The following is a 144179-nucleotide window of genomic DNA, read 5'->3' as shown; positions in this document are numbered from 1 at the left end:
ATAAACCCAAATACAATAATATTGAGAGACCTCAACACACTCTCACACAACTAGACTGATTTCCAAGGTAAAAGATAAACAAAGACTCTTCAGACCTAAAGAGCACTATAAACAAAATGGATGTAATAGACATGTACAGAATGGATTCACCATATGATCCAGTTATACCCACTCCTGAGTATCTTTCTAAAGGTACTGAAATCAGAATATTATAGCAATATTTGCATATCCATGGTTATAGCAGCATAATTCTCAATAGCCAAATTATGGTACTGACCTAGGTGTCCATCAACAGATGAATGGATTACAAATTTATGGGATATATACAGAATGTAATTCTACTCAGCAGTCAAAAAGAACAAAATTATGTATGGGCCTGGAGAACATTATGTTAAGTGAGATTAACCAGTTATAGAAAGTGAAGAGTTATATGTTTCCTTTCATATGCACAAGCTAGGGAATAATTGGGGTATCAGAAGGGCTTCAGATAATGCAGAAGAAACTTCAGTGAAGCTAGGGAGCTGGTCTAGGGGAAGGAGTGGTGGGAGAGAAAGGATCAATGAAGAAATTACTTCCATCAAGATTATGTAATATGTGATAATACCAATGTCAATCACAATATCCTTTACGGGGAAGCAAGGGAGATAGAGGAGAGTTTCAGGGAAAAGACCACCAAATGCTGTGTGCATGTATGTCATTATTATTATGATTTGCATTATGATATGAGACTACAATGCACCAATAAAAGTATAAATTTATACTTTTAATATATGATTTTTAATATATATTACTAAATAAATAAATGTGTATGGGGTGTAGGTCAGTATTAGAATGACCCTAACATCAATCTCTAATGCCAAAAAATGGTATTTTCATTTTACTTTTTGGGAACTAAATGAGCAAGAGACTATTTATTTGACTTAAATTTACCAAAAAAAAAATTCTAGCTGCTGTGTCATGAACAGATTTGGGACATAGGATGAAGGAATAGTGTTAAATAGAATCTAGGTAACCAACCAGGATTCTATTGCAGTAATCCATGCAAGTGATTGTAATTCAGACCAGTGTGGTGATGATAAAGAGAAGTAAATGAATAATAATAAGTTTTGGAGCCAGAGACCTCTGGATTTTCCTTTGAAATGGTGAGGGACCAAATATAGGAATAAAGGTAGACTTCTAGGTGTTGAACTTAAGCAAATTGTTGTAATATATTCATAGTTTAGAAAGATGAAGCTAGAATATATCTGGAGTTGTGTGATGGCCTTGTTAGCTTTAGATATTTCTCAGGTGTCCAGCAGTCCCAGATTTATAAGTCATGCTGTGGTGAAATGAGATCCAAAGATCACTTATGCAGCTGTGTTGGTTTGATGTCAGAAAAATATCTTTTGAGACTTTGATTCCCACTTCTGGACTTGTTTCTCACTTAGAAGCTGTAGATCCCCAAGTATTTAATTAAAGTGTACAGAAATGAGAAACAATCTTCTGCTTGCTTCTTGATCATGACTCACTTTGATGTTTTTGGCTCTCTGGATTCCACATGTTAATAGAGAGTCTCATATAGATCCGTGCTGTCAGGGAGACAGATGCTCATGACAAAGATAAAATGCAGATCCTAGGAGAAACAGTTGAAGGAGTTAGATCTATTTAACTTTCAAAGGATTAAGGAACATATGACCAATGGCTTCAGACACCTGAGGAGCTGTTACAATAAAAAGGCACAGAACACAAATGGTGTCAAACCTACATAGAAGGCATAAGAATGACAAACTTCAAATTAAAAACAAGAAATTTACCAACAATCAGAGCTCTCTATGGTCAGAAGGTTGATTTGAGAGGATATAGCTTCCCGACATGAAATATGTTAAGCAAGGCCTACTTCAGGTATTCATGGTAGCAACATCCTCTAAATGACATTGAAACCTTCTAGGGAAGGCTGGTGGCATTTTATGGGCAAAGATTCACTTGACACATATGGGAGTCAATGGATCTGTTTGTTGCTCTCTTCATAATTAGCATACCAGTGACCGATGCCCATCTGCTTTTTAGTTAGATAATGAGTTTTGCTTTTTCCCTCTGCATCTTTGGAGCCAGAATTTTTTTCAGTGCCACAATGTCATTCAGAAAGTTTCAATCTAGCTGATATCCTAAAAGGACACATGCAATACTTTCCTGTCCTGACTGGCTCCCACACATTTGAAACTCCATTTAAAAGTGGCAACAAGCAGAATTCCTTCCCAACTACAGTCTGGTGAGAGACCTTCTTCCCCTCTCCTTCCTTTTTCTTGTTTTTTTTTTTTTACTTCTTTATTTTGGTACTGGTATGTAACACTGCAGTCCTCTTTATTGTTTATTTTGAAATAGGGTCTCTTTATGTTGCTGAGGGTCTAAGTGGCCAAGGCTGGCCTCAAACCTGCAATCTTCCTGTCTCAGCATCCCAAGTACCAAGATTACACACACACACACACACACACACACACACACACACACACACACACACGAATTTTAGATACCAAGGTTGAGCCCATTATCTACCTATGGAGTAGGTACTCAGTAAATGCCTAATGAATAACATTCTCTGACTGCAGAAGAAAAATAGTATATCTGATCCCTAATGAGGGAGGTAGAAAGGCACCTATGACCAGGGCCAGTGAACTACTTGATAAAATGAACCCTGTCTGTAACCAAAGGTACCTGAGGCTCAGGATCATGCTTCATATGTCGGTTTCTCCTCTACACAAGCTAGTATTTACTTAGACACCCAGTAGGTACAGCAGAGCTATGGCAGAGAATGTCTCCAAAGATGTATTGGAGGAATGCCTACTGTGTGTAAAGTGCTTGGACTGCTCATACTGTGAACTTCCTGCCGAGGCAGGGAAACCAAACACCATTTTTTAGCAATTGAAAAGTAATGTGTAGGTGGACAGCAGTGGCCACTGAGCCCTGATGACAGGAAGCAGGATGGGGCCTAGGGAACTGAGCTTAATGAATGCTCAGACTGGGGGCTGCTATGTGTAACAGAGCTAGGTGACCACATCACAGAAAATGAGATACAGTGGCATACACAAAACACTTGAACACTATGGAAGCTAATTGAATTTTGCTTTGGTGAGTCAGAAGGCATTTTGAGGTCGTGCACAGTCTGCTAGTTTATTGTGATGAACATGAGCTGTGAGGACACAGGACTGCAGAAAAAAAGTTTTATTCAGTTTGAGTTCAGCAAATACTTTTTGGGCAGCAGACACTGAGTTAGCCAACTCATATCACGATGTAAAGAAAGGAAGCCAACTATATCCTCTCATTTTAAAGAGCTGGCCATTTAACCAAGCAGAGAGGCAATTAGGCATATAATTTATTATTCAACAGAAACTGTATTGAATGTTATAAGAAAAGTATAGAATCAGTCCCTAAAAAGACAGAAGCAAGACTAAAGGCATTTTATTTATGATTACAGGTATGTTAGGGATTTTTCCATGGTTCAAGTTAGGGTCAGATTTCTATAGGTGGGAAAGAGAGGGAGATTATTCCAGATAATGACTCTACTATAAGCAAAGACACAGTTAGAAAAGGACAGAATATATTAGGGGATATCACCACATCAGAGCTTTGCTTCCAAGGATAGGATATGGTAGACAAAGGAAAATAAGACTAAAATAGTCAGGGGCCACATAAAAGATTGGCAAGAATTGCCATTAATGAGTTTATGCTGTGTACCCTGCTGCACAGTTAGCTCAGTTCTTCATAATGTGAGGCTAAAGACTGGGACTGGAAAGGAGTAAGCCATGGAAAGACTGAGCAGGTGAGTGACTTGATCAGAGCTGTACTTTAGAAAAATATCTCGTCCAGGTGTGGTAACGCATGCTTAAAATCTCAGTACTTGGGAGGCTGAGACAAGAGGATTGCAGGTTCAATGCCAGCCTCGATATCTTAGTGAGACCCTCAGCAACTTAACAAACACCTATTTCAAAATTTAAAAATAAAAATGCTAGGGTTGTAGCTAGGAAGTAGAATGTCCCTGAGTTCAATCTCCAGTACCAAGAAAAACTTAAAAAGCAGAAAAATCTCTCTGAAAGCTGCATGTGGTTGGGAAGGAGAGACTAGAAACAGGAAAATCTGGCCACAGATGATGGTAGTCAACTAAGAAATCAATGGATAAATAAGCAGTGGCATAGCTAGTATTTCTAACCTATGCTGTTTTTTTTTTCTCTGAATATTCCTCTAAATTCATCCCCAGCCCTTTTATCCCTGCTCTACATCCTCAGAGGCTGATCTTTATGGACTGTACCACCCAGACTCTCCTGTATTCTGTTTTCTTGTTATTTTCAGTTAGTGAGAGACACTGGCTTGGAAAATAATAGAGGACAGGAGTCGGTGTATAAATCCACCCTTTTAACTGTCTCCCTGTCACACTGCAGTTTCACAGGAACGGCATTCTAGCAACAGCCACAAATGCTCTTGAGAAGCCCCCGTTCTCAAATTAACTTGTTCTGCATGCTAGTGCCACTGTTTTCTCCCCTTGTTTGTTCAGATCTGGATGAAGGATAGCCTGGATGTTTCACCATCATTTTTCAATTCCTTAATTCCTTTTTAATTCTGCTCTCACATCTGGAAATATCCCTTCATTAAATTGCTTGCAAATTTTTGAATATGCTGTCTGCTCCCTGCCAGAACTCTGATATATGTTCATTACCTTTTGGACGTGTAAACTCATTATTAATGACCCCTCAGATATGTACAGCATGTTCGTGTTTACAAACCACTTTCATATTCTTTATCTCATCTGATGTTCACACAGGAACCAGGATGATTCATCAAAATTTGAATAAGATCATATCACTTTCCTGCTCAAAACCCTTCAATAGCCCATCAAAATTAAATTAAATCTTTATGTGTATTGGGAGGGTACTGGAAATTGAACACAGGAACCGCCTACCTCTAAGATACTATCTTTTTAACTAAATTTGAAACAAGGTCTCAGTAAGTTTCTAAAACTGGCCTCAAACCTGCAATTCTCCTGTCTCAGCCTCCCAAGTACTGGGATTATAGGCATGTGGAAAAACACTTGGAAAAGATTTTGGAAAGGCCTTTTTTGGGGGTATTGGGGATTGAACCCACAAACATCCTCCCTCTGAGCTACACCTCCATCCATTCCCCCCCCTTTTTAAAATTGAAACAGGATCTTGATAAGTTGCTGAGGTTTCACTCAGTTGCTGAGAGGCTAGACTCAAACCTGTAATCCTCAAGTTTCACCCTCCCAAGTACTGGAATTACAAGTGTGTACCACCATGCCCAGCAAGGATACTTTCTCATGTGCTGAGGATCAAACTTAGGTCTCAGTCAAGTCAGGCAAGTGTCCTACCACTGAGCTACATCTCCAGCCAGAATAAGCCTTAAATCATTGCCTGCAAGAGCCCACATGATCTGGCTCCCACTACTTCTGACTGCATCTCCTACTACTCATTGCAATCTAGCCAATTAAATTCCACCAGGTAAAGACCATCAGAAACACGTTTCTTGGCAAAGAAAGTTAAATTTGCATAACTTGCTATAGTAAGTGAGCATACATCTCAGGGGTAATATGAAGCATAAAATATTGAGGGCTGATGTTAGTCACGGGATAATCTTGGTGAGATTAGCCAGTATTTGCAAACAGAATGATGTGCTGAAACAGTCAGTGGTCTTATTTTTAGAACAGGTGATTATGCAGATCTATATTAGATAGGTTTGTCTGCAGTCTTTTCTAGAACATATGATTATGAAGGAGCTCATATAAAAAGGTTTGCACTTAGATAGTCAGTGATCATGATTTGCTTTGGTGCAGATTATCTGCTTTATGAGTCATAGTATGGTTTTATAAGACATGATTGCTATATCAATTCTCAAGTGTCACTAGCCTCCTTTGCTTTTCTTTCAATATGCTAAGCTTATTCCTGTCTCAGGACCTTTGCACATCCTTTTCCTTTTATCGAGAGTGCTGTTGCCCTATATTTCCCCATGTGTGTTCCTTTCTGGCCCATCAGTTCTCTGCTTAAATATTACCTCTTTGGGAAGGCCTTTAACCATCCTATTTATAAAGGTCACTTCCATCTATAATTCTCTATTATTTTACTCTTTTATTTTTACTCATAGTACTCATCATTATGTGAAATTATTTATTTATGCAATATTATTTATATATTCATATTTGGCATATACCATATAGTATATGCTCCATTATACAGAAAAGAAAATTGAGGTTCAGTTTGGGAAAATCATTCATTCATTGTCCCATAACTTAGAAATAGTCAAACCAACAGTCAAATTCACAAACCTAAACTCCAGGCTCACTGCCCTTTCTGTGAAACAAGGTTGCATATATGACCACATTTTAAAATTAACTGGATGAAGAAAAAAAGATTGGAAGGGATCCATTATGATTCTGATGGCTGGTGGGTAGAAGTTTGGCAAGGTCATTCAATGTACATGTAATATTTTGTTCATTTTACTGAAGGCTTACTCTGACCAAACATTGCTCTAAACATTTTACAAGTAGCAGCTCATTAATTCATCTAATCCTCACAAAATCCTAGGAAAAAAATGGTACTTTTATATTCTCATTTCACAGGTGAGAAAGCTGAAACAAAGAGAGGGTAATAACTCACCAAAGACTACAAAGTTTATTCAGTGGCAAAGATAAGGTATCATCTCATACAACCTAGCTCCAGAATTTATATCCTTGATTCTTTCTGTACTGATGGAAGGAGATTAGGCCATAGTTAGAAAACATGGATATGTAAACTCTCCAAAACCCAGAGTACCATAGCATAAACTTAACCACAGATCAATCTCAGGGACTTTGATTCTCTAACAAAAATTATGTATGTGAGACTGCAGATAAGTCCGTGCTCTCTCTCTAAGCCTTGCTTTATTTGTTGAAAAAATAAGCATAGAACTTAAAAGCCACAACTTATCTCCCTCTACTAGTAGGACAGCAAAATGAAGTAGCAGACATGAATATACTTTGAGCAGTTGAATACTACAAAAATATGAGAGTTCACAATCCCTTTTCCAAAGGTTATGATATCCAGCTCACCCAGGAATGGTAGATAAAGGAATTAATCTTTCTTAGTCCTGGAGCAGAAATTCCGCCAAGTAGCCTTCACTATTTTGGGTGGAAGGAATGCCCAGGAGGGGAGGATGAAGGGGTCTTTGGTGCAACTCACTTTGGAGGTCATGAATCCCTTTGCAAAGATTGTTATTCTGCCTAAATTGTGCTGCTTCATTTCACCCTGCTATCATAGTTATTTTTAGACAACTTAACCTGGAGGGGGAAGAAAGATAATGGATGCATTTATAACCAACGGGCATTGTCATTTTCCTAAGTGTTCTCTAAGGCAGAGGGGAGATGGGTAGCTAGAGTAGTCGAATCAAAGTGGGATATTAACTGTGAACTGTGGATCTGAATCCCAGGGAAGGAAGCTAAATGCTGACCCCTGGGGCCAAAAGAGAGGTGAAGAGGAAAAGGAATGGGAGAAATTGAGGTGGTTGGAGAGTGAAAAGTAAAAAGAAGAAAGATATAAAAACAAAACAAAACACCAGCCAAGTGCCTTTGGTGCATGCTTGTATTCCCAGTACTTGGGAAGCTGAGATGGGAAGATTATAGGTTCAAGGACATCTTCAGCAATTCAATGAGACTAGTTTCACATATATATGCCAGGGGTGTAGTCTGAAGGTATAAAAAGAAGAAATACTACACACTTAGGGATCTTAGGTTTTAGACGTTTAAAAAGATCCTTGACTTTGTTTTTATTCTTCCTTCACAATCCCTTCCTCATTTTGGGTTTTCTTGGCTAATGAGTTGTTTGAACCTCTTGTAGTCATTCAGCTGTAGTCATTATTCGGTCTTTCTGTGACAGAGAAAAATTATTGTGAAGAGGATCATTTGTTTCTTCCACTCTATCCTATCCTTTTTTCTATTCATCAAAAATTACCTGCCCTATTCCCTCGTAAAATTCATCTGAGAAGTCCATCTGTGTTCACATGAGCCAGCGCAGAGCCAGACACAGAGTAGGTGCTCAATGAATATTTGTCGAATAAAGGAATAAAAGCAAATTCTGAAGGACTCTTGAAGAAATGAGAATACTGAACCCAAGAGAGGGCAAGTGATTTGGGAAGGTCAAACAACAGGTTCCTAAAAGAAAATGGTTGTCTCACCACTTCCTCCCACACTGGTACAAATCAGGGATCATGACTCTAGTGGTCCTCCCACTATACTACATAATGGGGGGGGGAAAGATCCATGATTTTCTCAAGTTTCTGCCTACATGCTAATCCTGTTTGTGTGTGTGTGTGTGTGTGTGTGTGTGTGTGTGTGTTGTGGTATTAGAGACTGAACACTCAGGGGCATTCTATCTCCAAGATACACCCCCAGCCTAATTTTGTTTTTTATTTTGAAACAGGGTCTCACAAAGTTGCTGAGGCTGGTCTTGAATTTGTAATCCTCATGCCTCAGCGTCCCAAGTACTAGAATTACAAGTGTGTACCATCACACCATGCTCTGTGTCCTAATCTTGCTTCTCATCTTCTAGGACCTGAATTTCAGGGAGGCTGTGCTCAGAGTGGTGAGATAATGACCTAGCAAAAATTGTTCCTCAGAAAAATGATAATAGTAGAAAAAATATGTTTTTCATGCTCTCTAAACAACTTTTCTGTGTCAGAGAAGTCAAACTTTGCTTCTAACTTAGTTATCCTCTTCCTTCTTTAGAACTCAGTATCCCTCCTGAACAATGAGGATCTTCAACTAAATCTTTAAGGCTTCTTCCAACACAAATATTCTAGAATTTTATGATTCACATCACCTTTCACTTTCAATGAGCTTGAAGAAGTAATCATAGAAAAGCAATCGATCATGTTTGAGAAACTATAGAGAACAGAATAAGTGTCAAAAGATTGGAACTGAGAAAATGTTGTTTCTTGTCTTCAAAGTGGGGAAATTATCATTCAAGAAGCTAAAGCCCAGTGAGCATGATGTCAATTGCCTGCAAAGCTCCAGAACAGATTATTAAACAGATGGTTTGTGAGTACTTAGAAAAGCAATGATTGCCAGAGATTCAAATGGTTTCACTAGGAACAACCATGCCAAAACAATCAAATTTCCTTTGTTGGTGGGGTTCCTACACTGGTAAATGCGAGAAATGATGCTTCTTGGTTTCAGGAAAGTATTTGACAAAGTTTTTGTGGCAAGCTAGCAGATAAACTCAAATGTCAAGTGGACTGGATAATGGCCCAGCTTGGTTGATCCTTAAGCCTGCTGAGAACACCAAAGTGTATAGATCGATGGCTTTCCTAGTAGCACAGTTTATAGTACGGTGGCCTAATTTAACCTCAGTATGTGTCAATGATTTGGATAAAGATACTGAAGTCTTGCTGATCAAATTTGCACCTGACACAAATATAAGAAGGATAACTAATTGAAATTAAACAAAATTGGTGTCCAAAGACATCATTACTGAAACGATTCACCAGTTTTGCAAGGTGAAATTTACTAGGTGGTTTCTCTTTACTGGCAGTGATGGGGATCAAATCCAGTGCCACATGAATGCCAGATATGTGCTCTGCCACTGAGCTACACCCCTGCCCCTATAATTTAATAGGAGTAATTGTGAAGTCATGCATTTTAATTTTTCACAAATCAACCATACAAGTACAGGATAGGCAAGAGTTGGTTATGGTGAAGATTGTCATGTGAAAAAGATCTTGGGAATTTAGTGGACTGCAAAACCTGCTATGAGACAAGAGTAACATGTTTGTTAAAAAGACTAATATCATCTTAGGCTAATATTTATGGAAAAGTGTGTTGTCATCATTGATAGTAATTTCTCCTATTGATTCAATCTTTCCGTTCATACCTACAGTTTGGGTTCAGTTCTGAGAACAAATAAACTGGAGTTTGTTAGTTGGAGTCTCAACTGGAGTGGTGTGAGCACTCCAAACTTAATAAAGTTTGCTTTAGTTTTGACTTAGTGGAAAGGAGAGAGAAGAGGCATGGATATTTCCTTAAAATGTCAGATGAGTTATGTACAAAAAAGTGCTTCAATTAATTCCTATAGTCCTATAAAGCCAAGATTATGGACCAGGAGTGTAGCTCAGTTTTAGACCACTTACCTAGCACATGAGAGGCCTTCAATTCCCATTACTAGAAAAAAACAGCTTTGTGGGTTAGAAATGATGCTCCTAGGTTGATTTCATGCATAGCACATGCAAGGCCCTAGATTCAATTCTCAATACCACTGTGAGGAAGAAGAAGAGGAGGAGGAGGAGAAGAGCTAAGATTATAAGTAAAAGCTCTATTGAGGCAATGTACAGTGCATGGCATATTGAGAGAGCTATTTTTAATTGAATGAGCAGACAAAATATGCATTCTCAACACAAAGAAAACCTTTCTAACAATTGAGAGGATACCATCAATCAAATAGTTGCAAACAAGCTTATAAATTCACCATTATTAGAGGTATGTGAGGCAAGCCCACACATGTAACCACCAAAGTGTTTCTGTGGTAATATAAATGAAAATGGGTATTATACTGGATGGCCTTTAGGGATCCTATTGTTTGTGAAATAGATTCCACAAGTGTGTGACTTTCTCCATGATGGTGAGTTGTAACAGGGATTTTGTAGATCATTTGGTTTAGAAGAGCCTTATTCACATCCCATAAAATTCCTAAATGGATGTTCCAAACAGTTTTCATGTAGGAAAGATTTAATTTTTATCTCAGTATTCTCACTGCCATGACTGGAGATATCTGGTTACCACAACTCAGAGAAAAGAGATTTATTTGCTTACAGATCTATAGGTTTCAGAGGTTTTAGTCCATGTTAGGCCTGGTCACATCTGCAGAGTTCAGGGTATTGCAGTGGGAAGCAGAGAAAGAACATGAGTGGAGGGACTCTGCTCTCACATCATGGAGGCCAAAAGCAGAGAGAGAGAGAGAGAGAGAGAGAGAGAGAGAGAGAGAGAGAGGGAGAGAGAGAGAGAGAGAGAGAGAAAGGGAGAGAGTGAGAGAGAGAGAGAGACTTGGAGTGAGGGACATATATAGTCCTTAAGGTCACATCCACCTCCAACATGGCTAACTTGTCTACAACATGTCCTGGGAACATTCTAAATCCAAATTATAATAGTTTCTAATTATGCCAGACCATGAGGGTAATAGTTTTTTTTTTCCTTTCCTCCCAATGGACAGTTAGCCATTGAAACCGCTTTGCATTTTCTCTTGTAAGATTTTGTTTGCCTGCTACTCTCTTTGCCTTGAATGGCTGCCTCAACACTTCCTCCTACACTTCTACAATATTTAACATCTAAAGATACTTAGAGGAAATTTAACATTTTCATTGATCAGACATACACTGAAGCTCACAAATGTCTCCTGATTCCTAACCTAGTGATAATTCAGACCTATCATTTTATGCCATGAGTTAAACATCTTATCCAATGGACCACATAAAAGAATCACAAATGACTCTAGAAAACAAAGAAATGCTTGATCTGACTTATAACTTGCATATAAAATTATATTTTCTTCCTGCATCTTATTGAAAAGTACTAAAATGAATGAGGATTTTCTGCATGTACTGAAGTAGAACCATCTCCAAAGCTACATTAAGTGGAAAAGACAAAGATATGAAATAATTTATATGGTGAATGCACTGTCATTTGTATTAAAATATTACAGATGTGATGGCACACACCTGTATTCCAGTACTTGAGAGACTGAAACAAAAAGCTCACAGGTTTGAGACCAGCCTCAGCAACCTCAAGGCCCTGTTTCAAAATACAAAATAAAAACTACTGGGGGTGAGCCAGGCACTGTAGCACAAGCCTGTATTTGGGAAGCTGAGATAGAAGGATCATAGGTTCATGGCCAGACTCAGCAACTTACCAAGGCCCTCCACAATTTTATAAGATTTTGCTTCAAAATAAAAAACAAAATAGAGCTGGGGATGTAGCATAGAGATAGAATGCATCTGGGTTCAATCCCCAGTACCACAAAAAGGGGGTGATATGGTTGGTATAGTTTGAGGGTAGAATGTTCCTGGATTCAATATAGGCATAGTGATGCATGCCTATAATCTCAACACTTGGAGGCTGAGACAGGAGGATCTCAAGCAACTTAGCAAGGCTGTTGGCCACCTATAAAGATCCTGGTTTAAAATAAAATAAAAGATCCTGGTTTAAAATAAAATAAAATGAGGCTGGGGATGCCCAGGCATATATAAATATATATATTTATATATAAATAAATATATATATTGGACATAACTCATTTATAAATAAATGAGTTCAATAATTTATAAATAAATGAGTACATAACTCATTTATAAATAAATAAATATATTTATATATAAATAAATATATATAACAGCATGTCACAGTATTCCCTGTGACCAAGTAAGCATAGTACTTGGGAGGCTGACATTGGAAGATTAAAGGTTCATGGACAGACAGCCTAAGCAAGTAGTGATACTCTCATCAACCTAGTGAAATCCTGTTTCAAATAAAAATAGAGTTGATTGGAGTTTAGCTCAGAGGTGGAATGTCCCTGGATTCCATCTCTAGTGCCACAAAAAAGGCTGGAGGTGTAGTTCAGAGGAAGAATTCCCCTGGGTTCAATCCCCAGCACCACAAAAAAAAATTAAAAAGAAAAGGTAGTATAGAGAATTAAATACATATACACATTTGCTTGTATATACTATATCTTCAAAAAGATACTTAGAATACTAGACCTACTAGTTGCCAGGACGTAGGGAACATGGTTGGAGAATAGAGGTAAAATGGAGAATTTTCACTGTTTACCCCTTTGTAGTTTTAAATTCTGAACCAAGTGAATATATCACCTGTAATAAAAAATGTAAGAATATTGATGAAATACCATGCCTATCTGAAATATTTCCTTCTGTCTGGTTTGTCCTAATTCCCATATGGTTTTGATCTTTCCCTAGATCTTCAGAGAACCTCCCAAGCATTCTTTGTTTTCTGGTTTTTGGTGGTACAGATTGAACCAAGGACAATCTACCTCTGAGCTACACGACCACCAGCTATTTTTTTTTTCAGTTTTGAAACAGGGTCTCACTATATTGATGATGATCTCACTAAATTGCCAAGGCTGGCCTCAAAATTTCCATCCTCCTGTCTCAGCCTCCCAAGGACTTCAATTACAGACGTGCAGCACCATGCCTAACTCAAGAATGACATTTTTAAGCAGCTTGGTCCTTATCAGGTTCTGGCTCTCCTTCTAGTACCAAAATCTACTAAAGCTATATTTTGCTTACAATAGATACACTGCATATAATGATTGCATATAATGGATTGTTTTCCTCAGGTACAAAGGCATTGCAAGAGGATGAGGCTGACCTCCCCTGCACAGAAAAAGAAGTAAAGTAGACTAGACTTATAGGGCAGAGAGCAATGCAAAGGTTGGTCCATTAGCAGCATTCTATTTAATCATAGGCATTGCTTTGGGTATTTGGCAGAACACTAATAACTAATGTACCGTAGAAAGGAATGGATGTGTGTGTGTGTGTGTGTGTGTGTGTGTGTGTGTGTGTGTGCGTGCAGGTGCATGTGTGAGTGTGCGCATGCATACCCATACCTTGAATTTAGCAGCTAGACACTGGGGAGATTTTGACAAAAATAATTAGCTTAATGTTCCATTGAATGGATGAGTGTACCCAGGAAAATGGATATATTTAACAGCATGTCACATAAATAAGCTTAACTTAGCCATGAAAATTAATATAAGCCTCAGTGCCTAAGGCCTCAGGAAAGGCAGGCAGGACTATCAGGGAGAAAGGACACTTCCCTTCCCTTTACCTCAGAGGGCTGGTTGGGGGGCGTGGGGCTAAATATTTGCTAAAGACCCTGGGGAACTTCCAGGCTATAAACTCAGAAAAGATTCTGATGGAGAGACAAAGAGGAAGTGAGTGGAGTTGGTGCAAATTGGAAGAGCCTTCAGAGGGCAGGAGCAACTGGAGATAACATTTGTGAGTCATTGTGCTTCCGCCACCTGCTAATCTTGAACTGAGCTGCAAAGCTGAGATAACCATGCATTCTGAATTGTTCCTTCTTGTGTGAAGCTTCAAAGTTACAAATCTTGTCCTAAAGCTGAGCTAAAGCTGAGAGAAAAACAGTGATCCCATACATCAACAGGAAACAAACTTTCTTTTCTCAAAACCTGCAATGAGCTCTTTACAGTCAGACACCCACTGAAATAGCCACTGCCCAGCTCTGGGCTGGCAGATGGCAACTGAACTTGATAGAGTAAATTTACTAAACATGGCCAGTTGTTATGATGTCCCCAGAAAATATGAATGCATTGCTTCCCTCCAGGTCTTTTGTTATGCCATTTCCCTATCCCCAGCAATGCAGGTTCCTCCCTCCTCCTCCTCCTCCTCCTCCTCCTCCTCCTCCTCCTCCTCCTCCTCCTTCTCCTCCTCCTCCTCCTCCTCGTCTACCTACATTTTCATCATTTCTTAAAGCTGAACCGAAACCTACCTCATTCCAGGGAGCTTTTTCCATTCACCCCATGATCTCTAAACACCTCCAGTCTTATTGCCTGCATTAAGCACTCAATTCCTTTTTCCAGAGGGAATACCAGAATCTTAGATTTGCAGACATATTGTACTCTTATGAAAAAAGATGAAGGCACTTATTGGTAGACACCATACAGTAATAATGGAGGTGAATAAGAGGAGTCAGGCCAGATTTTGCCTAAAATGGGATCAGAAAGCAGAAGAAATTCATTTCCAAATAACTATATAGAAATTAGAGAACAGCCTGGAGAAAGTTGGAAAGCACCCTAGAGCTTCTTAGGGGACTAATGTAAGAGCAGGATCAAATATATCGACTGCCGCCTTGAACAGTACTGGGTTCTCTTTACTGGGGTCATAAGGATCATAATGGAATCCATGTAGCAGATGGAAGTAAAGCTCTAAACCAAGCATTAATTAATTAAAAAATATTTGTTAAGGTTTTACCATGTGCCAGGCACTGGTGTCAGCACTAAGAATATAATAGTGACCAAAAAATGAGACTTGGTTCCTACTTTAACAGAATTCGGATTCTGATAGAGGGGCACATAACAAACAAGTAAACAAATGTAGGAGCAATATCATTTCAGAAGAGATAAAAATATAAAAAATATAAAACTTGGGTCCAGGCACAGTCCTCTAATCCCAGTACTTGGGATGCTGTGATAGGAGGATGGTAGGTTCAAGACCAGCCTCAGCAACTTAGAGTCTGTTTCAAAATTTAAAAAAAAGTGCTGGAGATGTAGCTTGGAGATATAAATCTCCTGGATTCAATCCTTAATACCAAAAAGAAGAACAAAACTGTAATAAAGAATGGATTGGTTGGTGGTCCAGAAGCTACTTTGGATAATGTTATGAGCTGAATGTGTCCCCTGCAGAATTTATATGTTGAAGCCCTGAATCACATTGTGATGTTATTTGGAAACAGGGTCTTTAGAAGGCAATTAGGCTAACATGGAATCATGAGGAAGAGATCCTGGTTCGATGCAAGTAGTGTCCTTATAAAAAGAGATTCCAGCTGGCAGTGGTGCTGCACAGTTGTAATCCCAGCATTTGGGAGGCTGAGACAAGGTGATTGTGGTTTGTGGACAGCCTCAGCTAAGGAGGCCCTTTGCAACGCAGTAAGACCCTGTGTCTAAATAAAAATAAAAAAAATTGGGCTCGGGATATAGCTCAGAGGTAAAATGCCCCTGGATTTCATCCCCAGTACCAGAGAGAGGGGGGCAGAGAGAGAAGGGAGAGAGAGAAGAGAGAGAGATGCCAGAGAGCTTGCTTTTGCTCTCTCTCCCTGCATGCACAGAGGAAAGGTTATGTGAGGACACAGTGAGAAGACAGCCATTTACAAGTCAGGTTGAAAGCAAAACACGTACAACACAGGCACCTTAATACTGGACTTCACAACCTCCAGAACTGTGAGAAATAAAATGTTGCTGTTTAAGTCCTCTTATGTGTGGTATATTTTATTGTAGACCAAGAAGACTAATACAGATAAAATGCTTAAAGAAGTCTTCTTTATGCCTCTGATATTTGAGCTGAGACCTGAAATGTACAGAGTAACAGACATATGGATGTTTTGGTGCAGATAATTCCAGGCAGAGGAAACAGATAATGTAAAACACAAACACAGTCGTAAGGTTGGTATGTAAGAGGAACAGAAAGGCCAATGACACTGAGGAGGGAATGAAGGGAATAGAGACACAAGATTAAGCCAGGTGCAACAGGGCAAGCTAAGACAGGAAGATCATAAATTTGAGGTCAGCCTCAGAAACTTAGAAAGACTGTTTCATAATTAAAAAAGAAAACTGAAATTGTTTGGGGAGTAGCTCAGAGGTAAAGCACCCTTGGGTTCAATCCCTAGTACTATACACAAAAAAGGATGAAGTTGGAGACATTGGCATAGATCAGTTCATGCAGAGCATTGTAAGCCATGAGAATAAATATAATGAAAAAGTCATTGGAGTACATTAAGCAAGAATTTAATATGATCTGATCTAAAATTTAAGAAGATACTTTGCTACTGTGAAATGATGGCCAAAGAAAGGGGAAAAACATAAGCAAGCAAGAAAGAAAAGAAAGATAAAGTAGGTTTATAGACCAAGTGATAAATAATTGTGGCAGTGGTAGAAATTAAGATATAGATTTTGTTTAGAAATGACTGATTTTGAGTAAATGCTCAGATGACCTCTAGGTTTCCAGCCCAAGCAACAGAGTACACGATGGAGACTTCGGTGAGATGAGTAAGACTGATAGAGGAACACATATTTTATACATATTAAGTACAAAATATCTACTAGATCTCTAAGCAGAAGTATCCAATAGGAAGTTGTATACACAAACTTTGGAGGTCAGTTGAAAGATGTGCTCTGTCTCCTACTCTCTTTTCTGATGCCCCCTCCACCTGTAGTTTCTCCACTGTATAGCACAAACACCTACCACCTAGTTATCAATTGTTCTCAGAGTTCAATATTGGTATTAGACTCAAGACTGAAACCAAAAGACAATAGCATTCCAGAAAATAAATGTTAAGGAATGACCTGAACATAAAAAGGGTGTCTGCCTTGCTTATTAGAAATAAAATTGGATTCCTGAAGGTGTTCAGAATACTAATGCACTTAACAGCAGGAAAGCCTTTGTCATGACATTAGTTGGGGGGAAACAAGTAATAAAAAGGCTTCCATCAACAGATGAATGAAGAAATTGTAATATATAAACACAGTGGAATTTTACTGAGCCATAAGAACAAAAATATGCCATTTTCAAGAAAATGGATAGAATAAGAGAAAATCCTAAGTGAGATCAGGCAGTCTCAGAAAGTCAAGCATCTTATGTTTTCTCTCAGATGAGGAATCTAGAGAGAAAATAGGAAACAAAAGGGACTTCATTTAAATGAGGAGAAAGTCTAGCAAAATAGAAGGAGATTGAGGGAGGGCACTAGGGAAAGGAAAAATGAGGCTTGAGGAAGGGAAAATTTCAACTAATGTAATGGCCATTTATGAAGGCATCACTACCTATCTCAATAAAATATACAGGTAAGGGGTTTGGGGGTGGGATGTGAAGGAAAACACATCAAGTGCTATGTGCATGTATGTTTGTATCACTTTGGATTTCATTATGATATATAATTAGGATGCGCCGATAAAAGTATATTAAAAACTGAGCACAATCTGAGAACTCTATGTTTCAATGTTCATGTAAATAAGCAGGTTCTTAGATCAGTTATCAGAATCAAGCTGAGAGATGAAGAATGGATGAAGTATCTGCTTCTGAAAGGTAATATCATACCTTTGGATCTCTGAAAGATGGAGGTGTGGGGTAGCATAGACAGAGTTGGGCAGGGAAAAGGTCAACTATGACCCCCAAAGAACCACATCCATTTTCTATTCCTTTCTTCTAGAGAAACTGGAAAGCTTACCACTTGCTTTCTGGGCTTTCTATAGCTAACAGTTCTCTGATATAGTTCTTGCCAATGACACCTTAAGGAAAGGGTTATGGGAATTAAGGGGAATTTGGTGTATTTGCTTATTAAAAACAAGTTGGGTATGGCACACATCTGTAATCCCACTACGTGGAAGCTGAGACAGGAGGACCGAAGTTCAAGGATAGCCTTAGCAACTTAGCAAAACTCTCAGCAACTTAGCAAGACCCTGTTTCAAAAACAAAAAAGAGGAGCAAGGAGTGTAGCTCAGTGATATAATTCCCCTAGATTCAATTCCCAGCATAAAAGAAGTAAAACATACATATATGAGTGAGCACTGCCTCCTTTCTCCTTCTTTCTGCTTTGAATGTAGCTGTGGTTGCTGAAGCAGTAGTAACCATTTTCAGTTTCTGAAGAAATTCCAAGAATTATCTCGGTGACTTCAATCCCTAAATCGCTGAGTTGCTGAATCAAGAGTAACCCCTTCATATTTCTCGATATATGAAAAAATTTCTACTTGTTTAAGCTACTATAGATGAGTTTTTCTTACTTATAGTCAAATGCAACCCTAACTGAAACTACTAGTTAATGTAGGGTGGGAATTAATTGCAGACCTGCCTGAATTTATACATTTTACATTCTTTATCTTAATTCATCTGCTACACTGGACATAATTCATAAACAGCGCATAATACTGAAGACTAAGCGATAAGTAATATGGTAAACATTATTTTTGGTAACTATGTGTGGAAGCTCAGATAATAGAATAGATATAGTCCGGAAGGGCTGCTTCCAAGTCTGGGGTTTTTCTGAAGAGACAAAAGGGCGACAAAGAGGATTCCATGTGGAAGATGGAGCAGTAATGGGCATTTCTTTGTTTATAATACATTCATTGGTACATTGTAACTATACAGAATAGTGAGGTTCAAAGTACTGCAAACACACAGGCCCACAGCATTTGGTTTATTAAATGAGCATCTATTATTCCAGCAATATATGCTTCATGGCCTCAGGCCAAAATTGCTTCTCAGGTCCCATTCATTTGTCAAAGGAGTCATTGTCGAGTGACTCCGTGAAATCAGACATCTAATTTATACCTCACAACTCAGTAACAGCCTATTCAATACTAAAGGTACTTAAGTGACTGCCCTGGTATGTTCCATGTAACTTTCCATCGCCCTTGTTGAGATCCTTCTGAAAGGGAACAAAATCTTTCATATAGGTAACCCCAAAAGAGATCTTGCAGATGTGGAGACTGCCACTGTAGTCTCTCTAAAGCTCCTAGAGAGCCATCCTGGGGCCAAAATTTCTCAAAATCCCCATTCTGCCTGAATTACAATAAAATATTTAGGTCTGGCCTTACTTCTTTGATTCTCAGTCTCAGCCCCATACAATCATCTTTGAAACTTCATTCTCCACTGGCTCAACCTCAGCTATCCCTTAGATCCATCTTCCAAGTACTTGGATTCTACCCTAGGACTTGGCAGGGGAAGGAATCAGGTGAGAGACAACAGAAAATAATCAAACTTTTGACACCAGTTTTCTTTTTTTTTACTTTTACTGGTGCATTGGAATTACAAATAATAGTGAGGTTCAAGTTGATATAAACATACATGCACATAGCTCTTAGTGTGTTTCTCTCTAAATCCAACCCCACTACCCTCTTCTCCTGCCCTGTACATGCTGGTAAAAACATTAGTAAAACACACACACACACACACACACACACACACACACACACACACACACTGCTGGGAATTGAATGCAGGTGTATTGTACCTCAGAGCCATACTCTAGACCTATTTTGTTTTTAAAAAGTGTCCAGCTAAGTTGCTGAGGGTCTAAGTACTGAGATTACAGGCATGTGCCACCATGCCCACTAATACTTTTATATATTGCCAAAGCATGGTTTTAAGCATTTCCTTCCGCAATTCTCCTTTCTTTTTCCCACCTTCCTCCCCAGTCCTCTTCCACCATTCTCCTGGTCCCTTTCCACACATATCCAAAGTCCCTTAGGTTTCCTATTTTCTCTCTAACTCCCACATATGAGAGAAAACAGAATCCTGGCATTTTGAGACTGGTTGAGCTCTTCTCTAGTTCCATCCATTTTCCTGCAAATGAAATAGTTTTTTTTTTTTCTTCTTTGTGGCCAAGTAGAATTCTGTTGTGTGTATATACCACATTTTCTTTATCCATTCCTCTGTTGATGGACAACTGAGTTTGTTCCATAATTTGGCCAGTGTGAATTGTGATGCTATAAACAAAGGTATGCACGTATCACTATAGTATTCTGAATGCACGTATCACTATAGTATTCTGACGTTAGTTCTTTTGGAAAGATAGGGAGGAGTACAGCTGGATCATATGGTGGTTCCATTTCCCTCCCATTTTTGTTTTGATACTAGGGATTAAATCCAGACATTCTACCCCCGAACTACAACTCCAGCTCTATTTTTTTTTTTGAAACAGGTCTCACTAAATTTTCAAGGGCATCTCTACATTTCTGAGGCTGGCCGTAAACCTATGATTCTTCTATCTTAGCCTTCCAACTACTCAGATTACAAGCATGTGCTACCACAACTGGCTCATTTTTAGTCTTTTGAGGAACATCCACAATGCTCTCCATACTGGTTGTACCAATGTACAAACCCACCAACAGTATATAAGAATTCCTACTTTCCCACGTCCTCACCAGTATTTATTATTGCACCTTCTCAGATCACAATGAGGTGAAATTAAAAATCCACAGCAAGAAGATACAGAGAAATTATACAAATACATAGACATTGAACAATAATACACTTGCCTTTAGATTTTTGGATTCCATTCCCTTAGGTTATAGCATCATTGCACCAAGCTTTATTTTTCAAAATGGAAAATATTTCTGAGTCAGATCATGCCTTCAGCTGCTAACAGTCATTAATTCTAAACTGTGAATTAGTAATCGGAAAGCAGAAATCAGTGCCCTGAAGGAAAAGGAATTCTGATGAGAAGATGAAAGAATACATTTGAAACATGGAGCATTACTCTAGGAGAGCAACATCTAGGGAAACCATTAAAAAAGAAGCATGGGAATCTTGAGAGAGAGGAAGGAAAGTGTCAGGAAGTGAGGCATGGATATTAATCTTTATTTTGCCATATTTTGGAGGGGCTGTTCAGCCTTGAAACTTCCTTCCTATGTTTAGAGAATCTATCATCCTGTGAGTTGCAGAAGGTAGAAAGGCTTGGCTAATTGGATGTTCCTACCCAGAACTTTAAAAAAATGGAATGATAGCAAAGAAGCAGGGAACAATTTAGAATTCATCTACCAGTGATGTTAAAAATAATATTCAGTATTCATGATATCCTATACTAACCCTTTTCATTGACTCTTTGAGTCATCCAATATCTTGTCAATAAATTATTCTTCTTGTCATGTTAACTAGAGAAAGTTTCTGTTATTTGCAACTGAGAACACTGGCCTAACAGAGAAGATGAAAAGTGATGATTAATGTTTTTGCAACAACATCTTGAGGCAGAAAAGGACTAATGCTAAGACTAGAAATAGATTATCCCACTTGGTTGGAGCAGGTTCCTGGACAAGAAACTTGGTTAATGAATGAGAAGCAGTTCAGACTTGTTCAAATCCAGGAAAGCATGCTGAGAAGCTAGATAAGTGTGACAATATGTTTCTGGTATGTTGTTATTATTATTATTGGGCTTTTGTACTGGGTAATGAACCCAGGAGCATTCTGCCCTCAAGCCATACCCCCAACCCTTTTCATTTTTTATTTTGAAGCAGGGTCTCACTAATTTGTGGAGGGCCTAAATTGCTGAAGCTAACCTCCAACCTGTGATCCTCCTGGTACTGAAGGTTGAACCCAGGGGCATTCTACCTCTGAGCTATACCCCAAGTACTATTTAATTTTTATTTTCAAACAGGGTCTAAGTTGCTGAGGCTGTCCTGGAACCTGCAATCCTCCTGTCTCAGCCTCCTAAGTACAGCGATTACAGGCATGTGTATCACCATGCCCTGCTTTCCCTTAGATTTAAATCCTCCTGAGAACCTTGTTTCTGACCTCAGCATTCCTTTCCCTGCTTTTCCTGTGTCCAGGGGAAGAGCATCTTATGCAGCATCAAGGCTACAGTTGGGCCTCATTCCATTTGAACCTTTCCTAAGGGGGTGTTGAAAGATGTAACAGGGCAGGCATAGGATGCTAAGATTGTCAATTCATGAGCTTGGACACATCTTTACCAACTGACAACTGAAGTACATTCAATTCTGGTTGTAAACAAAGAACTGCATTAAACTTACCCAAGTACCCTTTCCAGCTTTCTCCAGGATTAGGTGTTATTGGCTTAATACCTGGCCTGGCAGAGATCCTTCAGTGCCTTGAGTGGCCTCTAGCCAACACCTTGTTAAGTATTTTAAACACCATCACTTGGATACAACTCCTAAAGGCCAGCTCTTTTCTGCAAGGGAGACCTTTTCAGTGCAGGAACTAAGGAACTGAGCACACACGGGGATCCTGAAAACTCTGGTCCTTGCTGATGTGTCACAGCTGTTCAAGAACAAGATTTTTCTGAATGTGAGCCAGGAGTGGGTGGGCTTTCCCCAAACAGGTGAGTTGTATCTAGTCCCAGAGGTGCTCTAGGGCTAGGAAGAAGGCATTAGAGTCTTAGGAATTTCCCCCGTAAGGCCAGGATGTTCTTGAGAATAGTCCCAGAATGGAGAAAGACTTAGTATGTCTTGTGCATAACAATGAGGCAGAGGAAGGCTCATGTTTTTGTATCCTTTGGGGTTCCCCAGATAAGAGAGCAAGGATAGTTATGCAGAAGAGATCCAACTTTTGACAGGGGATCATTTCTTTTCTTTTTTCTTTTGCATGTGGATGTCCAGCTGTTCCAGCACCATCTATATTATGTTGGCTTCGTATTCAGGGATCAGTTAACTATATTTTTATGGGTCTATTTATGGCCTTTGTATTCTTCTCTCTTGGTCCTATTCTTTCACTGGTATCACACTACATTGATTGCTTTAGTTTTATGTCTTTAAGTCTAGTACTCTCAGCGCTCGGATTTTTTCCTAATCTTTAATATTATACTGTTTCTCCTGTGTTTCTCTTTCCATATAAATGTTATAATCAGTTTGCTGATAGCCACAAAATACTGAGATTTTAATTGGGAGTATACTTAATCTATATATCAAGTTGTAAGAAATGGCATCTTGACACTATTAAGCTTTATATCCATTTATGCATTTTTTATTTATTTCATTAGTTTTGTTCATAAAAATTGTTTACATATTTTATTTATTTATTTATTTATTTATTTATTTATTTATTATTTTTTGGTGGTACTGGGGTTCCTGGAAACTCCTCTCTGGGCTACACTCCCAGACCTATTTTATATTTTTATTTGGAAAAAGGGTCTCGAAACTGCGCGATTCTCCTGTCTCCGCTTCCTAAGCATGGGGATTACAAGTGTGCGCCACCACGCCCGGCTTACATATTTTGTTATATTTATACTTAAGAACTTCACTTGAGGGTGTGTTAATGTACACAATAATACATTTTTAATTTCAAATTCTACTTTTTCATTGTTGGAATATAGGTAAGTGGTTGACTTTTGTATATTAACATTGTATCCTGCAAATTTGCTACAATAACTTAGTACTTCTGGGAATTTTTTTGTGTATTCTTTCAGATTTTCTGTGTATACAATCATGTTATCTTTGAACAAAGACAGTTTTATTCTTTTCCTTCCCAATCAATATAATTGTATTTTTTTATTATGGAAAAATGTGGGAATTTTTCAAATGCTTTTCCTTCATCTATTGACATGATTATATGTTTTTTCTTATTAACTTAGTGATGTAATGAATTTCATTGATTGACTTTCAACTTTTGAGTCAAACTTATATACTTTTAAAAACCCCACTTTATCATGGTGTATATTTTTATGCCCTACTAGATTTGATTGGCTAATATGTTATTGAGGATTTATATATCTGTGTTCATAAGAGAGTGAGTGATCTGAAATTTTCTTGGAATGCCTTTTTGGTTTTGGTACTAGGGTAATGCTTATGACACAGAATGAGACAGGAAGAAGGCTGGCAGTGTTGGCGTACACTTGTAATCCCAGTACTTGGGTAGCATGATACAGGAAGATCACAGTTTCAAAGCCAGCCTCAGCAACTTAGTGAAGCCCTGTTTCAAAATGAAGAATAAAATAGGACTGGGGTTGGGTCTAAAAAGTAGAATGTTCAAGGGCCCAATCCCTAGTACCACAAAATTTCCTTGTTTGAGTTCACAAACAAACCCTTCTGGACCTAGCACTTTCTCTTTGGGAGTGCTATTATTTATTTATTTTTAATTTTTTATTGGTGCATTATATTCATACATCATATTGGGGTAAGAAACTTATATGTAAATACATGTACACATCACCCATTTAGTCCCTACCCACTTACCACCCCATTCCCTTCCCATCCCTCCTTCCCATACTTGGCTTAGTGGTTGACTTCGATATGTTTAAGTACTTTTGTATTTTAGAGAATTTCTTTCTTTCTCCCTCCCATCCCCTCATTTAGGTTGTCTTGTTTGCTCCTCTATAGGATTTCCTTTTTCATCTAGAGTTCCTCCTATGACCCATTTCTCCCTAGCTAGATATAAGGCTATTCAGATTATATTTTTCTTTGTATGTGAATTTTAGCAGATCATGTCTTATAAGGAATCTGACCATTTCATTTAGGTTATCCAATGTATTGTGATAGTGTTTTTTATTTATTTATTTTTACTTTTTAATTTTTTAATTTTTTATTTTTTTAATTTAGTTTTATTTTTTATTGGTGCACTGTATTCATACATCATAATGGGATAAAAAACTTGTGTAGACATACATGCACACATCACCCAGTTAGCCCCTACCCCACACCATTCCCTCTCCCTCCCTCCTTCCCATGCTCGGCTTAGTGGTTGACATGTAATATTATAGCAATTTATCCAAAATTAGCAATGATAATCTCACATAATAGATTCATTTCCCTGATATAAAACTTTTTATCACTTAGAAATAACATTTCGATATTTCTTTATGCTTTCTTACCAGAGGACATTTTTTTCTTTTTTTTTTTAAGGTGAAACTATCATACATTTTTTTCCAGAAAAAAATCTATCCTAACATGAAATATGAACTCTAAGTACCCAAAACAATCTCAAAAAAGAACAAATCTAGAAGATGTACATTTTCTGATATAAAACCTTATAAAGCTACATTAATTGAAACAGTGTAGTACTGCTATAAAGGCAGATATATAAACCAGTGGAGTAAAATAAAAAGCCTAGAAATAAATTCTTCCATATATAGTCAAGTTATTTTTGACAAGGATTCCAAGAACATTTGGTGAAGGAAATAATGATTCTTTCACTAAATATTGTTGAAAAATAATAATTACATGAAAATGAATATAGTTGGACCCTTACCTAACACCATACACAAATATTAACTCAAAATAGATAAAAGATCTAAATGTAAATCTTAAGACTATAAACTTTTAGAAGAAAACCTGGGTCATAACACTTCACAACATTGAAATTAGCAGTGATTTCTTGGATATGATTTCAAAGGTACAGGCAACAATAGAATAAACAAACAAACTTCCTAAAAAGGAAAAAAAAATATTGTACATCCAAAGACACTGTAAACAGAGTTAAAAGTTACTGATAGAATGGGGTAAAATATTTCCAAGTGCTATATCTGAAGGTATAATAATATTCCAAATAGAAATCCTAAAAATTAGCAACAGTAAAAACAAACAATATAATTTAGAAATAGGTAAAAGACTGAAATAAATAATGAATCTCTAGATATTTTAACCAATAAACACATGAATATATTCTTCTTTGCTTAGTTGTCTGCTGGATGGAAAATCTTGTTTCTCTGGTTCTAGTGTGTATTACCTATTTCTTCTTTGTAGTTAATCTCTTTGAGTATTTACTAGTGCTGGTTTTGAAGACATGAATTCCTTGAGTTCCTGTTTGTCATGGAAGCTTCTTATTTCCCCATCTAATTTGATAGATGGTTGTGCTGGGCAGGAAATTTTTGGCTGGAAGTTGTTTCCTTTCAGAGTTTGGAATATGTTACTCCAAGCCCTTCTGGCTTTCATGACTTGGTTTGGAAAGTCTGGAGTGATTCTAATCGGTTTGCCTCTGAATGTCACTTGGCCTTTTGTTTTTGTTGTCTTTAAGATTCTCTGCTTGGCTTCCACATTGGTCATTTTGACAATTATGTGGCATGGGGAACCTTTTCTCTGATCCTGTCTAAGGGGAGTTCTATAAGTTTCCTGGACCTGTGTATTGATCTCTTGCTCTATGTTTGGAAATTTTTCTGCTATTATTTCTTTGAAGATATTATTAATCCCTTTGGTTTCACCTTCTTTTCTCTCCTCTATTCCAATTATTCTTAGGTTAGCTCTCTTAAAATGGGCCCATATTTCTTCAATGTCAGATTCCTGCTGTCTGATTTTTTTTCTAAGTTATAAATTATGCGTTTGTTTTTGGAGTGATCCTCTTCTAGGAGCGAGATTTTATTCTCCATGTGGTGTATGAGGCCTTTACCTCAATGATTGCATCCTTTATATTTTTAGACTCTCCCTAAAGTCTTTTCAAAGGTCCTGTAGTATTTCTACAGTTATATTCCTGATTTTATCTTCTGGAGATCTCTGAATTTCTGTGTTACCAGGTTCTGATAATATGGGGTTGTGGGCATTCATTGCTCTATTGTTGTTCCTCTTTCCCATGATTTCAGAATTTTGTGCCTTCCCTGGATCACTACGACTTCACTTAGGGTGCTCTGTATCTTGAGTCTGTGGTAATCTCTGCCACAGCTACTTATTCACTGGGTTGGACTCCTAAATCTCAGACCCAGGGGGATTATCAAAGTCTCTGGAAGTGCAGTACAGGGATTTCTCCTTTAGGGGCCACAATTTCACTCACGGTTATTGTGCCCACAGATCTCGAGCTGTCGAGGGCGCGGTGAACTCTCTGTCACTGCTGGCAATATGGCACCACTGCCACGCCCTCGGCTGTGAGGCTGGCGTATTTCTTTTCTGGTTTTGAGCTCTGTTCTGAGTCCCTGGAAGGCGTGATGAGCTTGACCACTGGAAGTTTTAGACGTTCATTGCACTGAAAGAACTGCTGAATTACACCCGAATGATCCGCAGCTGCTCACTTCAGCTCCTTGTTAACTTTTTCTCTCTGAATCCTGGTGCTGTGAGGGAAGATGTCGCCAGCTCGGACCCGCTGCTGCATTACAGGCTTGATTTCTTGTCTCTGGTGTTCTTCTATTCTTTTTTTTTCTCTTTCCCTTGTTTTTACATTTTTTATTTCTCTGCTGATGGCATTTTCTGGCTATGAAATGCGCTGATTTTGTGGCAATAGAGATCGAGTTTTAGCAGGGCTTGTAAATGCTGCATTTCTCAGTAACCATCTTCCAGAAGTCCTCAAAGTTACCTGTCATAGTGTTTTTAGTTTGGGGATTTTTTTTTCAGGGAATGGGGATTGAACTCAGGGGCCTTATGCCTCTGAACTACCCCTCAAATCCTATTTATTATTTTGAAACAGAGTCTTGCTATGTTGCCAGTCTAGATCATCTCTCAGCCTCACAAGTACTGGTATTACAGGTATGCATCATCACATTCAGCTTATGGGAATATTTATTCATAATATTAATTTATTATCCCTATCATCCCCTCAGGATCTTCAATGATATCCTCATTTTCATTTCTGATATCAGTATTTAGTATATTCTTTTTTTTTAGCCTGGATATTGATCATTTTATTTAAAAACATTCTTTTGCTTTTGTTGACTTTTCTGTTATTTCCTGCTTTCAATTTCATTGATTTCTGATTTTTTATATTTCCATTTGCTTAGATTTAGTTTCTTAGTTTTCTAGAGTAGAGGATTAGATTATTAATATTAAATATTCTTTTATAATATATCCATTCATTGCTATAAATTTCACTCTAAGTATTGATTTACTACCAAGCAATGCATTTATATTCAACATTTATTAGGACCAGTATGTTGTAGGAGAAAGAGCACTCAAGTGTCATTCCTCAATTTGTTTTCTTGGTTTTTTGTTGTTGTTGTTTTTTGTTTTGTTTTGTTTTGTTTTGTTTTTGTGTGTGTGGGTACTGGGGGTGGAACCCAGGGGCTTTTCTACCTCTGGCTATATGCCCAAACCTATTTTATACTTTATTTGGAAACAGGGTCTCAGAAAGTTGCTGAGAGCCTCACTAAGTAGCTGAGGCTGGCTTCAAACCTGTGCGATCCTCCTGTCTCAGCCTCCCAAGCGCGGGGATTACAAACGTGCGCCACCACCACGCCCAGTGTCATTTCTCAATTTAAATCCCACCCTGGAGCTGTGTGTGGTGGCATATACCTGTAATTCCAGCATTTGGGAGGCTGACACAGTAGGGTTACAGGTTCGAGGACAGCCTTAGTAATTACTTTTTTATTTTTATGAACATTTTATTGGTGCATTGTAATCATAAAATATATCAGGATGAAATTCAGGGTGATGGAGACATACATGCACAAAGCAATCAAGTCCTCCCCAGATTCCCACCTGACTCCCTGCACTCTACCGTCCCATGCAGGAGATTGTGATTGTCATTGATTAAGTTTGTGTTAGAACATCATGGCCATTGAAATGTCTCTTTCTTCATCTTCAAGTCTTCTTCCCCTCTCCTGCCTCCTTCACATAGGTCCCCTCCTTCACTAAGATTTCTCCTCCTTTGTCTGGAGTCCCTCCTGTGTCCCAATTTCTCCTTAACTTCCACACATAAGGGAAAATATCTAACCTTTTACTTTTTGTAAATGATTAATCTCACTTAGCATAATCTTCAATTCCATCAATTTCCCTACAAATTACATAATTTTATGGCTGAGTAGAATTCCATTGTATATATAACCCATAATTTTGTAATCCATTCATCTGTTGATAGATACCTCAGCTGGTTCCATAGTTTGGCAATTGTGAATTGGGCTGCTATAAACATAGATAACGCATGCATTACTATGGTAGTTTGATTTTAATTATTTTGGGTAGAGATACCCAGGAGCAGTATAGATGGTTCTAATGGTAGGTTCATTCTCATTCTTCTGAGGATCCTCCACACTATTTTCCAAAGTGGCTGCACTAATTTGCAATCCCACCAACAATATATCAGAGTTCCTACTTCTCCACATCCTCGCCAGCATTTATTATTTTGTGTTTTTTAACTCTAATTGGGGTTAGATGAAATCTCTGGATAGTTTTTATTTGCATCTCTCTGATTGCTAATGATAGTAAACATTTTTCCATAGATTTATCATAAGTGTCTAATTTATGTGTCCATTTTTTGATTGGTGTGTGTGTGTGTGTGTGTGTGTGTGTGTGTGTGTGGTGAGTTTCTTGAGTTTCTTTTATGTTCTAGATATTATTCCCCTATTGGAGGAATAGTTGGTAAAGATCTTTTCCCATTCTGGCGGCTCTCTCTTAAGGTTCTTGCTAAATTCCTTCACCGCACAGAAGCTCTTTAGTTTAATACAATCCCATGAATTAATCCTCATTTTATTGTCTTGTGCCTTTGGGGTCTTACTGAGGAAGCGTTTTACCCATGCGTTTATGTTGGAGTGTTGGTTATCTGCCCTCTACAGATAACTAACTGCAAAGTCTGTAGTCTAATTTCCAGGTCTTTGATCCATCTTGAGTTGAATCTTGTGCAGGGAGAAAAGGTAGGATTTATTTCCATTTTTCTACATACAAAAAACCAATTTTGCCAAAAACATTTGTTAAAAAGGGTATCTTTTTTTCAGTATATGTTTTTGGACCCTTTGAAAACAATCGGTCGAGCCTCAGTAATTTAGGAGGTCCTCAACAACTTTGCAAGATCTTGTCTCAAAATAAAATAAAATAAAATTGGTCTGGGGGTAGAGCTCAGGGGTGGAATGTCCCTGGATTCAATTTTAAGTATCAAAAAAATTCCCCTTAGCACTGCTACAAATTCATTCTACAAATTTTGATATCTTGTATTTTCATTTTCAATTCAGTTTTATGTATTGTTTTAAAACTCCCCAAGACTTAATTTTTTATCTATAAATTATTTTAAAATGTGTTTTTAAAACTTCTGCGTTTTAAAAGATTTTCTTGTTGAGCACAGTGGCACAAACTTGTAATCCCAGTACATGAGAGGCTGAGACAGGAAGACTGCAGGTTCACGGCTAGCATCAGCTACTTAATGAGGCCCTTTGCAACTTAGTGAGACCCTGTTTCAAAATAAAGAATTTTAAAAATGGGGCTGGAGCTGGAGCTTGGAGGTAGAATGCCCCTGGGCTAAATCTCCAGTACCAAAAAAAAAAAAAAAAAGATTTTTTTGTTGTCTTTCTGTTATTGATTTCTAGTTTCATTCCATTGTGGTTAGAGAACACATATTGTATCATCTCAGTTTTTAAAATTTGCTGGTATTTTCTTTAAAGTCCAAGATATTGTCTATCTTGATGAATGATCAATGGTTGTTTGAAAACATATTTTCTGCTATTCTTATGTGATTTAGAGCCTATTGATTGGTAGTATTATTTAGATCTTCTTATAGCCTCATTTACCCTCACTTTTTTCCCACTTCCTTCCTTTCTCCTGTTCCAAGATTCTTTCCTTTACCATGTACTTTTTGTTTGAATAAGTTTTTAAGCCATTTTTTCTGGGTAGGTTTATAGCAACAAATTCTCTTAGAATATCTTAGTGTATGAATATCTTTCTCTTTCATTTCTGATGTATAGTTTCACTCGATATGGAATTTGTGATTCTTAGTCCTTTCTTTCATCACTTGAAAAGTGTCCTGCCACTTCATTCTGACTTCCAGGGCTTCAGACAGATACCATCATTCAAATTGATGTTCCTCTGTAGGTAAGACATTGTTTTTCTTTGGCTGTTTTCAAGACTGCTCTGTCTAGTTTTTACAATTTAAGTATGCTATGACTTGGCTGTTTCTGAGTGGAGGTTTACATGATGCTAAATTGCCATGTTACTCTTTCAGTTCTGGTATCCTTTCTCTTTCAGCCTTTTTAAGTACTTTTATAACTTCTCCTATTATTTTCAGGATCTACTTATCTCCAGAGAGAGATAAATCTATGACATCTCATCCAAACTAGAAGCCTAATTTATATTTTTGAAATATCACTTTTTTATGTGAAATCAATCATAAAGGGCTAGAGATAATATGAGAAAAATAAGCAGGAGACAGCTATGGTAGTCCAGGTAACAGATGGTTCTGTTTTAAACTGGAGTGGTGGCAATGGAGATAGAATGAATAAATAAATTAAAGATGTTTTGGAGATAAAACAAACAAGGCTCACTAGTGAGTCAATGCTGAGAATTTCCAGCTTGAGCAATTGAATGGATAAAAGTGCCACTTGAATGTAAAAAGTATCTCCTTACATTCACACTTGGAGCAAACCCAGCACAAAAATACATTCCTTTATGAAATATACAAGCTCTGAGCTTCCATTTCTTGATCTGAAATAGAATTATATGCTCAAAAAATGCATTTCATTCAATCTACGACTCCTTTTCTCTCCAGATTCATAACTGCAACCAAGCTAAAGACCTCCCCGTTGCATGTAAATGATAGTTATGAATTGACTGGTGTCTCCAGAGTGCACATAATTTTCATTAATCTTCATATTAAAAGCCAGAAAGGTTCCACTGCTGCTAAACACATTGATTCTGCAATGGTTTAAATACTGTATTAACACTTGAATAGCTACCAATTCAAACATTCCTCTATCTCCACCATGTTTCTATAATTTCTGGTAAAATTTCCAGTAAGCAACTGACCATGGTAAAACATGATAAATTATAGTTTCTGGCCTGTGTTCCCCTCTTCAGTCTTCCAAGTATGGCAACTGAACACCAGCCTCGTGGGTTTCTATCACTTTTCCAAGGACTTGCTAACTAGACACACAAGATGCTGGATAGACAGGAAGCATAGAATCAGTATGGGTAACAAGAATGGATATTAGTGGCAGTTTCCATGGCAAAGAAGGGTGGAACAAATTTTTGGCATCAAATAGAGGAATACTTGAATCCTACTTGACTCCTAGCTGTGGGGTCTTAGATAAAATCATGAATCTCCATGAGCCTTTGTTTGCACAAATGCAAAATGGGCGCTTTAGTCAGCTTTCCTGCCACTCTGACCAAAATACTTGACAAGAACAACTTAGAGGAGGAAAGGTTTATTGGGGCTCCTGGTTTCAAAGGTTACATTCCATAGGGCTGGTTCTGAGGCATAAACAGTCATTGCAGGACACATATAGAGGAACTTGGCCCTCATATTGCAGTGGCCAGAAGCAGAGAGAGAGGAGGAGGCCTTGGACATTTATAGTTCCTAAGACCACACCCCAGTGGCCGCCTCCTCCAGCCATGCCCCACCTCTGAACCTTGCTGACTTGGAGACAGTCTTTCAACCCATGAGACTTGGAAGGATGTTTTAAATCCAAATTATCATGTTGGAATAGCACCTGTGTGGAATTGAGGTTAAGTCAAATTCAAACAAGAACTAGAATGTTTTGTGGTGTGTACAGCATTATGTTTCTGTTACCATCTCAACCCTCCCTGATCCCTCTTCTGTTCTCCATATGCCATGCAGTACATTATGATGGATACTGCAGTGGGGATGGGCAACTTACTCCGTGACTACTATCTTATCTGTGCTCTCAAAGATTTCACAGAGGTACAAACTTGCAGGTGGCAAAGGAATATTGCTATACGGTAGCAGAGGGGATGATTTTATTTTATAAAGAGGTTCCCAAAGCTGAAAATAAACCACTCACATTTCCACATTCAAAAGGGGCCTAGCAGACATATGCTCACCACTCGTTGACCCCTGAATAAGCTTGAGTCTGGTTTCAGCCTTCAGTATCCCCCTCTGACAACTTTTATTTGCATTCAGAAAAATGTTACCACCCATGGGATTTCTCCTTCCCTAGGGTGTTACCCACCACTCTTTGAGGCTTCCTCTGGGACAGCTTCCAAATTACAAACCTGTAGAATCCATAAAGAATAAAGAGATCCATTATATGCCTCCCCGATTGCAGTCTCACCTCCTAGAAACCATAGTGACCATCAAAATCACCAAATTCAATCTTTCTATGTTCAAACAAGTACTGTAATGGATGAGATTTGCTGCCTAAAGCATGGTGGCCTCTCAATAACAGTTCTTTCACAAATGTAAGAACTGGAAGTACTGGCTTAAGAAGGGGCTTCTAGCTCCAAAGGTTGTAGGGATACATGGCAGCAACAAGCCACCTAACTGTTTCTCTAACATAGTCCACTGCCAAGGAGAATCAAAATATAATTTGAATTTTCAATCCCCACCTTACGCCTAAATCCCCTCATGCCTATGTTTTTAATCCTTAGTTTGTTTGTGGGTTACTGCCATGGCTCACCTGGCCTCAGTTCAAAGTGAATTTGCCTAGGTCTTAGAAAGCAAAAGAAACCCAATTAATGTTTTCTTTCTGGATATCCACTTTGTGAGAACAACCAATTTCTAAGAATTTCCAGACCTTCCAAGAGTTGTAGCATGATGTAATCTAGCTGTTGAAATTTGTGGCATAGGATACTCAGGGATTTACCTATTCGCAGGTGCCCAAGTACAGCAAAGAGACTAACCAAAAGTAAGAACATATAATTTCCATGTAAATAAATAAATGAAGAAATACCCGGATAATTTTGATTTCCTCCTTTGCTTCTCCACCACCCATGCCCCTTTTACAGTAGAGTTAGTCCACAGTCTCCTGGGAGTTAGGGAGTACATTCCAAATGTACTTTCTGAAGTCATCTCCAGGCTCCAACTGCTACTGCTTCAGAGACAGAAGCTTGAAGCTATCATCCAGGATGGACCTCCTGTTGCGCCGTAGCTTTCTTTGCCGATGCTGGTACCAGACCACACCACCAAGAGCCAGAGCAACAAGCAGGAGGATGATGCCCATGGCAATCAAAGCAGAAGCCAGAATCTCAACATCCTTTACGGGGACCTCCATGCCAAGCATCCTCACATTGCCTTCTTCAATTTTTCTTAGAATTGCTGTTGAAATGGAGGAAGAAGAAAATGAGTAGCCAGGGATTTAAAGTACTCCAAAATATCAACTTTTATAGTCCTCTCCTGAAGAAACAAGTCCGTGCATAAATAGGTCACCAGACTTTTCTCTATCCTTCAAAATATCAGCTGATAAAGATTCACAGGTTACAGAGAATCTGAAAAATAAGATGTCACAGCTGACATCTTATTTCCTTGAGAATCACCTAGGTCCCAGTCCACCCATAGAAATTGCTAAGACTCAGAATGGGAAATCCTTAATGGATTTCCTCAAATATCTAAAAGCCTGTGATATGGGAGGAGAGAGGGAGAAGTAGATTTGGTCTGCATAGTTCCAGAGGGTAGAACTAGGAGCAATTAAAAAAATTCCAGAAAGAAGATTGACTCAATCATCTAGCTTATCGATGCTCATTTTGACCATTAGAACATGCAGTAGCCTGTCACTGTGCTGCCCAGGCTCTCACCATTGTGGTTCATTCTAAAACTAATGGTACATAGGTCTTTTGAGCTGACATTATTACAACTGAGCTACAAACTAAAGTTCAGAATCTTATGCCAGACATGCTTTTATTTTTGTGGCACCAGGGACTGAACCCACAGTTATTCTACCACCAAACTATACCCCCAGACCTTTTCATTTGGAAACAGGGTCTCACTGAGTTGCTAAGGGTCTCAGTAAATTGCTGAGGCTGGCCTTGAATTTAACAATCTTTCTGTCTCATCTTCTCAAGTACTGGGATTACAGATGCACACCACTTCACCCAGCTTAAGCCAGACATTCTAACCCTCACAATCAAGCTCCAACATACTTTTCTACTGTTACCTGCTATTGTTTAGCCACAGCAAGTCATTGTTCATTCCCCACAATGGGTGATCTTCTTTCAGGATTTTTTCATTGCTCATGATACACCCTTCATTATACACCCTTTACTTGAACATACTCCTCTCTCCAACCCTGCTCATTTTCCCAGTCCCAGCTTAAATGTTAAATGTGACTGTAAAGTTTTCTTCAATTTAGTTGGCCAATTAACAATCCCTTCCACCATGTTCTCAATGTGTCTGTACTCTTTGTACCTCCACAATTACTTACTGTGTGATCTTGGGCAAAGTGACCTAATCTCCCCCTCTCCATCTGAAGCTCACCTTCCTCTTTTATAAAATGGGAATAATGACCAAACCTAACACAGAGGCATACTGTCATGTTTAAGAGAGTTAATAATTGGGAAATATTCAGCATGGCACCTGGTAGATAACAAGTACAATAAATATTAGCTGTTATTATTGCTTGTCCTTTTTGTGCATAGAATCCAGCATTGCAATTATTGTTTCTCTGTCTCATTCCATTTTTAGTCACTGGAAAGTAACAACTACGTGTTATTTGTTTTTGTATCCTTGGTACTTGACACCTGTTTGATGAATGTATAATTGGATGAATGAATGTTCTAACAGAACTGAGAGAAGTTGAAATGTAATGAGTTCAAACAGAAGCTGGAAAACATCCTAGTTCTGAGTTTATATTCTGCCACTTAATCCTCCTGTGACCTTGGACAAATCACTCTCCATTTCTCAGTTTCTCATGTAGATATTTATTGGGGTCTATTAAACAGTTTTAAGAGATTTTTACCCCCATTATAGAATCTTTTTAACAAGTGAGGGCCTATAAGATATATATATATATATATATATATATATATATATATATATATGCATGTATATGTGTATGTACATTTAAATATACTTAAAATATATATGCAGCCAGGTGCAGTATCAGTAATTCCAGTGATTTTGGAAAGCTGAAGCAGAAGGGTCACAGATTGAGGCCAGATTGAACTAATTATTGAGACCCTCTCTCAAAATTAAAATAAATATAAATAAATACAAAGGCTAGGGATACAGCTCAGTGGTTACATACCACTGGGTTCAATCCTCAGTAAAACAAAAAATGTATGTATAAAAACGTGTATGTATTTGTGTGTATGTGCATAAGCTTCTCAAGTTGAAACAGATGTATTCATTCCCACCCACTCAACCTTATCTTACCTCTTCCAACCCCTCCAGGACATACCCTAGTTCTCTGGCTAACAGTTCATGAGATACTTAGGCAGATCATTAGAAATTCTCCAAGCACAGCTAAAATCCTCCAGAGTAAACTTATGGTCTCTGATTTCCCTTTTAACTCACATAACTTTCTATATTTCCCAGTCTAGGGACAAATGGGGTGAAGAATGAAAGTACTATTTGGCTCCAGGCTGTATAGGACAAGAATCTCTATTTTCTTGAAGGGCAGAAATGACTGGTTCTAAAGGTTCGACTGCTTGCTATTCTACAGATGAAGGGGAACGAGACAAGAATAAAAATAGCTGTTGAAAACCGTCTGGTGTTTGTTCTAGTCTCATATTGCCCCTATGGGAATCCACGTCTGTACTACAACTCTTTCATGCCTAACTCAGCAGGACTTAAAATTTTCTTTTCTTTCACACATTAGGTAGGAGACTAATACAGAAACTTCCAACTGGGAACGAGGTTGTTCTCTCCAGCTCTAGAAATTTGGAGTGGGAGCCAGAGGGACTAAACTTGTTGAGGGAAGCTAAATCTTGGTTCCCTGGATTCCGAAATCTTCCAGAAATTTCAGGACAGTAGTGTCATGATACTCATCTTTCAGTCATGTGAGTATTATCCGCTAGATGGGACACACACACACACACACACACACACACACACACACACACACACCATTCTCTACCCAGTCAATGTATCATTCTACCTACCTTTTCCATTCTCTCTTGTGAGGGTAGGGATAGTGCTTAAGTGTTCTGGAAGAAAAAAAACAAGTTAGTTTTCTTATTCTTTCTACCAAACTACAGATTCCTCGTGGGAGACTGGAATTGGTTGGGGGAATTTCCCTGTGGTATATAGTGAGCAAGAAAATGATGAGATCACTGCTTGGCAGTCAACCTTGATATTGGTATGTTGATTACAATGTGAGTGGTGACACAAATACGGGCGAGAGTTTAGGCTGAGAAGACCAAAATATAAGTGATCCCTCTGCCAGTATTCACTTGTTTCTTGGCATTTTCTCTATCCACATTTCCCCATTATTTTTTTATACTGGGGACTGAAATCAGGGGCATGCTACCTCTGAGCTACATTCCCAGATATTTTTTTTATTATTTTTAAACAGGGTCTCAGCCGGGTGTGGTGTTACACACCTGTAATCCCAGTAATTGGGAGTCTGAAACAGAAGAATCACAGGTTAATGGCCAGCCTCAGCAATTTAGCAAGACTCTATTTCAAAACAAAGAAGACCTGGGGGTATATCTCAGAGGTGAAATACCCTGGGTTTAATTCCTAGTGCCAAAAAAAGGAAGGAAGAAAGAGAAAACAAAGAAAAAGGAGAGAAAGAACAAAGGAAAGAAAGAAAGATGATGGATGATAGATGATAGATAGATAGATAGATAGATAGATAGATAGATAGATAGATGATAGATAGAGGATGTTGCTAAGTTGCTGAGGGTCTCACTAACTTTTGTCCACTTATATCTTTAACCAGATTATCTTCCCTTCACTCTCAGCAAATGAATTCACATGCTTCATCACAGAGGAACCAGAGATCATAATATATAAATTCTTTCTCTGGGCCAGGCATGGTGGCACACACTTGTAATCCCAGCACTTGGGAGGCTGAGACAGGAGGATCGCGCAGGTTCGAAGCCAGCCTCAGCTACTGAGTGAGGCTCTCAGCAACTTAGTGAGACCCTGTTTCCAAATAAAGTATAAAAATAAGTCTGAGTGTATAGCCCGGAGGTAGAAAGCCCCTGGGTTCCACCCCCAGTACTACAAAAAAAATTCTCTCTCTGTTAAGCCCCTTCCCCAAATCTATACATTGTTCCATATATTTTCTATCTTCTTTTTTCTTATAATAGAAACATGATGCAGACAATATGAGGTTTTTGTTTGTTTGGGGGTTGTTGTTTCTTTTTGGTGCTGGATAATAACAGGGGAAGAGTTGAGCAAGTAGAGGCCTAACAATGAGAGAATAACAGGTTTATTTGTTTGGGTCTGTGGATTGAACTCAGAGGTATTCTACTTTAGAGTTATATTCTCGGAACTTTTGTTATTTTGAAATAGGGTCTTGCATACCCAACCCTTTTATTTATTTTTAATTTGGAAATAGGTTCTCATAAGTTGCTAAGGATTGCTAAGTTGATGAGGTTGGTCTTGAACCTGAAATCCACCTGTCTCAACCTCCCAAGTATTGGGATTGCAGGTGTGAGCCACCATTCCTAGCTCACATCTGACTGGTTTATAATGTGAAAGTAAACTATAGCTGGGCATGGTGGTGCACGCTTGTAATCACTGCACTTGGGAGGCAGAGACAGGAGGATCGCACAGGTTCAAAGCCAGCCTCATTGGCTTAAGAGACCCTGTTTCCAAATTAAAAAGTATAAAAAATAGGTCTGGGAGTGTAGCCCGGAGGTAAAAGGGCTTCCAGGAACCCCAGTACCACCACCAAAAAAAAAAAGAAAGTAAACTATAAAATCTGTTCTTGGAATTACTTCTAAACATAACCTGTCTCCAATCTTAATGTATCAAGAACATATATAATGATAGTATTTTTTGGTACTGAGGGCTGAACCAGAGACATACTACCTCTAGGTATGTTTTTATTTTTAAATAGTCTTACTAAATTGCTGAGGGTCTTGTTAAGATGCTGAGGGTGGCCTCAAACCTATGATTCCCCCTGTCTCAGACTTCTAAATACTGGGATTACAGATATATGCTATCACATCTGGCTGAGAAAAAAATATTTTTCTATTTTTCATAGCAGCTCTGTCTGGAATACACAGTGATTGAAGGTCAGTATCTGTTTCTTGCCTTTGACTGACAAGAAAGAAAGAACTGCCTTTCACAATCCTCAAAATGCAAATACACTAAAAGTTGGCCATTTGAATTATTTTTCTGCCTAGGCAGGGCGATGCACACCTGTAATCTCAGTACTTTGGAAAGTGAGATAGGAGGATCATAAGCCTGAGGCCAGCTTTGGCAACTTAGCAAGACCCTGTTTCAAAATTAATAAATAATAATAATAATAATAATAATAATAATAATAATAATAGAAAGGGCTGGGGTTGCAGCTCTAAAGTAGAAAGCCCTGGGATTCAATCACCAGTATCACAAAAAAAGAGTTAACTTTCTTCTCTAGGATCTGGGGGTGTGGCTCAACAGCAGAGCACATGCTTAGCATGTACACAGACCTTGGTTCAATCCCAAGCACCACCAAAAAAAGACATATTAGAAATATTTCTTAAAGCAGTCTGTGCTTCTATTGCACTCTAAGAATGAGTTTATATATGAACTTTTTTCAGAGGGTGCAAAGCTACACTAGGCATAGTGTCTTCCAATCAGTTCCAGGATGAGTTCAACAGAAATCAAAATAATTGAGAGAGTTATGAGTTTCATATGGAAATGGAGGATGAGAAGTAATGGTTAGGGGTATCCTAAAGGAGAAATGCTTTATGTTAAACTGGTTCTTCTGGAATCAGAAGAAAAAGTGTGAGAGGTTTCTTGGTACAAGCTGGTTCCTACAGGTTACACACAATTTTATTTTATTTTGTTTTATTTTTGTGATACTGGGGGTGGAACCCAGGGGCTTTCTACCTCCGGGCTATACTCCCAGACCTATTTAATATTTTATTTGGAAACAGGGTCTCTTAAGCCAGCCTCAGCTGGCTTCAAACCTGCGTGATCCTCCTGACTCAGCCTCCCAAGTGCGGGGATTACAAGCATGTGCCACCATGCCCAGCTTACACACGATTTTAGAAGATGGCACATCTTGCAGAATTAAACTTTACCTTTTGGGGACAGGACAGTAAAGAGAGTCTCCATGCCAGAATGCACATGGTCAGTCACGTGACAGTGCAACAGCCATGTCCCAGGGTTGCTGGTCACCATCTCCACAACCTCAAATGTCCCTGGGAATAGGTCCACCACATCTGCCCGGTAGCTCTGACCATTCTGCAATAAAGATTGAGGTAGGAAAGAGGACGTCAAAAGTATAGCAACCATCTCAGAGCTTAGAAAAACTAAATATCAATGGTGGTCCACATCAGGGTCATGGCACTCCAAAATTCTTAGACCAGAAAGCAACTTTAAAAGTCTATTTTATTCATCTTTCCTAGGACCCACCCACACAAACTAAATCAACAGAGGACTCTCTCATCCTATTCTTTCTTAAAGTGTCCCAAATTAAAAGGCAGTTCAGATTCCTTTAGTGGGCTCAAAACTAGTATTTCCATATCTTCCAGCAGTCTTCTTAAGCCTTGACCCCTGAGACAAAGCCATATATTTCTTTCAGAAATTAATTCAACTTATTCTCTGTTATCAGCACTTCTGGACTTCTTATCTCTTCTTTTTTATTGGTACTAGAAATTTAACCCTGGAGCATTCTACCTCTTAGCTACATTCCAAACCCTTATTATTATTATTTTTTATTTTGAAAAAGGGTCTCTCTAAGTTGCTGAGTCTTGCCTCAAACTTGCAATCTTCCTCTCTCACCCTCCCAAGTACTGGGATTACGGGTATTCACCACCACATCCAACTAGTCCTTGCTGTTGCTTTTTAATCAGTGGCATTCAAGGAACTCCGTGTGTGTGTGTATGTGTGTGTGTGTGTGTGTGTGTGTGTGTGTGTGATTTTTTTATTGGTGCATTGTAGTCATACATCTTAATGGAGTACAAGATGGTGGAGGCACACCTACACATATCACCCAATTAGCCCTTACTCAATTCCTGCGCCATTCCTTCCCCCTCTTTCCTTCTTATGTTCAGCTTACTGATTGACTTTGATATGTTTGTTAATGTACATCATGGGATTGCTTTAAACTGAAGAGCTCCTGTACAGCAAGAATCTACTTGTAACTGTCTCTGAGACTCACAACCCTCTTTCCATCTCACCTGATAGAGGAAGCTCTCTGCATGAAAGTGGACAGTGTGTATGTCAATATCTTGGCCCATGGCCAGCATGTACCAGGCCACTCGTTCTCCTTGGTACATTGTAAGACCCCTGAGGTTGGCATAGAGCTTCCCATTGATAGCTGTAAAAGAAGAAAATGTTTATTAACATTTCTGTTTTTGAATTCCCCTTTGCCACTGCCCTAACTTCCTCATATCTAGTCCATGTATCTCCCTCCAATCTATCTTGCACACTGGTTTTATCAGGGTGATCTCTCTAAATAATTTTTCCTGACATTCTGCAGTAGAAAATATTTTCATAGTTTCCTCCTTCTCCAAAGAGTAAGTTTATGGCTGCATAGTCTAATCAATAAGTTCTTCAAAATATAGCTTCAAATGACCTTCTCAGAGTTATCACTCATTACACAATATATTCATCCCAATCAAGGTGATTTCTTCAGCATTCCCCATATTGTCCACACATGTTCTTTGTGACCTTATGTTTCTAAGTTTCCTTCCCCAAAATCCTGCCTGCTGGTATCCATCTTGTCAAAGCCCAGTCAATTCTTCACCTCCCCCAAGAAGGTTCCCTGATCTCCTAACTCCTTTAACCTGTGAGATTCTCCAGTACAATACATATGACTCAATGGAACTTGCCAAAAGTTTTTCTCTAGGTTTGCTATCTTTTAAGTATGGAAGTTTATATCTCCAACTAGACTGTTTACTAGTGAGCAAAAATACAGTACTATAGCTTCCTTGTATTTTTTCACAACAACTAACAGATAACTCAGCCTACAATAAATATTTTCTTTAAAAACATGTCACATTTGTGTAATTAATAATGATATTAATGCATGGGCTTCATCATCACTCTCTTCCCAGGCCAAATCCTATATTCCCCAAATACCAAACTACTTGTTGCTATATTAATTCACACTGGCAAGACTCTGCCTGGAACAATTGCCTCCCACTTCTTATGTTCTCACAGAAGGAAGGTAATTTCTACTTTACTCCTCAAGAGGAGAAATAATGGAAGGAACATTTATAGTCTGCCTCTTTTTCTACCCCCACCAAACTGTGAATTTGACAGAAGGAACTAAACATGCTCAACTCAGCCCCTTCTAGATCTTTTTGCTCTCTGACCAGTCTGAGCACACAAAGGAGTGAAAATTGATTTAGTATTTCATTGTGGGTAAGATTCTTCCGCCGTCAAGAGGGAGGACTATTATTGCCCATTGATGTCAATGACAAAGCAAAAAATCTATTACCAGGGGAGTATCAGCAAGTACACTAAGTTTTAGAATGAAATTCAGTTTTCCAATTAGCTTCCTCAGTAATAAAGTTCACATTTGATCTGAAACATCTCTCTTGCTCAGTTCAGGAATCCATAAGGTAAGGGAAGAATATTATTTATTTGCCGCTTTGGACTCCAACATTATTTATCTCTATACTCTCCAATAGCAGCCCTTGGACATTGCTCAAAAATACCTGATAGATGGATAGGTAGGTGGATTGATACTTGAAGAGTTTGGATAAATGGTCACATAAACAAACAGATGGAAGTGGCCATTAGCCAAACTTCTGCATTAGCAGAACCTAACTGTGCCCCCATTCCCTTTTTGTCATGGGCCATTTGTTTCTGTGATTTGACAGAAACTAAAAAGTTCACTCTGTGAAGTTTGTGAATCATCTGTTCTAATGTGAATCACTCATCTCTCCATCAAGGCGAAATAGCTGAAATCCATGGGACAATGAGATACTACTTTTGAGTTCCATTAGAGTCATTATCAAAGCTGCACCTCATTCTCAGATCAAAGAAATCTTGGACTAGAATAGTTGGGGAGAGATCACTTCATACATTCCACTGCACTTAAGCTCTCACTCTTATTTGAGACTTTTCACTTGTTTTTGAAAAGCTACCCAGATTTCTAGAGCAAAGGAAGGCTTTGATACACAATTTTTCCCAAAAAACCCATTCAAGAATCAAAAAGTTCTTCCTTCCATCTAACATTAAGCCTAGTATGCTCCTTCCTGAGGGCCCCCTCTCCAATTATTTCATAGGTATGTTTGTTTGTGGTCCTCTGGATGGAATCCCAGGCCTGCTTCATATTAGACAAGGACTTAGCTATGACAACAGCCCCAATTATTCCATCTGTAAATTGAAACTTTTTAAAAAAGACAAAAAACAAGCTGTCCTTCATCTGTTTATACTGAGAAAGCAGAACCCAAATTCAAAATGGTAATAAAATCATAGATTGAGAGACTAAACTCACGATTTTAAAATAGCAGCCTTGGGCAGCCAACTCATAGATATGCAGAGGATCATAAATGCCCATCTTTCTTTCTTTGGTATATTAAAATTACTTGTGTCACAAAGAGGAAAACCCCCAGTGAAACAATGGAAGGGATCTAGGGATGGGAGGTGTGGGGGGGGCGATTGGGGGGAGAACTGATGAAGGAAATTATCAGTATTGTGTACCTGGAAGGGGAGGGAGTGGGGTTGGAGCCTGGGTGAAGCCAACCAATTGTCATATGCATATATGTTCCTATCACTCTGAACTTCATTATGATGTGATATTATAATGCACCAGTAAAAAATATATTAAAAACAAGAGCATTGCTTACATAGAGAAAAAAGGAAAGAAAAATGACCTTAGGAAAGCAGGAGAAAGAACAAGAAAGTTATGAAAGGGGGTCAAGGGAGGGAAGAGGGCATGGACAGGGGAAGTATGGGGAAGGTATATAGAAGGAAACAGACCAAATAATGCTATGTACATAAAGAATGTATCACTATAAATCTCAATATCATGAACAATTAAAATGTGCCAACAAATTATTTAAATGGCAAAAAGGTTTTAATTTGGAAACATTAGAAATAATAAATAAATAATTTCCAGGCATGGTGGCACATGCTTGTAATCCCAGTGCTTGGGAGGCTGAGACAGGAGGATCACAAGTTCAAGGAGAGCCTCATCAAGTAGTGAGACTTTCATCAAACCAGGGAAACCCTGTTTCAAAATTTAAAAATAAAACCAGTCTGGGAGTGTAAGTCAGAGGTAAAATGTCCCTGGGTTCAATCCCCAGTACCACACAAAACAATTTAAATTATTTGTGTCACAATGGCAACTTTACAAAGCTAGCCTTCTGTTTTCTGGGCACCTGATCTAATATGGGCCACATATCTTCTTTGTACATATAAATGTACAATAATAGTAAAGAATTTTTCCTAATTTATCTCCATGGCACCCTCCAAGCTTCCCATCTTTTCTAGATATCATGCTCCTGTGGGTAGGGATGGTCCTGTCAGATACCCTCATGCAACCAATGGGACTTTTCAGAAATAGGGGAAGATTGAGTTTTACAGACCATGCATTTTATTGCTCTCCACGAAAGTCTCATCCACTAAGTTAACAAGGCCTGTTTCTTGAGGCCCATAGGTTGCCACATTCTCTTCCAAATACCAAGACTGGTTTTCATCAAAGATCAAAAATAATAAGGCAAATTCCCGGTCCATGTCACTTCGTCTTCCATGGGGCTCCAGGATTCCCTTTCGGCAGATGGCCAAAGGCCCCACCAGGCCACTGTACATGTCCTATAAAGAGGAAAAAAGGAAAAGAGAAAAAGCTGAGGGCATACCTTTGTGGTAATGCACTGCAGGGAGTCAGCTCACAGAGAAGTCCACTGTGCCCTTCAGCACTTCATCATAATAGAAATTTACGATAACTAAATCTACTCTACCATGGTATTTAAAGTTATTCTCACAACCATTTGGGATCCAGGTCAGATGTGGTATCTAATCTGTGCTTTAGCTAGGCTGAGCTCTTCACTGACCTTCACATCCAGTGATGTGAAGCTGAGCATTTTCACCGTCCAATGCCTTTCCATGCTCTTTCTTCTGCCTGCAATGCCTTCTCCTCTGCCACATCCCCCATCTACCTTTCATTGTGATACCTTCTCCAGTTTCCTCTTGCTCAACTAGACCATAGTCTTTGAAGATGGAAAATGTATCTTACATTTGTATCATTCAAAGCACCAAGTAAAATGACCCAAATGCAGCATACAATAAATGGTTGTTGAGGGCTTGCTGTGAATGAGTGGGTAAATAGATATACCCATTTTCCAGATGAGAAAACAGAAGCACAGTGACTTTTCTAAAGTCATTCAAAAGGCAAGTAGTGCTGGGTTCTGGACTAGAATCCCAGTCTACTGACAACCATACTCCTGATTTTTTGAATGAGAACATGTTGCCTTATAGGATCTGAAAAGAAAAGACGAGGAAGGAAATCCTGAAGACAGGTATCTAATGCTGACAATTCCCTTTAGCCCTATTTCTGAAAATTAAACTGAATCCAGCATTTGAAGAATTTTTCTCCTAAAAGATAGGCTTTAGTATCTTAGGGCTGGACTTCTTACTATCCCTTTTGAATTTTTATTTTGGCCAGGCAGTTTGCCCATTTCTGAGACCTACCTCTACACAGAAAATCTTGTCATTACCTTGATGGGATCCACTGCAGAATAATAGATCCAGGATACACAAGCAGAGTCATTGGGCCCTGGACCAGATCTCTCTGGGATGTACCACTGGTAAGTGATCACTTCACCTGTGGAGGATAAGAAGGGACCTCCAGTTGAACTGGGTTAGAAATTTCTCTCAACTTCTAGATCTTCCCAAAAGGCTATAGTGGGTGATTCCCAGAACCTTTAAAATCTTCTCAATTATGTCCATATCTGTCTCCATTTTATTTTTGTGACTTTGCCTTGCTCTCTCCTGGGACATACACAACACTTCTATTCTCCACATCCTTAAATGCTCAAGTCCAATTTTGTAGGAAAGCATACCTGCTACTTTTTTCTATGATAATAATATCCTCTTTTGGGGCTCTGTTTTGATCTGTTTTTCCTACTGATATCTACTAAATGCAACTGTTTCCATGAAGGTCTGACTCTAGCTTTCTTCTCCTTTCTTTCCATACTCTCTCCATGAAGTTTTCAGGTACTTCTATGACATAAAATTTGACCTATATCTTAATAAATCTTAAATACTATTTCTAGTCAGACTTCCTTTTTTACTAAGCTTAGATTGCAAATTTCCAATTGCATATTGGAAATAATTTGCAGATTGTCTTGATAGCATGTCAAACACTGAAATTATTGACTGTTAGTGTAGCTTGGTGGTAGGGCATCTGATTAGTAGTCATGAGACCCTGGTTACAATTCCCAGACCAAAAATAAAAAAAAAAGAAAGAAAAAATAAATTTAAATTGTTATGTTGGCCAGGCGTGGTGGCGCACACTTGTAATCCCCGTGCTTGGGAGGCAGAGACAGGAGGATCGCGCAGGTTCGAAGCCAGCCGCGTGCGCTGGTTTAGGAGACCCTGTTTCCAAATAAAAATATAAAAATAGGTCTGGGAATGTAGCCCGGAAGTAGAAGGGCTTCCAGGAACCCCAGTACCACCAAAAAAAATTTAAATTGTTATGAATGCTCAACCCTCTTTCTAAAACTGTGCCTCCAATGTCTAGAAATAACATCATCATTCTCTTAGTTAGCCAGAATCAAAACATTAATTTTATTTGCCTCTTTACTTTAAACCATTCAACATCCAAACAAATAGTGAATCTGATGGATTCTACATCTACAGTATATTTTATAGTCTTTCTCTCCTCTTTACAATTCCTACTACTCCTGCTCTAGTTTGGACTGTTTTCTCAAACTTGACTATTACAAAATTTTCTAAAAAGTCCCTCTGCCTCCAGCCTTTCCCACTCCAACCCAGCTTTCAATTTCTCCCATATTAATCTCTTTTATAAGCTTTATTGAGCTTGCATGCCATCTAAGTCACCCATTGCTAACTATATTAATTTGATAATTACACATTGTATACTAATACTAAACTATTACACTTTAACTCATAAACAAGCCAGGCATGATATCACATGCCTGTCATTCCAGGTTGTTGGGAAGCTAAGGCAGGAAGATCACAAGTTTGAGGTCACGTGGACAACTTAGCAATACCCTTTGTCAAAAATTAAAAAGTCTAAGCCAGGCATGGTGGTGGATGCTTGTAATCCCAGCATTTGGGTGGCTGAGACTGGAGGATCGCGGTTCGCAGACAGCCTCAGCTACTTAGTGAGGCCCTTTGCAACTCAGTGAGACCCAGCTTCAAAATAAAAAATAAAAAATAGGGCAGGGGGTGTAGCTTGGAGCTCAAATGGCCCTGGGTTCCATCCCCAGACCCGCAAAAAAAAATTAAAGTCTAGGAATATAGCTCAGATGGAAAGCACTTGTCTTACATGCACAAAGTCATGAGCTTGATCCTTAGCGATGCAAAAAATATAGCTATCAACATTATGTACAAGTTTTTGTGGTTTTGTTTTCAATTCTTTTGGGAGTATACCTTCTGGTAAAATCACTGGTTTATACAGTAACTGTATGTTTAACCTTTTCAGGAATTGCCAAACTGCTTTCCAGAGCAGCTATATCATTTTACATTCCCACAAACAGACTATGAGGGTTCTGATTTCTAAGCATCCCCATATAAATTAGTTTTCTTTTTTTTCCTTTTTCTGTCTGTGCTAGTGGGTATTGAACCCAGGGGCATTCTAACTCTGAGATATATCCAGCCCTATTTTATTTTTTTAATTCTGAAACAGGGTCTCATTAAGTTGCTGAGGTCCTTGCTAAGGAGGTGAGGCTGGCCTTGAACCTGCAATGCTACCTCAGCCTCTCAAGTGCTGGGATTATAGGCATGAACTACCACACCAAGCTTTTATTTATTTATTTATTTATTTATTTATTTATTTATTTACTAGGGATTGAACCTAGAGGGTATTCATGAGGCCCTGGATACAATCACAATTTATGTCATAAAGGTGTCTGAAAGCTTCCATGGAGACAGTATGGGAAGGAAAAAGAGGGCTGGAATCAGGCTCTCAAGGAAACAAAGTGATACAAACATACATGTACAGACCTCTGAGCTACACCTGGAGCCGGGTTTTATTTTCTGTTTTGAAACAGGTCTCACTAAACTCCTGAGGTTGACCTTGAACCTGTGATCTTCCTGTCTTAACCTCCCAGCAGCTTTTTGTTCTTAATTTTATTTTATATACTTATTTCCTATAAAGTCTTATCTCATTGCAATTTTGCTTTGTATTTCTCTGATATGTTAAGAATGTTAAATATCTTTTCTTGTATTTATCAGCCTTTTTTTTTTTTGCATTATTGGGGTTGAGCCCAAGGGAATTGTACCTTTGAGCTACATCATCTTCCCTAATTTTATTCTTTCTTTTGAAACAGGGTCTCATAAAGTAGCTGAGACTGGCAGCGATCCAGCAATCCTCCTGACTCAGCTTCCCAAGCCTCCCAAGTACTGGGAATACAACTGTGTGCCACTATGCCTGGCATCAGCCATTTTTAATATCTTCTTTGGAGAAAAGTCTATTCGGATCTTTGGCTCAAGCCAAGTAGGTGGTCCATGCCTATAATCCCAGTACTTGGGAGGCTGAGACAGGATGATTGCAGGTTCAAGGACAGCTTCAGCAAGTAGTGAGACTCTCATCAACCTAGAGAGACTCTGTTTGAAAATAAAAATAAAACTGGGCTGGGGTGTACCTTGAAGGTAGAATGTCCCTGGGTTCAATCCCCAGTATTCCCCCTACTCACACACAATTCTTTGGCTCACTTTTAATTAGATTATTTGTTTTTTGGACAATAAAACAATAAGTTAACTCTCAAAACTTAAAGTAAAAACAAACCACCTAATTGTTAAAAACCAAAAAAAAAAATGAACAGACACTTCAGTATGAATGACAAATAAGCATATAAAAGGTATTCATAATCATATGCCTTTGGGAAAATACATCAAAATCACACTTCTGAATGGAGCTCAGTGGCACACATCGGTAATCCCAGTATTTGGGAGGCTGGGCCAAGAGGATTGCAGATTCAAGGTCAGTGTGAGGTAATTTAGCAAGACCCTTTTTCAAAATACAAAATAAAAAGTGCTGAGGCTGTAGCACAGGGGCAATGTACCCCTGAGCTCGATCCCTAGTACCACAAAAAATAACATTTCTGACACACTGAAGAATTGTTATTAAGTTAAAATATTCCAAAATTCTACTGGACATACACACTAAAAACATACCATGGGTAGACAGAATGTGGGACTCACTATGGAACTGTGATTTAACAAATGACTAAGTTAAAAACACACTGAATTGGTCTTCACAAAATTCCTATGATATAAATATTATAATTATTAATTCCATTTTATAGATAACATGACTGAAGCTAATGGCAATTAAATCAATTTCCAAAGGGTACACATCATAGGTTAAATCTGAACTTAATACATTCCATGTCCAGAATTTGTTTTTATACTTTTATTGTTGTATTATAATTACACAGTATAGTGAAGTTCAAAGTAATAAAAAGAAACATGCATACAGAACTTGGCAAGTTTCCCACTGGATCTCAGCCTGCTCTCTTCCTATACCCATCAGAATGCTAATGATATCTTCATTTATGGACAAAGAATTATTTGAACTGTTTCCTTCATCAGTTCTCTTTTTTCTTCTCCCTACTTCATCCCCCAATCCCCTTCCAATCCCCATTCCGCTCCTACTACCACTCTGTGGAGCCTCTCATTCCTCACCTCTCACTCCCCATCCCACCAGCATATCCATATTCACGTGCACAACGCTCTCCAAACTCTGAAGGAGAAATGTCCCTTCTCCTACTCAAATCTACTTCCATGAAAATTCTTAATTCCACCTCCATTTCTTGTCAGACTCAGGTTCTTTCTTTACCTGGATATTCATTCAACCTCTCCTCTGCTAGTCCTTCTCCCCATTGAAAACATGCTCAAGTCTCATCTTTCTCCTGTGACCCTTAAGTTTCTGCTCTCCTCCACCCTATCTGTTTTTCCTCACAACTAAGCTTTCAAAAAGTTCTGGCCACAGACACTCTACCCATTGCCTCACTTCCTGTTCAAAATCCTCCACAATCTGGTTTCCATTTCTATCACTCCATCATAGTTGTTCTTGTCATGACCTGTGGTGTGGGTTGAATTGTGTCCCCTCCAAAAAAGTTTAAAATATAAGACTTTAACATATAAGTCTTAACACCTAGTACCTCAGAATTTGACCTCATTTGGAGATAGGGTCTTTACAGATGCAATCAATTTTAAATGAGGACATTAGGGTCATTATAAAAAGGGAAATACACTGGGTGCAGTGGTGTGCCTATAATCCCAGTTCTTGGAAGGCTGAGACAAAAAGGATCAAAAGTTAGAGGCCAGTCTTGGCAACTTAGTGAGATCTTCATTGACTTAGAGAAACCCTGTTTCAAAAAAATACAGAATAAAAAAGGGCTGAGGGAGTAGACCAGAGATAGAATGCAACTGGTTTGAAATTCAATATCCCCCAAAATAATAATTTAAAAAGTAAAAATATAAAGGAGAACTGTGTACAGACACACATAGAAGAAAACTGATGTGAAGGGTCAAATGGAAAAGATGGTCTTCCACAATAAAGAGAGCAGCAGGAAATAGATCATTCCCTCCCTGTCTCCAAAAGGAATACAACCCACTAATACCTTGATTTTGGACTTCAAGCCTTCAAATCTTTAAGACAACACATTTCTGATGTTTACAACAGTTTGCAATATTTTCTTATGGTATCTCAACTAATATAGTCTCCAACAACTTCCATAGTATAAGAGTCGATAGACAATTTTGAGCCGTTAGGTGTATGTCCTGACCTCATACCTCAAAGCTTAAACCAAATCAATTTGCTAACACACAGCTGCCCAGAAAATATAAAACTGTTTGACACCCTGATGATATCCCAAGAAATTTCCTTATTTAGTTCTGGATACCCTCTTGTCCTGATCCAGGGATGTTTCTCTACTTCACTTCTGCCTATTATATCTGTTTTCGATTGTGGCTTGGCATGTGTACTTTGGAATATAGCTTTGTCATTGGAATGAATGGAACTTGCAATATCTAACCCCCTCTCATTTTCACTGACGGTCCCAAACCTGAGATCATTCTTTTGCTCTCAGCTACTTTGTTTATTAATTAATTTGTTTGTTATTAATTATTAATTAATTAATAAACTATCCTGTCTCAGCTTCCCAACTACTGGGATTACAAGCGTGCACCACCACACCCAGCTTCAGCTACTTTGTTTAATGTGCTCCACAATTCAGGAATTCTTATATAGGCTTAGAGGCTGCCCGCTATAACATCTATTATCCATGTCCACATTGAGGAAAAGCATCTAAACCTTGTGAGCCAATGAGACATTAGGGGTCTGACTACATTAGAATAACTGTGACAGTTACAGTTTGCTTTTGTCAATAACTTGAAGAAGAATTATAGGAAGTTTCAGTACAGTTTTCTACTGGCTCTTCCCACACTGCACTGCTTTCAGCCTATAAGAGGAACTTCTAGTTTTTATTATCTCAAAACAAATTCCAAAGTCCACCTAGATGAACATTTCCTGGCTACCTAAGGGTAAAAGATGGGGATGGGGATGAGGACAAGATACAAACACTGTCTTTATCCTTTGTAGTTTCTGTTATCTTAGACCACTCTTCCCTTATTAATTTTTTACTAGCACACTGTACTTATACATGATAGAGTCTTAGTGACACATTCATATAAGCACATAACATTATTTGTTTCGTTTTCTTTTTCATACTTCTTCTTGCTCCCCCTTCTTTCCCCCAATCACCTTCTGCTACTGTACTGATCTCTATCTTCTAATTTCCAGGAGATTCCTCTTTCTTTCCTTTGTCTCTATCTTCCACAAATGAGAAAAAAAACCTACAGCCCTTGACTTTGTGAGCCTGGCTGATCACATATAACAGGATGCCCTCTAGTCCCATCTATTTTCCTGCAGATGACATAATTCTGTTCTTCTTTATGGCTGAATAAAACTCCACTGTGTGTTCATACCACATTTTGTTTATCTATTTGCCAGTTGACAGAGACCTAGGTTGGTTCCATAACTTGGCTATTGTGAATTGTGCTACTATAAATGTGAGTATGCATGTATCACTATAGTATTCTGATTTTAATGCTTTGGAAAAATACCGAGGAGTGTAGATCACTCTTAAAATTCTCTTTGGCCATCTGCATATAACTCCCTCCTGGTTGATTCATCAATCTGATATTATAATTTGGTTCCTTTAATTAGTTTACCTATCTCTACCAATTCCTTTCTTTCTAAAATTATAGTAAACAATAACCATGTACATAAAAGAATGTGTAAACATAGAGAAAGTCTAGAAGGAAACACAGCAAACTAGTAATATGGGTTACCTCTGGGAAGAGAGCTGAGGTTGACAGTAGGACCAAGGGGAATTCTGCTTATCTGTGCCATCTGAATATTTTATAATGAGAATGCATTCATGTATTACTTCTATGATTAAAAATAAATTTTTAAAAATATATACAAATAAAACATGTTCAATGCTGAATATTTCAGAATCTATGAAAAGAACATTAAAGCTACTATAATCCCATTATGCAGAAATAAGTACCATTCTAGATTAACTGCCCTTTTGCTGCATATAAATGTATGTAGCTGTGCAGGCATAGGCATAGTACATATGAGTGCATGTGCATAGTTTTTGTTTTATAAAATTTGAATGTTTTTAATGAAATTTGAGTCTGACCTTTATTTAATTTAACTTTACATTATTTGTACTTTCCAATATTATTAGGCTATCGCAAAAACATGATTTTAATGGCTATATAAATATGCATGTTATGGATTTACCATAATTAATTTAACTGTTTTCATCTTGGGCATATGGATTGCATTTGTTTTTCCTATTATGAATACTGCTTTACAATATAGCCTTATACATAAATCTTTGAATACGTCTATGATTATTTCCTTAGAATAAATTTCTAGAAATGGAATTAATGAGTCGAAGGGGATGGAAATGTCTAGTAATCATGACACATTGTCAAATTTCCCTTCTGAAAGGTTATACCAATTTAAACTCCTATGAGTAATGCTCATTACACTGTATCCCCAGGAACACTGAGTATAATTTTTTAAATCTTTGCCAATTTAAAAATTAAAAAATAAAAATAAAGATAAAAAAACATAAACAAAAAGATTGGTTTTACTTGGAATTCATTATAGGAAACCTCAAATGTGTCCTCTACACTGTTTGGCAGTCTTATTCTGTTTCTCAAAAGAGCTTATTTTAATTATGATCACCCTACTGTGTAATAGAACATCAAAATTTATTCCTCCTCTATAATGGTGACTTTGTATAATAATGTAATGTATATTTCAGAATAGCTAGAAGAGGGGATTTTGAAAGGTCTCACCACAAAGAAATTATAAATGTTTAAGGTGATGAATATGCTAATTACTCTGATTTGAACATTGCATAATATATGAGTATATCAAAGTAGCACATTGCACTCCATAAATATGTACAATTATTTTGTGTCAATCAAAAAATGAATAAAAGCTTGCTTTTCTGTGCTCTGAATCAATAATCTCATATATTTTTCTTTTGCATCGAACCTCCTATCCCACCACACCCACAACACAAATGGTCTTGCCTCAGATATAAATCAGAAAGCTGAAACCACCACAAGAAATTTGTTATCAGTTGAGTATAAATGTGCAAACCTCTTTCACTGTACTAGAATGTCTTTGTATGCTAATGGCAATAATCCATACAAGAGGGAGGAACTATGAGGAAAGAGAGATAATAACCAAACAATTAAAGTAATTAAAAATGGAGACGAGATGGTATCAAGAGAATGAATGAGGTGAACTGATATTTGATGTGAACATAGGTCCCATATCATTTGCAAATGGGAAAAATAAATAGAAGATTCTTTATGATCAGAAAAGTTTTCTGTGCTATATAGTACAGTAGTCATGCATGGATAGTACAATTAAGAACCAGAATTTTAAATTCAGTTTCATTTTAATTTTAATTTAACATGTCACATGTGACTAATGGCTATGGTATTAAACAGTTCAGCCATATTCCCTAGACCTCATATTTCTTTCCAACTACACAATCCCATTTATTTTCCTAGCCTTCATAGACAAGCCTTCAAAATGTTGTTAATACTACTGATTTTCACTTCCACACCTTTTCACTCTTGTCTACCTAATCTGACTCCTGTTCACACAACTCTTCTGAATAAATGCTTTATCACAACTGTTTTAATCTACTCAAAGAGCTGAAGGAAAACATGGACAAAAAAAATAAGAAAACTTTAAAAAATCTATGTTCTCTCATGCATGGGAGCTAGGGAGAAAACAGGAAATACAAGAAACCTCTTGAAAATGAGAGATATCAATAGAATCATGGAAGGGTATTGGGGGAGGAGAGGAGGAAAAAGGAGACGTGGAGAAAGAAACAGACCAAGTGATGCTGTATACATGGATGAATGCAATCATTGTGAATCTCACTATGATGTACAATTATGATGTACGATGATGCTAACTAATTTTATATTATCTCATAAAAGATCAATATAGAAAACGTTGTATGCACATTAGGGATATAGAAAGAAAAAGGAACCAAGTAGAAAGTCTGGATTGAGAAGTACAATGAAACTAAAAATTCACTAGAAATTTAACAGTAGATGTGAACAGGCAAGGAAAAAAAATGATGGTAGGGCAATGGAAACAATGAATCTAGTTTGAGGGGCAGGAAGAAAAATGAATTTGAATAGAGAGAGCTGGGCGTGGTGGCACATGCTTGTAATCCCCAAGCTTGGGAGGCTGAGACAGGAGGATCGCACAGGTTCAAAGCCAGCCTCAGCTACTTAGTGAGGCTCTCAGCAACTTAGTGAGACCCTGTTTCTAAATTAAAAATATAAAATAGGTCTGGGAGTATAGCCCAGATGTAGAAAGCCCCTGGGTTCCAACCCCAGCACAACCAAAAAAAGAAAAAAAGTGAATAGAGAATAAGGAATCTATGGGACAACATCAACCAGATAAATGTACACATTATAGGAGTCAATGAAAGTAAAAAGAGAAAGGGGAGAATAATCTCTGAAGAAAATTTGATGAATCATGTAAATCTATATATCCAAGAAGCTTTATTAACTTTAAGTATGATAAACTCAAAGACATATATATCAAGGCACATTATAATCAAACCATAGAAAAATAAAAGAAACTTGAAAGGTATGAGAAGAGACTTGTTATAGATATAAAATATCCCCTAAAGATTTCTTTTTTTTTTTGCAGTACTGAAGATAGGACCCAGGGGCATTCTACCTCTGAGCTACACATCCAGCCCTATTTTTTATTCTTCATTTTGAAACAGGATCCCACTGAGTTGCAAAGGACCTCACTAAGTAGAAGCTGAGGCTGTCTTCAAATCGCAATCCTCCTGTCTCAGCTTCACAAATGCTGGTATTAAAAACGTGCACTACCATGCCCAACGTAAGAGTTCATTTATTAATGTTTGAGGTAATTAATTGAGTCATGAGAGTTGTAATCCCAGAAATAGATAAAATCATTGTAATGAACTGAACTGGGTGGTGCCTAGTAAGCAGGTAGGGTATAGCTGGGTGTGAGGCCTTGGAGATTATATGTGGTCCCTCTTCTTCCTGCTCTCCCTCTCTTGTTTCCAGCCTCCATGATATGAGCATAGTCCATGTGCTCTCCTTTTCTCTACTTCCTATTATTCTACTTCTCTTCTACTATATGCTGAGATCTACAGTCCCTGACCTTGCATGGACTGAATCTGAAACAGTGAAAAATAAATCTTCTTTCCTCTAAATTATGTGGTCATTCTTAGATTATAGCTGCAAGAATGCGGATGGATACAAGACTCATCACATAAAAGAAATCTTCAATAAAATTATCATTTGTTTGTTTGTAGTACTGGGAATGCAACCCACAGCCTTGTACATGTTAGGCAAGTGCTCTACCTACTCAGCACTTTTTTTTTATTTTGGGACAAGGTCTCTCTAAGACTGATACTGGCCTTCAAGTACAACCCTCTTGCCTCAGTCTACTGAGTAGCTGAGATTATAGGTGTGCACCAGCCTGTCCAGTCTATTACTGTCTTCTGAATCCTACCATTTCATTTGATTCTTTGTTGAAATATTTATATCTCTACTGTAATTACTCATCCCATTTGCATGTTGTTCACCTTTGCAATTAGAGACTTTAACATACAAAGTTTTTTAAAAGACCTATAAGGCAGTAGCAACATCCATGCCATATATGAAGCTGGATATTTGATTTTTGTGTTATGTTTAGATACAGATTGACCCCTGAACTGCTCATGTATTAATGTTCAGAGTTGATGTATTTAAGGCATGAGGGTTATAATCTCATCAGCAGATAAATCCATTGTAATGGGTGGTAAACTAGGCAGGTAGGGTGTGGCTGGAGAAGGTAGGTCCCTGGAGTGTGGCCTTAGGGATTGTGCTTGTGTCTTTGAATCCCCTTGTTTGCCTGCTCTCTCTTGCTCTGGTCTCCATGATGTGAGGACAGAACCTTGCTCTCTTCTCTCTGCTTCCTGCTGCTATGACCTAGGCTCTACAGATATAACCCAGCCTGGCATGGACTGAAACTCTCCAAAAATAACTATGACCAAATAAATCTTCCTCTAACTTGTGTGGTCAGTTGACTTAAATCATAGCAGTAAGAATGTTGACCAAGACACTTTGATTCTTAGAAAGATGGACTATGATTCTACTTACGTGATATTCTGGAAACAGATACATAAAAAAGAAAGACAGTGGTTACCAAAGGTAGTGAAATTGAGGGAAGGGCTGACTGCAAATGGACAGCATAAGGACTATTTTTGAGGTGTTGTAACTGTTCTGTATAGTGATTAGAGTAGCAGATATAGGATTATGTATTTTAGAAAATGCATGAAACTCCACACTACAGTCAGTTTTACTAAATATAAAGATGGTTTAAAATTATAATTCTTAAAGTGATAGAAGAGTGGGTAATTTCCCATTGGGACAATAGGTCTTGACTAGGCCATGCTCTATGTGGTCAGGGACTGGACCCTTCCAAGTTCTATCTTTTCTTTAGCTGGGAGATATACAAAGCATCAAGCAATGAAGTAAAAATGGTATGGCCCAACAATAGAAATATCTGGGACTCTGGATGAATTTATGTAGACATGATTGTTACATATAGAAGATAGTATGTTTTGATTATTGGCAAAATCCTTAAGTATTTACAAATGTGTTAATGGCTTTAGTCTACAATCATGATTGACCACTGAATTCTGAAAATCAAAATTTGAGTTTAAGCTGGGTGTGGTGGTGCACACTTGTAATCCCTGCGCTTGGGAGGTGGAGACAGGAGGATCGCGCAGGTTCAAAGTCAGCCTTGCTGGCCCAAGAGACCCTGTTTCCAAATAAAAATATAAAATAGGTCTGGGAGTGTAGCCCAGAGGTAGAAGGGTTTCTAGGAACCCCAGTACCACCAAAAAAAATTGAGTTTAACATGTAAATTCTATTTACTCCTTGAATTCTATGTTATGCTTTTTAGAATTATATACATTCAATTTAACTTTAGTGTAAAATATAATCATGGATAACATATGATACATATGTCTTTGAGGAAGACTCAACTTTAGTAGCAGAGGCACAGGTAAGTTCAGTCATTGACAGAAAAGCAGCTTTATATTTACATAATCTCCATTCATCTATACATATACATATATACATACACACATACACACACACACACACACACACACACACACACACACACTTGTGATTTTACAATACTAGGGATTGAACCCGATGAAGTTCTTCCTCTGAGCTACACCCCCAGTCCTACTTTATTTTATTTTGAAACAGGGTCTCACTAGTTCACTACATGCTTGCCTCAAGTAAGCAATCCCTCTGTCTCAACCACCCAAGTACTAGGATTATGGGTAAGTACCATGGTGCCCTGCTTAGTTATGGGTTTTTTTGTGTGTTCTACTGGGGTTCCTTGCAACCCTTCTATTTCCCGGCTACACTCGCAGACCTATTTTATATTACTTTTATTTGGAAACAGGGTCTCTTAAGCCAGCGAGGCTGACTTCAAACCTGCGCGATCCTCCTGTCTCCTCCTCCCAAGTGCAGGGATTACAAGCGTGCGCCACCATGCCCGACTTTAGTTATGTTTTTTAATGTAGGTTGTTTTAATATTTAATGTCATTGGCAATGAAAGACACAGAAATAGCCTAAATGTTTGGCAAAACATGACCTGTCTAAACAGATTTAGCACTAAGCCCACTGATTAAAAATGCACATGGAAAAGTCCCTTTTGAAAAGCTGGTCATTATGGCAGACAACAATTCCTCTCTACAAGAGAGTTAAGCAGCCTCATTATCACAGGCCCAGAATTGTCAATATCAGAGAAAAACAAATCTTCTGATTGGATAGCTTATTTCTCAATAATGCATTGATGGATGCTTTCCGGGAAGCTAGTGGAGCATACCTGCTGAGGGTTTTTTTCCTCAAAATGCTAACCAATATGCCATCTTCAGTAAGACTCTATCATACTCATATATCCTGTTGGCCAGTTTGTCACAAAGGGAGCTTTATTTTATTTATCTATTTTGTACTGGGGATTGAACCCAGGGATGTTCCCCCACTGTATATCCCAGCCCTTTTAATTTTCTCTTTTGGGAAAGGGTCTCACAAAGTTACCCAGGCTAGCCTCAAACAATATATTCCTGTTTCATTCTCACAAATACTAGGATTATAAATATTGCACCACCATGCCCAGCTCTAATAGAACTTTACTAACAGCAGTTTCTATACTGTTTTGCACTCTATGTAAAATAATTTGTGACATTATAAATAAATCATTTATAACATATTTCTATGTATTTAAGTCAGCCCTCTTTGCTTGGGGTGGCTTTTTATAGAATTAGTGATAGAAGCACTGTTGATTTGGAGGGACCAACTATTAAAATGCAGAAGAGAGGGATAATATTCTTTGCTTATTATAATAAATGTTTTGTAATATTAATAATTAGCTTTTAAAGCACTAAAATTAATATACATGTGTATAGGCTCCTTCTGAAATATATTTGAAGATATAATGCAGTTGTTTAATTTGGGGAACATTAAGTATAACCACATATTACTATAATAGAACAAAGGCTTTTCAAAAGTTTTAATCTTTTTGTGTTATAACACCATGTCCTAAAAAAGTAAATGAGGTGGCTATAAGAATATGTGCATTTATAAGAGCAGTTTTAAGCCAGTGGTGGTGGTGTGCAACTGAAATCCCAGTACTTGAAGAGGCTGAGGCAGGAAAAGCACAGGTTCAAGGCCAACCCCATCAATTTTATGATACCCTCATCAGCTTAGTAAGGCCCTGTTGCAAAATAAAACATAAAATAGAACAGGGCGTCTAGCTCAGAGGTAGAGCACCTCTGGGTTTAATCTCCAATAATAAATATCAAGAAAATGAACATTTTATGTATTATAATGTTGATGTTGTATATTAAATGTTTTAAACTGACAAATGAAAAAATTGTTAGTAAGGTAGGTATATGGTTGGTTTTTCCCTAACTGGATCGTACTTTTTTCATAGTAATAAAATATTATGACACATTATAACTTGGAAGTTAACTACGTCTATTACTGAGAATACAGATACTAAATTGGGAATTAATAAGGGCTTTAGATTAAAATGAAAACTGCTCATGCCAGCATCTTGAAATACTTCCTGAAATTTTTCAATAGTAGTATGCTTGACCTCATAACTAGGTTATATTATTTTTTCTCCTAAGAGGAACCTGTCTAAATACAGTTGAAGTTTTACAAATTATGAAGTACATATGATAATAACCCTTAGAATAAATTTTGTTTGGAAAGTAGACAAACTCTAAATATATTTGAACCTATGCCATTTAAGATGGTGTGGTATGATATATCTTAGAAAAATCTTAGAGGTAGTTTTCCAAGTGATTTTAGCTGTGTACATGTCTATAATCTGAACAATTCAGAAGACTGAGGCAAGAAGATCATGAGTTAGAAGCCAGTCTTGGCAATTTAACAAGACCTTGTTTCAACACAAAACATAGGAAGGGCTGGGGATGTGGTTTAGTGATAGATTACTCTTGAGTTCAAACTCCAACACTGAAAAAATGTTATTTAAAAAATTTCCAACAGTAGTGGTGACTCATGCTTGTAACCACAGTACTTGGGAGGCTGAGATAGGAGGATCACAGGTTCGCAGGCAGCCTCAGCAACTTAGTGAGGCCCTCTGCAATTTAGTGAAACTCTGTTTTAAAATTTAAAAATAAAAAATAAGGATATGGTTTGGCTCAGATATAGACTTTTTCTGCGCTCAATCTCTAGTACCACACACAAAATACAATCCTTCTTATTAGAGGTTTTTTTTTTTGTCAATTGTATTGACTAACAAATAGATTTATTTATTATTCTCCAAAAACAGAGAGAAATTTTAGATGCACCAATCTTCAAATTAGAAGGAAATCAAGGAAGACCATCACTAAAACAAGTTCTAGAGATAGATCCTAGCAAACACATATAGGGGGGAAGAAAGAAAGAAGAGATGAATAAAACTCAATATCTATGTAATCAACTATTACAAATAATGAACATGCTCATAAAGATTGCTAGATACAAGTTCAAATTAACAAAATTAATTGCATTTCTACACATTGGAAACCATCAACTGAAGAATAGTTTAGTAAGGCGTGGTGGCTCAAATCTGTAATTCTAGTAGTTAAGGTCTGAGACAGGGAGATCGCAGGTTGGAGACCAGCTTCTACAATTTAGCTACGCTTTCATCAACTTCATGAGACCTTGTTTCAAAAACTGAAAATAAAATAGAGCTGGGGGTGTAGCTCAGAGGTAGAATGCTTCTAGATTCAATCCCCAGTACTACAAAAGAATAATAATAATGAAATAATATAAATCCAGACTCTCAGAATATTGCTTATTCCTTCCACTCTGTCAGGCCGCCTAAGTTGCCAACATAAATTACCTAGATCTTATCAAAATACCAAAGTCATTCTTCATAGACCTAGAAAAATCAGTCATGAATTTCATATGGAGAAACAAAAGAGCCAGAATAGCCAAAGCAATTCTCAGAAATAAAAACCATGCAGGAGTCATCAAAATTCCTGACTTCAAATAATATTACAGAACTACAGTAATTAAAACAGCATGGTATTGGCACAAAAACAGGCACAGAAACCAATGAAACAGAATAGAAGATACAGAAACAAACCCACACACTTATAGTCAACTGATCTTTGATAAAGGGGCCAAATTCATACCCTAGAGAAAATATAGCCTTTTCAAAAAATTGTGCCAGGGAAAATAGCTATCCATTCATAAGAAAATGGAACTAAATCCTTACCTCTCACCCTGCACAGGAATCAACTTGAGATGGATCAAAGACCTCAAATTTAGACCAGCAACTGTGAACTATTAGAGGAGGGCATAGGTTCAACACTCCAACATATAGGCACAGGTAGAAACTTCCTCAATAAGACTTCCAAAGTTCAAGAAATTAAAGCAAGAATTAATAAGTGGGGTGGTATCAAACCAAAAAGTTTCTGCTCATCAAAGGAAATCATCAAGAGTTTAAGGAAAAAGCCTACAGAGTAGGAGAAGATCTTTACCAGCTATCCTTCTGATAGAGGGCTATTTCCAGAATATACAAAGAACTTAAAAGACTTTACACTAGAAAAACAATAACCCAATCAAGTAAAGGGCAATTGAATTAAATAGACACCTCACAAAAAAGAGATAAAAGTAGCCAATAGATACATGAAAAAAAAATGTTCAACATCATTAGCAATCAGAGAAATGCAGGTCAAAACTACACTGAGATTCCCTCTAACCCCAATCAGAATGGCAATTATAAAAAGTCAAATAACAATAAATGTTGGTGAGGATATGGGGAAAAGAGGAAGTCATCTACACTGTTAGTGGGATTGCAAACTAGTTCAGCTGCTATGAAGATCAGTGTGGAGATTTCATAGAAAACTTGGAATGGATCACCATATGATCTAGCTATATCACTCCAGGGTATCTTTCCAAAGGGGTTAAAACCAGAAAACTACGGTAATTTAAGCATACCATAATCTAGTAACATAATTCACAATAGCCAAATTATGAAACCAACTTAGGTGTCTATTAACAAATGAATAGATTACAAAATTATGATAAATTCATACAATGTAATTCTATTCATCAATAAAGAACAAAATTGCATCATTTGCAAGAAAATGGAAGGACCTGGACAACATTGTTAAGTGAGAATAGCCAATCACAGAGAGTGAAGGGTCATATGTTTTCTCTAATATGTGAAAAATAGGGAGTAATTCAGATAAAAGGGAAACTCCAGATAATGGAAAAGAAACCTCAGTGGAACCAAAGAGGAGATCTAAGAGTAGGGAAGGAAGAAGACTGATGTTCATTAGTGGAAATACTACCATGGACTATGTGTTTACAAGTGAATATACCAATGTCAATCTAGGTACTCTATATTGGGAGGGAGGGAAATGAGGCAGGCAGGTGGGGACACCAAGTGCTATGTGCATGTATGCCACTGTCAACCTGATTTATATTATGATGTGAGACTATAATGCACCAATAAAAGGACAAAAATTAAATTACCTGGATTAATCCAATTCTCTTGTTTACTCTTTACTGTCTAACTCACTTCCTTAGTGATCTCATCTGTGTAACAACTTCAGAGATCATGTACATGGTGATGATTCACAAATATCTATCTCTAGCCCACATCTCTAATCTCTAGACTTGTGCAGTCTACTATCTTCTTGATATTTCCACCTGAATATCTGATAACTGAATCACAACATGTCCCAAACTGAAACCCCATTTTCCACTCGAAAGCTGTTCTCTGAGTCTTCCCCATTTCATTAAATGGAAACTCCATCATTCTGCTGATTCAGACCAAAACCCTTGTAATTACTTTTTACTGGTCTATTTGTTTTATTATCCACATCTTATTTGTTTTTGCTACTGAGGATTGAACCCAGGGGCACTGTACTCCCAAGCTACACCTGAAGCCCTTTTTATTTTTTTGTTTTTGAAACAGAGTCTCACTAAGATTCCAAGGATCTTGCTAATTTGCTAAGGTTGGCCTCAAACCTGCAATTCTCCTGTTTCAGCCTCCCAAGTACTAGGCTTTCAGACATGTACCACCATGCCTAGCTCTTACATCATGATCATCAACATGTCCCATTGGATCTTTAAAAAGATATCCAAAATCTGACCACCCTGGTCCAAGCTACCATCATGTCATAATTTCTCACAAAGATAGCTACACTGCTTCCTAGATCATCTCCTTGCTTCCTCCCTTGTCTCCCCCCTTAGTCTCATCTCAACACAGTAACCAGATTCATTATGCTGCAGACTAGGATATGGCTCAGTGGTAGAGAACTCATATACCTGTAGCGCCCTGGGTTCAAGCCCCTGCAAAACACACACACACACACACACACACACACACACAAACACACACACACACACACACACACACACACACCAGTTTGATTATGCTTAAATATAAGTCAGATTATGTCACTCCTCTGCTCAAAATCATTCAGTAAGCGGGGCATGGTGGTGCACATCTGTAATCCTAGTATTGAGGAGGCAGAGACAGAAGAAACACAGGTTCAAGCAACTTAGTGAGACTCCCCCCCAGCAACTTAGGGATAGATAGATAGATAGATAGATAGATAGATAGATAGATACTGTTCAAGGGCTCCCTAGTCCACTGGAAGCCTGTACAATGATTTATAAAGCCCAATATAATGATTACACCCCCCATTCTCCACACTTTTTTTTCTTTTTTCTTTTTTCTTTTGCAGTACTGGGGATGGAACTCAGCGGCCTTTTACCTCCAAGCTACACCAGCCCTATTTTTTTTTTATTCTTTATTTTGAAAAAAAGGTCTCATTAAGTTGCAGAGGGCCTCACCTAAGTAGCTGTGGCTGGCAGACAACCCATGATCCTCCTGTTTCAGCCTCTCAAGTTCTGGGATTACAAGCATGCACCACCACACCTGGCCTCCTCACACTTTTAACTTCTGACTTTTCTTCCCTACCCCTTTCCATGTCCATCCACACTTGGTACCTTGCTGTCCCTGGTAATGCTACATATACTCTTACAAATTTGGCACATATACGTTTTGGGGAAACAATGCAGTTTTACTCAGCTATATAGAAAAATGAAATTGTGTTATCTGTAGGAAAATGGATGGAACTTGAAAGTGCTATATTAAGCAAAGTGAACTAGATTCAGAAAGTCGAGGGTCATATGTTTCCTTCCATATGTGGAGGCTAGAAAGAAAACCAGGAAACAAAAGGGACCTCATGAAAATAGGAAGGATCCCAGTAGAGTAGACTAAAGGTACTGGGGAGAGGGAAGAAAAGATGAAAAGAGAGAGATGTGGCGTAATGTAATAGAAGAATTTTACACTCCATGCATGGGAGAACATATCACAATGAATCCCACTATTGAGTATAATTATAATGTAGCAATAAAAGAACTTAAAAATAAATAAATATACTCTTGCTTCAAGGCCTGCACACTGGCTGTCCCTTTTCTTTGAAATGTTCACTCCTCAAGTAATCAATCTTTTCATAGGTGCCACCTAGCTCCTTCTCATCCTTCAGGTCACAAATTAAATGTCACTGCCTTAAGGAGGTCTATTTACCTCTTTCTCTACTCTGTCCCATCTTTCCCTTATTCCACTCATACAGCACTTACTTTGTAAGTATATAGATATATCTGTACTTGGTTTCTTATTACCTGCTTTCTCACCTAAACTCTACAATTTATGAAGACAGGAGTCACATTGGTTATAGTCACCAGATTCCTCTCCATTATTTATTAGAAATCCAAAATTTCTTTCATGCTCTGTTAGGTATTTATATTTCTACTTTTATAAATCTCCTGCCTATATACTTCACTTATTTCTTTAATTTACAATATTGATTTTTTGTAAGAATACTTAATGTCATAACAATATCATATGCATTACATGTCTCATCTTTTGCTTTTAAACACAGAACAACCTATGCACACCCCAAGTTTGAATAAACATTCACTAATATTTTCTTTTAGTACTTTTAAGATAGTTTGCCTTTAATCTATTGGCAATGTATTTTAGCATGTGACAAAATACAGAGATCTAGTTTTATTTTTCCCCAAATGATAATGACTTGTCCTAAAACCACATACTCATCAACTTTTCCTTTCTTGAAATGCTAGCTTTTCCTAATATTAAACTTTCACATATACTCAGTGTTAGAGGCAGTAATCAAGATTTCAACGCTATTGTGATGGTATTAATCCAGAAGCATAAGAAATCGTGGTTCTCATTGCTTATTCCTTCTCTTTGGATTGCTGACTAAGAAAACTATAAAGAATAGTAGCTAAATGAGAACCAAAGTTATCCCTTATTTAACAGGTGAGTGGGTATCCACTTATCACTATTTCAGAACTCTGATAACAGATGAATTAAAAAACAAAGTGTTGATTTTAAGGCCCAAGTAAGGATTCCTCTTTCCAACCCCATTGCTAGTATCTGTAATGCAGGCTCTGCACTAATTCAGCTCACCCAGTTGCAGGCACAGGTCAGTTTACCGCACAAGACACAAGCAATACAATAGAGAGTACTGAGATAAAAGAAACAAGAACCCTGCCCACAAGTAAGATATTGCCCAGCAAATATCCTGAGTTCCGACTAACCAGATTATAACCTCTCCCAATGAGAAGCTGTTAAGGGAGAAGATACAAAGCAGAAATAGGGGCTAGTAATGGAGTGGGAGTACTCCCACTGCTATTGAAAAAGGCAGAAGTTTGGTTCTGTTTCAAGGATTTTTTTGTTTTTTCCCATTGATTTCTTTTAGAGTAACATGCAGCTTTAATTATTTTATTTTGATAATAATGCTATATAATCATGTTGCACTAGTCTTTTTTCATTGACTTTTTAAAAAGTTTTGGCTCTTTTTGTCCAGGTATCCTTTATTTTTCCAAATATTTTCAGTACAAAAATACCCAATTGTGATTTTGATTAGAACTGCTTTAAATCTATAAATTATTTAGGGTAGATTATTTTCTCCCCTCACTCTCTTTTTTTTTTGTAGTACAAGTGGTCGAACTCACAAGGGTTCTTCCTCTGAGCTATACCCCCTGGCCTATTTTATTTTTTATTTTGAAACAGGGTCTCCCTACATTGCTGAGAGTGCTACTAAATTGCTGAGGCTGGTTTTGAACCTGTGATCCTCCTGTCTTAGCCTCCCAAGTACTGGGATTACAGGCTTGTATCATCACACTTGGCAGATTATTTCTTATTAAATAATAGTGTTCTTCCAGCTAGGCACAGTTGTGCGTGCCTGTAATCCCAGTACTTAGGAGACTGAGAGAAGAGGATCAGCAACTTAAGAGAGGCCTGCAATAATTTAGTGAGTCTCAATAAAATGAAAATTAAAATAGGGCTTTGGGGTATAGTTCAGAGGTAGACTGCCCCTGGGTTCAATCCCTAATACCACAAATAAAAGAAAATGGTAATTTTTGGTTTCATTGTCAGCTCAATGTTTTTGTCACTCTACAAACTACTCACTAGTTGATCCCGTACATAATCCTGATATCAACTATCACCTATGGTACTTACTAGTGACCTGTTAAATCTCGATCTATCCCAAGTGTTGCTCCCAAGCTATGTGCTCATGTCCCCAACCTCCCATCTCCATGGCTCTCTTAATCCCACCAGGATATTTTACAGGTACCTTATACTCAAGTCATTAAAAATAAACTCAATATCTCCTCCACCACTGAAAACCAAGCAAACAAAAAGCTGTTCCCTGTTTCCCATATTTTTTATCTTTGTGGGTGGTTCCACTATGTAGGTGCTTAATCCAATATCTTGCTAATTATCCTTAGCTTCAACATCAACATCATTTCCCAAACATTGTTTAATCATCATATCCTATTGATTCTAGCTTATTGTCTCTGAAATCCATCTAATTATCTCCAACCTCATTTCCTATCACCCTTGTTAAAGCCATTATCATCATTTATATGAATTCTTATATCAACCTTCTAACTGGTTTCTCTGCTTCTGATATAGTCCTTCTCTCCATCTGTCATATACTGATGATTTTACTACCTGGATATGTCTTCCTTTCAATCTCAATTTCTACCATACTTCAGAGTGACTTTCAGGTCCCTGTGGTTGTTTAATCCACTCTGATTATCAGTCACTTGATCTCTTCAACTCCAGTGCGCTTCACCCCAACTTTACTTTAGCCCTTGGCGACACCCATGATCTTGTCACCGGAAATTGTTCTAAGTCCTGAAATTAAACCAGAGTCACTGTTTCCAATTCCACTTCTTCCAATTATTCTTTTGTACAATCCAATAGAGCTTCTTTCTCCATCAATTTATCAAAATCACCAGTCACTCCCCTGAGGCTATAGCAAATGGAAAATTTTCTGTTCTTACCATATTTAACCAACTTCTCCTACCCTCTTAGTCACATTTTCTCAGGCTCATTTTTCTTTTTTCTTTATTTATTGTTTGGTAGTAGGATTTGAACCCAGGAGTATTCTACCTCAGCCCTTTTTGTTTTTGTTTTTGTTTTCAATCAGGGAGGGTCTTCCTAGGTTTCTAAGAGTCTCACTACTTGCTGTGGCTGTCCTCGAACCTGCAATCCTCCTGGCTCAGCCTCCCAAGTACTGGGATTACAGGTATGCGCCACTACGCCCAGCTCAGGCACACTTCTCAATCAGTATTTTTCTTTAAAATTGGTCTTTCTCAAAGCCTCATCTTAGTACTTTTATTATCTTATATAACACACTGTTTCTGGTAACTACGGTCATCCTATGTCTAAAATTACTGCCAAAACATGGATGAATCCCACATCTATTCCTGCAGAGCATTCCACTCTCCTGAGCTCCAGATTTTTGTGCTAACAGTTATTTGTATTTGGACATATTAGACATATCAAATGCAATAATAATTTTAAAAGTGATCTTATCATTAGCTTTTTCCCATGTTTCCTATATCTTGATGAATGGCAAGATAGTTGCCAATACTAAAAATCTGGGTATTACTTGAGAATTTGCCTCCAAAATATGGATGTAATTCAATGATTGGGGTGTGTGTGTGTGTGTGTGTGTGTGTGTGTGTGTGTGTGTGTTACTGAGAATTGGTCACAGCCACGGCATTCTAAAACTGAGCTACAACCCCAGCCCTATTTTATTTTTATATTGAAACAGGGTCTAACTAAGTTACCATGCATTGGCCTCAAACCTGTGATCCCCCTGTCTCAGCCTCCCAAAAACTGGGATTACGCATATGCCACTGCATCCAGATAAGATTCTCACCTTTCTTACTTTCAACATCATAAATCCTGTTTATTTTACCTCACTGATTTTTTGGAATGTATCCATTTTCTCCTTCTCCAACTTTAATCTCTTTCTACTGGGATTTTACACAGTACATATTACATCTATAACTTCTTTTTCCTTGATCTTCTTCCACACTACTATTAGCCCACATGTCTCTTTCTTATCCTTTAGATCAGCAGTTTCCAATGTGTAGCTCCTGAGCTAGGAGCATATGTTTCGCCTGGGAAGTTGTTTAGCAAATTTTCAAGTTCCATCACATGCCCACTGAATCATACTTTGAAGTTAATCACAGCAATACACGTTTCAATAAATAGGTGATTCTGATACATGGTTACATTTGAAAACTACCAATTTAGATTTCAGCTGAGACATCACCTATTCTTGGAAACCATTCTTAATCACACAAATATTAGATTAGGTACCCTCTTCTCCATCGACCTATCATTCTGTGAAAACTCCTATTTAACACTAATCATACCACTTTACAATTACCAGCATACTTGTCTTTATCACAATAGCCCAAGTTCTTTAAGGTTAGGAACAAATACTATTTGCCACTGTATCCATAGCTCCTAATATTGTTCCTGTCATTTGGTCAATCTCCAACAAGTGCTTATTCAATGAATGAATTAATAAAAACAATGTGCCCAAGATTATGGTCACTCTGCAATTATCAGGAGCTTAGTGTGTGAATGGGGTTAGGATTAAGCCTGTATTTTAGGGGAAAAAGAATTTACTTTTAAAAGGACAAGAACTTTATCTGTGGCTAGGTTTAAGGATCAGTCTGTGGTCTGGACCAGATAATTCTCTGGTCAAGATCAGGAGCTCAAACTGGAGCCAATGAAATAGGAATACTAGCCAAGTCTAAGCCACAGCCTAGGAGTTCTGGGATTGAACTTAACATTTCAAAACTACAAATTCAGGATGTGGCCTAATCTTGGCTAGCATTCCTTGAATAATATTATTTTCATTGCTGTGGTTAGAATCTAGGGCTCTATACACTAAAAACATGTATTGTACCACTTAGCTATATCCCAGCCATTATTTTCTATGCTGGAGATTGAACTCAGGACCTTATACATCCTGGGCAAGTACTCTACCAACTGAGCTACACCCCCAGTATACAAAAGTATAATTTTCAAAAGAGCAAGGCATAAAACTTAAGCTGATGTGTTTTATATCCTTGGTCCCTTCACTAAGTGTCCTCACTCACCAGGCTCAGCAGCTCGTGGCCAGCCAGTACCAGATTCTAGCACTCCATGGGCATGCACAGAGTAGGGACGGCTGGCATTATTCTTGAACACCACGTTTAGGATATCACCAACTTCTCCTCTCATAAGTGGACCTAGTTTATGCAAAGGAAATAAATTTTCATTAGTAGGAGAGTAGAACAGGAGACATTAAAGAAAATGACACACTTGGGAGCTCTATAAAATGAGTGGTTTGCCCTGAAACTGTTTTTGGTATTGAGTATGGAAACCAGGGGTATTCTACTCTGAGCTACACTCCCAGTGACATTTATTTTATTTTAGTGGCGCTGGTAATTAATTAAACCCAGGAGCATTCTATCTCAACTACACTCACATTCCATTTTTTTATTTTTATTTTGAAACAGGGTCCTGATAGATTGATAAGAATTTCATTACTTGCTGAGGCTGTCCTCAAACCTGTGATCCTCCTGTCTCAGCTTCCCAAGAACTAGGATTACAGGAGTGTGTCACCATGCCCAGCTGTCTATTTTATTTTTAAACAGGGTCTCACAAAATGATGAGGGTTTCACTAAGTAGTAGAGGCTAGAACTGAGCCTCTTGTCTCAGCTGCCTTCCAAATACTAGAATTACAGATGTGTGGCATCAAACCTAGCCAAGAAAAAAAACTTTCTGATACTGAAAGTCATGACTGACTCCATTTTTAGATTCAAAACCCTTTACTGCTACTCACTGTATAAGGATATCCTATCCCAATGAGATTATACCTCTGATTAACCCTTTTTTTCTAACCCTCTTTTTTTTTTTTGGTGGTGGTACTGGAGTTCCTGGAAGCCCTTCTACCTCCGGGCTACACTCCCAGACCTATTTTATATTTTTGAAACAGGGTCTCCTAAGCCAGCGCGGCTGGCTTCGAACCTGCGCGATCCTCCTGTCTCCGCCTCCCAAGCGCGGGGATTACAAGCGTGCGCCACCACGCCCGGCCTAACCCTCTAATATTAGCCCAAGGCAATAAAGAATCGGAGCTCTATGGAGTCATTAATGGTAAAGATTAACAGTTTGACACAGAATACAGAATAGCTGGGATCTCTTTCAGGGCCATTGAGTCCCCTTCTGTGCCAGGATAAGAATGAGGAAATCCATTGGTTTCCTACAAAAGTGAAAAAAAAATAGCAATAATTAAACTGGAGTGAGAGGGAATACTTCTTCCCTGTATCTTTTTTCCACTTTTTAAAAAGTTCCTAAATTTCCCTGCCTGTAGCACCTTTTAAAAATCTACCACCCTCAGGGACTCCTATATAAGATACAGCTCAGGCTTCTAGACACTAGGACAGAAGTGGAATTCCCTTACCCAAAATTCCCAAGTGCTCCTCTGATCCAGACCTTGGCCGAGGAATCCTGAATGTACCATCAGTATACTCCCTGAATACAGCTTTCTTATATCTGGAACCCAGGAGTCCATCCTTGTTGCTCAGAAAAATGTGACCATAACTAGAAGGATCCAAAAAATGTTAGTAGCACCTGGCCTTCAACACTTTCTTTATTTTATTTATTTATTTATTTTTATTTTTTTAGTGTGTGTGTGTGTGTGTGTGTGTGTGTGTGAGAGAGAGAGAGAGAGAGAGAGAGAGAGAGAGAGAGAGAGAGAGAGAGAGAGAGAGAGAGAGATGTGGGGGTCACTGGGGATAGAACCCAGAGAACTATGCCCTCAGCCCTATTTAAATTTTGTTTTCAATTACGGTCTCATGAAGCTGCTGAGGGCCTCACTAAATTGCCGCAGCTGTCCTCAAATCTGTGATGCCCCTGTCTCAGCCCCCTAAGTACTGAGATGATAGGCATGCGCCACCACACACACAACCCTTTTTTTTGGACATGGGGTAGCTAAGTCAGATCATTTTCATGACACAGATGAGAGAAAATTTGGATCTTTTCCTTCTGATCTCAGAATGCCTCCACTTTGGCTATATAACAAAAATTTTAAATGGGAGGTTTCAGAATCTATTTGTTTGTTTTCCATAATCCAGATAGAAATTTCTAGCACAGTTAATATGGCAATACCACTGAGCTAAGAGTCAGAAGCTCTGGGCTCCAGCCTAATGAGGTCTTAGATGAAATTAATTTGACAAAAGGACAAGGTACAAGACAGAAGGAGAGAATTAACTACTACTACTGCTGGTGGTGGTGGTAAAGGATGGGAAGAGGTGGGGATGTGATGGAATCTTGCATATTTCTCTTTATCACATGCTTTCCAGTTTATAAATAGCTTTATTATTCCTGTTAGCTTTTGACATTTCCAATAGGCTGATGAAGTAGGTGGTCTCAAACGTCCAGTCAATAGACTAGAGGTGATAGGACTTACCTATAGACACACTGTCAGTCAGAACGAGTCAGGACTTAGACTCAAACATGCTACTTGTTCCTTGCCCCTTTCTCTCATCATGTTCTTTCAGCTATACATTACAGATGAGTAAACCATAGATTAGAGAAAACAATTCATTTTTCTTAACTCCTACAGCAAGTTAGCAAAAAGACTTCAAGCTGAGCTGGAAATGAAGCTCAGTGGTAGAGTACTTATTTTTTGGTAGTAAGGATTAAACTCAGGGGCATTATACTTCTGACCAACCCTTTTAAATTTTTATTTGGAAACAAGATCTCAGTTAGTTGCTGAGGGTCTCACTAAATTGCTGAGGCTGACCTCATACCTGAGATCTTCCTACCTCAACCTCTTAACAACCAAACAATCTTAAACAACCAACATAAAAAAGCAAGAACTGACAAAAGGCAGTTAGGTCCCTGAAAACAAACCAGTAGAGATACTAATTTGTGTCTGGCTTTCCGTTTTCTACCTCTTCCTTTCTAGTAACAGAATCATCTAGGTTTTAGCTGAGCACATGGCTGCCTAACCAGAGTTTATATTCCTAAACTTCTTTGCCTCTAAATATGACCATATGAGTTCAGGGTAATGAGAGAAAGTGATGTACGCAATTTCTAGGTCATCTCCTTATAGATAATGCTGCATACCCTGACTTGATAGTTAGGAATGGCTACAACTAGAACAGTCGTCTTGGTCCCAGAGATGAAAGAAAGGGGTGAAAGTGACATAGTATACCTTCCAATACTAGACTGCTCATATCTGTACTTTTATATAAAAACAAGAAATAAAATTCTATCTTACTGAAACTACTTCATTTTGGACTCTTTCTGCTACACAGCTTAGTTTATGCCTTAAAGAAAGAGCTTCAGGCATTTAGTTTCTTAAGGAAATTCTCTATGAAATTGAATTCTCATGGTAGATACTTTTAGCTAAGTAGAAGGAGAGAGGTAATAGACCAGGAGGGCGAAGGTATGAGCAAGGTCATTTACTTTAGCCCTCTAGCAAACCAATATAGGAAAAGCACTGAGCTGGAAATTCCAAAAACCTTCATTTAAGTCCCTGATCATAGTTCTGTTAGTATCACATTAGACGACCATAGATAAGTGCCTTTTCCTCTCTTCTATACAATGATTCTGTAAACGTGTGAGGTCTATTCTGAAGCCTTACCTGTCCTTCTCAGACTGGTTGTGCCATTCTAGTTCCCAGCTCCTGTCAGGGCAATAGTCCCATTCCACCTCTTCTGCCATGATGTAGTATGTCCTTGCAGCTTGGTAGCGTTGGTGAGAGCTGGCATGATGATCAGGACACAGGGAGACATTATAAGTTGCCCTCATTCCTGCTTCTTGGTGGCTGCCCTCCTGGCAATAAATCTCAAATATCCCTAAGGGAAGATTAGAGAGCAAAATCTGATTCACAATACCCCTTGGAAGTTCCTGGAGGATTTCCTGTCTCCCCCTAGGTGGATTACAGAGAATGGACACCATATAATAAGGCTCTTATCTGAGTTAAATAAAAATATACTATAAGAAAGCTCACAGTAATAAGCAGAGTTTACTTGCTCCGGCTCTAAAACTACTCTTCTGGGTCAAAATCTAAAGTCTGCCACTAAAATGATCAACTCCTTCCTATCTGAGGGCTTTCCTACTTCAACACTAAAATTCTCGGGCACGGTGGCTCACACCTGTAATCCTAGTACATGGGAGGCTGAGTCAGGATGACCACAGGTTCAAAATTAGCCTCAGCAACTTAGCAAGACTATCAGAATCAATTTTTAAAAAATACCACCAGCAACTGAGTGAGATCCCATCTCAAAATAAAAAATTTAAGAAGTGGGTGATTTTGTTCAAAGCACCCCCTCATGTTACCCTGAGGTTGTAACTATCTTCTGTATTTCTATCTTTTTAATAAACTCCTTTAAATAAAAATAATTAAAAAGGGCTAAGGGTGTAGTTCAGAGATAGAATGCCCCTGGTTTGGATCCCTAGTATCAAAAACACATAAATACTAAAAATAAAAATAAATAAAAGTCCTGCATCCTTGGTAATTGCTATGTTCTGGGCAAAATGGGACAGTTAGTAACATTATCTGATATTTATTAGCTATATAACTTTGAAGCAATTTCTAAATGTGTTTCAGCTTCCTCATCAGTAAAATGAAGATCTATTTATTTGATGTAATTGTTTTAGAATTACATACAATATGTATAGCTCCTGGGTATTTTTATTGTGTTGGTTGGTTGGTTGGTTGGTTGGCTGGTACTGGGGATTGAACCCAGGGGTGTTCTACCTCTGAGCTGTACCCCAAGCCCTTTATAAAAGAAATTTGACACAGAATTTCTCTAAGTAGCTGAGAGTCTCACTAAGTTGCTGAAGCTGGCTTCAAAACTGCAATCCTCTTGTCTCTGCCTCCTAGGTACTGAGATTACAAATATGTGCCACTGGGCCCCACTGTATGTATAGTTCTTAGCACAGTATATACTAAATGTTCAACAAGTAAAGCTATAAATAAGCAAACAAAGTTTAACTCTTATTATTACAAGGAAGGCATTAACCAGTGGTCTCTTTCTACCAAGCACAAAAATAATAAATACAGACTTGAATAGCTAGATTCTTAAAAAAGGAACTTCTTGATCACAAGGATGCTTATATAAGCAAGCTTTGGAAGGGCCTTCCCTAGGTTTTGACAACAGAATGTTCAAATATCTGGCTTGAATGTCTGTGTTGTGGAGCTGCCTGTACCTGATGTCAAGCTCCAGATTTCTAAGTCAAGGACACTGAGGCTCAGAGAATGTTGATGAAAAAAAGCTAACTTTTTAGAACATAATTTTCTTTCATTGTTCCTTTACCTTGCTGCCCACTGCCTATCCCATCAATACAAACTCTTCTTCCTGGCTTTCAAAGCCTTCTATGAGCTGTCCCTAACCTGTTGACCCAGTCCCACTCCCCACACATTGTTCCGAATGCTACTGTTGCTCCAACAAAATCTTTGACTGTCCCTCTCACATACCTTAATCCCATCTCAGAATTCACCTGTTATCTTTTTGCAAGGTATCTGCCCACCCCTCCTCAAAATCTATAAGGGCCCACTCATTCCCCCAAGACACAATTAATGTTTCATTTCTTCTAAAAAGCCCTTCTTGATTATTCCAGCCCACACTGATTGCTTTCTTGGCCCCTTTGTTCATAATGGACTTTATATCAAAATGACACCGTTAAGGAAAAGTGTATTCCTATCTTTAAAATGGCCCCTTACAGGGAGTACAGTGGCACATACCTGTAATTTCAGTGACTTAGGAGGATGAAACAGAGGGATTGCAAGTTGAGGATGGTATGGGAAATTTTGCAAGGCTTTGTCTCAATAGAAAATATATTTATTGCAGGTTCAAGGCCAGTCTCAGTAACTTAGTGAGACTCTGATCTCGAAGAAACAATAAAATAGAGCTGGGGTTATAGCTAAGAGGTAGTAGAATACCCCTGGGTTCAGTCCCAAGTACCATAAATAAACAAATATTTTTAAAAAGGGCTAGGGATATATTTTAGTGGTAGAACACTTGCCTAGCATGCATGAGGACCAGGGTTTCATCCCCAGTACCAGAAAAAAAAAAGTCCCTTACACTATTCATAGATACCTTGAAAGAAAAGGTCCCTCTTTCCTTTCCATACTTACTTTCAAGCTCTTCTATCTCAAGCTCTTCTATTTGAAGCTCTTCTACCTTCCTATGTCTATTCCATCAGTATACCCTATCAACTCCTCCTTCAAAATTATCCTTTCATTGCTACTTCCCTAGTTCAAGCTACCATCGTCTATTCACTGGAAAATTCCAACAGCCTTCCATCTGTTCTCTCTGCTTTTTCTCCTGCCCTCTTCAGCCACTGTCCACAGAGGATCCAAGGTACCCTTTAAAAATACAATCCAGAGCACATGGCATGTTTGTTTTAACAGGTCCACTGAGGATCAAATATAAACTCCTGACTATTTTCTACAAAGTCTTAAATAATATAACTCTTACCACCCTCAGTGACCTTATACCACATCAGAGTTCCCCTAGCTCACTACATTCCAACCATACCAGCTTGCTTACTGACATGTGAACACATCATACTTATTACCACTTTACAGTATACACAATTGCTGGTTCCTCTGCTTAGAATGTTCTATGCTTTATTATTATTATTATTATTATTATTATTATTAGTAGTAGTAGTAGTAGTAGTAGTAATAGTAGTATAATTGTTGTTTTTATTATTGTTGTTGTTGTTATTGTTGTTATTGTTATTGTTGTTGTTGTTTTACTGAGGCATTATACCACTGAACTACACTCATGCCATCCTGCTTTTGTTTGAAACAAGGTCTTCCTAACTTAGCCTGCACTAGCCTTGAACCTGGGATCCTCCAATATCAGCCTCCTAAATACTGGGATTACAAGTGTGGGCCGCTGCACCTCCTCATTATTTACATCTCAGCCTAAATGGCATTTTCAGAGAGGCTTTCCTTGAATAACATTCTATAATCTAATACCTCCATTACTTATTTATTTATTTTGCAGAACTGGGAGCTGAACCCAGGAGCATTCTACCTCCGAGCCACACCCCCAGCCCTATTTTATTCTTTACTTTGAAACATGGTCTCACTAAGTTGCAGAGGGCCTCACTAAGTAGCTGAAGCTGGCCGCGAACCCGTGATCCTCCTGTCTCATTCTACCAAGTACTGGGGTTACAAGCATGCACCACCACGCCTGGCTAATACCTCCATATTTCACTGCCTTGCTATATTTTATTTTCCCCATGACATGTATCACTAACTGAAATTGTTTTTTTTTGTTTGTGTTTATTAAGGATATCCTCTAAAGGCAAAGATCATGTCTGTTATTCACCTCACTATCCTAGTCTTTACATGCAGAAGATATGTGATAAATATATGTTGAATAAATAAATGTGTGTGAAAGAGTACCTGCATAAACTGTCTAAAAGTTGGGGTCTTGTTTAGAAAAGAAAGTCTGATGATCAGCTGAGGGGATGGAAACGTGTAGAAAACATTCTGAGAAAAGTCTTATGAGTTTGGGCTAGCCACATCATTTGAATTTTCTCCTATGGACACTATTTTCCAAGACATTGTGTGTGCACTTGTGTGTGTGTGTGTGTGTGTGTGTGTGTGTGTGTGTGTGTGTGTGTGAGAGAGAGAGAGAGAGAGAGAGAGAGAGAGAGAGATTGCAAATTGAACCCAGAAACATTCTGTCTCTCAACTATGTCCACAGCCATTTTTATATTTTATTTTTGAAACAGAATCTTACTAAGTTTCTGAGACTGGCCTCAAACCTGCTATCCTCTTGTCTCAGCCTCCCAAGTATTAGGATCACAGATATGTGCCCCCACACCCCACTGCAAGCCAGTTGTTGTTCTTTTTTCTCATTCTTTTTCTTCCTTACTTCCTTCCTTCCTTCTTCCTTCCTTCCTTTCTTCCTTCCTCCCTTCCTCCATCTCTCTTTTCCTTTTTTCTCTATATGGTACTAGATATTGAGCCCAGGGGCATTCTACCTCCAAGCTACACTCCAAGCACTTTTTACTTTCTGTTTTGAAACACTGCTTTGCTAGGTTGCAGAGAACCTCAGTAGTTTCTGGGGTTGGTTTAAAACTTGTAATCCTCTAGCACAGCCTCACGAGTACTGAAATCACAGGCATGTGCCACCATGCCTAGCTCAAAGCCACTTGTTTTTCTTTCCTTTTGATTTTTTCATGTGTGTGTGCATGTGTGCGCGTGCGCACATGCATTACTAAGGATTGAACCCAGAGGCAATCTACCTCTGAACTATGCCCCTAGCACTTTTCACCTATTTATTTAGTTTTTGTTTTGAAACAGGGTCTCACTAAGTTGCTGAGGCTGGCCACAAACCTATGATCCTCCTGTCTCAACCTCCAAAGTACTGAGGTTACAAACATGCAACATCATGTCTGGCTCCAAGCCACTTCTGTTTCAGTACCCTTCTGCTCTTGGCTTCTGAGTCTCCTCTGACCTCACTGACCAATTCCTTGCTTTCTCTTTATTATGGCTTAACTTTTCTCATATATATATATATATATATATATATATATATATGTGTGTGTGTGTGTGTGTGTGTGTGTGTGTGTGTGTGTGTGTATGATACTAGAGACTGAACCCAGGAGCATTCTACCTCCAAGCTAGTTTTTATTCTTTATTTTGGAACAGGATCTCACTAAGTTGCAAAGATCCTCACTAAACATCTGAGGCTGTCCACAAAAACCTGCAATCCTCCTGTCTCAGCCTTCCGAGTACTGGTCACCATGCCCAACTCTCATACCTTTTTTTTTTTTTTTTGCAGTACTGGGGATGGAACCTAGGGGCATTCTACCTATGAGCTACACCCCAGCCCTATTTTGTATTCTTTATTTTGAAACAGGTTCTCACTAAGTTGCAAAGGGCCTCACTAAGTAGCTGAGGCTGTCTGCGAACCCGGATCCTCCTGTCTCAGCCTCCCAAATGCTGGGATTACAGGCGTGCGCCACCACACCCAGCTCTCATACATCTTTAAATGTTGATTTCTGCCTTAAATTTTCATTCTCACTCTACATGCTTATAGATTCGAACTAGGAGAACACCCAAATCTCTATAGCCCGGGATTTCCTCTAAACTTTAGATTGCTACCCACAAGTACTTAATGTAAATTTCCCACCACCTAGAATTCACCAGGCACTTAAAACTTAACATGCCCTCGAATGAGTACTTCTTACCCAAACCTTACCATCCTAACATCCTTCCCTGCTTCTGCATTTGTTTGTTTGGCTAATGATACCACCACCTACCTGGCACACAAGTTGGGAACCTCAGACATCCTTTCTTCTTGCTCAGCCCCTGGGCGAAGTCCTGTCATTTCCCTTCCAAATATCCCTTAACTCTGCCCTTCTTTCCATTTGCAATGCCCCTGGCTATTGGCAGACCGTCATTATCTATTTCAAGAGCCTTCTGCTGTGCTAAACTAGTTCTAGTTTCTTCTGACTCAGAACCATTAGTGACACTATTGTTTAGTAAACTTACAAAAATAAAAATCACAACCTACCACTTATTAGTGTGTGTGTGTGTGTGTGTGTGTGTGTGTGTGTGTATGCGTGCGCACGCTGCAGACTGAACCCAGAGGCATCTTGCCTCTGAGCTAAACCTTCACCCTTTTTACTTTTGAAATGGGGTCTTGCTAAGTTGCCAAAGCTGGCCTCAAACCTATAATCCTCCTATTTCACTAGGATTACAGTTGTGTGCCACTGCCCCTGGTCTTGCCACTCATTACCTTGATAAAAAAAAATCTTTGCCAAGTATAGTGGTACATGTCCATAATCCCAGTACTTGGGAGGCTGAGATAGGAGAATCACAGTTCAAGGCAGCCTCAGAAATTTAGTGAGTCTTTTGGCAACTTAACAAGACTCTGTTTGAAAATAAAAAATAAAATAGAATTGGGTATGCTGCTGAGAGGTAGAACCACCCCGTGGGTTCTAGCTCCAATACCACAAAAAAATAAAATAAAAAATAAAACCTTTGATGGCTTCCCATAACCTAGAGGATAAAGACCTAGCCCCTTAGCAAGGCCCCTTTCGAACTGAGTCTTTTGTCATTTCCTATTTCCCTTAATCCTTACACACTGGTATTCTTCAACAGGGGTACTTTTATAATTTTCTCTAGTACTATTCTAATTCTCTGTAGTATTATACTAACTTTCTGTATTATTATTATTATTATTATTATTATTATTATTATTATTATTTAGGACCAACCTACATAATAATGAGAAAATTTTTTTCCAAAAGATTTCTTAAATTTAGTTTTTGATTGCATCAATTGTACATATAAATGGGGTCCAGTGTAGTTTTCACTACATGTATACAGCATGCACTGATCAAATTCAGCCTCAATTTATCCAGCCTCCCCTTTCCCAGATCTTCAGCAATTACAATTCTACATGCAGGCCAACTTTTTGACTCCTACCCTCTAAAGAACTCTGATACTCCCACCATACTTTCAGTCATTGTGAAATGATTGAATATGTCCCTCCACATTTTTTTTGGGGGGGTGCTACTGGGGGTGGAACTCAGGGGCTTTCTACTTCCAGGCTATACTCCCAGACCTATTTTATACTTTATTTGGAAACAGGGTCTCACTAAGTTTGCTGAGAGCCTCACTAAGTAGCTGAGGCTGGCTTCAAAACTGTGCGATCCTCCTGTTTCAGCCTCCCAAGCACAGGGTTTACAAGCGTGCGCCACCACGCCCGGCTATACCTCCACATTTATAAACATCTTTTAGCATACTACCTCAAGCTGAGAACTTACAGAATTAAATCGAATGATTCAATGTCCTCTAGGCAGTTGCTGCTTACAAGGCCCTGCCCATGTCGATCTTACTGCCTGTAAGGCCTTCCCCACCAACTGACATTTTTCTTTGTCTGATAGCACTTTACTCATCCTTAAAAGCTCGATCTTCTGGCTGTGATGACACACACCTATAATTCCAGTACTTGAAGGCTGAGATAGGAGGAATAACAGGTTTGAGACCAGCCTCAGCGACTTAGCAAGGTCCTCAGCAACTTAGCCGGACCCTGTTTCAAAATGAAAATAAAAATGGCTGATGGGGTGTAGCTCGGAGGTAGAATGCTTCTAGGTTAAGGAATGCCCCAGTCTTACACAAAGCTCATTCTGGAGCTGGGGGTATAGCTCTGTGGTAGAGTGCCTGCCTAGCATAAGAAAGGCCCTGGGCTTGATCTCCCAGCACCACAAAAAAAAGAAGAAAGAAAGGAAAGAAAGAACAAAAGAACGAAAGAAAGGAAGGAAGGAAGGAAGGAAGGAGCTCAGTCTGTATGTCTGCTTTCCTAGCAGAGTTTTACTTAGCAAGCAGAAGAATTTGTCACAGTTCCCATTGTCACCATAGCTCTTGGCAGATAGCATCATCATGGCACTGTGAATAATGTTTACACACCTATCTTGCTTTACCAGTAACTGTGAGCTGCCTCATTCATCCTCATGTCTCAAGCACATTAACCAACAAATAGAAGGTAATAGATGTTTATTGTGTTTGGGGAAAGAGACAATAAAAATTAATACAAAAAAGAGACAAAAAAGAAGCAAGGAATAAAAAGAGAAGAGACAGAGGAATATAAAGAGAAAGGAGAAGATACAGAATTCAGGAAAAGAAAGAAAAGAAGGAAGGGAAATGGGGAAAAAAAGAGAGAAGATAATTAAGGGAAAGGAATAGACAGAAGGGATTTAAAGTAGAAGAGAAGATCAAAACATAAAAAAGGGAGAAATGGGAAGAAGGGATTTGGTAGAATAAGAAAGGGAAGAAGAGAAAAGAGATGAAATGGAAAAGAAGAAATGACAAAGGGAAAGATGAGAGACATATGGATCAAAGAAAAAAGGAAGGAAATGAAAAGGGACAGAAATAAAATGGAGAAAGGAAAAATTTAAAGAAGTGGATAAAGAGGGGAGAGAGGGAAAAGAATGGTAAGAAAGTAGGGGACAGGGAAATAGTAGCTCTCATGCCAAAACATGAAAAATACTGAATGACAGGCCCGGGCAGTAATAAATGTTCTCTATGATGCTGATAAATCTAACATGAATTTAGTAGGAAATAATATATTAAAAGCTTTAACCATTTTATCTGCCACTTTTCCTGACTATTAAAACTCTAGCATCCATAGTTCTATTGGAAGTGATGAGACTTATTATGCAGACTGATATTTTCAAATACAATATGTCATTTTCTATTAAATGTAATATAAACCTATTACAATTTAGAACAAAGAAAAGAGCAAATAAAAAATCACCAATAGACCCATGCGATTCAAACTCTTAATATTTTGAAGAATTTCTTCTAGACATCAGTTTTCCTAGTTTTTAAAATATATTCAAGCCAAGCATGGTGGCACATGCTTGTAATCCCAGCACTTGGGAGGCTGAAACAGGAGAATCGCACAGGTTTGAAGCCAGCCTCAGCTACTTAGGCTCTCAGCAACTTAGTGAGACCCTGTTTCTAATAAAATATAAAATTAGGTCTGGGAGTGTAACCCAGAGGTAGAAAGCCCCTGGGTTCCATCCTCAGTACCACACACAAAAAAAAAACATATTCATAAGCCAGGCATGGTGGAGCACACTTGTAATCCCAGCACTTGGGAGTCTGAGACAGGAGGATCGCGCAAGGTCGAAGCCAGCCTTATCTATTTAGTGAGACCCTGTTTCCAAATAAATATAAAATAGGTCTGGGAGTACAGCCCAGAAGTAGAAAGCCCCTGGGCTCCACCCCCAGTACCACAAAAGAAAAAATTAATAAGCATCTAACACACAATGTGTTGATTTTCCAAAGGTAATCTTTGAGACAGGGTCTTGCTATGTTGTCTAGGCTGGTCTCAATCTTCTGGGCTCAAATGACCCTCCTGGCTCAGCTTCCTGAGTAGCTGAGACTACTATGCCTGGCCATAGTAATGGTTAAAATCATCTATAAAGCTGCTCAAACATATTCTATTCCTTTACCATTGTTTATCACTGTCTTTCTAGAAGTCCAAAGCCAGATTCTTACTCCTAGATGGTCAACTAAATTGAGTTCCTTTTCCCTTTTTTTAGATAGCTAGTCACATCTATCTCATCTTAATCATAAAGCCAGCTAGTCTCCAGGAACTGAACAGAGAGGTTAAATTCAAAAGATCATCTATGAGTAAGAATCAACAGGATTTGAGAGACCAAGACAGGTGGACCACAGGTTCAAGGTCTGCCTCAGCAAATTAGTGAGACCCTAAGCAACTGAGTAAGACCGTCTTTAAAACGTCTTTTAAAAATAATAAGAAAGACCTCAAGGTGTAACTCAGTGGTAGAATACCTGTGAGTTCAATCTCTAGTACTAAAAGTAAATAAATAAATGAATAAATAAATAAATAAATAGAATTTTATGAAGGAGGGAGAGGAGGAAAAGCAGAAAAAAACATTTCTAACCTAGGTAATTTTCCTTCCCTTGATTTCTAGGTCTCTGTCCCTTGCACCCCATTAGGAAAATATGTGTATTAAGATGTCCTAAAAGGAGGTGGGCATGGTGGCACATGCCTGCAATCCCGGCATTTTTGAGGCTGAGACAGAAAGATAGCAAGTTCAAGAACAACCTCAACAATGTAGTGAGATCCTATTTCAAAACAAATAGAAAATAAAAAGGGCTGGGGCTATAGCTCAGAGGTAAAATGCCCCTGGTTTCAATTAGTACCAAACTCCCTTCCCGCAAAAAAAATGACCTAAAAAAGACTCTACCAGTTCCAGTATCCTATGACTTGCAATATCTTTGAAAAAGTCACATTAATAAAAGTTCTGGAAACAGAAAGAAAGGTTTAAAAAGGTTTATGCTTTCGTTAAATATTGTAAATATTGTTAAATATTGTAAAACAATATTCAGGCCTCTTAACTGAGAGTAACATTTTGAGCCTCTACTCTTAAAAACTCATCCTCCTCTTTTCCCTCCAGACTATCCATCAGAATGTTCTTGGTTTGGTTTGTTTGTTTGCTTGTTTGTTTTTACTCAGGTAGAGTCTTGCTATGTTGTTCAGGCTGGTCTCAAATTGGGGGCTTGTGTGATCCTCCCAGTAGTTGAGACTACAGGCCCACCGCTGCACTCAGCCAGAATATTTAAGTCATCTACAGACATCCTCCGTGGCCCACAGCATGGCACAAAAAATCGTTCATTTAAAGTATATATGACAAAGCATATAGACCTGGCTGAGGAGCTTCACTGATTTTGCAGGAAGAAGATTAAATCCGGGATTGGCATTATTATTATTATTATTATTATTATTATTATTATTATTAATCAGCAGCAGCAGCAGCAGGAGGAGGAGGAGGAATAGGAGGATTGACTGGGGCTTGAGCTCTCCAAACTACATCTTCAGCCCTTTTTATTTTCAAACAGGGTCTCACTAAGTTGCTGAGGCTGGCCTCAAACCTGCCATACTCCTGTCTCAGCCTCCCAAATAATAAAGTTACCTGTGTGTACTGCCACCATACCCACCAGTCAGAGAATGTGGCTTTCTTATTGAGAGGTTCTATTTACCTATCTCACTGAAAACACTTGTTCCTCTTGTTTCAGCTCCATAAACTGACGTTTCTAATTTGCTAACAGTGACTCTCCCTGACCCAGAAAACATCCTAGATAGATGGGAACCAGTAAGGACCAAAGAACAGCCATATTTATGTTGAATTTTTGTCAAACTCAGGGCCAGGTAGAAATGATTAAATTATCGAACAGAAATGTTTTCTTTAAGAATTGTTATTCCAAATACAAATGGAATTTATACCGCTGAAATGAAAGTTTAGCAGGAACTGCGTAGAACCGACAGATTTTTCTTACAAACACTATCGCCACCTACTGACGGAAAAAAGATTACACCCTAGGGACTAAAAAAATACTGCTGCATTATGAAACGTCAGTCATAAATGAAACCCGAAGAAACACTGTACTCAAATTTCTTCATGAACGTCAAAAGGGAGATGGAGGAATGGAGGGGTGAAGGGATGGAGGGTAGAAATTAAAAAAGAAAAAAGGAAGGAATCTAGATACAGATTTTAGGAAATTGGATAGCTCAAAATCACACAGCTTTTTAATGAAAAAATACAGACTAGCGCTCCTGAGTTCTGATTTCTGAGCTGAAAATGTTCCAGCCACACACAGCCACACAGCCACACACACACACACACACACACACACACACACACACACACCAGAAGTAAGAGAATTTGCAGAAATCCGTACAAAACATCAGAGTTGAATGCACTGGTAGGTATATCTCATTGTCATTTCTCCCTGTGCAAGGACTGTATCTGTAAAATCACTATGTGCTCAAGGGACTAAGCAGCCAGTTGCATCTTCGGCCATGGTAGAAACTGCCCTCAAGCTGGGCAGCATACCAACTTCTTTCCTATTGTTCCCGGAAAGAGCTTCCTTGACCTTCCCCTCTCTCAATTCTGCCGGCAGCCAAAGAGAAAAGCCAAATAACCAGAACACTGAGAAAACAGCAGAGAGGGAAAAGATAAAAGTGCTTTCAAAATCTCCCCAAAACCTTTAATCTGCTTCTTACTTTCTCTTCACCGGCTCTCCCTCCTTGCATCCCCAGCCCAGACCCCTACCCAGCAAAGCCTCTAAGCCTTACCAGTTAAGGCACTTACCAGGGTTGTCTGGCTGCATGGTGGCCATGACAAAGGTGTGAGGGAAGAGCATGGCTGCACCCTTCCTCATGCCCCGAAGCTGCACAGTGTTGCCCTGGAACATGACCCCATGCACATCAGTCTCTGTGCCCAGGCCAAGCAAGTGCCAGGCCACCGTGTCACCCTTGCACATGTCCAGCCTGGGCAGGTTAGAGAACAGAAACCCATTAATGGCTGCAAAACAAAAACACAAGACAAGATGTGGAGGTGAAATCAGACATAGTCTAGCACTGGTCAGCAGTAAGGTATCAGGTCTGTATTCTGGTTTCCCACAACTTGAAACTGAAAGGTTATCTTCTCCAAGCCACTTTAATTTTTGGTACTGGTAAATGAACCCACAGGGGCTCTACTACTGAGCTACATTTAAGCCCTATTTATTTTTTTTATTTGGAGACAGGATCTTGCTATATTGCTGAGTGTCTAAGTTGCTGAGAATGGTCTCAAACCTACTATCCTCCTGTCTCAACCCCCCAAGTACTGAGATCACAGGCATGTGCCATTGTGCTTGGCTTCTAAGCCACTTTAGTTCTACTGATGAGTATCTGTCTTTGGGATGAAGACCCACTGGCCTTTCTGGCCTGCCTCCCAACCCTTCATTCCAGCAATGCCAAATTAGTATCCTCCTTCACAAGCACGCACACACACCAACCTCTCCTACTTCTACTCCATCAGAACTCTCCTCCCTAGGTTGCTGTGGCACTATGCTTACCAGTTCTCTTACAATCTATCTGTTCCTTCTCTATCTTCTTCTTACTCTCCATCCCTCTATAGAGGGTTTGGTTTCCCTAGGGTTTCATCTGTCTCCTCATCTTCATCTTCACTTCTACTTCCAAGGCTCTGGTCCTCATCTACTCTGCCCTGAACTCCTGCCTGCAGTCTATCCTCCCACCCGCACACACGAACACCATTATCTTGTGAGGTCTGTGTGTGTCTCTCTCTCCAAGGCATTCAACATAGTCGATAGTCATATAGCATCTGTTGAACGTTCACATGCTCTTCCCCCACCTGGAATAAACTGTGTTTCTTGTCTCTGTGACAATTCAGTCACTATCCCAGCTCAAACATCACATCCTCTGTGATTCAAAATTATTTCCACCCTTCTCTCTCTCCCCTCTTTCTCTCTCCTCTCTTCCACGAGACTGTGTGTGTGTGTGTGTGTGTGTGTGTGTGTGTGTGTGTGTACAGTACTAGGCATTGAACCCAGAGGTATTCTACCTCTGAGCTATATCCCCCAAAACTTTTTGTTTTTTATTTTGAAATACAGTTTCACTAAGTTGCTAAGGGTCTCACTGCATTACTGAGGCTGGCCTCAACCCTGTGATCCTCCTGTATCAGTCTCCCAAGTACTGGGATTACATATTGTGTGCCACTAAGCCCACATCCCATGAGAATTTTAATCTAGAAAATCTCTGCAATATCACTTACCACAGAGTCCAATGATTTACTTACAAATCTATATCCTGCTCTATATTGACCTAGCAGAAAATTTATAATTTTTTCTGTATTTCTGTGACTGCATGAATACCTGGCATGTTGATGGTACCAAATCGGTGCTCAGTAAACTCAAACTAGAAGAAACTTACCTCATGAGACTCCCTTACATTTTTTCAAATGATGGAACTAACTGGGGACAATAACTAAAAGATGGACATAAGACAAACTTGATGATTCTTATTTCCCTCTCACCTTCTAACTCTACTCCCTCACACACACAAAAAAAAATCCATAAGACCTGCCTAAAGCTGACCCCTTTTTGATGTTCCCACCTCCACTGCAATCAGCCTTAATGAGTCACCTTGTTTGATAATCTCCTGATGGGAACATTGCTAAGACCCTGATTCTGCTTCCCTTGCCTGTAATGTCCTGATTGCAAACCTATTCAGTCTTCAAGGCCCAGCTTAAGTACTCCCTTCTTCCAGGAATCCTTTAATTTGATTGTTCCTCATTAATGTTCTCCTCCTCTGAACTTAAAAGCTGTTCTACACAATTTAGTGCTTAATTATAGTCTGTCTTGGATTGTTCTGTAATTGTTGCATGGGTGTATTCTTCTCATCTCATTAAGAGTTGTTGGGAGCTCCTTGGAAACTGGGACCATGTCTTTCCATTCATTCCCTCACCCACCCACCCACCCATTCATTCATTCATTTGGGGGCTCACTAATTTCAATTAATATTTACTATGTATTAGATAATATGAAGTATGCAGAGGTAATGAATATAAAATACTCACCTTTAAAGTGTACTCTAGCAGAAGTCAAAAGTCATCTAACAAACAATTACATTATTGAAGAATATATAGAATTTGCAATTAGAATGATCTAATAAAAATGCAAGAGTAGTTCAGAAAGAGGGTATCATCATCCTGGACTTTAGTGCTAAGAAATGGTTATATGAAAGAGGAAGCTTTTGAGTGGGGTGTTGGAGAATGGGCAGAATTTCTACAGGCTGAGGCAAAGATGCAGGGAGTGTGGCTCAGAGACTGAACGACCCTGGGTTCAATGCCTTGTACCAAAATTAAAAAAAATAATGAAATCAGCAAAATACCAGGTATGGTCATGGGGAGAAAAATAGCCCCACTCAGCTAGAGTATGTATGGTCTATAGGAACAAGAATAGTGAGATAAATAAGGGAGATGGGGATAAGAGTGAGAGATGTAGCATGTAGATCAGTAGTAGAGTACTTTCCTGGAAGGCCCTGGGTTCTAATCCCAACAACACAAAAAAATAAAATAAAATAAGATAAAATAAAATAAAACAAGGCTAGCAGATATCATCCCAGCTGGTTCTTCATGCTCTCTAGAAGATTTCTTGCACACAATTGCCATTTCACAGTACTTTCTTCCAGTTCCACCTGTACTTGGTAACACAGGGCCCAAGAAGACACTAAATGTAACAACTACTCAGTATAGTTGAACAAAGCTGATTGATGAGTATTTTCAGGATTGTTCTGATTATGGTTAGGGTTAGATTTTCTTTGGGATCTCTCTGGTAGCCCAGGTCAAAAGTACTACCCATACCATGCATGCGATTGGATTCCTGGAAACTTTCCTCATCCTTTGAGATCAGGCGAGAATCTAACATGGCAGCCGCTTGATTGGTATTATTGTACCAGCTCTTGTTTTCATCCAGCACAGTGAACAGCAGAAAGAATTCTTTATCCACTCCTTTCTGAAGACCCAGGGGAAAAAGCAGAGGGAGGAATGCAACAGTATCAGCAGCTGTGTACTGCGGAGCTGCAGATTTGTAAGAATCCCAGAGTTTTCCCATTCCACTTCTAGCCTCAGAGCCAAATCTATATCTCCTGCCCAGAACTGCAGTTGTTGCTGGGCAGTTTTTCCTCAGGGAACTTCAAACTGCACATAGGAAAAGGTGGCCAAAGAAAAGTGATAAGACCAGAGTAGAAGAATGTAGGAACTGGGCCAGGAAAAAGCAGAGCATGAAAAGAACATGAGAAATGGTACAAAGTATGAGAGATAAGAGCTTGGGGAGAGGACTGGGAACAGTGGATGGGAGAGCAGGAAAGGGCTCTGGGGGATTAGAAAATGAAAGTTTTAGCCAGAGATGGTAGCACAGTTTGTAATCCCAGCATTTGGGAGGTTGAGACCAGAGAATCATGGTTCGCGGCCAGCCTCAGCTACTTAGTGAGGCCCTCCATAACTTAGTGAGACCCTGTTTCAAAATAAAGAATAAAAAAGGCAGGGGGTATAGCTTGGAAGTCAAATGTCCCTGGGTTCCATCATCAGACCAACAAAAAAAAAAAAAAAGAAAATCAAAGTTGTTGTTGTTGTTGTTGTTGTTGTTATTCTGCAGTGCTGGGGATGGAATCCATGGGCATTCTATCTTTGAGCTACACTTCCCACCTTATTTTTTATTCTTTATTTTGAAACAGGGTCTCACTAAGTTGTAGAGGGCCTCACTAAGTGGCTGAGGCTGGCTGCGAACCTGGATCCTCCTATCTTAGCTTCTCAAATGCTGGGATTACAAGTGTGCACCACCATGCCCAGATATGATGATGATGATGATGATGATGATGATGATGATGATGATGATGATGATAATGATGATGATTATGCTAGAGGTTAAACCCAAGGGCATTCTACCTCCAAGCTGCAATTTCAGACCCAAATTATTTTTTATTTTGAAAAAAAGGGTCTCACTAATTGGCTGAGGGTCTCACTGAAATTCCTAAGGCTGGCCTCGAACCTGTGCCTCTTGTCTCAGCCTCCCAAGTAACAAGAATATAGGCGGGGGCCACCATGCCCAGCTACATGTTATTATTATCATATTGCTATTGTTATTGTTAAAGTTAATATTTGCTGAGTGCATATTCTGTGCCAGACTCCATTCTAAGCACATTATATGGATTATTTTCATTAATCCTCACAGAAACTCAAGGAACTTTCCTCCATTATTAACACTTTATTTTTACAGATGAGGAAAGTGAGTCAGAAAGTTTAAGTAACTTGCCCAATGTTGCACAGCTATCAATTGCAGGCTAGATACTAAAGAAGACAAATATCAAAGTGAATTTAGGTACTAGGAGCAATTTTTAGGGGCCACTGAGTTAGGAGAAGACTAAGGGAGGGGAGGAGAAAAAGAGGGAGTGAGAAATAAGGGGAGAGAGAGGGGTTGAAGGGAGAGAGAGAAATAAAGAGATGATAATGAGAGGATAGGAATAAACAGGGTTAAAAAATGTATGCTTGTGAGGACAAAGTAACATAAGCTGAGTGTGGTGGCACATGCCTGTGATCCCAGTATGTGGGGGTCTAAGACAGAAGAATCACAGGTTTCAGGCCAGCCTCAGTAATTTATGGAAACTCTCAGATACTTAGGGAACCCCTCTTTCAAAATAAAAATTAAAAAGGCCTTGGGGATATAGCTCTGAGATAGAATATCCCTATTTCAATTCCTAACAACAACAACAACAACAATAATAATAATAACAACAACAACAACATGCAAGATAGCATAAGGTCACCAACTATTACTTTTGGATGCAAAGACATTTTTAGAAAAATATTTGCTTACTTTTCAAACCCAGTTCCATACTTATCTCCTATACTGCAACCCAGCTTCATCTTCCTCCCACCAGCCTTCCTAGCCAGACACCTCTGGCAATACCTGCTTATCATTTGCACCCAAGGCGCCAGCCTTGCACACCAGCAGGGGGCCCACCAGGCCAGAATTTGTATCTCTTATGGGATCTGCAGCAGAGAAGTACATCCAGGTGAGGCAGGCAGGATCCTGAGCAGTGGGACCGGCATGGGGGGGCACCGTCCAGCGGTATGTTACTTTCTCGAAGGGCTTGGCCACCAAGCCAGTGTGGGATGAGCCTGCAGAGAAATCATGGGATTTCACATTGGCTAAAAGGAGGATCATTAGTTCCAAGCAGGGAGATGAAGATTATAAACTTCAAGGTCATTTTGGAACAAGATCGACAGTAGCAACATGGGATATGGAGTATGGAAAAGGGGCCTGGTCTAAAAAGCTAGAGACCAGGTTTTGGTTTGGGGTTTTTCTATTACTTGCTATATGAACTGGATAAATTCAGACTTCCTTAGGTTTGAGTTTTGCAAAATCATATGATTTCAAGATTAAAAGGGACTTTAAGATTGCTTTAAATACATCTTGCTTGAAACACATTAATCTGTTCTTATACCCCTACCACTGCTTCCGACTCTGCAGTGATGGGAAACTCACTTCCAGTCATCAAAGCTCATTTCATCTTTGAACAACTCTGATTATTGAATAATTTTCCCTTTCAAAATATATGTATGACCAAGAGCTCTAATATATGCCTCTAAACACAGTAATTTGGGGGGGGGGCTGGGGCAGGAAGATACCAAATTCAAGTCCAGCCTTGGCAACTTAGCAAGACTCTGACTCAAAATACCTGGGGATGTAGCTAAGTGGTAGAGCACCCCTGGGATTGATCCCCAATACCACAAAAAATACATGTGTGTTTGTGTGTGAGCATGAATCTATTAAATTTATGTGTTTGTGTGTGTGTGTGTGTGTGTGTGTGTGTGTGTGTGTGTGTGTGTGTGTTACTGGAGATTGAACCCAAAGCCATTCTACCTCCAAGCTATACCCCTAGCCCTTTTTCATTTTTTGTAAATATTTTGTAACAGGGTCTTGCTAAATAGCTGAGGGTCTCTCTAAATTGCTGAGGCTGGCTCAAACCTGTCATTCTCCTATCTCAGCTTCTCAAATACTGAGATTGTATGTGCATTCCTGACTGTGTTTATATTCTATATGTATGTGTGTGTACATATGAAAAATACTAAGGCTATAATTTTTTTGGCGGGTTTGGAGATGCAAACCAGGGGCATTCAACCTCCAACCTACACCCTCAACCCTATTTTTAAAATTCTTAATTTTGAAACAGGGTCTCACTGAGTTGCAAAGGGCCTCACTAAGTAGCTGAGGCTGTCCACAAACTGTGATCCTCCTGTCTCAGCCTCCCAAATGCTGGGATTACAAGCGTGCGCCACCACGTCTGGCTATAATTTTTTAAATGAACACATGTAAGACATAGTCAAGCTGGGCGTGGTGATGCACGCTTGTAATCCCAGCATTCAGGAGGCTGAGACAGGAGGGTGGAGGTTTGTGGACAGCCTCAGCTACTTAGGCCCTCTGCAACTCAGTGAGACCCTGTTTCAAATAAAGAATAAAGCTGAGTGTGATGGTGCACACTTGTAATCCCAGCATTCAGGAGGCTGAGACAGGAAGATCGCGGTTCACGGACAGCCTCAGCTACCTAGTGAGGCCCTCCACAACTCAGTGAGACCCAATTTAAGAAAAATAGGGCTGGGTGTGTAGCTCGGAGGTCAAATGCCTCTGGGTTCCATTCGCAGACCCGCAAAAAAAAAAAAAAAGACATAGACAAGCATTCATATTAATTATATTTTGATAGTGCTGGGTTCAAGCCAGGACTTTACACATGCGACGCAAAGGTTCTACCACAGAAATACAAACAGCTCTGAGGCTTTTGTAAAGATTTTTCAGTCCATTAATAAGCAAAAAAGTACAAATGAAAGAACTTACATAACTTTTTCCTGTTAAATTAGCAAATATTTTAGGATTTTAGTCAGTGCTGGTTAAAAAGTAGTTAGATGGCACCTATCCATCTTGCCACCTATTAAAAACATAAATGTAAGTTGGAATAACCCTCTTGGAAAGTTATGTTATCAAAATTCATAGTGCAGACACCAGCAATCGACCAAAGGATACCAATTTCGAGGCCAGCTGGGAAATTTTAGCAAGAATCTGTCTCAAAATAAAATATAAAAAGGGCTGGGGGTGTAGATCAGTGGTAGAGGGACACTGAGTTCAATCTCCAGTACCATAAAAAGAACATTAAAAAGGCTCATGCCCACAAATAAAGTAAAATATGCAATAATAAATACTGAAAAGAATGTCAACATAAATTAAACAAATGTAAATCAAAACAACAGTGAGTTTTGTAGGTGCTGTTTTTTTGCTACAAGAGTGTCTTTTTATCATGATTGAAAAGACTTCTCAATCAATCATAGTGCAAATTTGCAGTCCCAGTACTTGGGAGGCTAAGATAGGAGGATCACAGTTTGGAGAAGAGCCTCAGCAACTGAACAAGCAACTTAGTGAGACCCTGTTTCAAAAAAATACAAATAGGACAAGGGGTGTAGTTGCGAGGTAGAATGCCCCTGGGTCCAATCCCCAGTACAAAAAAAAAAAAGAAAAGAAAAGAAAGAAAGATCATCCCAGTATTGGTAAGGTTGTAAAAGAGGCTCTCGGGCACTATTAATGGGACTCCAAATCTCTCTCTCCTTGGACATAGAGGACAAAATTTTTAATGTGTGTGTCTTTTGATACATCAAGTTCACATTTTAAAAATATATTCAACCAGGTGTGGTACTTCATGCCAATGATACCAATGCTCGGGAGACTGGGACAAGAGGATTACTTGAACCTGCAAGCTCAAGTAGTCTAGGAAACACAGAGAGACCCCATCTCAATATATATATATATATATATATATATATATATATATATATAGAGAGAGAGAGAGAGAGAGAGAGAAGAAATAATCATAAAAGTGTGCAAAGAAGCATATAAAAATATTTGGGGGCTGGGGATATAGCTCAGTAGTAGAGCTCTTATCTAGCATGTGCAGGGCTCCAGGTTCAAACCCCAACACTGAAAAAAAACACAAATATTTGTAATATAGCTTATAACAAGGGGGGTAAAATGTATAATTTTTAATTAATCTTTTCTTATACATTCATTGTTTCTAATTCTTTAAGTTTCGGAAAATGCAGGACACTTTAAAAAGTGGTTCAGCCAGGCTTGGTGATGCACACCTCCCAAATAATCCCATTATTTGGGAGGCTGAGACAGGAAGATCTCAGGTTTGAAGATAGCCTCGGCAATGTAGTGAGACTCTCAGCTAACTAGCAAGACTCTGTTTCAAACCAAATATATATATATATATATATATATGATATAGATTCTATTGTTAACATTTTGCGATCCTTAATTTATCTACATTTATGTATACCTATATATAAACACGCAGTTTTTGTTTGCTTCTGTTTCATCATTTGGAAGCAAAATGCAAACATTTTATTCCCAAATTCATCAGCAAGCATCTCCTATTACTACAATATTATAAACACACCTAAGAAAATCCCATAATATCACTATTATACTATATTATATTATTATACTAGTGTATGTAATAATTTTCCAATTATCTCCAAAATGTCTCTTAAAGCAGGAAACCTGGGTCAGTTGCACTTGGCTATTATGTGTCTAAATCTACAGCCCACATAGTGTTGGTTTCTTAAAAAGACTAGACCAATTGCCTTGTGAAATGTTCTCTTATTTTAGATTTGCCTGCAACCCTGCCCTTTAAGTTCTCTGTATGTGTATTGCCTTATAATTAGCATGTGTTAATATTTTAAGGAACAACAAGAAAATAATTACCCAATAATCTCACTTCTAGGAATATACTACTGAGATCATAATCCAAATGTATATTAGAACATATGCTTTGTAACCTGACTCACAATAGTAAAAAATATGAAAAAAATTGTATGCCTAAAAAAATAGAAGATAAGGTAAATAAATGGTGGTGAATTCATGTAGTTGAGTATTATGTAATCACTAAAATGTTTATAACACCATAAAGGCACAGCAAAAAAGACATTCATTTGCCCAACTACCAACTGAAGCCTACATTTGTGGGAAATCTTGCCAGCTCACCATTATTGTACACAACGCCTTCGTAGTCTTTCTCATAAAAGACCCCATGAGGCTGCATGCTGAATGGCTTGGAGGCACGGTTGTAGAAGACCACCTGGATGGTGTCACCCACCTCAGCCCGGATCACTGGCCCTGAAAAATTGAAAGTAGAGACCATGAGAATAAAGACAAAGAAAAAAAGAAAGAAGGAAATAGAAGGAGATGAAGGACACAAAGCAGTAAGTGAAAGCAGAAAAAAGAATTCTACAGTAACAAGAATAACCCAATCCAAGTATATTGCAGTACACAATTATAACAACACTATAAAATCCATTTTCTCATTTTCGTCCTCAAGCATTATTAAAAGGCATTCAAAGCAGGGTTTATTATCTCCCTTATTATCTCCCAGAGCTGCACCATCTGGTAGATCCCACCTAAGATCTGAGCTTACCTCAATCTTAAAGCAATTCAGAGCAAGGATAATTATTATAGTGTCTATCCAGGCCCCAGAATAGGTAGTCTAGCCAAAACATCTGGAATTTTATGGGCTTCACTACTTACCCCTTCTAATTTATCTTGGATCACTTTTGAGGCCAGCCAAAAGCACCAAGACACTAAAAACTTCTGTTGGTTCTAACTGAACGTCAGAATTTCTAGATTTGTTTCCTACTCAATTTGTATAACTAATGACCTACTTCTGCTGAAAGACTGCGGATCTATACTGAAGCTCAGCCACTGATACCTCCTTCATTCTCACCAGCATCCTTCTTCCCCAGGATGGATTTCTTCTCCTTATATCTTCCAGCCTACCTGATGTCCACTTGCCAATCAAGAATCAAATGACATCTATCTCCAGAGTATGGCCTATTACATTACTTTCATTTTCAAAGCTTTCTCCTTTTTTTTTTGGTGGTCCTGGGGTTGGAACCCAGAGGCTGGAAACAAGGTCTCACTAAATTGCTGAGAGCCTCTCTAAGTATCTGAGGCTGGCTTCGAACATGTGTGATCCTCCTGTCTCAGCCTCCCAAGCGCAGGGATTACGAGCTTGTGCCACCATGCCAGGATGCTTTCTCCCATTTGATCTATTTTATTTTCTGGTTCCACCACATGACTAAACCACATCTAATCTTGCTATGCTCTTTCAATACTGCACTTTAGTCTTCTGGATCTTTTCTCCAAGGTCAGATTCTAAGCCTGGTTCTGTAATCCTCACCATACCAAATATGTCCAAATGCCATAGCAATCTCTTCTTGGCCCCAAATGGCCAGGAATCCAGAAAGTCTCATCACCTTATATGGCCTTTCAGGAATATGCATAGGGAAACAATACTAAAAGTGTGATCTATACAACAGTGGTACCAAAAGATCTTACTAAAATGGTTCATTAGTGACGTATGAGAAATTCTATACACTCTACATCTTGGACATTCATGATGAATGAAAATAAATCCAAGGTTCTTAGAAGGCCTGCAGCAAAGAACGCTAACTATGCTTAACCTAGTATTTTTCAAACACATTCAAACCCATAACTCTTTCTCATAAAAATGCTCATTTCTTGGGACTTACTTTGGGAAATCTGGTCTACAGTGTATCCCTGAGAAAATCCCAAGCTCTAGTTTCTAAGTCCTCCTCACTTCCCTGGCTATAGGCAATGAGTTTCATGAGTTAAAGATTCTTCACCCAGGATTCCAAGATGCTCATCTTCCTCCCGCTGCACCTTCTCTTGAAATGTCTCATCTTGAAAGGCTTCATATCGAACTTTCCAGTAAGTACCTCCAACTCGGGTGGAGCTCTTCTGAAAGAACTTCTCTGAAGCACTGGCATATAAAAAGGTAAATGTCATATACTTGCCCTGAGTATCAAATACCCTAATAGCACCCCCAATCATATTAATTTATGGCTCTCTATAGTTAAAAAGGACATCAGAGCCAGGCGTGGTGGATCACGCTTGTAATCCCAGCATTCGGGAGGTTGAGACAGGAGGATTGCACAGGTTCGAAGCCAGCCTCAGATACTGAGTGAGGCCCTCCGCAACTTAGTGAGACCCTGTTTCAGAATAAAGAATTTAAAAAATAGGGCTGGATGTGTCGCTGGGAGGTAGAATGTCCCTGGGTTCTATCCCCAGTATCAAAAATAATTTTTAAAAAAGACATCAGAGATCATCCGTGTTAATTCCCACCAGTGAACATATCTCCTCTAGTGACACAACTAATTAGTAATATATGGCTTCTTCTTGGGTCTTTCCAATGACAGAGAATTCATTTGCAAAGGATGGGATCCCATTTACTGTGAGATAATAATTATTGGAGTTATTCTTTATCCTAGGCTGGTTTTGTAACTTTGGATACTGAGACCAGTTCTGCCCTCCAGAGTTATACCCTATATTTGCCTTAATCATCTTCAGATATTACTGATACTTCCTCTCCTTACTCAAAAATAGCCTTAGCCAGCCAGGCACAGTGATGCACACCTGTAATCCCAGTATTGGGAGACTTAGGCAGGAGGATTACAGGTTTGAGACCAGACTCCACAATTTAGCTAGCCCCTCAGCAACTAAGCAAGCCCTTATTTTAAAATAAAAATATAAAAGGGCTGGGTACATAGCTCAGAAGTTGAATGCCCCTGGATTCAATCTCAGTACATACATAAAAAGGGCTGGAGACATAGCTTAGAGGTAGAATGCCCACTAGTTCAATATACAGTACAAAAAAAAAATTTAGGGTAGACTAAGGTATACCTGAGAGGTGGATTTCCCCTGGGTTCAGTCCTCAGTATCACAATAAAATGAATAGTTTTAGCCAGGTACAGTGACACACACCTTTAGTCCCAGCTACTTGGGAGATCAGCTTAAGCAACATACTGAGACCACACATCAAAAAAAGGATTCACTCCAAAATAAAAGTCCACTAAGTGGACAAGCCCAGTTAGAGACTCTAGATGCCAACCCTGAGGGGTACCCTAGTCATTCCTAGCCATCTACCAAGTACCTCTTTTCTAAAAGAACTGGCATTATCAAGCATAGTGGTGCACACCCATAATCCAGCTACTTGGAAGAATAAGGAAGAAGGATACCAAATTTGAAATAATCCTGGGGAACTTGTGAGACCCTGTCTCAAAAAATAGAAAGGAAATGCTGGGGAAGTAGCTCAGTGGTAGGCTGCTTACCTCTCATGCACCAGGCCCTATGTTTAATTCCAAGGACCACTCACAAAAAGCTGGCTTTGTTTATTGCCCAATGAGTTAGTATAACTTCAGACCTAGCAACTGAGTAGGGCACTAACCTCCTGCTCTATCTTCTCCACATATGAGTCATGGATGAGACAGAAGAACATGGAGAAATTCCTCCAAATTGATGGGCATGGAATAACCACAGGGCAGCTTGCTTCTCTTCTTCCTACATTTCTCAGAGTGCTTTTTATACCCCTGATCAAATGCCTCCTTCAGATTATAAAAAGAAAGGATGGAGTAAGGAGGTAAGTAATAGGTAAACTAAAGAAAAATAAAAAGCCATTTCAACTGAAACAGGAACTGGTCCTACCTGGGCTTCCCTTTCTGACCTCATGGCTAGGAAATACAGCAGGACCAACATCAAACTCTGTATGGACCCTCTGCTGAAGATTTGACATAACTTTTCAAAAACCTTTGCTTCCGATAGCTCCCTTAAGAGCAAACTCTCCTAGGCGTCCCCCAAGAACTTGGCTAATAGTAACCCCAGACAGAAAATTATTGTGAGCCCCAAGTAAAGTAAGGTATTTCTACAAGGGAAATGAAAGTTGTCTCTGGTCAGGGGTAGAAAGAGGAAGTCCCCTGCTTCTTACCTTCCTGGTTCTGTCAAACTTTTCCCAGTACTCCCATCATGTCCCATTGGGCCATAGTCCCATCGAATCTCACGAGCCTGGATGAAGTATTGCCGAACATTGCCTGTGAGCTGGTCCACAGGAGGGGCCACGGAGCAAGACTCCACCTTGTAGAGTGCCTGCATGCCATCTAGAGGAAGAAGATCATGGCTAATGCCATTCTACCAGGGTTTTGATCCAGAAGATTCAACTTCCTCTCCCTCCCCATAGTGTTTTCTCCTCCCACTTGCCATTTACCCCACCCCCACCTTTACCCCCCATTTCCAAATTGGGTGCTTTACTCCTTAAGTACCTGGCTGGGAAAGAAAGAAGTCAATTAAAAATTCAAGTATTTCTACCTTCTCATACCCTTACTCACAAACTTTCCAGATCTTCATCTTTACCTCTACAAAAAGCTTATATGGTAATAACATCATAGACTGAAGTCAAGAAACTGAGTTCAAAACTAAGTTTTACCACTATCCATAAGACTTTAAGAAAGTCATTTCCTCACTCTGAGCCTCCCTTTTTATAAATTGGGAGAAGAGAGAAATTCACCTTGTGGGGATGGTGGTAGGATCAAATTAAAAAGAGAGGTAATCGGGCGGCTGGGACTGGAGGATCACAGTTCGTGGACAGCCCCAGCTACTTAGTGAGGCCCTCTGCAACTTAGTGAGACCCTGCTTCAAAATAAAGAATAAAAAATAGGGCAGGGTTATAGCTCGGAGGTAGAATGCCCCTGGGTTCCATCCCTTGACCTGCAAAAATTAAAATAAAATAATAATAAAAATAAAAATAAATAAAAAGAGGGGTAAGCCAGAAATGATGGTATAGGCCTATAGTCCCAGCACTTGAGAGGCTGAGATAGGAGGAGCTCAGGTTCAAGACCAGCCTCAGGAATTTATGCCCTCAGCAACTTAGTAAGACTGTTTCAAAATAAAAATAAAAATAAAAAGGGCTGAGGGTGTATCTTGAAGGTAGAGTGCCTCTGAGTTCAATCCCCAGTACAAGAAATAAAGAAAGAAAGAAAGAAAGAAAGAAAGAAAGAAAGAAAGAAAGAAAGAAAGAAGAGTAAGCTGAGCATAGTGGCATATATCTGTAGCTGAGCATAGTGGCATATATCTGTAATTCCAGCTGCTTGGGAGGCTGAGGCAGAAGAAATATAAGTTTAAGGCTAGCATGCAGTAACTTAGGGGAACCCTGCTTCAAAATAAAAATTAAAAAAAGCTAGAGGATATAACTCAGTGGTAGAATGCTTACCTACCATGCACAAGGTGAGGGTTCAATCCCCAATACCACATAAAGAAGAGGAGGTAAGTTATTTACAAAGTGAGAAACTCCTAAAAATAACAGAACATCTTCCATATGTGAAGGTGAAACTTCAGATCAGGGATTGTCAGGAAAATGTAAATTTTTAAAATAAAATATGGGCTTTAATAAGAATGTATCAGTATCAGTTTATAAACAGTGACAAGTATACCATAATAGCCAAAGATTCCAATAACGAACAAGCTGGGAAACAATTCTTGGGATTTTTTTACTTAGAGCCAGCCATTCCTCTGATTGGGAAATTAGGGTAAACTTGAGTCAAGAACTCAGGAATGTAGACCATCCCCAGGATATAGATTTTAAATAGTGTCTCCAGATGTGGAAGATATAATATTGAGGCACAAGGGTACTTGCTTAGAAACTTATACAGGTCACTCACATTATTTCTTTTGCATCTCATAACATCACAGGAAGATTAAACTGTGCACATTAGACATATGAGGTGTGGCTATCACAGTGGTGGACATCTATGATTCCAGGTACTTGGGAGGTTAAGACAGAGGTTTATAAGTTTGAGTAAAGCCTGAGCAACGTAGCAAGATCCTGTCTCAAAATAAAAAGGAAAGGGGATGTAGGTCAGTGGTAAAGCACTCTTAGGTGTGATACCCAGTACATAAATAAGTAAATAATTAGGGCTGGGGATGGAGGTCAGTGGTAGAATCTCCCAGTATTCAACACCCAGTTTAAAAAAATATTTTAATAAGCCGGGCATGGTGGCGCACGCTTGTAATCCCCGCACTTGGGAGGCAGAGACAGAAGGATCGCGCAGGTTCGAAGCCAACCGCTCGGGCTTAAGAGACTCTATTTCCAATTTTTAAAATCTAAAGGAGGGGGGAAAGAGGAAAATCTCTAAAACACACAATGTACTTAAACATATCGAAGTCAATCTCACTAAGCCAAGCAAGGGAGGGAGGGACGGGGAGGGAATGGGGTGGGGATTGGGTAGGGGTTAAATCAGCAATGAGTACATGTTTGTACACACAAGTTTTTTACCCCAATAAGTTGTATGAATATAATGCACCAATAAAAAAAAATAAAAAAAAATAAAGGGAGCTATTGATAAGCAAAAGCTAAGGGTAGAAAAAAAATTTAAAAGAAAAAAATATATAAAAATAGGTCTGGGAGTGTAGCCCGGAAGTAGAAGTGTTTCCAGGAACCCCAATACCACCAAAAAATAAAAATAAAAAAAATAAAGCCGGGCATGGTGGCGCACACTTGTAATCCCCGCGTTTGGGAGGCAGAGACAGAAGGATCGCGCAGGTTCAAAGCCAGCCACTTTCTCTGGCTTAAGAGACCCTGTTTCCAAATAAAAATATAAAATAGGCCTGGGAGTGTAGCCCGGAGGTAGAAGGGTTTCCAGCAACCCCAGTACCACCAGAAAAAATAAATAAATAAAAATAAAAATGAAAAGTATTTTAATAAACAACAAGTCCATACCTAACTAAATAACTAACTAAATGAATCAGAAACAAATGTTAGTGGCAGATTGCCCCTGAATTCAACACCCAGTACCACAAAAAGTTTTTTAGGTAAACGGTTAAGAAATAAATCGGGTTGTGTCTATAGGTCCGTGGTAGAGTACCTCTGGGTTATCAAAATTTTTAAAAAAGAAAGAGAAATCAGAGGTATAAAGAATAAGAAGAAAAGGACATTAGTTTTGTTGAATATATGTCAGGTTTTATATCAGGTGCTTTCCAATCTTTCCAATCACCCTGTGAAATGTGTGTGTGTGTGTGTGTGTGTGTGTGTGTGTGTGTGTGTGTTACTGGGTATTGAACCCAAGGGCATTCTACCTCTAAGCTACACGCCAGCTTTTTTTTTTAATTTTGAAGCAGGGTCTCACTAAGGTGTAGAGAGCCTTGTAAGGTTGCTGAGGTTGGCCTCAAACCTGAGATCCTCCTTTTCAGCTTCCCATGTACTAGGATGCTCAACCACACCTGGCTTGAAATCCACTCTTTTAAGTGTGGTTTTTATTGGTGCATTATAGTTTCACACCATAATGTTAATCATGTTGACAATGACGTACATCCACACAGCACCCGGTGGCCCCTCTCTTCCCTATTTCCCCCTTCCCAGTATAGAGTACTGAGATGGACATTGGTATATTCAGATATATACAAATAGTCAATAGTTGTATTTTCATTAATGAATCTCAATCTTCCCTTAGCAATCAGGGCGATGTAAATCAAAACTACACTGAGATTCCATCTAACCCCAATCAGAATGACAATCATCAAGAAGTCAAATAAAAATAAATGTTGGCAAGGATATGGAGAAATAAAAACTCTTGATGAGATTTCAAACTAGTTCAGCTGCTATGGAGATCAGTGTGAAGATACCTCAGAAAACTGGGAATGGATCCACAATATGTTCCAGGCATACTACTCCAAGGTATCTTTCCAAAGGGGTTGAAATCAGAGAACTACAGTAATATATGCACATCCATGTTCACAGCAGCACAATTCACACTAGCCAAATTATGGAACCAACCTAGGTGTCCATCAACAGATGAATGGATTATAAAATTATGGGAAATATACACAATGGAATTCTACTCATCAATAAAGAAGAACAAAATTATGTCATTTGCAATAAAATGCAAGGACCTGGAGAACACTGTGTTAAGTCAGATTTGCCAGTCACAGAAATTGAGGGGTCATATATTTTCTCTCATATGTACAAGCTAGGGAATAATTGGGATACAAGAGAGGCTCCAGATAATGGAGGAGAAACCCACTCTTAATGATTACCTTTTGGCAGATGAAAAGAAAAATTAAAGATCAGAGAGGTTATGTAATGTTCTCAAGATTGTACAGCTACTCGGTGATCAAGTTGAAATGTTAACTCCCATCTTTTAACTACAGATCCTGGAGTGCTCATTTTCTTTTCTACTATCTTGGTCACATGATTCTCTTAGCCTTTAAAATTTAAACACCCATTATTTATCTAAAGCCTCATTACAACTTTATGAGGTCAGCATCATTATTAGCATCCTCCGAAATTATCAAAGCTGGGTAGGCAAGTGGGGGTGCCAGGATTTGAATCAAGGTTCATCTGGTTCCTAGGTCTTCACGTGTTCCACTATCATGCCACGTCCCTAACTTCAGTCCATATTTGTGCTCTCTAATCTCGGCACCTTTGTGATCAAGGACAGATCCTAAATGATGGGGCACATCCAATTGGCCGCTATTGACTCAAACATACCATCCCAAACTCATTATTCCACCATTCCTAACTCCTCCCCTGCACAAACCCACTTTCAACACCTTCCCAATTCATAGTACATCAAATAATATGGGAAAGTAAGAGCAGAAGATGACAAAAGAGACTACTGAGATCAGCCCTCCCAACTTATTGATATGGCAAATGAGGTCGAGAAATGAAAAGGGACTTGCCCAAAGTCGTGTAACGAGTTTTTCACAGAGATGAAACTGCAACTCATGCCTTCTCACCACACATCTCATGTTCTTCCCACTATCTCACAAAGTTCCCTTCCCCTCTCATGGTCCTCAATGCACTACACTTTAATCATTGTCTCCCTGCAAACAAAAATCTTCTTACTGCTGTTGAGTCCCAACTAGAGTGTCACTACTTACCCACAATACTCCATAATTCCTGCAAAAACCTTACTCTCCTTTAACTGATCTGTCATTCGCTCTCCATTCAGCCAACTGAAAATGCCGCCAGATCTTAATTCCTTACAATTCTAGACAAAAACAGAGCAGCTTAAAAGCCTACCTATCCAACTCTAGGCCATCTTCTTTTCGAGACAGGGAAGATTAAACTCAGAGAGATATGTCCAAGAATACTCAGTAACTTAGAGGCAGTACAAAGAAAGAACCTAAGCACCCCGACTTAAGCACCATTTATAGCAAGATGCCCCACCTAGAAGAACTATGTTATGGCTCAAAGCCCAAGTTCAGCCTCCTGTCAAGCATTATTTACACCTCCCAACCATATACCCCAATAGTCGACAGTGTTGGGTCTCACCTTGCAAGTGACTGTTCACTTGACAGGTAATTAACCAGGTGCCAGGTTCCTGGGGCACCATCTCTGCAGTCACAAAGGTAGCTGGAAAGATGTGAGCCACATCAGTGCGGTGTCCACGGGTGGTCAGCATTTGTCCATGGAAGAAAGCTGTGTGGACATCCACTTCATTTCCCATGCCAAACATGTGCCAGGCCACAGGCTTCTGTGCACACATGCTTAGCCCTGGTAAGTTCCCAAAGACAAAGCCATTGATTGCTGCCAAAGAAAAACCAAAGGAAATACCAGAGTTGGGAAAGGACCGAACAATGTTAGAAGCCTCACCATCTGACAACAATAATAGAGAACATTTAAAGGAGGTTTCTAAGAGCATAATGCACTGACCATATGCATTATATCATTTCAATACTACAAACAGCTATGGGAAAACGGCAGCTATCATTAATGTCTATTCAAAAGAGTGAGAAAACCAAGGCCCAGAGAGTTAAAAGTTACTTCTCTCCAAAGGCCACGGAGCTATTATGTAGTAAGGCCAATATTTCAAGCCAGCTATCTGAGGAAGCTCACTGGGGAATGAGGTTATTTTGCTGGCTAGGCTTTCGTTTCAGGCTGGTTTCCTTTTGAAATTTCCACAGGACAAGTGTCACATTATAATCAATTATTATAAAGCCCAAGAGAAATCTTAGCTGTCTAAGCCATCCTTTACATCTTCCCTCTGAGTTTTTAGCTCCCCTTGGGGCTGTCTGGCTTTGAGCCCACCCTGTCACCAAAGGTAAGCAAGCCACTACCTTAATTAACAAAAACAAAGTCAAGTTGTTTCTATTCTTCAAATCAGTGCTCTGCTCATGCCTCGGGGCCTTTGGGCTTTTACTTTGTTTTTAATTTAATTAGTCTAGTCAATTCCCTTATAGACATAAGCCCAGAGTAGGATGGGGGATATAAACAAGATAGTTTGAAAACAACCATTCTTCTCTACAAAGCAGAAAATTCTTCCAGCTGGCCTCCTTTTTAAAACAGACAAAGATTAATTAGTTCTATCAGTAGGCAGCCTCACTAAAGTGACTAAGAACGTAGTATGTGACTTTCAAAACACGAGCCTTGGCTTGTCCATACTGTGCGACAGGTTAGCCTAGTGGCAGAGGCACAGCCTACACAGAAAAATCTGAGCTGGAAATGTATTTTTTGGTTTGGTACTGGGGACTGAACCCAGGGGCTATCTACCTCTGAGCTATGCCCATAGAAGTGTTTTTTTTTTTTTTTTTTTTTGAAATAGGGACTTGATAAGTTACCACGCACTGGCCTTGAACCTGCGAGTTCCTGTCTCTGACTCTAACGTACTGGGATTGCAGATGTGCATCACAACACCTGCCTCAGGGTTGGAATTTCAGTTGTGCCATTTACTTGATTCATAATATTGGGAGTTTTACTGTTCTCATGGGCAAAACAGAAAAGTCACCTGCTCCTTACCCTAGTAAGGATTAAAAAGGGCCAGATATATGAAGGTCGGGGGAAACTATATATATATCAGTGTCCACTTGTATAACATGGCCACTTCCTCTCAGCTCACCATGCATCCTGTTGCTCTCCTGGAAGGCCTCATCCTCTTTGTCCACTGAGGCAGGGTCTGAACAGTAAGTGGCAATGTTCTCATCAAGGTGCCAGCTGAGGTTCTCATCCACCACGCTGAAGAGCAGGAAGAAATCATGGTCCACGTCCTGCCGCCGAGGAGTGGGGTTCCCATCCAGGGTTCCTAGAGCGAGTATGAAAGGCCCCTTATGAACTTACTTTCCCTAGCAACAGTAAGCTGTAAAGGCTACTCGTAAGAAAGGAATAGGAAGAGATGGGCTGTATGAGTCCATTAGCAACAGAAAAGCAAATATAGCCTTCTCATATGCTGATTTTCATTTCCAAACTCCCCATATAAAACCACTGATTCAGTTGAACCTGGAACTTGAGGGTGGGACACAAAAGATCTACAGTAATAGCCTCCCACCATCCGTGATTACTTCTTTAACCCAGGGCCTGAACATGAACACATTCCTACCACATCTTAGTCTTCAGGTCTGAATATTCCTTGAACATATCCTATGTCCACACAAGTTTTCAATCTTGCCCAATACTCTGAAGGCTACACTTTCAATTTTATCCATGCCTACATATATTACTTCAACAGGACTTAAATTCCAGCATGACTAATTTGAGGGTTGTTTATTTGGTACTGGGGAGTACTGGGGATTGAACCAAAGTTCATACTATCTCTGAGCTATGTCCTAGCCATTTTTATTTTTTATTTTTTTATTTTTTGTGGTACTGGAAGTGGAACCCAGAGGCTTTTTACCTACGGGCTATACTCCCAGACCTATTTTATATTTTTTATTTGGAAATAAGATCTCACTAATTTTCTGAGAGCCTCACTAAGTAGCTGAGCCTGGCTTTGAACTTGTGCAATCTCTCTGTCTCAGCCTCCCAAACTCAGGGATTACAAGTGTGTGCCACCACGCCCGGCTCCATTTTTATTTTTATATTTTGAAAGCCTCTCTAAATTAGGGTGCTCTGGCGTCTAACTTGTCTCAGTCCCCCCAGTATCAGGATCACAGTTATATGCCATCATGCCTGGCTGATGTTCTACAGTACCAGATGCTAAGTATTGATGACAACAATCTGATATATTTCAATGTCATTTCATTTTAATATCTTTTAATTTTGAGACCGAGTATCTCTATGATGCCCAGGCCTTTTTTTGGTACTGGAAAATCAATCCAAGGACACTCTTCTTCTAAACAACACCCCAGGCCTTTTTATTTTTTATTTTGAAAAATGGTCTTGCTAAGTTGTTGAGGTTCTTGCTTCATTGCTGAGGCTGGCCTCGAACCTGTGATCTCCTCTCTCAGCCTCCAAAATACTGGGGTTACAGGTGTGCATCATCACACCAAGCCACCCAGACTAATTTGAGTTTTAAAACTGAAACAAGGCCAGGAGTAGTAGTGCACACTTGTAATCCTAGTATTTGGGAGGCTGAGATAGGAGGATCACAGGTTTGAAAACAGCCTCCGCAAGTAATGAGACTCTCATCAACAAGTGAGACATTGTTTCAAAATAAAAATGACAAGCCAGGTGTGGTGGTGCACACTTGTAATCTCAGCATTCAGTAGGCTGAGACTGGAGGATCTTGGTTTGCGGACAGTCTCAGCTACTTAGTGAGGCCGTCTGCTACTTAGTGAGACCCTGTTTCAAATTGAAGAATAAAAAATAGGGCAGAGGGTGTAGCTTGGAGGTCAAATGCCCCTGGGTTCCATCCCCAGACCTGCAAAAATAAATAAAAATAAATAAAAATGACAAAAAATAGACTAGGTGTAGTTCAGATGTAGAACACCCTAGGTTTATTCCCAAGTAATTTACACACACACACACACACACACACACACACACACACACATACACACACAAATAAGAAAGTAGAAAAGTGATTTTTTTTTTTTTTGCAGTACTGGGGATGGAACCCAGGGGCATTCTACCTCTGAGCAACACCCCAGCCCTATTTTTTATTCTTTACTTTGAAACAGGGTCTCACTGAGTTACAAAGGGCCTCACTAAGTAGTAGTTGAGGCTGTCCATGAACCGTGATCCTTTCTTTCACAGCCTCCTGAAAGCTGGGATTACAAACGTGTGCCACCACGCCCAGCTGAAAAGTGTTTTTTAGAAAAAAGATAATACTATAAATTTTTAAAAACTAGTGGAAAAGGAGTTTGGCATAGTTGCTCCTATTAATAAAAAAAGAGTGATAAATTAATACTCCTCTGGCTGCTCAAAATGAAGGTGATTCAACCTGCTTCCCCAAGATGCCCCAAACTGCATCCCATAGTACATCTTTGGGACCTACCTTTTTTACAGGTGATAAGGAGTCCAATGAGGCCAGTTGCGATGTCTCGTGGAGCATCTACATGGGAATGGTAAATCCAAGTGAGGCATGCTGGGTCAGCATTGGTGGGTGCATGGCCCTCTGGAATGGTCCAGTTGTAGAGATGGCTGCCACCAGGAGGAATAGCATCATCAGCTTTCAGCATTCCAGAAGTGCCATCCGGGTACAGGGAGCCTAGAAAATGAAAGGGCATATTCCTAATACCAGGATGAGTAAAAGGGAGCATGGCAGACACGGAAGCCAAGAGAGGGCAGACGTACAGCACATGTAGGTCTGGTCTCGAGGAATGTAAGATTCTAAGGTCCAGGACAGCCTAGTGGATGGAGAGACAGCAGCCACTTCAGAGGGAGCTGTGGCCGAATACTGCTGCTTGGCCTAATCTAGTAGTGCTCCAGTACAAAGCTGGTGACGGAAAGCAAGGCATACGGCAGCATTCCCTCCCTTCAACAACTCCCTTTAGAAAAAGAAAAGGCAGACAATCATAGAATTTCAGTCTAAAAGCAACTGAATGATTAGCTGGTTCACTAACCCACTGTATGGAAGAGAAAACTGAAAAGACTTGTAGTAGTTAATGGACAAGCTAGGATCCTTATTTGTTCCATATCCATCACCTTAAAGTCCTGTCATTCTTCTATTTTGGGATATAAAATAAATTATTTTATTTTTATTGTGTGTGTGTGTGTGTGTGTGTGTGTGTGTGTGTGTGTGGTGCTGGAGATTAAACCCAGGGACATTCTACCGCCGAGCCACACCCTCAGCCCTATTTTTTTTTCTTATTTTGAAACTGCGTCTCACTGAGTTGCAGAGGAGCTCGCTAGGTAGCTGAGGCTGGCCACAAACCGCAATCCTCCTGTCTCAGCCTACCAAATGCTGGGATTACAAGCGTGCACCCCTGCCCGGCTAAAATAATTTTAAGTATACTCACACTGCTGGGTCACATAGCACCAGAATGTTTTCCTCCTAACTATAGCATTGTACCCATTCAGTAACTTTTCCTCTCCCCCATTCTCTTCAGCCTTTGATAACTACTATTCTATTCTACTATGAAATTTATGTATTTATTTATACTGGGGATTGAACCCAAGGACATTCTACCTCTAAACTATAAAATTAACTGTTTAATATTTATTTATTTATTTATTTATTTATTTATTTATTTATACTGTGGATTGAACCCAAGAACATTCTACCTCTGAACTATACCCCCTTTGTATAAGTTGCTGAGGGTCTTACTAAATTGTCTGAGAGCTGGGCATGTTGGTGCATGTGTCTAATCCCGGTACTTGAGAGGCTGAGATAGGAAGGATTGCAAGTTTGAGGCCAGCCTCAGCTACTTAGTGAGGCCCTCCCCAACTTAGTGAGACCCTATTTCAAAATTAAAAAAAAATAGGACTGGGGGGTGTAGCTCGTAAGTAGAATTCCCCTGGGTTCAATTCCTAGTATTGAAGAAAAAAAAACAGACTCAGTCTCCCAAGTACTGGAATTACAGGCATGCATCACCAACATGCCCCACAAATCACCTGTTTAAGATTCCACGTATGAGTGAAATCATGTGGCATCTTTCTGTGCCTGTCTTATTAACACAATATAATGGTCCTCAGATTCATCTATGTGTTCATAAAAGATTGAATTTCCTCCTACTTTAAGGATGTATAATATTCCATTGTGTATATATATATACCTTTTCTTAATGTTGCTGAGAATAGAAACCAAGGCCTTGTACATGTCAGACAAGCAGACACTGAGTCACATGCCCAGGGCTATGTCTTAATCTGTTTGTCTGTTGATGGACATTTAATTAATTCCACATCCTGGCTATCATGAATAGTGCTACAATAAGCACTAAGGTATACGTGTCACCTTTGTCATTCTGATTTCATTTCCTTGTGTATATACTGAATAGCGGGATAGTTGGGTGGTACTATTTTTTGTTTTCCAGGAACCTTCGTGGTGTTCCATAATATTTACATTCCTACCAACAGTATATAGAAGTTTCCTTTCTCTACATCCTCAACACAATCTAGAAACTTCTGATTTCCCTCCTTTCCCCCCCTAACTCACTACTTTTAATATAATAGGTCACTGGGGACTAAAATATTAAGAGATACAGAAAAATAAGCTTATTTTCTTGTTTGGGAAAAAAAATGGACCTTCTGGAAGAATGGCCCAGGAATAGCACTTCCTTAGGCTTAGGTTATAGCTCAGTGGTAGTGTTTGCCTAATATGTGTGAAGCCCTGAGTTCAATCTCCAGTACAGCCATAAACAAACAAACAGAAGATAACAATTCCTTATACTCACAGCACACATTTCTTTTCAAAGCATATAGAAAGATTCTAAAAAAAACACTACTCAAGTAGCTCTTTTTGATTAAATAAAAAAGAAAACAGAGAAAGGGAGATTGTATCTTCACATTCCTGATAAGGAATCTAAAGCCCAAAGAAAAGCAGTGATTTGCCCAGGATACCCAACAGTTTTCAAATAACAGAACTGATACTGCTCCCCAGGCACATCTACTCTGAGCAAAGTCTTTGCCACCTCAGATCAATAAATAAGAAAATATTATTCTTGCTCCCAGCTCTTTTCTCTCAGGTAGCAGTAAAGGGAAATGATATTTGTTGGGAGTGAGAGAAAGGGTGGGCTGGTTTACCTTCCGAGTCCTTCTCATAGAAAACGCCATGGGGGTGGATGGTATAGGGACGAGTGGCAAAATTCTTCAGATGGATAAGGATGATATCCCCCACCTCAGCCTGTATCACTGGCCCCAGGAAGCCTGACCAGGCAGGCTGGCCCACTTCATCCGTGTATGAGTCATCCTTGTATTCTTTATAGACGGTTTTTTTGTAGGTGCTCCCTATCCGGTTCTTATCAGACTTTAGGAAGTTGGAAGCCACTCTGGGAAAGAAGAAAACAAAGAGCTACAATTTTTCCACCATCTTCAAACTGCTGGAGGTTTGTTTCCCAGAAGAGGCTGACAAAAGTGTTTCCATCTTTGTTTAGAACAAAACAAGAGGAAATGGAATTGTACTTATAAAACATGAAAGCTGCAGGTTTAAGTGTTAGAAAATGGGAAGTAGTTAAGTTGAAGCATATGAAATTGCTGACATTTGATGATTTGTACTCTCCAAAAAGGCAATTTCACATGGTTCAACCCAATAAGTCACAATAGGGAGACGCGCAGCTGTGTACTGACTCTTTTTAAGTGATCAACTTCTCATTAATGTGGTCTGAACATCAACCTGTTATATATGCAGAGTCTTAAAGCACAGTGGTTATAACCACAAACTCTGTGGCCAAGCCACTGGGATTAAATGCCAACTCTGCCACTTCCAAATTTGTGGGATGTTGAACAAGTTACTTAATTCCTCTGTGTTAAATCATCCCATCTGCAAAATGATGATGACCACAATATCTAACCTAAACAGTTGTTATTGGTTACTAAAGTAACCAAAATATAGGATCGGGAGTGTATCTCAGTTATAGAATATATGCTTAGCAGCCACAGGGCCCTTGGTTTGATTACTAGTCTCACAACAAAAAGGAAACCAAAAATTAAAATACATTAAAAATTTAGAGCCAAAGTGTGGTGACCTGATGCTCTCTCAAAATAAAATAAAAGGCTATGTATGTAGTTCAGTGGTAGAACACTTGCCAACAGGTGCAATGCCCTGGGTTCCCCCCACTACAGAAGAAGAAAGAAGAAGAGGAAGAGAGAGGAAGAGGAAGAAGAAGAGGAAGAGGAAGAGGAAGAAGAAGAAGAAGAAGAAGAAGAAGAAGAAGAAGAAGAAGAAGAAGAAGAAGAAGAAGAAGAAGAAGGGGGAGGGGAGTGGAGGGGAGGGGAGGGGGAGAGGAGGAGGAGGAAATGATAAATATAAAGCTTAGAACAGTACCTAGAAAGTTGCAAATGCTAAATAAATGCTATTACCTTAAAGTATTAAGGGTGGGAAGTTATTCACTCAAGGACAATTTTAATACAAGGACTCTGTGACTCCAAAATGATGCATTGTAGGTTAAAAAAAAGAGTTTGGAAAATTATAGGCATACATTTATAATCTCAGCACTTAGGAGACTGAGACAGGATGATTTTAGGTTTGAGGCCAGCCTCAGCAACTTATCATGATCCTCAGCACCTTGGTGAGACCCTGTTTCAAAATAAAATAAGGCTGGGACTGTACAACTGCGTTAATCCCCAGTAACATGCGCGCACGCACACACACACACACACACACACACACACACACACACACGTGCAGTTCTGGGGATGTAGTTTAGTGGTAAAGCACTTGCACAGCATGCCTGAGACCCTGGGTTCCATCTTAATCATGAAGAAAAAGAAAAGAAAAAATATAACAGTTGTTATTCCTACTATAATTCTTCCTTAAAACTTCCAAGATGTTAGAGTAAACTTTGAAAACTCTGAAGCTTTGGAAAGATAAAGTGAGTCATGGTCACAAACGATTCTTTTATACATTCATTCATATTTTTCAACAGATGTTATTTTTGTAGAGCATAGTGAGAGTTTATAAAATAAAAAGGCTAATCCTCTGAGGGAGAGAATGATGAGAAGAATCAAAGCGTTGGATTCACATTATGTAGGTTCAAATTCTAGTTCTTCCATTTACTAGCTGTGGGACTTCAATAAATCACTTGACTCCTATAAGCCTCAGTTTTCTCATCTATAAAATGAGAATACTGGGGTTGGGGGTACAGCTCAGTGGAATAATATGTGCTTAGCATATGTAAGTCTCCACTTTCACCTTCTAGTGCACATGTACACACACACATATATGTATGTATGTGTATGTGTAAATTAATGTATAAATGCATATATATTATATACATATACTAACTTCTTAGACTTTTATAGGAATTAGGGGAATGCCTAGAATTAGGTATCTGTCACTGAATGTTATATTGGTGACAACTATTACTATCATTTCCTTGCTTCTAGGACACGCTCTATTTTCTCACATTTTCATAGACCTAATATCAGTTTAGATCCACTAAATTATGGGAGCATAGTTTTACCACAAGCATCCTACACGCATTATATATTTTCCTTTTTTTCAGCACCAGGAATGGAACCCAGGGGCATTCTACCTCCAAGCTACATCCCCAGCCCTATTTTTTATTCTTTAATTTGAAACTGGGTCTCACTGAGTTGCAAAGGGCCTCACTAGTTAGCTGAGGCTGTCCGTGAACCGTGATCCTCTGGTCTCAGCCTTCCGACTGCTGGGATTACTAGCGTGCACCACCACGCCCGGCATTTTCCTTTTTTTTAATCAGGCAAATAGCTGTTAGAATCAAGGTCATAAGAAACTATCTTTAGGACTCTACAAATACTAAGGCACCTCAGTGTGGAAAAGTAAACTCCAGACTGAATGCTGGCTCTTGAGACAACCAGTCCCAGGATACCTGCTGCTTCATACATGGCTCAGAGAGATGGGGAGCTGAATGCTACCACGCCCGGCAAAAGAGCCCTCAAAAGGTTAACTTTTTGCTGGATGCTGTGGCGCACATCTGTAATCCTAGCTACTCAGAACCTGAGGCAAGAGGTCCACAAGTTCAAGGCCAGCCTCAGAAGTTTAGCAAGACTCTTTCTCACAATAAAAGAAAAAAGAGCCAGGCGTGGTAGCGCACGCTTGTAATCCCAGAATTAACAAGGCTGAGACAGGAGGATCTAGGTTCGCTGGCAGCCTCAGCTACTTCGTGAGGCTCTTTGCAACTCAGTGAGACCCTGTTTCAAAATAAAGAATTAAAAAAATAGGGCTGGAGGTATAGTTTGAAGGTAGAATGCCCCTGGGTTCCATCCCAAGTACCACAATAAATAAATAAATAAATAAATAAATAAATAAATAAATAAATTTGGGCATGGTGGCACATGCCTGTAATCCCAGTAGGGTGGCTGAGACAAGAATATCACAGGTTTCAAGACCAATCTCAGCCACCTAGTGAGCCCCCATATCAAAATAAAAATAGCTGGGGATAGAGTTGAGAGGTAGAACACTCTGGCTTTAATTCTAAATACCACAAAAAAGTCTGCTTTCTGATTTCAAGGGTGGCCCCCTCCAGCTTCAGATTTGATACAATAAGAAATTAAACCTACATGTCATTGTCCAGAGGCTGGTCTGTGATGACATTCTTTCCCTCAGGAGCATAGTTCCACTGTATATCCTGGATGCCCAGGTAGTAGACTCGAGTAGCTCCATTGGTCAGTAGAGGCCACAAGGACTGCAGGAACAACAAGGCCCAGAAATGGTGGCCTGGCTCCATAGCCCAATTGATCTGGGAAAAAATGAAATGAAAGCTGCTTTCATGAAAGAAACAGAATGAAAGGGTTTTGCATGTGTCTTGGAAAATGAAGAGACAAGGGCTAGACCAAGTGACTGAAAGAGCAAAACCCAATTTATCCAGTCTCTTGAACTTACCTGATTCCTTTCAGTTCAACAAGTGTCCAAAGATTTCTATACATTGGATATTGGAGGACAAAGTTAAAGTCACCTGTCCTGAAAATCATGCATCATTTGGTTCAGAAGAGGAATCTGGATTCATCGGTAGTATAGAAGAAAGAATATTCTTGGCCCAAGAATCAGAACAGGCACCAGCAGCCTGATTGGGCCACATTGACTTGCTCAGTGCCTCTTTTGAGTCACTAACTCTTCTTTGCCTGTTTTCCCTAAGTCAAAGGAGAAGACGACTCATTGCTGCTACTTCCCATCATCTATAAACTGTGTTTGGAAACAAATGAAAACTCATCAAAATATATTTACTAGAATATTCACAGGCCCAAAGAGAAACAGCCATAACGTCTATAAGTACTAAGATGGATGAATAAAATGTATCTTATTCATACAATAAATTATTTGTGGCAAAAATAATGACCAAACTACAACTATGTACAATAATATGGATAACTCTCTCAAATGTAATGTTGCAGTAAGAAACCAGAAACAGTGTACATACGGTATGATTTCATTTGTAATAAAATAAAAAAATAAGAGAAACATAATCTAGGCTATTAGAAATAAAGATAGGGGGTAAGAAATAGGTAACTCAGTGGTGGAGCACTTACCCAGTATGTGTCGTGCCCTGGGTTTCATCCCCAACATCCCCCCAAGAGAAAAGGAGTTCAGAGACAGAGGAGGAAGAAAGAGAGAAACTTAAGATCATTGAAGAGGGAAATGTTCTAGGTTTCTTGATCTATATGTCAGTTGTGTGGGTATGTTCAGTTTGTGAAAATACATTGAAATATAAATTTAAAATTTATGTAATTTTCCATGCATATTTTACTTCAAAATATTAAAAGTAAAACAAAAACAAATGAGTGTATGTGAGGGAAATATTTTGAACTTCTCAGATAAAATGTTTTCTGCTGATTCCCAAACCCTTTTCACAGATCCAAGCCTGACTCAGAATCAGACCCAAGCTTCTTAGCCTCTCAATTTAATGTTATAAGCCAGAAAGTTAGACTTCTTGGAAGCTGGGATGAAGTGTTCAGCCACACTATACAGAGATAGCTAAACCCAGAAACACAAACCATGCCAGGTGTGGTGACATATACCTGTAATCCCAGCTTCTCTGCAGTCCAAGGCAGGAAGATCACACATTCAAGGCCAGCCTGGGCAATTTAGCAAGACTTCATTTCAAAATAAAATAATATGGTTTAGGGCTATATCTCAGTGTAGAGCACTTGCCAAGCATGTGCAAGGCCGTATGTTCCATCCTCAGTATCACAAAACACATACACACATACACATATCACATCACATCACATAAACAAACATATACACATATGTGCATACACAGGCAGACACAACTATTACTTAAAGAGAGTGACACACATACTTTGTATACACACATAAACCACAGTCACAAAGACATAGTCACCTTCACATTAATAATAGGTATTTTGCATGCCCATGGTGCACCTGTTCTAAGTGTTTTGCATAGATTAAATCTTCTTATCCTCACTACCACCCTATGAAATATATGCCATTATTATCCCCATATTACAGTGGAGGAACTATAGAACAGAGGTGTAGAGTAATTTGCCCAAGGCCATTTAGTTAACAATCAGTAGAGTTGAGATTTGATTCCAGGAAGTATGGCACCAGCATCTATGACCTTAATCACCATGCTACACTACCTTCTACAAAAACACACTTGCACACTCAGTTACATACTAATAAAACATGCACATGCCCATACAGCTATATCTAGGAAAAAACACATACAATCTGAAACATCCAATTATATGTGATTATGATCACTTTAGAAAGACATATATAGACAGAGATAATGATAATAATAGCTACCATTCACTGAGGGATTGGTACATATAACATGTTCAGTGTAATTCACTAAATCTTCAACCCAAGTCAATGTAATAGGAACTATTAATTTAAAAAATATAAATTCAATCCCTAGCAACACCAAAAAAAGAAAGAAGTTAAAGGATGTGCATTGATTCACATGTGGGTAGAAAAGTCCCAGATATGCACCCCACCTGAACTCATATATTTACCCTGATTAAATTAAAAAAGACCTATGGACTTCATTTTTTTTTTTTTTTTGGTGGTACTGGGGTTCCTGGAAGCCCTTCTACCTCCGGTATACACTCCCATGGGCTACACTCCCAGACCTATTTTTTTTTAATGTGGAAACAGAGTCTCTTAAACCAGAGAGGCTGGCTCCGAACCAGCGCAATCCTCCTGTCTCTGCCTCCCAAGCATGGGGATTACAAGCGTGCGCCACTACGCCCAGCTAGACTTCATTTTTTGTGGGTGTGGTATTGAGGATTGAACCCAGGTGCCCTCTACCACTAAAATGCATCTCAGTCCTCTCTTATTTATTTTTATTTTTTGGTTCTGAGGATTGAATCCCGGGGCGGGGGCTTCTACCTCTGAGTTACAGCCGTCCTTAGTTTACTTTTTTTATTTTAAAACAGGATCTCATAAGTTGTGGAGGGCTTCACTAAATTGCTGTGGCTGCCCACGAACTTGTGATCCTCCTGTCTTAGCCTCCCAACTACTCGGATTACAGATGTGTTCCATAAGGCCCAGATCCTATAAACTTTCTAACAAACTTTCAGGCATCTTCATACAAGGCAATCTTCCAATTATTCATTTCCGGTCTCCAAATCACAATGGGCAGAAAGCCCTTGATGTAAGAAATGATCTGTACTGGCGTTCTTTCTGAAACCTGACTCTTCACTGAACAGTGATATAGCCTTGGGTGTTACTTTACAACTCTAAACCTGTTTTCTCAGCTATAAAGAGGGTATAATAATATCAGCTTTGGAGAAATAAATCATAAAACTTACATAAAAGGCCTCCAGTAAAATCAGTGTTTGGAACATAGTAGAGAGTCACTACTGGTATTCTTTCTCTTTACTCTTGGCTACACTTTGTTAATTTATCCTAACTATCTCCCACAAAACATACTTTTCTTTTGTACTGGTGTTTGCACCAAAGGACACTTTATCACTAAGCTACACCCCCAGTCCTTTGATTTATATTTTGAGACAGGGTCTCACTAAGTTGCCCAAGCTGGCCTTTAACGTGTGCTCCTCGTGTCTCAGCTTCCAAAATACTGGGATTACAGGTGTACTCCACCATGATCAGCTACAAACCATACTTTCTTTATTTTTTCTCCCAGGGCTAAATTAAATACCAACTACACTAGAAGGCCATCTCTAGCCTTTTCATATCACTGTCTTCTGATGTGCTACTTACTCTAAATTGTACCCAACAATGTATTATTGTTACCCTTCTAAGCTGCCTAGCAAACTGTCATTATTTCCCAGATTCAACTATAAACTCATTGAGAATGGATGTCATATCATAGAGGTTTTTATAGATATATAAATATGTAGATCTATGGTAATGAAAGCCTAGTTGGTGAGACATGACAGCAAATTCTAAAATGATATAAAAAGGCCCAAGTAAGCTGGGTGTGTGGTGCACACTCATAATCCCAGTACTTGAGAGGCTAAGACTGGAGAATCACAGGTTTGAGTCAGAAACTTGGTGAGAACCTGTATCAAATTTTTAAAAAAATTAAAAAGTGCTACGGTGTATCATAGAGGTAGAATGCCTATCCGTTCGCCGGGCGTGGTGGTGCACGCTTGTAATCCCCGCGCTTAGAAGGCAGAGACAGGAGGATCGTGCAGGTTCGAAGCCAGCTGCGTGCTGGTTTAGGAGACCCTGCTTCCAAATAAAAATGTAAAACTAGGTCTGGGAGTGTAAACTGGAGGTAGAAGGGCTTCCAGGAACCCCAGTACCACAAAAAAAAGAAAAAAAAAACTGTCGGTTCAATTCCGAACACTAATAAATAAATAATAAATTTAAAAATGAATAAAATCTTTTTTTTTGGTGGTACTGGGGTTCCTGGAAGCCATTCTACCTCCGGGCTCCACTCCCAGACCTATTTTATATTTTTGAAACAGGGTCTCTTATGCCAGCGCGGCTGGCTTCGAACCTGCGTGATCCTCCTGTCTCCGCCTCCCAAGCGCTGGGATTACAAGCGTGCGCCACCACGCCCGGCCTTAAAAATGAATAAAATCTAAAAGTAGAGCGCTAGGGGTATAGCTTGGATGCAAAATGCTTCTGGGTTCAATATCCAGTACCAGAAAGAAAGAAAGAAAGAAAGAAAGAAAGAAAGAAAGAAAGAAAGAAAGAAAGAAAGAAAGAGAAAGAAAGAAATAGGGAGGGAAGAAGAAAAGAAGACAGGAAAAAAGGAAGAATGGAAGGAAGAAAGGAAGGAAAGAGAGGGAAAGGAATGAAGGAAGAGAGGAAGAGAGAGAAGAGAAAAGAGAAAGGAAAAAAATGCATTTCCCACCAGTTGACTCCAGTTCAAATTCTTCCACTAATGCAGAGTGACTTGGAACAAGTTTCCTCAGCTAAATGAGTTTCAGTTCCCCAACTATAAAATAATGGAACATGCCAGGTGCAATGGAACAGGCCTATAATCACAGTACTTGGGAGGCTAAGACAGGAGAATTACAGGTTCCAGACCAGTCCAGGCAATTTTGCAAGACCCTCAGCAACTTAATAAGACACTATTTCAAAAAGTTTTAAAGGCCAACAAGAGAGCAGCACACCTGTAATCCTAATATTTGGGAGCCTGAGACAGGAGAATCTCAAGTTTGAGGCCAGCCTCAACAACTTAATGAGGCTCTCAACAACCTAGCAGGACTCTGATTCCAAATAAAAAACAACAGGGTCGCGTGGAATGCCCCTGGGTTTAATCCCCAGTACCATAAAAATAACAAAAAAGGGGTGGCTGGGGATGTGTCTTGGAGACAGAGTGCACATGGGTTCAATCCCTAGTACCAAAAAACAGTAACTGCAATAATATAATGAAACACATAGAGCTGGACCATACTTCTTACTTTTTGGGAGTCAAAGGACATTTTATAATCAAATAAAATAAACAAAGGCAGAACTATAAAAAGGTGGTATAAAATGAGCTCTCAAAGAATCCTTCCAGGTCTCACACAATTCTGATACATTCACTAATACATACACTCACATGCACCTCCATACAGTTCCATATATGGTCACACAAAGCACCATTCCTTGGAACCCTCAACAGGGAGGGAGTTTCCTCTGTTCACTACAAGTTGGAATGCAACAAGGACCTCCTTCAAACTTCCTTTTACAGTGGTATCAGCAAGGCAGTTGTGCCTTGAAATTATTTACCTAGAGAGAAATCTATCTCAGTTAAGAGTTCCACAATCAGAGAAGCACATGGTAAACTTGGAAATGTTCCCAGGAGAGACTAGTACAGACCTTCAGCATACAATGAACAAGCATTCAAAGGTGGTGACTAATAGTCCAAAGGGCTTAGACCTTTTATTCCCATAGAATCTGGGGAAAATACTACCTAATATTCACCTAGCAGTTTCCACTTTATCTGCCATCTTAGGTCATTCTCAGAATCCTGTGAGATAAGTATTTCCTACTGCATCCAGGGCACAGGCTTGGGAATTACATCTCCTGAAAGAATCCTGGCTCCACTTTCCCTAGCTGTGTGACTTGGGAAACGACTTCATTTCTCTACCCAGAGATTTTACCTATAATATTATTAGCTATCTCGTGGGGTGGAGAAGATTAAATGAATTGAGATCTATAAGTGCATAAAGCACAAACAAATGTTTAAATGAAAAGTAAATCGTTGAAAAGTAGGAGTGGCAAACCAATTGCAGCAGTGCACATCTGTAATCCCAGTACCTGGGTTGCCGAGACAGGAGGATTACAAGTTCAAGACCAGCTTCAAAAACAACAAAACTTTGTCTCAAACAAAAATACAGGTGGGATTATAGCTCAGTTGCAGAGTTTCTGGATTAAATCCCCAGTGTCACAAAAATATGAATGACTATTATAATCACAAATGAAAAGTAGATTAAGAAATGAAACCCAGCTGAACATGGTGGCACACGCTTGTAATCTCAGCGTTTGGGAGGTTGAGACAGGAGGATTGCGGTCTGAGGACAGCCTCAGCTACTTAGTGAGGCCCTTTGCAGCTCAGTGAGACCCTGTTTCAAAATGAAGAATAACAAATAAAAAATAGGGCTGAGGATGTAGCTCAGAGGTAGGATGCCCATGGGTTCCATCCCCAGTAGAACCAAAAAAAAAAAAGTGTAACCTGTCATAGTAACAAAATTTTACCTTTTTGTTTTGTTTTGGTTTGGGTTTTTTTGGTGGTACTTGGGTTCCTGGAAACCCTTCTACCTCTGGGTTATACTCCCAGGCCTATTTTTATGTGTTTTTTTTTTTTAATTTGGAAACAGGATCTCTTAAGCCAGCATGGCTGGCTTCGAACCTGCGTGATCCTCCTGTCTCCGCCTCCCAAGCGCAGGGATTACAAGAGTGCGCCACCACGCCCGGCGCTACCTTTTTTTTTTTTTTTTTTTGAGGTACTGGGGATCAAACCCAAAAACTTACAGATGCTAGGCAAGCATTCTACCACTAAGCCTCACTCCCAGTACAAAGCTTCACCTTTTGATGTATAGACACAAACATGGACATTCTAAAGTTCTGATATACAGTGTACAGATATATGTACATGTGTATAAAAGACATTTAATCCAGATTGAAGTTATTCCCTCTTTGGATGCAACATGAAACAATGGAAAAATAACTAGAGCTTTACTGGGCATGGTGTGATATGCCTGTAATCCCAGAAACTTGGGAGACTGAAGCAGGAGGATCACAAGTTTAAGGACAGCCTGAGCAATTTAGTAAAACCTTGTCTCAAAATAAAATTAAAAAGTCCTGGGTTATAAGTCAGTGGTAGAGTATCTCTAGGTTCAATCCCCAGTGTAGAAAAGCGTTCTAGAACTTTTGAGTCAGTCAATCTTAGAGCACTATTTTAAGTTGTGTTTAAATGAGATAACCTTATATAGTACCCAGGACGTAGTAAACAACTGATAAATATTAGTTTTCCTTCCTTATAATTACTGACTTCCTTTCTTTCCCCTCCAAGGCTAAATGTATCACTGAAATTATTATTATTGTCATTTAATTTTGTTTTATAGTATACTTTAAGAGCAGAGGAAAGGCAGAATCCATAAAATTCCTTTAGAACTAACTGGGTATTTCACAGTAACATGAAAAGAATTCAGACATCTCTCAAAATGTGTTCCAGTTCTGGATTCATTGTTTATTCATTATATAACCTTGAACATGTCACCTAAATTCTTGAGTTTAAGTTTCCTCATCTCTTAAATGGGGAAAAAATATCTACCTTGGGCACCTCATTAGTTTGTTAGGAAGATCAAATGAGATGAAAGATGTGAAATCTCTGTGCAAATTTTTCACTTGGCCAAAGATATTTTTCTCTATGCTGAGTTCATAGGATAGAGCCCGACTGATGAGAGGAAAGTAAAGGAAAAGAGAAAAGGAGAAATGAAATAGGCAATTTAAACAAGAATCTGGGAAAAAGTAAAGAGGAAATATTTTTTAAAGTAAAAAGAAAGCTGTGTGTGATAGTGTACACCTGTACTCCCAGTACTTGAAAGCCTCAGACAGGAAGATCTTCAGGTTTAAGGCCAAGCCTCAGCAATTTAGCAGGACCCTCAGCTACTTAGGGAGACCCTGTTTTGCAATATAAATAAATAAATACATAAGCAAATAAGTAAGTAAAGGGATGTGTAGAACAGAGGAATAGCCTTGAGTTCAAACCCCAGTACTAAGAAAAATAAAGGAAAGAAAAAGACAAGAAATGAAATAGGTAAGTAAGAGTTGTGGGAAAAAGTAAAAAGGAAATTTTTTAGGTAAAAATGGAAGTTGGTTCTGGTGGTACACTTCTGTAATTCCAGTACTTGGGTGCGTGAGACGGGAGGATGGCAGGTTCAAGGCCGGCCTCAGCAACTTAGTGAGACCCTATTTCAAAACTCAAAATAAATCTGGATGTGGTAACTCACCCTTGTAAACCTAGTATGTAGGAGGCTGAGATAGGAGGATCGCTGGTTCCCAGCCAGCCTCAGCTACTTAGTGAGGCCCTCCACAACTTAGTGAGACCAAGTTTCAAAATAAAGAATATAAAATAAAGCTGAGGGTACAGTTCAGAGGTAGAATCCTCCTAAATTCAATCCCCAGTACCAAAAAAAGAAGGACAAAATAAAATAGGGCTGGGAGTATAGGGCTCAGAGGTAGACTACCCCTGGGCTAGATCCCAGTACTGAAAACAAAAACAAAAACAGTACAAAGGAAAGCCGAAGGAAGGGGTATTCAAAGGAAGAAAAAGCTAAAGATAAAATTTCTGAAAATGGACATAAGTTTAGTTTGAAATGGAGATAAGTTTAGTTGATGTACACTGAGAGAAGGTCCACCACCATTAAGTCAAACCTCTCCCCCCTTTACATAACTTTCATCCTAAAGTCACCTGGGCCTGGGCCTTTTAACCATGATAATTTGCATCCCATTTCCCCTTGAATTTGCAAGCTATTCCTTTAATGTGACTGAGCTCTTGTCTGTTCCTTCACCTACCTTTCTGACTTAAGGTAGACTGGGCTAAACAGGCTCATCCTGGACAAAAGATTACTCCTCTAATTTGGAATGCGGGGTACCCCTGGCATCCGGTCTCCAACCTCACAAGAGCTTTCCTAATAACTCTCCATCAGGATTCACATTTTGAGCAGGGTGTTGGGGCACATGCAGCATTCAGGAGGCTGAGACCGGAGGATCACAGTTGGCAAACAACCTCAGCTACTTAGTGAGGCCCTTTGCAACTCAGTAAGACCCTGTTTCAAAATAATCAAAAAAAAAATAGGGCTGGGGTGTAGCTTGGAAGTAGAATGGCCTGGATTTCACTTCCAGTACCATAAAAAAGAAATTCAATAGATGGATAGAATTAAAGAAAAATAAAAAATAAATATATATAAGAATATAAAATATAAATATAAAAATTTCAAATATATGTTAAAAGCACAGAATCTTAAATGAATCCCTATATATAATAAACCAAGCTTCAAAAATTATCAACATATAGAGCCGGGTGTGGTGGCACACGCTTGTAATCCCAGCATTTGAGAGGCTGAGACAGGACAGCCTTAGCTACTCAATGAGAGTAGTGAGACCTTCTGCAACTCAATGAGACCCTGTTTCAAAATAAAGCAAAAAAATTAGGACTGAGAGTGTAGCTCAGAAGTAGAATGCCCCTAGGTTCCATCCCCAGTACTGCAAAAAAAAAAAAATAAATAAAATGATTCATCTTTTAGAAACTGGCACAGGGTCTCTGGAATCCCAGTACTTAGAGGCTGAGACAGAACGATGGCAGGCTAAAGGCCAGCCGGAAAAACTTAGCAAGACCTTGTTTCAAATTTTAAAAAGACAGGCGAGGTGTTTAGCTCAGTGGTAGAGTCCCTGGGTTCAATCCCCAGTACGTAAGAAACATTTTTAAAATTAAAAATTCACCTTTGGTCCTCTCCTTTCTTAAGTGGTTGCTGCTCTTTCTTCACCCTATGATAAAAAATATATATATACTGATGTTAAAAACCTTGATTCAAATCCCATTTCTATGTGACCTTTCAAAAATTATTTTCAACTCAATCTTTCTCATCCCCAAAGTGGTCTTTCACTAGTTTTGAGGCAGAAACAAAATAATATTTAAGCTCCTACCAAAGGACTTGCTTGGCATATAATGCTCAGTAATGAGAAATTGAATGCATTATAGGCTCACACATCCACAAAAAGCTTTAAAACCCATCTTTTTTACGATATATAAAAGCTGATGGGAATGATAAAGGGGTTCAGTTGCTTAAAATCATGCAGTCGTCATTTGAATCCATGTTTACTAAAAGATCCTTCTATTTAGACAATAAGAGCAAAACAATTCGGCTTCTTAGCTTAGTTCAGCTCTCACTTACTGGCTTACTCTGCTCATCTTGTCTCCAAATAGAAAACCAAGCATGGATATTTTTTCAAGAGTTTATGCCTCCCATTTAGGTAGCCTTTAGGTCCATCACCACAATAAGCCTGCCCCAACCTGGGAGACTGAAGATGAGCAAGCTGTTTTGACAGAAAAAAGATCCCTTCTTTAGGACTCAAGAATCATCCCAGACAGTCATGCCAGTGTGATCCTAGCCATTTTGGAGAGAGGAACAAAAGGAGCCTATTGTCTCCTTTAACTCCTCTCTCTCTGCACCCAGCCAAACTTCCTCCAACTTCTCAGCCACTTACTTTCCAAGCGGCCCAGGACCCCCCTAAACCCAGATGAATAAGGGTTTTCTTTTATCTAGGAAGGCTGAGAAATTGTTGGAAAGAGGAAAGAAAGCTTACCTTTGCTAGAGGAAACCCTTTCACATTCATTTCAGCGACCCATTGATGGTGAACTGCAGACCCCAGTCTGAGCCTGTCAGCCCTGTTCACTCTGTATTCTGGGTTACAGGGCCTTTCTCATAAATTAAGTCCAGGGCTCCAGTTTGGCCGGGGTTCCTGGGGTGACTGAGTGGGGGAGGGGAAGTGCTGGGTGCCCTCTTTTCCAGAAACAACTATTGGAATGTCCTGTTCCGGGCCGGTTTGGTACAAAACCCGGGACGGTTCTTTGACCATATCCGGGCGTTTTCCAAATCCTGGTTAGGATCTCAACAAGAGGAATTACAAGGGGGTGGGCTGCAAATCTGTTATCGCAGCTTGCTAGTTGGTCTTTGCTGAGCAGGGAGGGGAATGCACTGTCTGAATGGCTAGCCAAGCCCGCAGGCAGATTCCAACAGCCCATTTAAGAAATTAGCTGGGCCGTGGGTGTAGCTCACTGGTAGAGCTCATACCTAGCAATTTTAAGGCCCTGGGTTCAATGCCCAGCACAAAGACAGACAGGCAAAAAGATACAGACAGAAAAAAGAAAGAGCCAGTTATGGTGGTGCACGACTCTAATAGAGAGAGAGAGAGAGAGAGAGAGAGAGAGAAAATTTGGTTTGAGACTGGAGGATCACGGGTCCAAGCCCAGATTCCACATCTTAGCCAGACCCTCAGCAACTTAGCAAAACCCTGTTTCAAAATTTAAAAATAAAATTTGCTACTGTTTATATACTTTTTGTGGTTTATATCTTTTATAAATATAAAATATATGCCTCTTTTAAGGAAAAAGCAGTAAATTCTTTTTTCTTTGAATTCTGTTTTATATAATATTAATACTGCAAACCCATTTTATTTTCATCCAAAATTGTTACATTTTTATATCACTTTGCTTTGTGTAATTTTGTTTGCTCTAGGGTCTGCTCAGTTTGGGGCTGCACACATGTTTCTGGCTTATACTGCAATTTTACTTTTTCAATTACAGTAAGAGAAATACTAAAAAAATAATAAAAAATAAAAAATAAATGCATTTGGGCTGAGAAAGGAGGATCACAGGTTCAAGGCCAGATTCCACATCTTAGTGAGACCCTCAGCAACTTAGAAAGACACTGTTTCAAATTTTAAAAAAATAAAAATAAAAGATCTGCTAATGTGGCTCAGAGGTAGAAGCCCAAGCCCTTGGGTTCCATCCCCAGTATTTTGTAGAGATTACTGGGTCTGAGAAGAGCCTGTATTCCCATTAACATTTTTCCTTTCTTGCTCTAAAGCAGTTATCAGTCAAGTCTGTTATTCTGAGGTCATGGCTGGTTGGTAATATAAAACCAACAATAAAACAAACAGCTTTTTCCCCTGGATTCCAGGCCACTTTATGTGCATTTTCTCACTTCAATTGTTTCACACTTATCCTGTAAGATGAGGACTCAATCTTTTATATTTTATAATTTAAAAAACTGGGCTCTGTAAGGAAAGGTAAACTGTTCAAGGTCACACATTTAGGAAGTAAGAAAGGGGGAAATCATGCAGAGTCTGTCTACCACAGATTCCCAAAGTGGTATATATTGCTCCTCAGGTAGGCCCTGGAAGAATCCAAGAGGGCTGTTAAGTAGCCTCATATGTAATTGGGAGCATTACAATTAGCACCTCAACACCCAATGAGGTGCTAAGTATTTTTTTTTCTGAAAGAGGGTGTTAAGCAAATAAATCTGAGGATCTAGCCTGGCATGGAGACACAAACTTGGAGGCTGAGACAGGAGGATTGCAGATTCGGTTCGAGGCCAGCCTCCATAACTTAGAGAGACCCTGTTTCAAAATAAAGCACACACTTGTAATCCCAGCATTTGGGAGGCTGAGACAGGAGGATCACAGTTCACCCCCAGCCTCAGCTACTTAGTGAGGCCCTTTGCAACTTAAAAAGACCCGGTTTCAAAATAAAGAATAAAAAATAGAGTTGGGGGTGTAGCTCAGAGGTAGAATGCCCCTGGGTTCCATCCCCAGGACCTCAAAAAATAAAAATAAATAAAAAGTAAAAAGAGCTGGATGTGTAGCAGGAAGGTAGAATGCCCTTGAGTTCATTCCTCAGTACCATAGAGATAAAAGGGGCGGGGGTATGGGATTCTGAGCTATGACATCACCACCCTGTGAGGTTGGAGGAAGAAGCAAAGCTCTTTTGAGGTACTGTTAGCATTCAAGGGAAGGAGACTAGGCTTTGTGGCTCGTTGTACCCCAGGAATATTCCACAAATTGGCAGAAAAAAATACTAGGTTTTATTCAAAGCCAGCTTTGAAAGGAAGATGGAAGAAATTTTTGTTTTAAATCTCCATCTTCAGAGGACTAGGTGGGGAAAACTTATAAAAGAAGAGGCAGCATGGGAGGAAGTGCAGGAAATATACATATGTAGATTTAGCTGGGCTCCGTTGATCAAAGAACCCGACTTTCTCAGCTTCCTAGGTGTCCTCAATGGGAGAAAGTTTTTATTCTCAGTATGAAGAAATTTCTAAGTTAAACCCATTTGGAGCTTTTCATTTCAAAGGGGTCTGTTTTAGTGGGGGAAGGAACTTAATTATTAGGTGTCTGCAGTCCACCAGTCACTGCTAGGATTTTTTTTTTTTTTTTGGTGGGTCTGGGGATGGAACCCAGGGGCATTTGACCTCCGAGCTACACCCCGTGCCCTTTTTTTATTCTTTATTTTGAAACAGGGTCTCACTGAGTTGCAGAGGGCCTCACTAAGGAGCTGAGGCTGTTGTTGAACCACGATCCTCCTGGCTCAGCCTCCCGAATGCTGGAAATAGAAGTGTGTGTCACCACGCCCGGCACTGCTAGGATTTTTTTTTTCAGAATTTCTTTTTTTAATTTTTTTTAATTTCTTTCTTTTAATAATTTTTAATGAACATAAATAGTATACATTTAAACTATATTTGGTGCCCTCTCCCCCCCACCCCCGTTTTCCCCTCCCCCTCCCACCAATGGTTGTCCAGGTTAACTATGTCATATTCATAATTTTACACATATTCAGATATAGACCCTCATTAATCAAGATCAGCCTTCCTCCTCTCCTATCTTTCCATTCAAACTTTGCTGATATTTCCTCTCCATTATCTATAGTCCCAGTATACTGCTAGGAATTTTTAACACACAATAACTCTGCCTCAGTCCTTTCTAGCAGACGCTAAAGTGAAACTCCATGAATATATTAACATTTTCTAGCTGATGAAACCACATGTAGATAGGAGATAGCCTGGATTAGCCTAGGTCAGTCAACAACCTGAAAACTAAGACCCACAAAAATTAAAAATAATTTTTAAGAGTTACTGACACCTGTAATCTTAGTACTGGGAGACTGAGAAAGGAGGATCAAAGGAAATGAGGATCAAGAGTCCAGCCTCAGCAACTTAATGAGACATAATTTCAAAATAAAATATAAAAAGATATTTGGGAGGTGAAGACTGGAAGATCACAGTTCGAGGACAGCCTTAGCTACTTAGTGAGGCACTTCACAACTCAGTGAGACCCTGTTTCAAAAAAGAAAAAAACTAAAAAATAGGGCTGGAAGTGTAGCTCAGAGGTATAATGCCCCTGGATTTCATCTACAGTACCACACGAAAAAAGAGCTGTAGATGTAGCTAAAGAAGGAAGGAAGGAAGGAAGGAAGGAAGGAAGGAAGGAAGGAAGGAAGGAAGGAAGGGAGGGAGGGAGGGAGGGAGGAAAGGAGGGAGGGAGGGAGGGAGGGAGGAGAAAGAACAAAACAAAAAAATTAAAAGTAAAATGGGCCCTAGAATTTTAAGGGCAAAACTGGGTCTGGATTTGTTTGAAGCCAAAGACTATCCTTGTTCCTGCCAGAAAGAAAAAGTATTCAAAGAAACACTGGCCTGAGTGAAATGACTTAGGTCTCAGCTACACTTGCTTGGGCAGTAAATTGTCTATGTGGCTTTGGCCTCGGTCCACCAGGCCTTTTTCTATTTATATAATCAGAACATTGAACTAAAATGTGGACCTTCTCAGCTTTGGAAAATACATATGATACCATGAAAAGGGTGCATTCTAGATAGTAACAGTGAAAGCAAAAGAAGTTTACAAGATTCAAAGTAGAAGGAAAGAATGGATGGGAAGTAATAGGTGGAGATGAGGTTAAGTACCCTAAGCCGGCTTCCGAAGTACTGTATCTACTCACCAGACTCAGGAACAGGAGGGTCACAGGTGTGATGGAGGTTCTACCACCTGGTGTCCTTATTTTACGATGAGGAGATCGTGGCTAGGAGCAGATGCTGTTCTTCAGACAGGCCTGACACATTTTCGTCTCCTGCATTTAAAGTGTCTGGAGCAGGGTCCAGGGAACAGGCTTTCAGAAGTCTGAGCTGGTGGAACAAAGTCTGGATCATAAACCACCAGTTTCTTAAGGGTGTTCAGACACTTAGGAGCTGCCCCATGGCCTGCAGCCCAGGCCAAGCAAAGTGGCCACACCAGCGGAGGAGGGAGGAGCCACCAGCCTAGGCAACCTTGGAAACGCCGGGTGGTCAAGGGAAGCTGGATCAGGCCAACGAGGCAGCACCCTGGGATTATCTGCCTGGCACAGAGGTGGACCTTGAAGCTAGAGAGGGAAGGAGGGGACCAAACCCATTAACCTGGGATCCAAGTCCAGGCTTTAAGGCATTTATGACAGGGAGGGGAAGGGATAAGGCCTCTCCTCTGACTCACGAAAGACAACAAGAAACAGGTCATTATAGACGCTCTTGAGTCAACACAGTGAAGACTACAGGAGGCCAGCTGGGCCAGATTTCCGGGCCTGTATTATTAATTCAGCAATTTTACTGAAAGTACACAGTGTCCCGACCACTTCTGCAAATTCTAAGTACATTTCTGGTGCTTTCGCTCAGGGGTCACATGAAAAAAGTTGTGTGTGTGTGTGTGTGTGTGTGTGTGTGTGTGTGTGTGTGTGAGTGTGTGTATATATGTGTGTGAGTATGTGTTACTAGGGATTGGATTTAAAGGTATTCTACCTCCAAGATATACCCCAGCCCTATTTTATTTTTTCATTTTGAAACAGGGTCTTGCTAAATTGCTAAGGGCCTCACTAAGTTGCTGAGGATGGCCTTGACCCTGTCATCTTCCTGTTTCAGGCTAATAGGATTATAGAAGCACACCACCACACCCCTGGTTATGAAAAACATTTTTTGTGTGTGTGGTACTGGGGGTGGAACCCAGAGGCTTTCTACCTCCGGGCTATACTCCCAGACCTATTTTCTATTTTATTTGGAAACAGGGTCTCACTAAGTTGCTGAGAGCCTCACTCAGTAGCCAAGGCTGACTTTGAACCCGTGTGATCTTCCTGTCTCAGCCTCCCAAGCACTGGGATTACAACCGTGTGCCACCATGCCCGGCACTGAAAAACATTTTAAAATTGAGGTCTGTAGAACAGAAGTGGCAAACATTTTCAGTAAATGGTCAGCTTTACTGAAATGTTTTATTTTACTTTCTTTTATTTTGTTTTTGTGGCACTGTGGATTAAATACAGGGTGTTTTATCACTGAGCCACAGCCCAGCCCATTTTAATTTTTATTCTGAGCCAGTGTTTTGCATAACCTGGCCTCAGATTTGCTATCCTCTAATCTCAGCCTCCCAAGTACTGGGATTACAGGTGTGCACCATTATGCCTGGTAAAATTAGTAAATATTTTATGTGCGGATGATACACTTCTTTTTTTGTGTGTGTGGTAACTGGGAATGAAACCCAGGGGCTTTCTACCTCCGGGATATACTCCCAGACCTATTTTATACTTTATTTGGGAACAGGGTCTCAGTAAATTGCTGAGAGCCTCATTAAGTAGGTGAGGCTGGCTTCGAACCCATGTGATCCTCCTGTCTCAGCCTCCCAAGCGCTAGGATTACAAGCGTGCGCCACCATGCCCTGTTTCCAGAAGATACATTTCTGTATGTTATAACTACTCAAATCTGCAGTTGTAGCTCATAGATATACCTAAATTCCAAAAAAATTATATAAAAACGGCACTGTGCAAGACATACTCCTGATATAGACTTCTTTTATAACTTAAACATTTAAAATGTGACATCATTATTAATTTCATGGAAACTGGAATCAGACATCTTGCACTGAAATCCCAACTTTGGCATTTCCCATTCTGCAACCTTGGAAAAGTAATTTAGTCTTTCCAAACCTCAGTTTTCACCTCTGAAAAATGAGAACAGTAATACTATTTCAAAGAACTATTTATTAAATTGAAATAAATGTATGAACACGGACTAGCACATAATAGACAAAGGAAAATAATTTTAATTGTAATAAAGAAATAAATCTAAATCATTGCTACCTCATTAACGCAAGTTATATTAATTCATGACAGGAAGGCAGGATGTTTCCAGAATCCTGGCTTTACATGCTACATCCATGCTACAAAAGAACCCACAGTGATCCCAAACAAGTCATTTGGCCTCCCTGGGACTCAGACTTTGTAACATAAAAAGATAGTCTAGATTTTCTATTTTCAAATAACAAGTATTAGTACAAAGGAGAGAACCCAGGGGCATTCTAGCTCCAAGTAGCACCCCCAGCCCTTTTTATTTTTTCTTAATAGGGTCTCTCTAAGTTGCTAAGAGTCTCTGAGTTGCTGGGGCTGGTCTCAAACCTGCACTCCTCCCATCTCAGCCTCCCAAGTACTGGGATTACAGGCATGTGCCACTGTGCCCAATGAGTTCTGATTTCCTACAGCACCATAGAGTAACTATTGGTTACAACAATTTATGGTGTATTTCCATGTCATGTATATATTTTTATTTTGAGACAGGATGTCTCTGTATTGTTCAGGCATACCTCAGCCTCCAAATAGCTGGGATTATAGCCATGTGCAACAATGCCTGGCCTTCTACATTGTATTTCAAGATAACTAATAAAGTATGAAACTTCCAACACATAAAATGATTAACTTTTGAGGAGATGAAAGTGCTTAATACTGCAAATTATAAATTATGCATTGTATTAATGTACCAAATTATCATAATGTAGTCTATAAGGATGTACAAATATTGTGTCTAAATTAAAAGAAGATGAAAGAGAAAATATGCAGGTATTATATGCTGGCTGTCTTCTGAGCTGTGTGATCTCAGGCAAGTGACTTAACCTCTCTGAATCCCTAGTTCTATATTATTGGAACAATATTTGCACGACTGGAATATTATAGGCACAGTGATCAGCAAGTTGGGACCCTCAATAAACGTTCCTTACCTTCTCTTCCTCCCTGAAGGGAAGTGAAAGCAGCAGGTACAGGGTGAAAATGAAAAGTCACAGGCAGTGCCTGAAATAACCTGTTCACCTGCTTTCTCTTCTCCGATGAGCTCCTGCGTAACAGGTTTTGATAAGGTCTCTGGGAAAGGGTGCAGTGTTACAGGCCGTCCCCCAGACACCACATGTCTGAAGGCACAGCCCTCTTTTCACTCTCCACCACCACTTCTGGTCATCTGACTCCTTTGTGCTTTGAAATGTTGCTCAACATTGTAAGATGCAACTGTCCCGGGCTCCCTTAAGGGAACTGTTTGGTGTTTGATTTCAACACTTGCCACTTTTCCAGGCCCTCCAAGGCAGTGAGTCTCAGCATTCCCTGAGCATGTGTTAAGCTGAGCTTCTACTTCAGCAATTCTTGGGTGGGGCTCAAGGGTCCTCATTACTTGTCAGTTCCCAGAGCTTGCTCTGCAGAGTGATCTTTAAGTTCCTGATTCTTGTCCTTTCCTTTGACTCTAGACCCAAAATATATTTCCTTCAGCCTCCTGGAGCCTTGTTCCTGTGGCACCTCCCTGGAACTCCCAAAGTCCTCCCTGATAGCCCTCCCAGGACCTCTTTTCTTCAGACCTTCCATCTTGCCTGGGATACCCTCCCTCCTGTTCAGTTACTATGTCTTCCTTCTCAGCTGCCGTCCTGGAGCGTCAGCTCCTCCTTCCAACTCTCTTCTCTTTCTCATTTGATTTCCTGATGGTGGGCTTTGACCAGAGACAAGCCTGCGTTTGAATCTCTGCTCTGATTCTTCTTAAAATGTGTAATCTTGGGGAAGTCACCTAGTTCTCTGAGCCTTAGATTTGTCATTTGAATAACCAAGCTGTGAAAATAAACTAGAAAAATGTATGTCAGCTGGGAGAAAAATGTAGTACTTAGGAGGCTGAGTGAGACAGAAGGATTCGAGGGCAGCCCAGCAAGTTAGTAAGAATTTCAGCAACTTATCAAGACCCTGTTTCAAAGTAAAAAAATAAAAGCTCTAGGAGAATGTCCCTGGGTTCAATTCCTAGTATCAAGAAAAAAATGTAGGTCAAAAGGTATAGTACAGTGCCTGTCACATAACAAGTAACTGACAAATGTCCTTCCTTCCTTCCTTTCTTCCTTCCTATACTGGCGATTGAACCCAAAGGTGTTCTACCTCCAAGCTACACCCTCAGCCCTTTCTATTATTTTGAAACAGGGTCTCACTAAGTTGCTGAGGTTGGCCTCGAACCTGCCATACATACTCCTCGTCTCAACCTCCCAAGCACTGGGATTACAGACATGAGCCACCACGTGCCATTAGTATTGTTTCTTTATATAAACATTCCCTCCATGTGTACTCTGAATCTCTAAATCACAAAGATAAGACAAAGGGCACTATGTCCTGTATGGGTTTTGAAACCCTGTCTTTTTTGATGAAGAATTAGCATTATTATAGCCTATTTTATAGCTCTTTACTGTTTCAAGCTACACGTGGATTGTGGAAAGAAAAGTTGTTGCCAAAAAGCAAGTGTGTTTTCAAGTCAATTAAATGGTGAAAAAAGTGTGATCTTAAATGGATGCTTTTATACAGATGTGACAATAAGAGATGTTGTCATATGAACTTGCTTTGGCAGTTACTTAGTACAAAAAGGGGCAGAATACAGAGTAGAAAAGAGTGGTCAGGAAACTAGACAACTATAGCTATTTTTTCTTCAACATCAACTCCTTTTCTTTTTGGGGTGTCATTTTCCTTCTGGTATAAAGAGATTGCAATCAGTATGTAACTTAGATATGGCTGTATTTTAAGGCATCTCCCTGTGATTTTGTGTGTGTGTGTGGCCTTGATTGTGCTATCCCAGCATTCTACCACTGAGGTGCGTGTGCAACCTCCCAGCCTTTTTGTTGATTTGGCAGTTGTGCCAGACTTGTCCCTTCATAAAAGTGTCAAATGAAATTTTTCATTCACCTTCATCACAATGACTCATTTATAGTAGGCATTCAATACACATTTGTTAACTGCTCTTTTTGTTATTGTTAGTAGTTGGCTCTCAGGAAAGTCCACTGAAAGTCTAAACACTTTGCTTTCCAGATAAGCCGATTGCCTATTGTTTTGTCTTGACTGGAGACATCAGCCATTCTATTTATGTTAAACAATCCTACTTCTGGTTAGGGTGTAACTCAGCAGGAGGGCTTGTCTAGCATGCCTGAGGCCCTGAGTTTGATCCCCAGCACTGTAGGATAAAAAGGTTTAAAGAATTCCACTTTCTTTAACTTTATCTTATAGATTCCGGGTTTTTTGTTTGTTTGTTTTTTGTTTTTTGTTTTTTGTTTTTCCTTTCTTAGTTCTGAGGATGGAACTCAGGGGCACTCTACTTCTGAGCAACACTCCAAATCCCCCATCCCCCCTTTCAACAATGAAAAAATACTACCCACTGGTTTAGTTTTCCAAATGAGCAGTAGGCTATTTACAAATAAGCAAATGTCCAATAATGTGTATAAAATGGGAAGTCTATCAACTACTTGAAATCTAAATGAAAAAAAATTATTAAGAAACATTTGATCTGTTAGCTGAAAACAAACACTTTGGTGTAATAGATTCATACCACTTGTGTCGCCAAAATACATGAGGACCACAATTGTACAAGAGCACTTAATATTTAGTAAAACAGAAATGTAAAAATTAAGGAGGAAGAGCCAGGTGTGGTTGCGCACGCTTGTAATCCCCGCGCTTGGGAGGCTGAGACAGGAAAATCACAGAGGTTCGAAGCCAGACTCAGCTACTTAGTGAGGCTCTCAGCAACTTAGTGAGACCCTGTTTCCAAATAAAGTATAAATTAGGTCTGGGAGTATAGCCCGGACATAGAAAGCCCCTGGGTTCCACTACCAGTACCACTCACACAAAAATTAAGGAGGAATAAAAGTGTTTTCAAAAGAGAAGTTTTGGAGATCAGTTTACTGCAAATACAACATACTAACTACACTTCTGGTACATAATTAACAGGCCCAGCCCCCTTTAAAATTTTTTTATATTGAGACAAGATCCAAGCTGGCTTCCAACTTGAAATTCTCCCAACCTCAGCCTCTTGGATGGCTAGGATTGCAGGTGTGTGCCACTATGTCCACCTCACTCCATTTCCATCATCTTGACTCTTTCTAGGGGGTCTTACTTCTTGTATTTACTATAGAATGAACAGAAATGCTTTATCAGTATCTTAATTGACTTGGTCATCATTAAGTCACTGAAGTGGGGATTTCATGAACTATCCACTGGAGATCTGACTTGGGCCTTATTTTAAGTTAGAACAGGAATTGCAAGTGGAGGAGGAGAAACAAGAAGGTCTAAGCTTTCATTAAAATCTGGCTTGAAAATTTCCAAGTTTTCCTATAATTCATGTTTCCCAATAAAAACAAAAATATTGGCAAAAGCAATAAGTAAATATGTGATAAAAATTCCCTAAGTCCATAAACATTTGTAGAACCCTTTATACAGTTGATCCTCAGCAATAATAGACACTTATTTACTTATGATACTAGGGATTAAACCCAGGGTCCCTGTACCACTGAACTACATCACCATTTTTTTTTGGCACTGTGGATTGAGGAGCTTATACCACTGAGTTACACCTCATCCCTTTTATTAGTATTATTATTATTTGAAATAAGGGCTTGCTAAGTTTCCCAGGCTGATCTGAAACCTGTATCCCTCCTGTCTCAGCCTCACAAGTACTGTGGTTACAGACATGTGCCACCACATCAAACCACTTTTTATCTTTTGAGGAAAGGTCTCTCTAACCTGCCGAACTGACTACAATTTTTCACCCTTCTCTTCCCATCCCTTTCTTTCCCTTCTTTCTCTCCTCCTCCTCCTGCTCCTGCTCCTCCTCCTCTTCCTTCTTCGTGGTACTAGGGATTGAAAGAGGGGTGTTCTACCACTGAACTACATCCTTAGCTTTTTTTTCTTTTGTAATTTTCATTTTCGTACAGAGTTTCACTAAATTACTCAGTCTGTCCTCCAACTTTCAATCTTCTTGCCTCAGCCTTACCAGTACCTTGGATTATAGGCATGTGCCACTACACCGGACAGCAATCACTTATAGACTAGTTTGGATTTTCTCAGGCATTCCATTATCATATTTTGGGAAGTATTTCTCCATAGTAGTGACTGATGTGACAGGAAGGCTGCTTCCCTGGCCCCCGTACACCACACTGGGTTTTGTGCTTGTGGTAATGGAGATTGAACCCAGAGGCCTTCTACCTCCAAATTACACCCTCAGCCCTATTTTTTTTTCAGTCCTGGAGATGGAACCCAGGGGCATTCTACCTCCAAGCTATACCCCCAGCCCTATTTTTTTTATTCTTTATTTAGAAACAGGGTCTCACTGAGTTGCAAAGGGCCTCACTAAGTAGCTGAGGCTGGGGGTGAACCGTGATCCTCCTGTCTCAGCTTCCCAAATGCTGGGATTAAAATCATGCGCCACCCCACCCGGCTCCTCAGCCCTATTTTTAATTTTTCACTTGGAAACAGACTCTTTCTAAGTTTCTCATAGCTTTGATAAGTTTCTGAGGCTGACTTTGAACCTGCCGTCCTCCTGTCTCAGCTTCCAAAGTACTGAGATTCAGGTGTACACCGCCACACCAGGCTTCACACTGGGTTTTCAGTTAAAAAAAAAATTGACCGAACACTTGTTTGTTGTCTTTAAGTGCAATATTGTCAATGGTAAGACTACCAAAAGCACTGAGTAGAATTTGTTTGCCATGCCGTTGACTGTTGAAAAGGGAGATTATGCCGGGCGTGGTGGCGCACCCTTGTAATCCCCGCGCTTGGGAGGCAGAGACAGGAGGATCGCGCAGGTTGGAAGCCAGCCACGCATGCTGGCTTAAGAGACCCTGTTTCCAAATAAAAATGTAAAAATAGGTCTGGGAGTGTAGCCTGGAGGTAGAAGGGCTTCCAGGAACCCCAGTACCACCAAAAAGAAAAGAAAAGAAAAGAAAAGAAAAGAAAAGAAAAGAAAAGAGAAAGAAAGAAAGAAAGAAAGAAAGAGGAGATTATGTTAGCTTTCTATGGATATCATTTAAAAATTCTACTAATTGGGTGGCTTAAAATTACATAGTGTTTTTACTTATTGGTGCTGGTGGTAGTAGAAATTGATACCAGGGACTTACCTCTGAGCTATATATAAATATATACTATATATATATATATATATATATATATATATATATAATATAAATATATGCAATGTGTATTATATAAATGTATACTATATATGTTATATACATAAATATATATTTTTTATTTTTGCTATGTTACTGAGGTCTCCCTAAGTTGCTAAGTCTGGCCTTGAACCTGGGTTGCTCCTGTCTCAGCCTTCCAGGCAGCTGGAGTACAGGTGTGCAGCGGGTTAATCTTCACAGTCCTGGAAGCTACAAGTCTGATATAGTGTCAGCAGGGCCATGAACTCTCTGAAATCTCCAGGAATAATCTTTCTTTGTCTTTTTTAGCTTCCTGTAGATGTTGATAAGTCCATAGTTTTCCTTTTCTTTGTGGATATATTTTCTTCCTTCCTTTTGTCCTTCTCCTTTCTTTCCCTCCTTTTGTACTTGGAATTAAACACAAGGTCATTCTACCTCCAAGCTAGACCACCAATTTTTATTTTTATTTTTATTTTGAAACTGGTTCTGATTAAGTTGCTGAGGACCTTGATAGGTTGCCGAGGCTAGTCTCCAACCTGTGATTCTCCTGTATCAGCCTCTCAAGTATTGGGATTACAGGCATGTGCCACTAGGCCCAGTTCCAAATTTCACTTTTTTATAAGCATACTAGTCATTGGGTTAGGGTATACTCTAATATAATATGAAAATCATCTTAATTTGATTACTGCTATCTATGTTGCTATAATAAGGACTTAGTCAAACACTTTAAGAAGATCCTATTTTCAGAAGAGGACACATTCACAGGTTCTGGGAAGGTATAAGAATGCCAGAGCACTTCTCAAACCCCTATAGAGAGCCTACAATATTATGGAGTTGAATTAAGTAGAATCAAAGGTATTGATACATGGAAAACCTGGCTGGGTGGCTTCATTGGGTCATTTACACATCTTAAGGAATGCGGTACCTGTTGTCAAGATGCTAGAGTAATATGTAGCAATTGATTGGTTTTTAAATAATGTTATTATAGACGACCTAAGTTTTGGGCATGGAAGTGCAGGCAATTTTAAGCTGTATATAGTGTGGTAGTATTACAAAAGGGAGCATGATTCCCCTTCATATGATATATATTATTAAGGTGATAATAAACCTGAAACTCTAACCCCCCACCACATTTATTTATTTTTATTTTTTTGCATAAGACTGGAATTGAGATTTATTTTAGATATATTTTACAATCATTAGAAAGAAAAAAATGAAATAAAATGTACAAAGAAAAATATAAATAACAAATATAAAATAAGCATTCAAAATTTACTATAGTTTTTTATTTTTTATTTTTTATTTTTTTAATTTTATTTTATTGGTGCACTGTATTCATACATCATAGTGGGATACAAACTTTTGTAGACATACATGCACACATCGCCCAGTCAGCCCCCACCCGATCCCCACCCCATTCTCTCCCCATCCCTCCTTCCCATGCTTGGCTTAGTGGTTGACATCTAGTATTATAGCAATTTATCCAAAATTAAAAATGATAATCTCACATAACAGTTTCATTTGTCTGATACCAAGCGTTTGATGATTTAAAGATAGCATTTCATTATTTCTTTTTGCTTTCTTTCTTACTAGAGCATATTTTTTCTGTTTTTTTAGGTGAAACTATCATATATTTATATATTTATTTTTCAGAAAAAAATCTATCCTAATATGGAATATGGACTCTAGGTACCCAAAACGATCTTGAAAAAGAACAAAGCTAGCAGATATATATTTTCTGATTTCAAACCATATAAAGCTACAATAATTGAAACAGTGTAGTACTGTTCTAAAGGCAGATATATAGACTATTGGAGTTAAATACAAGCCTAGAGCTAAATTCTTCCCTATATTGTCAAGTTATTTTTGACAAGGTTTCCACGAACATTTGGTGGTGGAAATAATAATCTTTTAACTAAATATTGTTGAAAAATAATAATTACATGGAAAAGAATAAAATTGGACCTTTACCTAATCCCATATACAAGTATTAACTCAAAATAGATAAAAGACCTAAATATAAATCTTAAGACTATAAACTTTTAGGAGAAAATCTGGGTCATAAAACCTCACAACATTGAAATTGGCAGTGATTTCTTGGATATGATTTCAATGGCACAGGCAACAGAAGAATATACAAACTCCCTAAAAAATAAAAGAAAATATTGTATATCCAAAGACAATGTAAACAGAGTTAAAAGTTACTAATAGAATTGCATAAAATATTTCCAAATGCTATATCTGAAGGTATATTAATATTCCAACTAGAAATCCTAAAAATTAACAACAATAAAGGCAAACAATACAATTTAGAGATAGGTAAAAGACTAACATAAATAATGAATCTCCACAGATAACCAATCTTAGTTGTCTGTTGGATGGAAACTTGTTTTTCTGGTTCTGGTGAGTGTTACCTATTTCTTCTTTGTAGTTAATCTCTTTGAGTATTTTCTCTAGCGCTGGTTTTGAAGACATAAATTCCTTCAGTTTCTGTTTGTCATGGAAGCTTCTTATTTCTCCATCTAATTTGATAGAAAGTTTTGCTGGATAGGAAATTTTTGGCTGGAAGTTGTTTTCTTTCAGAGTTTGGAATATGTTACTCCAAGCCCTTCTGGCTCTCATGACTTGGTTTGGGAAGTCTGGAGTGATTCTAATTGGTTTGCCTCTGAATGTCACTTGGCCCTTTGTTTTTGTTGCCTTTAAGATTCTCTGCTTGGCTTCCACATTGGTCATTTTGACAATTATATGGCGTGGGGATCCTCTTCTCCGATCCTGTCTAAAGGGAGTTCTATAAGTTTCCTGGATCTGTGTATCAACCTCTTGCTCTATATTTGGAAAATTTTCTGCTATTACTTCCTTGAAGAGATTGTTGATCCCTTTGGTATCACTTTCTTTTCCCTCCTCTATTCCAATTATTCTTAGGTTAGCTCTCTTAAGATGGGCCCATATTTCTTCAATGTCAGATTCCTGCTGTTGGATATTTTTTTCTAGATTAGAAACTATGCATTCATTTTTGGATTGCTCAGCTTCTAAGAGCGAGATTCTGTTCCCCATGTGGTCTAATCGGTTGTTTGTGCTTTGAATTGAGGCCTTTACTTCATTAATTGCATCCTTTATCTCTTTTTGGCTCTCTCTGAGTTCTTTTCGAAGCACCTCTATTATTTCTACAGTTATTTTCCTGATTTGATCTTCTAGAAATCTCTGATTTTCTGTTTTATCAGGTTCTGATGTTGTGGGGTTGTGCACATTCATTACTCCAGTGTTATTCCTCTTTCCCATGATTTCGGAGGTTTGTGCCTTCTCTGGGTTCTTCCCTGGGGTCACTATGGCTTCACTTAAGGTGCTCTGGATCTCGAGTCTGTATTATCTCAGACCCCAGTACTCCTTTACTGGGTTGTATCACAGAGTCTCCGACCCAGGGAGTCGATAGAGGCTGCTTTAAACTATGGGGGGTGCCAGGTTGGACGTTCTCCTATGGTGTGATATCTCTGCCACCACCACTCCCTCACTGGGTCAAGTCCCAGGAGGCCCAATACTGTGATTTCTCCTCTGTGGCCCGCAATTTGACTCACTGTTCTTGAGTTCGCAGATGTAGCTGTACTGGACTCGGTGAATTCACTACTGCTGCCGCCGCCGGTGGCAATATGGCGCCTCTGCCACGCCCTCGGCCATGAGGCTGGCGTATTTTTTCTTCTCTGGTTTTGATTTCCACTCTGAATCCCTGCAGCGTGTGCTGAGCTCAGCCACTGGGAGCTTTAAATGCTGTCTGCGCGAAAGATTCCGTCTGGCTGTTCCGCAGCGGCTCACCTGGCTTGCTGTAGCCGTCCGTTGAGTTCGCCGCTGCAGCCGGCAGTATGGCGCTGCTGCCGCGTCCTCGGGCGCGTGTGTCTCCTCTGTGGCCCTGAGCTCTGTTCTCAGTCCGCTTTCTCTCTGGAGCCTGGTGGCTTTTTTTGTTTTTCTGGTGATGGTGTTTTCTGGCTATGAAAGGCGCTCTTTTTGTGGTAATGGAGATTGGTTGTTAGCGGGACTCTTAAGCCCCGCTTTTCTCGGTCGCCATCTTCCCGAAGTCCTAGTTTTTTATATTTAATCAGATTTTTCTTTGCAAGGATTCTAAACCTAAGATATTACATGGCATAAAATATCTTTTTTCTGAACTGACACATTTTACTTCAGAACAAGAGATCACTGCCAGTAAGCAAGTATTTCTGGGAGAGGAAGCATTATATAATGGAGTAAATGAATTATAATAGATCTTGTCCTAAGAAAAGTTTGATATGAAGTAGGAGTTGACAGCTTGAAAGTTCTGGATGACTAAAGGAAAGCAAGAATGAAAGGACAGGATATAGAACACAGGACTAGTGGTCATGGTGGGGAAAGAGGTAGAGTATATACATGTTATAGGTTTAAAGTCATTATACCCACCCTAATTCATGTTGGGACTTAATTCCTCAATTCAGCAATGTTGAGAGGTAGTGGGGCATTTTTGAGACATTTAGGATCATGAAGGATTCTCTCCATGATGGATTAATGTTTTTTTTTTCTCACAGGAATAGTTTAACTATCACAGAAATTCAGTCTTCTTTCTGTTTTCTTCACATGTCTACTTGCCTTCTGTTTTCCATTGTGATTAGGAGTTGTACAAGGCCCTCCTGGAAGTCAAGCAGAATTTGGTGATCAGAAATAGTATTTGGGCCAGGTGTGGTGATGAACCCCAATACTTGGGAGGCTAATACAGGAGGATCTCAAGGTTGAGGCCAGCTTCATCAACTTAGTGAGCTTTTGTTTCAAAATAATAAAGGGCTAGGGTTATAGCTCAGAAGTAGAATGCTCCTGAGTTCAATTCCAGGAAGAAAGAAATGTTTGGGCTGGGTGCAATGGTGCATACCTGTAATCCTAATACTTGAAAGGCTGAAACAAGAGGATTTCAAGTTTGAGGCCAGCTTCAGCAATGTAACAAGACCCCATTTCAAAATATAAAAATGGAGGACTGCAGGTTCAAGGCTAGCCTCAGCAATTTAGTGAGACGTTATTTCAAAATAAAAAAAAAAGTGCTTGAGTTGTAGCTCAGAAGTAGAATGTCGCTGGATTCAGTTCTAGAAAAAGAGAAAGAAAAAAGAGAGGAAGAGAGAGAAAAGAAAGAGAGAGAATGAGAAAGAGGAAGGAAGGAAGGAAGGAAGGAAGGAAGGAAGGAAGGAAGGAAGGAGTATTAGGGTGGTTCAGACATGAGGATCACAGATTTGAGGCCAGCCTCAGTAACTTTGCACGAGCCTCTGAAACTTAGTGAAATCCCATTTCAAAATGAAAAAGGGCTGGGGTTTTATTTCAGAAATAGAATGGTCCTGGATACATGTCCAGTACCAAAAAAACTAGTTATATTTGGACTGGGCATGGTGGTGTATGGCTGTAATTTCAGTACTTGGGAGGCTGAGACAGGAAGATTTTAGGCTTGAGGCCATTCTCGGCAACTTAATGAGACCCTCAGCAATTTATCAAGACCCTGTTACAAATGTTTAAAAGATATAGATAGGGCTGGGGGACATAGTTCGGAGCTAGAATGACCCTTGGTTAGATCTCCAGTACCAATATGTTTTGAAAAGAGAAAATCTAGACCATCTTTTCATGTCATAGGGTCCAAGTCCCAGAGAGATAGAGACTTGGTACAGATCACAACAATATAAGTAGCAGATACTACTTTAGATCCTACTTACTCCAGAAACTCAGCTCTTCACTTAGAAGGTAAGATTCTCTTTAATGTGGACTGGAACTCCAGAGACTCAAAGCACTTCCTACTTTCTTCAAGCAGGAGTGATCCCTTCCAAAAGCACTGTGTGGGAGAGTCCTAGCATCTCTGCCTCTGACAGATAACACTTTAGTTCTTGGCTTAGGGCATGGAATATTAGCTTGCTGGTTGGCCTTGTTAATATCAACTACTTCTTTAAAGTGAGAGAGAGAAGTAAGTTGGAAGATTATCTCGGAATATGGCCTTGTTTCCCCCCCCCCCATTGATACGTGTCTATCTTCTTTTGGAGGGTGTACTGGGAATTGAACACAAGGGCATTTTACCTCGAAGTTATACCCCCAGCCTTTTTCTACTTTTTTTATTTTGAAACAGGGTCTCACTAAGTTGATGATGCTGGCCTTAAACCTACAAGTTTCCTTTCTCAGCCTCCCCAAGTATTGAGAGTACAGGTGTGCACCACCGTACCCCCTTTTCCATTGATATTTGACTCCAGCAAAGCGAGAGTTGCCAGAAAAATCTTCTGTTTTTAAACTATTCTTTCCCATGCCTTTGGATATGGGAAACAGAAAGCCAAGGAAGTCGCCACCTAGTCATTCATTTCTCAAGTCTCAAGGTCCCTAGGAAGCCTGCTTTCTTCTTTCCACCTTTCAGAGACTTCCTGTACTTGTTCATTGTTATATCAAGGATTTTTTTTAGTTGTAAACAGGTAGGCTTAGGAAGAAGGGGGCTACTCCTTCCTGGAAGTTATCTGAAACATTTTGTAGAAAAATTTGTTCCATTACATCTTCACCATTGGTAGGCATAAGGTCCTGAAATAAAAAAAATAAAAAACAGCTTAACTAGTATGTCTCATGTACTGATTAGCTCACAGAACTCCAGGGCTGATGGAAAACCTTACCGAACCTATATTCACTTCTTCATCTTATGGAGAGAAAACCAAGTATCAAAAAGATGACAAGACTCACTCTAAACCAAACAGCAACTCAAAAATGGTACTAGGACTAGAAACCAAGCATCTCAACTCTTGACCCTTTTCACTAAATAATTTTGCCTCTCTTACCACGATTCCTTATTATCTTCAAATGCTAATATATTATTTTTAAAGAAGAAGATTGAGTAAGAAAATGGTTCATATAATGTTAATTCCATTTATAAAGGTATCATCACCAATACCTCTAAAAGTATGGTGAGGAGGGGCAGAGCAGAGTGGGATGCAGAAATACACCAAGTGGTGTGTGTATGTATGGATCTTTTGTGTGTACTTTGAATCTCACCATAATGGATAATTACAATGAACCACTAAAATTATTTAAGACTAAAGAAAAAGAAAACAAGAATTTTTTTAAAATGCATTTTCTTCCTGAGGTCATAAATGATTAGAGAACACTGATGTTTGTACCAGGATTGATATTGCACTAGAAAGAACAAGGTATGCAATTGTTTTTTGTTTTGTTTTGTTTTGTTTTTGCAGGTATGGGGATGGAACCTAGGAACATCGACCTCCGAGATGTACCCCCTGCCCTATTTTTTATTCTTTATTTTGAAACAGGGTCTCACTAAGTTGTGGAGGGCCTCACTAAGTAGCTGAGTCTAGCTGCAAACCGTGATTCTCCAGTCTCAGTCTCCCGAATGCTGGGATTACAAGCGTGCGCCACCATGCCA

General features: G+C 39.2%; 1 protein-coding gene across 2 annotated transcripts; it reads right to left on the bottom strand.

Moving 5' to 3' along the window:
* Nucleotides 1-33850: 33850 nt before the first annotated feature.
* HEPH (hephaestin) lies at nucleotides 33851-128719 on the bottom strand (the record flags this gene model as incomplete). Of its 2 annotated transcripts, XM_080719215.1 has the most annotated exons (21): nucleotides 33851-34080; nucleotides 36861-36905; nucleotides 39945-40107; nucleotides 41046-41185; nucleotides 44409-44634; nucleotides 45537-45643; nucleotides 69658-69789; nucleotides 71004-71143; nucleotides 73194-73407; nucleotides 85217-85429; nucleotides 88271-88421; nucleotides 90375-90586; nucleotides 94500-94631; nucleotides 96158-96294; nucleotides 98296-98464; nucleotides 103633-103887; nucleotides 105197-105379; nucleotides 107510-107722; nucleotides 110197-110441; nucleotides 113653-113831; nucleotides 128579-128719. In XM_080719215.1, 20 exons carry the CDS (start codon nucleotides 113817-113819, stop codon nucleotides 33851-33853), a joined length of 3474 nt encoding a protein of 1157 aa, XP_080575341.1. The 2 variants fall into 2 exon arrangements, with proteins under 2 accessions (XP_080575341.1, XP_080575342.1); XM_080719216.1 differs by lacking the exons at nucleotides 33851-34080; nucleotides 36861-36905; nucleotides 39945-40107; ... (2 more) ...; nucleotides 45537-45643; nucleotides 128579-128719 and having other exon boundaries at nucleotides 69650-69789; nucleotides 90375-90457; nucleotides 113653-113819.
* Between the last annotated feature and the right edge of the window lie 15460 nt (nucleotides 128720-144179).

The sequence above is a fragment of the Muscardinus avellanarius genome (genome assembly GCF_963383645.1).
Source record: "Muscardinus avellanarius genome assembly, chromosome: X".
In the NCBI taxonomy this organism is placed as follows: domain Eukaryota; kingdom Metazoa; phylum Chordata; class Mammalia; order Rodentia; family Gliridae; genus Muscardinus; species Muscardinus avellanarius.
This window is presented reverse-complemented; position numbering and strand designations above follow the sequence as displayed.